The sequence below is a fragment of the Pan troglodytes genome, chromosome 22 (assembly GCF_028858775.2).
Source record: "Pan troglodytes isolate AG18354 chromosome 22, NHGRI_mPanTro3-v2.0_pri, whole genome shotgun sequence".
In the NCBI taxonomy this organism is placed as follows: Eukaryota; Metazoa; Chordata; class Mammalia; order Primates; family Hominidae; genus Pan; species Pan troglodytes.
This window is the reverse complement of record NC_072420.2, coordinates 51,204,983-51,349,161: the sequence shown is the minus strand read 5'-3', so window position 1 is coordinate 51,349,161 and position 144,179 is coordinate 51,204,983.

Below are 144,179 nucleotides of genomic sequence, written 5' to 3'. Positions count from 1 at the left end.
ACCCTAACCCTAACCCTAACCCTAACCCTAACCCTAACCCTAACCCTAACCCTAACCCTAACCCTAACCCTAACCCTAACCCTAACCCTAACCCTAACCCTAACCCTAACCCTAACCCTAACCCTAACCCTAACCCTAACCCTAACCCTAACCCTAACCCTAACCCTAACCCTAACCCTAACCCTAACCCTAACCCTAACCCTAACCCTAACCCTAACCCTAACCCTAACCCTAACCCTAACCCTAACCCTAACCCTAACCCTAACCCTAACCCTAACCCTAACCCTAACCCTAACCCTAACCCTAACCCTAACCCTAACCCTAACCCTAACCCTAACCCTAACCCTAACCCTAACCCTAACCCTAACCCTAACCCTAACCCTAACCCTAACCCTAACCCTAACCCTAACCCTAACCCTAACCCTAACCCTAACCCTAACCCTAACCCTAACCCTAACCCTAACCCTAACCCTAACCCTAACCCTAACCCTAACCCTAACCCTAACCCTAACCCTAACCCTAACCCTAACCCTAACCCTAACCCTAACCCTAACCCTAACCCTAACCCTAACCCTAACCCTAACCCTAACCCTAACCCTAACCCTAACCCTAACCCTAACCCTAACCCTAACCCTAACCCTAACCCTAACCCTAACCCTAACCCTAACCCTAACCCTAACCCTAACCCTAACCCTAACCCTAACCCTAACCCTAACCCTAACCCTAACCCTAACCCTAACCCTAACCCTAACCCTAACCCTAACCCTAACCCTAACCCTAACCCTAACCCTAACCCTAACCCTAACCCTAACCCTAACCCTAACCCTAACCCTAACCCTAACCCTAACCCTAACCCTAACCCTAACCCTAACCCTAACCCTAACCCTAACCCTAACCCTAACCCTAACCCTAACCCTAACCCTAACCCTAACCCTAACCCTAACCCTAACCCTAACCCTAACCCTAACCCTAACCCTAACCCTAACCCTAACCCTAACCCTAACCCTAACCCTAACCCTAACCCTAACCCTAACCCTAACCCTAACCCTAACCCTAACCCTAACCCTAACCCTAACCCTAACCCTAACCCTAACCCTAACCCTAACCCTAACCCTAACCCTAACCCTAACCCTAACCCTAACCCTAACCCTAACCCTAACCCTAACCCTAACCCTAACCCTAACCCTAACCCTAACCCTAACCCTAACCCTAACCCTAACCCTAACCCTAACCCTAACCCTAACCCTAACCCTAACCCTAACCCTAACCCTAACCCTAACCCTAACCCTAACCCTAACCCTAACCCTAACCCTAACCCTAACCCTAACCCTAACCCTAACCCTAACCCTAACCCTAACCCTAACCCTAACCCTAACCCTAACCCTAACCCTAACCCTAACCCTAACCCTAACCCTAACCCTAACCCTAACCCTAACCCTAACCCTAACCCTAACCCTAACCCTAACCCTAACCCTAACCCTAACCCTAACCCTAACCCTAACCCTAACCCTAACCCTAACCCTAACCCTAACCCTAACCCTAACCCTAACCCTAACCCTAACCCTAACCCTAACCCTAACCCTAACCCTAACCCTAACCCTAACCCTAACCCTAACCCTAACCCTAACCCTAACCCTAACCCTAACCCTAACCCTAACCCTAACCCTAACCCTAACCCTAACCCTAACCCTAACCCTAACCCTAACCCTAACCCTAACCCTAACCCTAACCCTAACCCTAACCCTAACCCTAACCCTAACCCTAACCCTAACCCTAACCCTAACCCTAACCCTAACCCTAACCCTAACCCTAACCCTAACCCTAACCCTAACCCTAACCCTAACCCTAACCCTAACCCTAACCCTAACCCTAACCCTAACCCTAACCCTAACCCTAACCCTAACCCTAACCCTAACCCTAACCCTAACCCTAACCCTAACCCTAACCCTAACCCTAACCCTAACCCTAACCCTAACCCTAACCCTAACCCTAACCCTAACCCTAACCCTAACCCTAACCCTAACCCTAACCCTAACCCTAACCCTAACCCTAACCCTAACCCTAACCCTAACCCTAACCCTAACCCTAACCCTAACCCTAACCCTAACCCTAACCCTAACCCTAACCCTAACCCTAACCCTAACCCTAACCCTAACCCTAACCCTAACCCTAACCCTAACCCTAACCCTAACCCTAACCCTAACCCTAACCCTAACCCTAACCCTAACCCTAACCCTAACCCTAACCCTAACCCTAACCCTAACCCTAACCCTAACCCTAACCCTAACCCTAACCCTAACCCTAACCCTAACCCTAACCCTAACCCTAACCCTAACCCTAACCCTAACCCTAACCCTAACCCTAACCCTAACCCTAACCCTAACCCTAACCCTAACCCTAACCCTAACCCTAACCCTAACCCTAACCCTAACCCTAACCCTAACCCTAACCCTAACCCTAACCCTAACCCTAACCCTAACCCTAACCCTAACCCTAACCCTAACCCTAACCCTAACCCTAACCCTAACCCTAACCCTAACCCTAACCCTAACCCTAACCCTAACCCTAACCCTAACCCTAACCCTAACCCTAACCCTAACCCTAACCCTAACCCTAACCCTAACCCTAACCCTAACCCTAACCCTAACCCTAACCCTAACCCTAACCCTAACCCTAACCCTAACCCTAACCCTAACCCTAACCCTAACCCTAACCCTAACCCTAACCCTAACCCTAACCCTAACCCTAACCCTAACCCTAACCCTAACCCTAACCCTAACCCTAACCCTAACCCTAACCCTAACCCTAACCCTAACCCTAACCCTAACCCTAACCCTAACCCTAACCCTAACCCTAACCCTAACCCTAACCCTAACCCTAACCCTAACCCTAACCCTAACCCTAACCCTAACCCTAACCCTAACCCTAACCCTAACCCTAACCCTAACCCTAACCCTAACCCTAACCCTAACCCTAACCCTAACCCTAACCCTAACCCTAACCCTAACCCTAACCCTAACCCTAACCCTAACCCTAACCCTAACCCTAACCCTAACCCTAACCCTAACCCTAACCCTAACCCTAACCCTAACCCTAACCCTAACCCTAACCCTAACCCTAACCCTAACCCTAACCCTAACCCTAACCCTAACCCTAACCCTAACCCTAACCCTAACCCTAACCCTAACCCTAACCCTAACCCTAACCCTAACCCTAACCCTAACCCTAACCCTAACCCTAACCCCTAACCCCTAACCCCTAACCCCTAACCCCTAACCCTAACCCTAACCCTAACCCTAACCCTAACCCTAACCCTAACCCTAACCCTAACCCTAACCCTAACCCTAACCCTAACCCTAACCCTAACCCTAACCCTAACCCTAACCCTAACCCTAACCCTAACCCTAACCCTAACCCTAACCCTAACCCTAACCCTAACCCTAACCCTAACCCTAACCCTAACCCTAACCCTAACCCTAACCCTAACCCTAACCCTAACCCTAACCCTAACCCTAACCCTAACCCTAACCCTAACCCTAACCCTAACCCTAACCCTAACCCTAACCCTAACCCTAACCCTAACCCTAACCCCTGACCCTGACCCTAACCCTGACCCTAACCCCTGACCCTGACCCTAACCCTGACCCTAACCACCCTGACCCTGACCCTAACCCTAACCCCTAACCCCTAACCCCTACCCATAACCCCTAACCCCTACCCCTACCCCTCACCCTCACCCTCACCCATAACCCCTAACCCTAACCCCTAACCCTAACCCCTAACCCATAACCCTAACCCTAACCCCTAACCCCTAACCCTAACCCCTAACCCCTAACGCAAACCCCTAACCCCTAACCCTAACCCCTAACCCTAACCCCTAACCCAAACCCTAACCCTAACCCCTAACCCCTAACCCTAACCCCTAACCCTAACCATCTCTATAAACATGTAAATATCTATACCGCCGTCTGTATAAACATGGAAATATCTACGCCACTATCTCCATAAACATGGAAATGTCTACACCGCCATCTGTATAAACATGGAAATATCTACACCGCCATCTCTATAAACATGGAAATATCTACACCGCCATCTCTATAAACATGGAAATATCTACACTGCTATCTCTGTAAACATGGAAATATCTACACCGCCATCTGTATAAACAAGGAAATATCTACACCGATATCTCCATAAACATGGAAATATCTACACTGCTATCTCTGTAAACATGGAAATATCTACACCGCCATCTGTATAAACAAGGAAATATCTACACCGCTATCTCCATAAACATTTAAATATCTACACCGATATCTTTAGAAACACGGAAATATCTACACCGCTGTCTCTGGAAACATAGAAATATCTACAACGTTATCTGTAAAAACATGGAAATATCAACACCGCCATCTCTATAAACATGGAAATATCTACACCGCCATCTCTATAAACATGGAAATATCTACACCGCCATCTCTAAAAACATGGAAATATCTACACCGCTATCTGTTTAAACATGTAAATATTTATACCGCTATGTGTATAATCATGTAAATATTTAAACCGCTATCTGTATAAACATGTAAATATTTATACCGCTTTCTTTATAAACATGTAAATACTTATACCACTATCTGTATAAACATGTGAATACCTATACCGCTATCTGTATGAACATGTAAATATTGATAACCTTGTCTGTATAAACATGTAAATATTTAAACGGCTATCGGTATAAACCTGTAAATATTTATACCGCTGTCTGTATAGGCATGTTAGTGTTTCTACCGGCATGTGTATAAATATGTAACTGTTTATACGGCTGTCTGTATAAACATGTAAGTATTTATACCGCTGCCTGTATAAATATAGAAGTATTTACATCGTTGACTGTATAAACATATAAGTATTTATACTGCTGTCTGTATAAACATATAAGTATTTAGACCGCTATCTGTTTAAATATATAAGTATTAATACCGATATCAGTATAAACATGAAAATAATTATACCGATATCTGTATAAACATAAAAATATTTATACACATATCTGCATAAACATATAAATATTTACACAGAAATCTGTATAAACACATAAGTATTTATACAGATATTTCCTTAAACATATAAATATTTATAGTTAGCTGTAAAAACATATAAATATTATTTATACAGTCATCTGTGTAAACATACAAATATTCAAACAGATATCTGTATAAACATGTAAATATTTATAAAGATATCTGTATAAACATGTAAATATTTATACAGATATCTGTATAAACATGTAAAAATTATTTATACAAATGTCTGCATAAACATATAAACATACAGATGTCTGTATGAACATATATTTTCACAGATATCTGTATAAACACAGAAATATTTATACAGATATCTGTATAAACACGTAAATATTTACACCGATGTCTGTATAAACACCTAAATATTTACACCGATATCTGTATAAACATGTAAATATTTACACCGCTATCTGTATAAACATGGAAATATCTACACTGCTATCTGTACAAACATGGAAATGTCTACACCGCTATCTGTATAAACATGGAAATATCTACACAGATATCTGTATAAAGATGTAAATATTTACACTGATATCTGTATAAACATGTAAATACACCACTATCTATGTAAACATTTTAATATCTACACCGCTATCTGTATAAACATGTAAATATCCACATCGCTATTTGTACAAACATATAAATATCTACACCGCTATCTGTACAAACAGGTAAATATCTACACCGTTATCTGTATAAACCTGTAAATATCTACACCGCTATCTGTATAAATGTGGAAATATCTACACTTCTATCTCTATAAACATGGTAATAACTACACTGCTATCTGAATAAACGTGGAAATATCAACACCGCTATCTGTATAAATATGGAAACATGTACATCGCTATCTGTATGAACATGGAAATATCTACACCGCTACCTGTATAAACATGGAAATATCCACACCACTACCTGTATAAACATGGAAATGTCTACACCGCCACCTGTATAAACATGGAAATATCTACACAGCTATCTCTATCAACATGGAAATATCTACACCGCTACCTGAAAAACATGGAAGTATCTACACTGTTATCTGTATAAACATGGAAATATCCACACCGCTATCTCTACAAACATGGAAATATCTACACCGCTATCTGTTTAAACATAGAAATATCTACACCGCTATCTGTATAAACATGGGAATATCTACACCACTATCTGTATAAATATGGAAATAGCTACACCGCTATCTCTATAAACATGGAAATATCTACACCACTATCTCCATAAACATGTTAACATGTACACCGCGATCTGTATAAACGTGGAATTATCTACATCGTAGTCTCTATAAACCTGGAAATATCTACACCGCTATCTCTATAAACATGTAAATATTTACACCGCTGTCTCTATAAACATGGAAATATCTAAACCGCTATCTCTATAAACATGGACATATCTACACCACTGTCTACATAAACATGGATATATTTACACCGCTATCTCAATAAACATGACAATATCTACACCGCCGTCTCTATAAACATGGAAACATTCACACCGCCATCTCTATAAACATGGAAATATCTACACCGCCGCCCCTATAAACATGGAAATATCTACACCACCATCTGTATAAACATGGAAATATCTACACCGCCGTCTCTACAAACATGGAAATATCTTCACCACCATCTGTGTAAACATGGAAATACATACACCGCCGTCTCTGTAAACATGGAAATATCTACACCGCCATCTCTATAAACCTGGAAATATCTACACCGCCATCTCTATAAACATGGAAATATCTACACTGCCATCTGTGTAAACAGGGAAATATCTACACCACCGTCTGTATAAACATGGAAATATCTACAGCACCATCTCTATAAACATGGAAATATCTACACCACCATCTCTATCAACATGGAAATATCTACAATGCCGTCTCTATAAACATGGAAATATCCACACAGCTAGGTCTATAAACATGGAAATATCTACACCGCCATCTGTATAAACACGGAAATATCTACACCGCCATCTGTATAATCATGGAAACAACTACGCCGCCATCTGTATAAAAATGGAAATATCTACACCGCTATCTGTATAAACATGGAAATATCTACACCGCCGTCTGTATAAACATGGAAATATCTACACTGCTGTCTGTATAAACATGGAAATAACTACACTGCTATCTGTATAAACATGGAAATGTCTACACTGCTATCTGTATAAACATGGAAATATCTACACAGATATCTGTATAAAGATGTAAATATTTACACTGATATCTGTATAAACATGTAAATACACCACTATCTATGTAAACATTTTAATATCTACACCGCTATCTGTATAAACATGTAAATATCTACATCGCTATTTGTACAAACAAGTAAATATCTACACCTCTATCTGTATAAACATGGATATATCTACACTGCTATCTGTATAAACATGGAAATATCTACACCACTACCTGTATAAACATGTAAATATCTACACCGCTATCTGTACAAACAGGTAAATATCTACACTGTTATCTGTATAAACCTGTAAATATCTACACCGCTATCTGTATAAATGTGGAAATATCTACACCTCTATCTCTATAAACATGGTAATAACTACACTGCTATCTGAATAAACGTGGAAATATCAACACCGCCATCTGTATAAACATGGAAATATGTACATCGCTATCTGTATAAACATGGAAATATCTACACCGCCATCTGTAAAAACATGGGAATATCTACACCGATATCTCAATAAACATGGAAATATCTACACCGCCATCTCTATAAACATGGAAATACCTACACCGCCATCTCTATAAACATGGAAATACCTACAACGCCATATGGATGAACATGGAAATATCTACACCGCTATCTCTATAAACATGGAAATATCTATGACACTACCTCTATAAACGTGGAAATATCTACACCGCTATCAGAATAAACATGGAAATACCTGCACCGCCATCTCTATAAACCTGGAAATATCTACACCGCCATCTTTATAAACATGTAAATACCTACATCGCCGTCTGTATAAACATGGAAATATCTACGCCACTATCTCCATAAACATGGAAATGTCTACACCGCCATCTGTATAAACATGGAAATATCTACACCGCCATCTCTATAAACCTGGAAATATCTACACCGCCATCGCTATAAACATGGAAATATCTATAGCGCCATCTGTATAAGCGTGGAAATATCTATAGTGCCATCTCTATAAACATGGAAATATCTACACTGCTATCTCTGTAAACATGGAAATATCTACACTGCCATCTGTATAAACAAGGAAATATCTACACCGCTATCTCCATAAACATGGAAATATCTACACCGATATCTTTAGAAACACGAAAATATCTACATCGCTCTCTCTGGAAACATAGAAATATCTAGAATGTTATATGTATAAACATGGAAATATCAACACCGCCATCTCTATAAACATGGAAATATCTACACCGCTATATGTATTAACATGTAAAAATCTACACAGCCATCTCTATAAACTTCGAAATATCTACACCGCCATCTGTATAAACATGGAAATATCTACAACGCCAACTCTATAAACATGGAAATATCTACACCGCCATCTCTATAAACATGGAAATATCTACACCGCCATCTGTAAAAACATGGAAATATCTACACAGCTATTTGTGTAAACATGTAAATATTTATACCGCTATGTGCATAATCATGTAAATATTTAAACCGCTATCTGTATAAACATGTAAATATTTATACCACTATCTTTATAAACATGTAAATACTTATACCGCTATCTGTATAAACATGTGAATACCTATACCGCTATCTGTATGAACATGTAAATATTGATATCCCTATCTGTATAAACATGTAAATATTTATACCGCTGTCTGTATAAACATTTAAGTATTTATACCGCTGTCTGTATAAGCATGTTAGTGTTTATACCGGCATCTGTATAAATATGTAAGTGTTTATACCGCTGTCTGTATAAACATGTATTTATACCGCTACCTGTATAAATATAGAAGTATTTACATCGTTGACTGTATAAACATATAAGTGTTTATACTGCTGTCTGTATAAACATATACGTATTTAGACCGCTATCTGTTTAAAGATATAAGTATTTATACCGATATCAGTATAAACATGAAAATACTTATACCGATATCTGTATAAACATAAAAATATTTATACACATATCTGCATAAACATATAAATATTTACAGAGAAATCTGTATAAACACATAAGTATTTATACAGGTATTTCTTTAAACATATAAATATTTATAGTTAGCTGTATAAACATATAAATATTATTTATACAGTCATCTGTGTAAACATACAAATATTATTCAAACAGATATCTGTATAAACATGTAAATATTTATGAAGATATCTGTATAAACATGTAAATATTTATACAGATATCAGTATAGACATGTAAAAATTATTTATACAGATGTCTGTATAAACATATAAACATACAGATGTCTGTATGAACATATATTTTCACATATATCTGTATAAACACAGAAATATTTATACAGATATCTGTATAAACACGTAAATATTTACACCGATGTCTGTATAAACACCTAAATATTTACACCAATATCTGTATAAACGTAAATATTTACACCGCTATCTGTATAAACATGGAAATATCTACACTGCTATCTGTACAAACATGGAAATAACTACACCGCTAGCTGTATAAACATGGAAATATGTACACCGCTACCTGTATAAACATGGAAACATCTACACTGCTATCTGCATAAACATGGAAATATCTACACTGCTATTTGTATAAACATGGAAATATCTACACCGCTATTTGTATAAACAAGGAAATATCGACACCGCTATCTCTATAACCATGGAAATACCTACACCGCTATCTCTATAAACATGGAAATATCTACACCGCTACCTGTATAAACATGGAAATATCCACACCACTACCTGTATAAACATGGAAATGTCTACACCGCTACCTGTATAAACATGGAAATATCTACACAGCTATCTCTATCAACATGGAAATATCTACACCGCTACCCGAAAAACATGGAAGTATCTACACTGTTATCTGTATAAACATGGAAATATCCACACCGCTATCTCTATAAACATGGAAATATCTATACCACTATCTCTATATACATGGAAATATCTACACCGCTATCTTGTAAACATGGAAATATCTACACCACTATCTGTATAAACATGGAAATATCTACAGCGCTATCTCTGTAAACATGGAAATATCTACACCGCTATCTGAATAAACATGGAATTATCTCCACTGTAATGTATATAAACATGGAAATATCTACACCGCTATCTGTATAAACATGGAAATATCTACACCGCTATCTGTATAAACATGGGAATATCTACACCGCTATCTGTATAAATATGGAAATACCTACAGCGCTATCTCTATAAACATGGAAATATCTACACCACTATCTGCATAAACATGTTAACATTTACACCGCGATCTGTAAACGTGGAATTATCTACACCGTAGTCTCTATAAACATGGAAATATCTACACCGCTATCTCTATAAACATGTAAATATTTACACTGCTGTCTCTATAAACATGGAAATATCTAAACCGCTATCTCTATAAACATGGACATATCTACACCACTGTCTACATAATCATGGATATATTTACACCGCTATCTCTATAAACATGAAAATATCTACACCAGGGTCTCTATAAACATGGAAATATTCACACCGCCATCTCTATAAACATGGAAATATCTACACCGCCGTCCCTATAAACATGGAAATATCTACACCACCATCTGTATAAACATGGAAATATCTACACCGCCGTCTCTACAAACATGGAAATATCTTCACCACCATCTGTGTAAACATGGAAATACATACACCGCCGTCTCTGTAAACATGGAAATATCTACACCGCCATCTCTATAAACCTGGAAATATCTACACCGCCATCTCTATAATCATGGAAATATCTACACCGCCATCTGTATAAACAGGGAAATTTCTACACCACCGTCTGTATAAACATGGAAATATCTACACCACCATCTCTATAAACATGGATATATCTACACCACCATCTCTATCAACATGGAAATATCTACAACGCCATCTCTATAAACATGGAAATATCTACACAGCTATGTCTATAAACATGGAAATATCTACACCGCCATCTGTATAAACATGGAAATATCTACACCGCCATCTGTATAATCATGGAAAACCTACACCGCCATCTGTATAAACATGGAAATATCTACACTGCTATCTGTATAAACATGGAAATATCTACACCGCTATCTGTATAAACATGGAAATATCTACACCGCTATCTGTATAAACATGGAAATATCTACACTGCTGTCTGTATAAACATGGAAATATTTACACCGCTGTCTGTATAAACATGGAAATATCTACACTGCTATCTGTATAAATATGGAAATGTCTACACTGCTATCCGTATAAACATGGAAATATCTACACAGATATCTGTATAAAGATGTAAATATTTACACTGATATGTGTATAAACATGTAAAAACACCACTATCTATGTAAACATTTTAATATCTACACCACTATCTGTGTACACATGGAAATATCTACACCGCTATCAGTATAAACATGGAAATATCTACACCGCTACCTGTATAAACAGGTAAATATCTACACCGCTATCTGTAGAAACAGGTAAGTATTGACACCGTTATCTCTATAAACCTGTAAATATCTACACCGCTATCGGTATAAACAAGTAAATATTCACACTGCGAGCTCTATAAACATGTAGGTATTTACACCGCTATCGGTATACACATGTAAATATTTTCACCGCTATCTGTATAAACATGTAAATATTCACACCGCTATCTGTATAAACATGTAGATATTTACACCTCTATCTGTTTAAACATGTAAATATTTTCACCGTTATCTGTATAAACATGTAAATATTAACACCACTATCTGTATAAACATGTATTTATACCGTTATCTGTTTAAACATGGAAGTATTTATACTGCTACCTGTATAAACATTTTAGTATTTACACCGTTGTCTGTATAAACATGTATTTATACCGCCGTCTGTATAAACATGTATTTATACCGCTGTCTCTATAAACATATGTATTTATACCGCTATCTCTATAAAGATATAAGTATTTATACCGATAATTGTATAAACATAAAAATATTTATATCGCTATCTGTATAAACATACATTTATACACATATATGTATAAACATATAAATATTTACACAGAAATCTGTATAAACATATAATTATTTATACAGATATTTGTATAAACATATAACTATTTATAGTTATCTGTATAAATATATAAACTATATTTGTACAGTCATCTGTATAAACATAGAAATATTATTTATACAGATATCTGTATAAACACGTAAATATTTATAGAGATATCTGTATAAACATGTAAATATTATTTATACAGATATCTGTATATCCATGTAAATATTATTTATACAGCTACCTGTATAAACATATAACCATACAGATATCTGTATGAACATATATTTTCACAGCTATCTGTAGAAACATACAAATATTCTCACAGATATCTGTATAAACACGTAAATATTTACACACATATCTGCATAAACACGTAAATATTTACACCGATGTCTGCATAAACACGTAAATATTTACACCGATATCTGTATAAAGACGTAAATATTTACACCGCTATCTGTAAACGTGTAAATATTTACACCGCTATCTGTATAAATATGTAAATATTTACACCGCTATCTGTATAAACATGTAAATATTTACACCGCTATCTGTATAAACATGTAATTATTTACACCGCTATCTGCATAAACATGTAAATACACCGCTAACTGTATAACCATGTAAATATTTACAGCGCTGTCTGTATAAACATGAAGATATTTATACCGCTATCTGTTTAAACATGTATTTATACCACTATCTGTATAATCATGTAAATATTTATACCGCTATCTGTATAAACATGTAAATATTTATACCGCTATCTTTATAAACATGTAAATACTTATGCCGCTATCTGTATAAACATGTGAATACCTATACCGCTATCTGTATAAACATGTAAATATTGATACCGCTATCTGTATAAACATGTAAATACTTATACCGCTATCTGTATAAACATGTAAGTATACCGCTATATGTATAAACATGTTAGTGTTTATACTATCTGTATAAACATGTAAGTGTTTATACCACTGTCTGCATAAACATAAGTATTTATACCGCTGACTGTATAAACATATAAGTATTTATACTGCCGTCTGTATAAACATATAAGTATTTATACTGCTATCTGTTTAAAGATATAAGTATTTATACCGATATCTGTATAAACATGAAAATATTTATACTGATATCTGTATACACATATAAATATTTATACACATATCTGTATAAACATATAAATATTTACACAGAAATCTGTATAAACATATAAGTATTTACACAGATATTTCTATAAACATATACATATTTATAGTTTTCTGCATAAACATATAAATATTTATACAGTCATCTGTATAAACATACAAATATTATTTACACAGATATCTGTATAAACATGTAAATATTTATACAGATATCTGTATAAACATGTAAATATTTATACAGATATCTGTATAAACATGTAAATATTATTAATACAGATATCTGTATGAACATATGTTTTCGCAGATATCTGTATAAACACAGAAATATTTACACAGATATCTGTATAAACATGTAAATATTTACACCGATATCTGTATAAACACATAAATATTTACACCGATATCTGTATAAACATGTAAATATTTACACCGCTATCTGTATAAACAAGGAAATATCTACACCGCTATCTGTACAAACATGGAAATATCTACACCGCTATCTGTATAAACATGGAAATATCTACACTGCTACCTGTAGGAACATGGAAATATCCTCACCACTACCTGTACAAACATGGAAATATCCACACCGCTACCTGTATAAACATGGAAATGCCTACACCGCTACCTGTATAAACATGGAAATATCTACACCGCTATCTCTACAAACATGGAAATATCTACACTGCTACCTGTATAAACATGGAAATATCTACACCGCTATCTGTATAAAATGGAAATATCTACACCGCTATCTCTATAAACATGGAAATAGCAACACCACTATCTGTATAAACATGGAAATATCTACACCGCTATCTCTATAAACATGGAAATATCTACACCACTACCTCTATAAACATGGAAATATCTACACCAGTATCTCTATAAACATGGAAATAGCTACACCGCTATCTCAATAAACATGCAAATATCTACACCACTATCTCTATAAACGTGGAAATATCTACACCGCTATCTCTATATACATGGAAATATCTACACCGCTATCTTGTAAACATGGATATATCTACACCACTATCTGTATAAACATGGAAATATCTACACCGCTATCTGTATAAACATGGAAATATCTACACCGCTATCTGTATAAACATGGAAATATCTACACCGCCATCTGTAAAAACATGGAAATATCCACACCGCTCCCTCTATAAACATGGAAATATCTACACCGCTATCTGTGTAAACATGGAAATATGTACATCACTAATTGTATAAACATGGAAATATCTACACCGCCATCTGTATAACCATGGAAATTTCTACACCGCCATCTCCATAAACATGGAAATATGTACATCACCATCTGTATAAACACGGAAATATCTACACCGTCGTCTGTGTAAACATGGAAATACGTACACCGCCATCTCTGTAAACATGGAAATAACTACACCGCCATCTCTATAAACATGGAAGTATCTACACCGCCATCTCTGTAAACATGGAAATATCTACACCGCCATCTCTTTAAACATGGAATTATCTACACCGCTATCTGTATAAACATGGAAATATCTACACTGCTATCTGTATAAACATGGAATTATCTACACCGGTATCTGTATAAACATGGAAATATCTACACCGCTATCTCTATAAACATGGAAATATCTACACCGCTCCCTCTATAAACTTGGAAATATCTACACCGCTCCCTCTATAAACATGGAAATATCTACACCGCTACCTTTATAAACAAGGAAATATCTACACCACTATCTGTATAAACATGGAAATATGTAGATCGCTATCTGTATAAACATGGAAATATCTACACCGCTATCTGTATAAACATGCTATGTAGCTGTTATTACAGGCACACGCCACCACACCCAGCTAATTTGTGTATTCTTTTTGTAGAGATGGGGTTTTGCCATGTTGGCCAAGCTGGTCTCAAACTCCTTGGCTCAACTGATCTGCTCACCTTGGCCCCGCAATGTGCTATGATTACAGGCGTGCGCCACTGCACCTGGCCATGTTATGTGTTTTTATCACAATTTTCAAAATCAGTTAGAAAATCTCTATAGTTTACAGGCAGATTTGTCATACTATTTTATCTTAGAAAAGGGTGGAAGAGACAATATCTCAGTTTATTCATAAATAAAATGGTAATAATTCATTTATATTTGTTCAAAATTATAAAAACTATTTGACTAAGAATAACTTAATAGTAGGCCCTCATTTAGGACGTTTAAAGAATTTATCAAAACTTCCCCTCTAATCATAAACGACATGACTAAAATGACAAAGTTGAACTTAGATGAAATTCAGTATTCCCTAAAGATACTCATTTTGTGTAATTAATTAGGTTTTGTATAAACTCTTACAAACACTACAACTTATATAAGATCATAAGGGGATTCGAATGCCTTCCGATGAGCAAGTCTGAACACCACCACACCTTCCATTGTATTATTTTCCATCTGTGATGCATGATATAAATCCCTGGCTAGGTTGAGTTAATTACTGTCTCATCTTATGCACGAAGTGAGTCAGCTTTGATTTTATGACTTTTTTAGTCTAGATTAGATAGTTAATTGGTGGTGTATTTGTACATTGAAAAACCTTTTTTTCTAGATTAAAAGAATACATATTAACCTCACTGGATTTCTTAAGTCCTAGAATTTCTTCACAAGGTTGACATAAAACAAGGGTTTCAATACTCTCTCTGTGTTATCTGTCTGTTCTAAGCCCTTAATATTATCAAGACACTTGAGAAATATGATGGTACAGTCAATTCACAGGCTACTCCATAAAGAACAGGGAAGGGAAAGATATTTCAAAGTGTTTACCCTTCTGATCTTATGCTTTGCTCATTCAGACACAGATTAATTTTTCTCCTCTCAGACTGTATCTTTGGCTGAGAAGTCCATTTTTAAATTAAATAGTTTGTCTTTGATCCATTTAGGAAAAGCCATTGAATTGGCAGGTAAAAACCAGGACACAGGGGATAAAAGTCTCATTTGCATTAAGATAGGTTTTCTCATGAACTCCGCATATTTTAATAGTACTAATGTTGTATGTGCATTTTGGCAATGGCAAAATTTGAATGAATTAATTTGACAGTATTATAAAGCTACCTCCCTAAACATTCCCTATTTTATAGTGTCAGGAGTACAGATCAAAGGGAATGGATGGAAAGAGCTACTAAATGCTACTCCCAGAGTCAAGTAAAGTTTGTGAAAACGATAGTTTTGAATCCAAAACATTAATCTAAAGACACTTACCACTTACTGGGCCTGGCAGAAAATGCATTCTGATTCTTCCATTACAATTTTCTGTATGAATAACTGTTACATTTAGAAGTTGCCCTAACTCATGTTGAAAATATCTAACTATGATGCTAGGCTGTGCTACTTAGAGATTACACTTGTATTTTCTATTTTGTGGCAATATTTAAACAAATTTTAAGAATCCACCTACCACAGGATGCTTCATCTGATTTGTCAGGGCAGTCGTATTTAAAATCACATTTCTGCATTTTTTCGATGCAGTGATCATCAGACCTGCAGACAAATTCATTGTCTGTGCAGTTGTGTGGAGGTAATGTTACAGGAACTGACGTTTCTGGTGGAGTTGGGAGGTCTGCTGACAAATTACCTTGATAAGAAATAATATACAGGCATCATTTAGCAGGTTTTCTGGTTTTCTACTTCTTTAGAGATTTTACACAATGAAGCTTTCTAAATATGCCTCACAATATCATAGAGAACAGTGGGTAGTATCAGCTACTCTGCTAAAATAAAATTGAGGTTCTTGTTTTTAGTAACAGTAAATAACTAAACATCTTCGATCATGAAAAATGATGAAGGTACAGATGGAAATTACTGGAAAGCTATTCAGAGCTCACCAAATCAATGGGAGGCCCAAGGCCAGGGCTTAGAGAATCAGCAGGAACCAAGGGAGTTTCAGATTCTGGAATTAAGAGCCACAGTAAAGATCTAAATAACTTTCTAATTTACTATGTAAATAACCTTTGTCCTTCCACTGCTACAATAAATCTAACATCTCCTCATCTTTGTTTAACATATTTTCACTTATTTAAAATTCAAGGTTTCAGGAAAGAGTCAAACCTGAAATCCTCATCTAGAAATTTTATACAAGACTAAAATTTCTGAAATTACTGAGGATGGAAGACATTTATAGATGATGACTGATTTATAAGTTATTCAATAAACATGTATTGATAACATGTCTGTGCCATACACGTGGTAGATGCAGGGAATCCAAGCTGTGGAGAAAAAGTTAAATATTAAACCTGAACAAAATTGAACATGGACACAAAGAATGATCACGAAGTCCCAGAATGGGTTGTGTGAGCCCCTTCAGGCTTTCATCCAGTGTTGTTTAGAAGAAATCTCTATTTCAATCTATTCCTATATGTTAGTTATTGAAAAACAACAGACAGTCACAAAACAAGTCAACCTTTTTGTGTTCCTTGGGCCCAGTCACAAAGGACCCTTGTGAATGGACCTCATGCCAAACAACTCATTACAAAAAGAGCTAGGGTCCCAGGCTGCTCCGAAGCTTCATGAGACCTCTCCTCCTCTGTGCATGGATGACTGGCCAACTCTGCAGCCTAGGCCGCTGCTTCCGGGCCTAGTGGTGAATCCTCCATTGTCTGGTGAGTGCAGTGTCCAACTCTGGAGCCCAGGCTGTTGCTTCCCAGTTTGGTGGTGAATCCTCCATAGTCTGGTGAGTGTAAATATGTATATATTTTTCCCTTCTCCCCTTCCCATTGCAATTTACTTATTATATCATTTGCTTATTATATAAATTTGCTTATGTTAATTTGCTTATATCATTTGCTTATTATATCTGCATTGCTATTTATGTGGGATAAAGCTTGTTTACCCTTAAAGGTATTGTGTGTGTGTCTTTCCTTCTCTCCTCGTGCATTTTCTGCACAGAACACAAGTCAAATATGCCATCTCTGCCATTAAATAGTTTACATCTAGTGGACAAGGCAGTCAGATGTATCTTTCATTACAGGTATTTGGGATAAATTTATGGTAAAGATATAACTCCAGGGAAGCAAGAATGGTATCTTTCATCCCTGCATCCATAGCACAATTCACAGACCATGGCATATGGTAGGTATACTGACATTGACAAGTGAATAAATGGACAGATAGATGGACAGATGGATGGATGGATAGATGGATGGATGGATGGATGGATGGATGGATGGACGGATGGATGGATGGACGGACGGATGAATGAATACCAGAGTGGATGAATGAATAAAATAACAAATGGAAGATTTCACAGTGTATTGAAAGAAAACAGAGGAAAACCAAATATCAGATGGGAGTCAAATAAGATGCCTTGGCAAACTGATGCTTAAACTGACTTTCAAAGGTTGATGAGCTCATCTTGCTAGGTGAAAAAGAATACAAGGTCTTTATGGGCAATGAGAAAAAACTTGTGTGAATGCATGGAAATACATTAAACTGTTTTTTTATTTTAAATACTGTGAGAATTTAACACGATAATATCTGGTGATATGATAATAAAGCATGCGTCTGATTGACTCATTAGATATGGAACTGGAGAGTAGACAGTTACCATAAAGAGCCAGCTGAAATCAACTTGGGAGTCTGAAATAAACACACAAAAATATGGAGAAATAACAAGATATAAAATGTCTATTTCAGGATGTACTTTTTGGCATCAGTGTGAAGCATGAATTGTAGGTTGCTCTAACACTGAAAAAAAATAATAGTTAGAATAGTTAACCTCTTTCTTTAATCCAGTCAACTAATAAACCAAAACAGAGATGGTTTAAAGGAAAGAGCAAAAATCTGAGCAATACTAAACGTCCAGTATCTGGAGGACTGGGGATTTACATGCTGTTGGGAATCTGGGGAAAGTCCAATAACTAGTAGTTTATTTCTTAGCTCAAATGAAGAGGCAATTAAGACCTAAGATGGAAGATAGATCAAAATATCAACTTTTTATTGATATAGCTAATCCTGAAGAAAATTTCCTATTTCTGTAGACAAGTGGTCTTCTAAAATGTGAAACCCAGAAATAAGACCCCGAACTGTGTCTTCCAGGCTACGCTGTGTGAAACTATAGCAAGGAAGAGTTGACCAGATTTCATATTTCCTCAGCTAGTAAACATTAAAAAGAAAAGAGGAGGTGAGGGACCAGGCATGCATACTCAGATTCTTCTTGAAAACTCACCAATCCATTGTTGCTCTTCCTTCCTCTGGGAAGGAATGAATAAGAGGATGAAGAGAGACCAGGAATATTAGGCTGCCAGATACAGCTCAGTCTACATGAGAGATTAAGACCAAGGAAATAGTATTCTGATCCCATAGGGGTGAGTTTGAAATGATTAATCGATTGTTAAGTAAATGAGCATTCTATTCCCCAAGATCAGATATATAAAACATAGAAGAGGAGTCAGTTTTTAGGGATAAGAAATATTTTCTCAACAGGTATGGTGGCTCACACCTATAATCCCAGCACTTTGGGAGGCTAAGGCAGGTGGATCACTTGAGCTCAGGATTTTGAGACTAGCCTGGGCAACATGGTGAAACCTCATCTCTACAAAAATAAAAAACTACAAAAATTAGCTAGGCATGGTGGCCCACAACTGTAGTTCCAACTACGTGGGAGGCTGAGGTGAGAAAATCACTTGAGTTGGGGAGGTTGAGGCTGCAGTGAGCCGAGATCACACCACTGCACTCTGGTCTGGGTGACAGAGTAAGACCCCACCTTCCCACCCCCCAACCCAAACAAAAAATAAAAAATTAAACAATCAAAATAAAATAAATGTAAAAAGAAATATTTTCTATCCTAAAATAGAAAGCCAATGACAACAACACACAAAAAAGGAGATCCTAACAGGTTGGAAACTTTATCTCACATCCAGTTGGATATACTCACGTCTAAGTCATTGAGCAAAAATAAGAACCCAATTAGAAGTGAAAGTTATTACCTTCCATAGAAATCTGACGCATCCAAAGTTATAATAAAATGTGAAAAAAAATTAAAAAGACAATCATTTTATCATTTCTGAATGCCGATGACTTTGAAGATCTTGAAGGACAGAGTTTGAATCAGAGAAAGAAAAATTCGCTAGCCTTGATGAAAAATTATTTTCAAATAAATCTATAATGAGATTATAAAAATCACTTCTGAGGGAATTTGCTGAGAACTGCAAAACATTCAATGGCCAGGTTGATGGATATTTTATATGTCTCAGTGGAATATATGGAACAAATTTCTTTGAAAATCATCCTTTTAAAATGTTTAAATACAAGGTCTTAAAAATAATCTTCTAATTTGATCGCTAAATTTGTTGTGCCATTTCAGAGCATAATTTACTTACATAATTTTACTGAAAAAAAATATAATTAAAATGCATTAGAAGATGCATGTAAACTTTTTATTTGTATGTCCTATATCAAAAATGGCATCTGGAAAGTGACGTATTTCGTCAAAGTTTCAATGAAAGTTTTCCTTTAACCAAAGCAGGATGTCAAGTTCTTTCACTTTAGCACATGCTCATCCAAGCTGGTTTGTTCCATATTTAGATAATAAAGTTTTAGTTTAAGACAAAGATTTTAATTCCACAGAGATGACTGTCATTTGCACTGAGAAAAATGTTCTATGCTCCAATTTAGGCAGCCATTTTGAAATGCATTAATTTCAAGAGAGAATGGGTAAATTTGTGTTCCAAGCTCAGGGTAAATACACATTACTAGAACAGTAAAAGTCTTAAAAAACAGTGGATCACACATGTTTTCCTATTCTTCACAATTGCTGTATATTATGTATATTTATGGAAGTAGACATTTACAATTAATCATCTTACCTTAATACACAGAAACTTCAATAAACAGCTAAATGGAAACACATATATGATGTTCTTCACTGATTGTACTACTTTAAACTTGCTCGATAATACACTTCTAGTCACAAATACCTAGGATTTACTGATTTCTGATTTTATTTTTTATTTTATTTTTATTTTTATTTTTTGAGACAGAGTCTCGCTCTGTCGACCAGGCTGGAGTGCAGTGTCACGATCTCAGCTCACTGCAAGCTCCGCCTCCCGGGTTCACACCATTCTCCTGCCTCAGCCACCTAAGTAGCGGGGACTACAAGTGCCCGCCACCATGCCAGGCTAATTTTTTTGTATTTTTAGTAGAGACGGGGTTTCACTGTGTTAACCAGGATGGTCTTGATCTCCTGACCTCGTGATCCGCCCGCCTTGGCCTCCCAAAGTGCTGGGATTACAGGCGTGAGCCACCTCACCCGGCCGATTTCTGATTTTATTATTCTTCCTTCAAGAGAAGAACATTTCAGGGCAGGACAGAAGCCCAGCGAATTGAGTGTCAATAACTTTGCATTTGAGACAAAGAAGACATCGACTGAACTGCTTCAGATTCAATTACATCTTTTCTTTAAAAAAATGACTTTAATTATGAATAACTTTAAACATTCATATAAATTAAGAAAATTATATAATAGATACATGACTCCACCACTAAGACTAAGTAAATTGTTATTATAGCATTGTTTCAGATCCTTATATTAACAAATAAATGAGGAAGAAAGAATAGAAAGAAAGAAAACCTTTCTATAATGCTCAGACCTCATTCTTCCTCTTTCTACCCCTTCACTAATGCCTTCAGAGGGACCCTTATCCAAATACTAGTTTGTACCAATTTGTATTTTCTCATGTTTGTTTTCGAATTGTTTTTATTGTGGTAAATAGTATTAAGGCTATTCACAAGGTTGTACAACAGATCTTTAGAGCTTTTTTTAATCTCAAAAACCAGAAACTATATCCATTAAACACTTGTTCTCCTTCCTTCCTCCCTCCCCCCAGCTCTCGGCAAGCACCTTTCTACATTTGTTTCTATGATATTGACTACCTTAAATAATTCATATGAGTTGAGTCCTACAATGGTTGTACTTTCCTCACTGGCTTATTTAGCTTAGCATGATGTCCTCGAGGTTAATCCATTGTCTTAGTCAGTTCAGGCTGCTATAACACATTACACACTGAGTGTCTTAAACAGCCATTTATTTATCTTAGTTCTGAAGGCTGGGAAGTGTAAGCTCAAGGTGCCAGCAGAAGTGGTGTCTGGCCCACTTCCTGGTTTGCTGACGGCCATTTTCTCCTTGTATCCTCAAATGGTAGAGAATAGGGAGAGAAAAAGCACGCTCTCTCCTGTCTTTTTATAAAGGCATTGATTCCATCCATGAAAGCTTTACTCTCCTGACCTAATTATCCCCACATACAAATACCATGACGTTGGGGGTTGCAATGTCAACATATAAATTTTGGGAAAATATGTTCAGTCCACAGCATCTATGTGGTAGCATGTGATGGGATTTCCTTCCCCCTTAAGGCTGCATGATATTCCATTGTACGTATATACCACATTTTCTTTATCCAATCATCTGTTAATAGACATTTGGGTTCTTCCACCTCTTAGCTATTGTGAATAATGTAGCAATGAACAAGGGGAGGCAAAAATCTCAAGATTCTGCTTGAATTATTTTGGATATGTATTTGAAAGTAGCATTGCTACATCATAGGATAATTCTATTTTTAATTTTTTGAGGAATGGTCATACTGCTTTCCATAACGGCTAAACCACTTTACAGTCCCACCAAGAATGCACAAGAATTTTGATCTTTCTATAGTCTCACTAATGCTATTTTTTACTATTTGGATAGTGGCCATCCTAATGGGTATGAGGTGATGTCTCATTGTGGTTTTGATTTCCATTTTCCTTATTTGATCATGTTGAGCATGTTTTCATATGCTTGTTGGACACTGGCATATCTTTTTGTTCTCATCAACCCCAAATCTGACACCCTATTCCTGTCAGCACTTAGATCAGCAATTACAGTATCATGCAGACTAGTTTTACTGCTCTAAAAATCCTCCATCTATGCATCCCACCCTCTCCCCTAAACAATTGCAAACACTAATGTTTTTACTACCTCCATAGTTTTGCTTTTTTCCAGAATGTCATATTGTCAGAATCATAGGGTATGTAGCCTTTTCATACTGGCTTCTTCTGCTTAGTAACAGGCAGGTAAATTTCCTTCATATCTCAGCTTGACAGCTCATTTATTTAGCATTGAATAATATTTTTCTCTGGATGTGATCCAGTTTATTACCTATGTATCTACTGAAGGACATCCTGGTTGCTTCCATGTTTTAGCAATTGTGAATAAAGCTGCTATAAACACCTATCGGTATCTAGGTTTTTTGTGTGAATATACTCATTTGGGTAAATACTAAAGCACTTGATTGCTGGATGACATGGTAAGACTATGTTTAATTCTAGAAGAAAATATCAAACCTTTTTCAAAGCAGCTATATAACTTGGTATTTCTACCAGCAATGAACATGAATTCCTGTTGCTCCACATCCTTGCATTTCACATTTGACATTTTAATTTGTATTTTCCCAATTATGGAAATTATGAAAATTATTGAGATTGTAAAAATTATGTAATTTTTACACCAAGAAATATTTTGGGTGGGAGTGTAAATTAGTTTAACCGTTGTGGAAGACAGTGTGGCGATTCCTCAAGGATTTCGAACCAGAAATACCATTTGACCCAGGAATCCCATTACTGGATATATACCCAAAGGATTATAAATTATTCTACTATAAAGATACATGCACACATATGTTTATTGCAGCACTATTTACAATAGCAAACATTTGGAACCAACCCAAATGTCCATCAATGATAGACTGGATAAAGAAAATGTGGCACATATACACCATGGAATACTATGCAGCCATAAAAAAGAATGAGTTCATGTCCTTTGCAGGGACTTGGATGAAGCTGGAAACCATCATTCTCAGCAAACTAACACAGGAACGGAAAACCAAACACCACATGTTCTCACTCACAGTGGCAGTTGAACAACAAGAACACATGGACACAAGGAGAGGAGTATTACACACCGGAGCCTGTGGTGGGTTGAGGGCAAGGGGAGGGATAGCATTAGGACAAATACCTAATGCATGCACGGCTTAAAACCTAGATGAACGGTTGATGGGTGCAGCAAACCACCATGGCACATGTATACCTATGCAACAAACCTGCACGTTCTACACATGTATCCCAGAACTTAAAATATAATAAAAATAAATAAAAGATAAAATTTAAAATGAAATATTTTTAAATACATACTTTTAAAGGGCCACTTTGGTATTTTGCTCTGGCTTATAACTGATGGTTCATATCTCCTATTCTTTTTCCAATTGGATTATAGTTTTCTTATTTACAGGTTTATATTCCACATACTCCATTCTAATCCTCTTATTTATCTGTATGACAAATATATTCTCTTAGTCTGTGAAATGTCTTTTTGTTTTGTATGGTGTCCTTCAAACTAAAAAAAAATTTAATGACCTTTAATTTATCAATCACTTCTTCTATGATTAATGCCTTAAAGTTTCTCTAATTTTTTTCTCTAATATTCGAGATGTTTCTATAATTTTTAAATTTTGATAGTTGTGCTTTGCACATTTAAGTCTTTACTTTAGACTTTATTGTATATTATCTATGATTATAATCTAATTTATATATATAGCCAGTTTTGATCGATTAGTCTATTGAGCAGCACAAACTTTTATCACTTATTTACATTTTATTATGAAATGTATAAATTTTTATTACACATGAATAAAAATGAGTAAAATATATGCCTGCTTTAAAGAATAAAAGATATGAACCTACCAGTTTATGAAATGTCAATCTCCTGATAGTTTTGAAGCCTCCAGTGTCTTTCTTGCTGATTCTAACCCCTCATTGCTCATCTCTCAAGGTGAGTAGTATACTGAATTATTTTTCATTTATTTGCTTTTATGATTTTTTTCATTTGCAGGTGCACCAAATATCCTCTCACAGTTTCTATTTCATTAGGTTGTTATGTGATTAAATGAGTTAACTTTTTTATTTTTTTGAGACAGAATCTCGCTCTGTTGCCCAGGATGGAGTGCAGTGGTGACATCTCGGCTTACTGCAACCTCAACCTCCCGGGTTCAAGTGATTCTCCTGCCTCAGCCTCCCAAGTAGCTGGGACTACAGGCGTGTGCCACCACACCTGGCTAGTTTTTTTGTGTTTTTGGTAGAGACGGGGTTTCACCGTGTTAGCCAGGATGGTCTCGATCTCTGACCTCGTGATCTGCCCGCCTCGGCCTCCCAAAGTGCTGGGATTACAGGCATGAGCCACCGTAGCCGGCCTAACATTTTAAAATTCTAATAATAGTGACAGAATATAGTAAACATCAGGGAGGTCCTTTTTAAATAAAATGGTATTTGGGTTTTTAACTTTAGATGAATGGAAGCGTTCTCTGTATCAGCAACAGAGATTATAACGATTAGAGATTTTAACCAATGCCATGTGGTATTTTCCTCAAGATAGTACTTTAATTCATTAGTGTTAATGTGTATATTGTAATTCAGTAATTCTGAATGCTGTCTAGTGTTTTATTATATGAAAATATATTGTAGTTAGCCATTCTACCGTTAATGATTTTGGGGTTGATTCTTCTAAGGTATTGTTGTCTCATTTTGCACATTTCTCCTTATGCATCTAGAAATGGAATTGCTTGGTTATGGGGTATGTACAATTTCAACCTTAGGTGATAATGCCAAACCAGTTTCCAAAGTAATTCTATACTTCCCAGCAGTATATAAACATTCAACATACAATATGTACTTGCCATTCATTCGTATATTTAGGTTTATCCATGTGTTTGCCATTTTTCATCACATCTCTGGTTGAGCTCATTTTGTGTCTTTCTGAGATTCACATTTACATAGTTCATTTGTCTGAACTGCAGAATCTGGTGCAGTGAAATAATATTATTTTGTGTGTGTGTGTGTGTGTGTTATCTTTTAATGCCATCTTAACCCTCTTTCCTGAAAAAGTTTTGCTTTGCTTTAGGCTAACAATTAATAGTTTTTAGAACTCTGAAAATTATATCTGTCCTCTGACTTCTGTTCTTGCTGTTAAGAAGTCAGTCATCAGCCTAATTGTGCTTCTTTTGCAATTCACTCACTTCTGGCTCTCCTCTCCCCTTTCTCTCCATCTTGTCCATCCCATATGCTCTTACTCCCTAACTCTGGCATTTACTTTGTCTTTCTGTTCTATTTCTCAATACTCTCTCTTTTTTTCTCTCACCTGGAGATTTCCCCTTTTTAAGCTCAGCTTGACATTTAAATCAATGCACGTTATGTTATAGTTGACATTTCTAGGAATAAATAGTGTCACAGTTTTTAGGTCATCTGGTCTTCCATACTACTAAAATCAGCAGTCTGTTGTGTGTGTGTGTGTGTGTGTGTGTGTGTGAGAGAGAGAGAGAGAGAGAGAAGAGAGAGAGACAGTCTCACTGTCGCCCAGGCTGGAGTGCACTACACCAAAGAAGCTAAAACCAGAATATTTAAGATTGCAATCACCAAGGCTCAAATTTCTTTATTTTTCCCCTGAAATCTTACTTTAAACTGCAAAACTTTCCAATAATCTGGTATTTTCTTCTGAGTCTACACCTCCTTTAGAAAAATACAAAAGAAAGGCATATTTCAAAACACAGTGCTTTCATGTAATTTATTATTCGGAGACAAATATAATGAACACGCCAAACAGCGTATTAGAAGATGAAAAGCTGCAGGTGATATCTTAAAAGTAAAGCCAATAGTATTTACCCTGTTCCCCTTGCTTTTTGATCCACACTGAAACAAACATTCATCTCTGCAGAATAAAGGAAGACTTAAACACCATTTGTAAATAAAGCTGGTGAGACATTGAAGCTAACGAGAAGGGATGCCAAAAATGTAATCAACCCAGTTCAACAACGACAAAACAACACATTTAATGTGTGAGGGGTGGGGGAGGACATCATAAAAATTATGTTAAGCGTCCTTAAAATAGTCATCATATTTTATCAATTTGAAGGCATCATCAATTGTACAATGTGCCACTGCTTTAGTTCCTGGGGAAAACAAAATACTAATAATAATGTAAACATGGATATTCATATAATACTTAAATTGTAATAACTAATAATTTTAGTAACTAACAATTCTAATGTGCATGCTGAAATCTGAAAATTTAAAAGAGAATAAAGAGCACATAAATTATATTTCAATTTGCAGACAGTATTTTGTGATGTAGTCAGTGTTTTATTTTTCTAAATAAACTAGCTATCTCACCATTAATCCTTGGTGCAAGAAAGAAAATTCCTGTCATATATGCTCAGCTGAAAAAAATATAATTCTGGCCTTTCTAATGAAGGACAGAAAGAATAATGAAAAGCAAATACTTCCTTTGAGATACACACTTTTTAATATAAATGTCTCAGAGCAATTCTTAATCTAAACTGAAGATCTGATTCAAGATATAAGGAAATATCTTTAACTTTTTCATCATTCCTCACCGTGGTCTCCTCAGGTAATAGACAACATCATTTTACAGCTATGCAAAGAACTGTAGAAATGTATTACATGGCTAAGTTCCTACTAGAAATGTAATTAATTTTGCCTAATGGATTAGATTAAAAATAAGAATTTATTTACATATTGCATATCCATTAACAAATTACTGATGCTATAGTTATTTTTAATAACATTTATCTTTTAGTGTTTAGAGTTATAAGTGATTTACATATTATCATTACAGTACTAGTGTGTATTCTGTATTCTGAATTTAGAATTATTTTTAAATATTATAAATATAAAAAGATGTAAATTGTGAAATTAAAAACATAAATGTTGGGGTGGGAAGACGTGTAGGATTTTTGTATGGAATTAAAATAAAGTTTTTATCAGCTTAAAATGAATTGTTGTAACTATAAGCTGGTTTTTTGTAAGCCTTATTTAAACACATAGCAAAAACCTATAGTAAATACACAAAAGGTAAAGAGAAAGCAATCAAAGCATACCACTACAGAAAAATCATCAAATCACAATGGAAGATAGCAAGAGAGAAAGAAACAAAAGATCTACGAAACAGCTAGGAAGGAATTTTTTAAATGGCAATAGTAAGTCCTTACCTATTAATAATTACTTTAAATGTAAGTGAATTACATTCTACAACAAAAAGACATAGAATGTCTTAACAGATTAAAAAAAATATATATCCAATAGTGTGCTGCGTACAAGAGTCTCCCTTCCACTTTGAGGACACAGATATACTAAAACTGAAAGAACAAAAAACACATTTCATGCAAATGCAAACCAGAAAAGAGCACAGGAAGCTAGACTTACGTAAGACAAAATATACTTTAAGCAAAAAATGGTAAAAAGAGACAAAAAGTCATTATATAAATATATAGCAATTAATCAAGAGGATATAATAATTATAAATATATGTACTCAATATGAGAGAACCCAAATGTATAGCAAATATTAATAAATCTGAGGGGAGAAAGAGACAGCAAAACAATAATAGTAAAGGACTTCAATATCCCACTTCCAACAATGGATAGATCATATAGACAGAAAATCAATTAAGAAACATTGAACTTAAATGATACTTTAGAGTAAATTGACCTAACAGTCATATACAAAACATTTCATTCAACAGCAGCAGAATACACCTTCTCAAGAGCACACAGAACATTCCCCAGGATAGATAATATGTTAGTCCACAAAACAAGCATTAACAAATTAGGAAGTTTGAAGTCATATCCAGCATCTTTTCTAACCACAATGGTATGAAACTAGAAATCACTGACAGGAGAAAAGTTGGAAAATTCACAAACATGGCAATTAAAACAACACACTCCTTAAAAACCAGTAGGTCAAAGAAGAAATCAAAATGAAATAAAAAATCTGAGATAAATGAAAATGGAAACACAACATACCAAAACTTATGGGATACAGCAATAGCAGTTCTAAGAGGAAAGTTTATAGTACTGAATACCTAAAAAATAAAAAAAAATCAGAAATAAAAAAAACTCAAATAAGCAATCTATCTTTATACCTCAAGGAACTTGAAAAAGAACAAACTAAGCTCCAAGTTAATAGAAAGAAGGAACTAATAAAGATCAGAGCAAAAATAATTACAATGAAGAAAAAAATAAAAAGATCAATGAAACTGAAAATTAATTTTTTGAAAAGATAAAATTAACAACCATTTAGATAAGAAAAACAGAAGACCCAAATAAATAAAATCAGAAACAGACATTACAACTGAAGCCACAGAAATACAAAGGATCATACGAGACTGCTATGAACAATTACACTCCAAGAAATTGAATAGCATTAAAGAAATGGATAAATTCCTACAAACATACAACCTACCAAGATGGAATCAACAAGAAATAAAAAAATCTAAACAGATGAATTATGAGTAATGAGATTGAATAATTAACCAAAAATCTCCCACCAAAGAAAAGTCCAGGGCCTTATGGATTCACTACTAAATTCCACCAAACATTTAAAGAATTCAAACCAATCCTTATCGAACTCCTCCAAAAACTGAAGAGGAAGAAACACTTTCAAACTCATTTTTTAAGATCAGCCTGGGCTGGGCGTGGTGGCTCACGCCTGTAATCCCAGCACTTTGAGAGGCCGAGGCAGGCGGATAACGAGGCCAGGAGATCGAGACCATCCTGGCTAACACAGTGAAACCCCGGATCCACGAAAAGTACAAAAAATTAGCTGGGCATGGTGGTGGGCGCCTGTACTCCCAGCTACTTGGGAGGGTGAGGCTGGAGAATGGCGTGAACCTGGGAGGCGGAGCTTGCAGTGAGCCGAGATCATGCCACTGCACTCTAGCCTGGGCGACAGAGCAAGACTCCGTCTCAAAAAAAAAAAAAAAAAAAAAAGAAAAAGTAAAAAAAAAAATTCAGCCTGATTCCAAGCCAGAAAAGGAGACTACAAGGAAAGAAAATTACAGGCCAATATGACTGATGAATATAGATGCAAATCCTCAACAAAATACTAGCAAGCTGATTTCAATAACAGTGTAAAAGGATCATATATTATGACCAAGTGGAATTTATCCCTGGGACATAAAGGTGGTTCAACATATGAAAATTTATAAATGTGATACATTACATTAACAGAATGAAGGCTTAAAATCTTATGATCACGTCAAAAAATGTAGAAAAGGCATTTGACAATATTTAACATCCTTTCATGATAAAAACTCCAAACAAATTAGGAATAGAAGAAATGCTCCTTAATACAGTAACAGTCTTAAAACTTTTAACAAGTATTGGGAGGATGTGGGTAAAAGCGAACCCCTGTACAAGCCCAAAGTTAACATCACACTCAATGGTAAAAAGTTAAAAGCTTTTCCTCTAAGATCCTCAAATCTTTGTCTCTAAGACAAAAATTCATAGAGAACTACAAAAGATTCCAAATAGCTAAAGCAATTTTGAACAAGAAGAAAAAAACTGATGGCATCATACTTCCCGATTTCAAATTATATTACAATGCTGTAGTAATCACAACATCATGGTACTTGCATAAAAGCAGAAACATGGACCAATGGAGCATAATAGAAAGCACAGAAATAAGCCCACACATATAAAGTCAAGTAATCAATAAAAAAGTGACAAGAATATGCAATGGGAAAAAATAATCTCTTCAATAAGTGGTGTTAAAGAAATGGATATCTACATGCAAAGCAAAATGAAATTGGGCTCTTATCTTACATCATGTACAAAAATTACAACAAGAGAAAGTATTTCCAAACCATATAACCAATAAGGAGTTAATATCAAACTACGTAAGAAACTTATACAACTCAACAGCAAAAACAAACAAAACAAAAACAACAACAAATAATCCAATTTTAAGAGGGGCAAAATACCTGAATAGACATTTTTTTCCAAAGAAGACATAGACAACAGGTATATGAAAAGGCACTCATTATCAGTAATGATCAGGAAAATGCAAATCAAAACTACAATGAGATATTGACTCTCATCTGTTAGGATGTCTATTATCAAAAGTTAAAAGATAGCTAGTGTTGGTGAAGATGTGGAGAAAGGGGAACACTTATACCCGTTGGTAGGAATGTAAATTGATACAGCCATTATGAAAAACAGTATGGAGGTTGCTCAAAAAATTTAAAATGTAACTATCCACATGATCCAGCAATCCCAGTTCTGGGTGTATATCCAGGGGCAATAAAATCACTATTTCAAAGAGACATCTGGACTCCAATGAACTCCCATGTTCATTGCAGCATGATTCACAATAGCCACAATAGGGAAACAACTTACATGTATGGAGATAGATGAATGGATAAAGAAAATCTAATATATATGTACATTGGAACATTATGCAGCTTTAAAAAAATCAAGAAATCCTGTCTTTATGAAATTAGAATAATGCCATGTCCATTACACTAAGTGAAATAAGACAGACACAGAAAGCAAATACTGCATGATTGCACATGTAAGAGGAATCTAAAAGTTGAACTCACAGAACAGAGTAGAGAGGTAGTTAGCAGAGGTCGAGGGATGAAAGAAATGGAGATATGTTGGTAAGATGGTACAAATTTTCAGTTATCCAAAGAATAAGTTCTGGTGACTATAGTCAGCAGCAAGATATTGTACAGCTGAATATTGCTGAGAGTAGATCTTAAGTGCTTTTTTTTTTTTTTTTTGAGACAGACTCTTGCTCTGTCACGCAGGCTGGAGTGCAGTAGCATGATCTTGGCTCACTGCAACTTCCACCTCCCAGTTTCAAGCAATTCTCCTGCCTCAGCCTCCTAAGTAGCTGGGATTACAAGTGTGTGCCACCATGCCCAGCTAACTTTTGTATTTTTAGTATAGACCACGTTTCACCATGTTGACCAGGCTGGTGTTGAACTCCTGACCTCAGGTGATCTGCCCACCTCGGCTTCCCAAAGTGCTAAGATTACAAGCATGAGCCACCGGGCCCAGCCAAGTTCTCTTACCACACACACACAGAGGATGGGTAACTATATGAGGTTAGAGATGTGTCAATTACTAATAGTTTGATTGTGGTAACTATTTCATAATATATAGACATGTCAAAACATCATATTGTACACCTTGACTATATACCATTTTGCCAATTATATCTTAATAAAGTAGGAAAAATTAATTAACAATATTATAAAAGTATTGAAACAAATCAGGTATAATTAATAATTGAGAATGATTTGAAAATTAAATTAGAAAAAAGCTATAGCTCAGAATATGAGAGAGAAGACTTGGAAGAGCAAATGATGATGTTTTAAGACAAAGTAAAAATAAACTAATTTAAGGGCATAAAAACTATTGGGGAATATTAATAACATTTTTGGTCTAATATTTGTTTTTCATTCAAGTCAACACTGACTTGAATTACAGTAATGGAAAAAAACAGAAGGTCCGAGAAATATCTTGCAGTTGTAGTCAGTGGAATTTACAACCGAAGAAGTTTAAGAAGAAAGTCAAAGATGACTGCGGAAATTCAAGCCCAGGTTGCTGGAGAACACTGCTTTCATTAAAATTACAAGGCAGGCACGAGGGGAAAAGGTTGATTTTGAAGTACCAAAGAAAAGTAAAATAATCTACTGCTCAGTCATTTTCTATGAAATAAAAGTTGTAGGTAAGATAGAAACCCACATCTTGGGGATTAGGTCAACATTCTGGTTTGTGTGTATGTGACTTTTTTATTTATTTTTCTTTGTTTTATTGGCCAAAGAAGAAAAATGCTATAAACAAATAATCAGTTAATATTAAAAGGAAATCAATGCCCCTTAGTGAAGTTACAAGCATGATTCTTACTTCAGATAACATGATGCTATGAAAAAAAAAAATGACTGGAAAGCATCAAGAGCAACATTTTTTTTTTTTTTTACGTAGAGCTCAATTTGTATTTTTGTTTCATTTTATGGTAAGATTCCTTTATCAAATTCCTTTATCAAACCTATGGATTCAACAAGCCTTGTGGTTTTGACCCATAGTTTATTTTGTTATGCCATTGCAAAAAACACAGCTCCTACAGTTTTTCAAGTTTTTTTATTTTTCTTCCAAAACTTGAAACAGAAAATTGGGACCAACACTCAGTAACTGATATTTCGCATCTCTGCCTATGCTTCTAGTAGCTGTTTTACCTCCCCTGGGAACTGTGAGCCACAGAATGGATTTAGCCGGATAATTAGGGCAACAATAGCTTCAATGGTGACTTGTGTTTCTTTCCTGTGTTCTTTTTTTGTTCTCTTCTCACTCGGAGGTCACAGTGATTCTCTCTAATCTCAGATTTGGGGGCAATGTGGGGAAAGCCCTGCCCACTGAAATCATACCAGCTTAGGTAAAATCACAGTCCAATCCTTAATTTTGTATTCTCATCCACGCTACTTATGTCTTTAATTTTTCATATCTGTAAACTGGAGATTGTAGCCTCTTCCTTTCAGGTTTAGTGTGTTTGATGAGCCCTATAATACTAGTGGTGAACATTATGGTTCCAAGAAGCAGTGACTGTGTCCTGCCACTTTACAACTAGGTACCCTTGAGCACCTTATCTCCTTTTCAATTTCCTCCATAAAACTGGTATAATAAAGGCATTAATCCTGCCCCACGTACAACATCTATTCACCTATGATGGACCAGGCACTCTTCTAGACTCTTAAAACATTGTAAGATTAAGTAAAATAAAATATGTATGAATGGCCGGTTGTAATATTGTCCGTACACATCACCTCTCTTTCTTGTAAAGATTTTCTATCTCCCCTACCCCTGCTGAGCTCCCTGTAGGTGGAAAATACTTCTCTGCCCCATTGTTAGGATCTGATCAATGGATAATGAACATGAACAGACACAGTAAGATGTATACCATGTCCCAGTTGAAATTTCAAATATGCTTTTTTTTCCATCCTCTATGAAATGTGTCAAATAGGGACTTGGTCTTTTAGCCATGGTCTCAGAGAGAGAGGACCACATGAAACAGAGACACATAGCTTAGAGCTACATAAAATTACACAGAGCTATGATTAAGATCTGTCTGTCTGTCTATCTATCTGTCTGTCTATTTCTTTGCTCTTATTCTCTATGCCAACCCACACGCTTGAGAGCAAGAAATAAATGTAGTCATAAGCTACTGAGACTTGGCTTTCAACAAAAGCTGACTGACATATACTATAGTATCTGGCACATAGAAATACTTAATGTTTTAGCAATAATATTAAAACTAAACTAAAATATATAACGAGAGTATATAAAACACCTAAAATTATTGACATTCCTCTACCTACTTATCCATCCAACAAATATTTGTTGAGTACTAGTATGTGTCAAATACTGTTCTAGGAATTGGAGATTAAACAGTGAAGAGGTGATATACCTGCTCTCATGCAACTAACACCATTACGGGGGAAAATAGAAATTTAACCATAAGGGTGATAGGTGATGTGGAGAAAAATAACACCAGGAGTAGAAATAGAAAATGCCAGATAAGAAAGAAACTGTGTTGTGTTGTGTTCAGAGGAGGCTTCCCTGAAGAAGAAACTCTGGCAGAGACCAGAAGGAAGTAAGGGAGGGAGTCAGATAGACATCTGTGGGAAACCTGTTCCAGGAACAGGGGAAAGCAGATGGAAAAGCCCTAACTATATGATATGGTTTGGCTGTGTCCCTACCCAAATCTCATCTTGAATTATGGCTCCTATAATTCCCAAATGTCATGGGAGGGACCCATTGAGAGGTAATTGAATCACGGGGGCAGGTCTTTCCTACACTGTTCTTGTGAAAGTGAATAAGTCTTACAAGATTTGATAGTTTTATAAAGGGGAGTTACCCTGTACACACTCTCTTTGCCTATAACTTGTAAGATGTGACTTTGCTCCTCCTTCACCTTCTGCCGTGATTGTGAGGCCCTCACAGCCATGTAGAACTGTGAGTCAGTTAAATCACCTTTCTTTATAAATTACCCAGGCTCGGGTATGTCTTTATTAGCAGTGTGAGAATGGACTAATACACCATAAATTGGCTGAAGTGCTCAAGTATTAGCTAAGAGACCTTTGTAGTAGGAAAAAGTGAATGAGATATACACTGGTGAAAGGTGAATTCAAGAGGTATAAGGGGTTAGTCATTTATTCCTTGGAAGCTATCATTAGTTTGAGGTTTGCTCTGAATGAGATAGAAAGTCATAGGAAGATTCTGACAATAGAATGGCCTAATCTCATCTAAGTTTGAAAAGAAACATGTGGGCTGCTGTTTTCAGAATATAGCACTCAAGGGTAGGAGCAGATAGATCATTTAAAAAGCAATTGCAATAATCCATGCATAGACACTGGTTGCTTGGACCACGGGGAAAGTGGTGAGGGCAATGAGGAGTGGGTACTAAGCCAAATGTGTTAATATAAACCAGATTTGTTAATATGGAATAAGCAGCTAGATATAAACTGTCATTTGCTGAGATAGGGAGGTATACAGGAGTGGCAGGATTGAGAGGCAACTGGTAATCAGGAATTCACTTTTAGGCATTGAGAGGTAAAAGTAAATATGTTCAATTCTGCCTCTTGTTTTACTAGCCTTCAAGAGAGGGATTCGGCTGTCTCCAGAGTTCTATGAAAACCATGACACACAGTGGTGACACCAATCGATCCTGTTAGGATGCTGAGTGGTGGGTAGGATCAGAGCTGTGTCACATAGCTACAACTGAAAATATTGGAATCAGCCCCATCCCCTGACTCTGCATGGGATGGAGCTGGTGCTCCGCAGACCAGTGAGGCTAAGATGATAGAGCAGGGATGGGTGTTAAGTTTTCGGCAATTGAGAATGTTGTTGGGCCCCAGCCTCTGATCACTCCAGGGAGGAGATCATGTTCCCTCTTGTCGTGCACTTTAAGAGCTCTCAGTCTGAGTGCCAAACTCCATTAGTTTAATATCCAGTCTTCTTAGATCACTATGCACTTCTCAGAATGGGTTTCTCCTCATAACACTATTCAAGGCCTGGGTTGTGTTTATTTTAGGTTATTTCCTATCATTATCTTTAAGATGCCTTCTAGACATCCAGGTTAAGCTGTTGAGTAGGTAGTGAGTATATGAGTCTGGAGTTAGGGGAAAGTTTGAAAATCGATATATATCTGGAAAATATGTCATTTATGTCATTTTAATAGACATAAGTCCATAAAATAGTGAGGAAATGGTTGACAACAATTGTTAGAAATATTTAAAGTGCCTCCCGAGGGTAATGCGAGAGGTTAATAAAGTATCCAATGTGATGTAATTATAAGGCAAATGGTTTGGTTATTGTAACTCCTTAAATATAATGGAATTACATTTTAACTTCAGACATGATTTTCTAGTATTTTGCATGTGATAAGTCATAGACATAAGTGATTCAAACATCTTGACTATGTTTGACACTTTAAAGCTAATTACTAGCAAGGATCTAAAAAAATCTTTTCCAGAGTTAGTAGTTTTGAGAAAAAGAATAAAAGCAAGGTCATGTTGGAAATTTTGTAGAAATGAAATATTGATTTCCTTGCAAGTTTTCCAAGTAAACAGATTTAGAAATAACCCCAAATTAAAATGTTCTCTCTTACCAGGGTAGAGGGTGCAGTCCATAAATGACAGATCATCAATCGCAATATCTCCAGTGAAGCCATCTCCCACTGAAGCCTCCACCAATATCTAAAAAAATAAAATAAAAAATAAAAATAAGAAATGTGTTTATGTGGTAAAGGAAATTAAGTTATGGAATGGGTGAAGAGGAATTTAAAATGTACCCAAATATAACCTTCTGTGCCATTAAAAAATTACTTTGCAGTAGTCTCCAGAAGTGGTAATCTTGCCTTGAATACTCCTAGTAACAGAAACCTCCATACTTCATTGAGCCTATTAGACCCATAGAGCTCACTGCATTTCTGATAAGTTTCCATTTTTGAAATTTCAGTATATTAGATTGATATCCACTGCCCTATAACTTTCAGCCATTAGTTCTAGATTTGTGTTGTTCCCTTCTGGTCCTTTAAGTATTTGAAGGCAAATAATTGTTCCCTCATCCTCCTTGGTCATCTGTTTCCCAAATTAAACCTCCTCATCCTCCTAGACTTTCTACCAGAGTTACTTGCTAGGATATACAGTTTTAAGGGCTTTAAAATGTTTCTCACATGACACTGATTCTGTAACACCTTATGACATTGGCTAATCGTGATTAGATCTCCTTCAGGGCCACATTAATCACAGTGAACTCAGATGACATTTGTGCTGCTGCAGGAGCTGCAGTTCCACCAAAACTTAGTAAAATATGAAATACCACATATAGATGAACCACTGTAGTATATGGTAGATTGTGATTAGGGTTGAGATTTACTGTAACAGAATTGATCATGATGAATTATTTTAATACTTATGCAAATGTGTTGCATGCTTACTAGGAATCCCAGCATAATTTAATAATAAAGAACTTCTAGCAAACTCAAACTTAGAAAAATGCATTACGTTTTCCCATTATTATATGAACATATGTTTTCATTTCATTTTCCTCACAAATGTTATATGTGGGAGTTGAAGTTTTACTTTTCAAGTTCTATCCTTCATTTGAAGTTACCACAAACATTATTTGTTGACATTGTCCTTATGAAAGAAAGTTTTAAAAGGTCAAATTGCTGACCTCAAACCTCTTAACACTTTTCTCCAACTTTCTACCCTTTCTTGAGGTCCACCAGGATTTTCTCCCTGATTTGTCACTCAGGAAATTAATTAATTTGGGAAATGTTTCTGCATAGAACTAGTGGGCAAATATAGTCCCCCTGACATTGTTTGAACAACATTTAATGGTGTTGTACAGGAAGTGTCCTGCTGTTTTACAATGAGTCTCTCCAAACATAAAAATGCATCCTTTTTCCCACCACCATCAAGAGTGAAAGGCATTATAGGCAGAGAAAACAAAAATGTATAAAGAATGTTTAGTCCAAACTCATACAATTATTTTCAATAAACCTAAACTAGCAGACAGAATTTGAAAGAACATACTACAGAAAAACGTACTCTGTTTTATTTTTTAAAATAGAGTTGGGTGAACAATTGGGGAAAAGGCACAAATATAAATTAATCACCAATTAATGTCCTGTACCCATACATGTAAATCCCACTGCAATAAAACACAGAACATGCTAACAAATTGCTTAGAAGAAACAGCAAAAGAAAGAAGAAAGTAGGGTAAATAAAAATAAATACTATTGACTTGGCCTCACTCCTCATGATTATCATTATCTTATTAATGAGAAGGAATAGAAAATTGATATTAACATCCCACTTCACAGAGAGTGAGGCTGTTGTACATATAAGTAGCTGTAAACCAGTTTTAGGGATATATACACATTCATAGCTCCATTCTGGTGTTTGGAGTCAATTGTTCCAAGACTTTTTATTGTCTTTATATAGTCACAAATTAAAGAATTGGCTATTTATGAAAATTTAAGACAAAATTCTGTAACCCAGAGAGGGCCATAACAGGTTACAGAATGTGATTTGCTCAAGGCATTTTTCCTTTGGAGTTTACTTCATGTTGCATGAGAAGTATTTTAATATTGTTTCTATCTGCATTCAAGGCCAATGGGAAGACAGAAACAATCCAAGACAGAAGACGGTTGGGTTTGCTCTAATACATAATTTAATCATAATTTTTACCAAAATATCTTCAATTTGCTAACCTCTAAATGTTAGCATTCTTGAGAATTAATGAACAATACTTACAATTTGAGAAACTAAAATTGTCCATTTGTATGATAGTCTCAATCTCTTTTGAATATTTAAGAAAAGCATTTTTAAAAGAGTTTTTGATAATAATCACACTTCAGGAACAAAGTTATGACTGTTAAGGTTTAACCATACTTTAACCCTATATTTTAGTCTTGCAAAAAAGCTTGGTAAATTATTCTAAAATACTAGTCCTAAGAAAATGACCACAAAAAGAATAAACCCAAATGCCTCTATTATGAAAACGTCACTTTCATTTATGGTGTTTTCCCCCGAGAACGAATAGAAGATTATCAAAACACAAGTATTATACACTGTATATAAGATAGTATTGATTCTGGAATTTTAGGGAAGTCGAATTTTACTCCTAAGTCCCATTGCCACCTTACGGAGTGCCTCAAAGGGCAACTGAAAATCCAGTTTAGTTTAAATGACCTGCCTTATATGTACAGGTCAATTCTACTTATATTAGAACTATCATCGTCTTGGAAATGTTATGAAGTAAACCAGCTCATCCAAGCTGTTCTTTGCATGGGCTGCCACCTGCTCCACATAAAGACAGACTGGCCTTGGTAACCACGTTGGAACTTTGAGGCTTAAACATTAATGAGGCTCTGGCAACTTTCCTGAACTCATCCTTCTATGTATTTAGGAAACTGAATGACTGACCAAAATTTTAAATGATATAAAAACGATTGTCCTCACATACAAACACATGTTTTAGCCTCCGGTAACTCATAAGAGAAATGGAATTAATTCAACCTGCTGCTTACTTTCACTTTAGCCATCATGTATTTGTAAAATATTACACAATTCCAATATAACATATCAGTTTTTAATATAATGTATCCTCAGACACATTATATTAAAAATTGGTATGTTTTATAACTATAATGTATTTTCAGATATATTATAAATTTATAAACTTTAAATAAGAATTTCTGTCTCAAATATAATGTATTTTATATGAAGATACATTATATCTGAGGCAGAAATTTTAGTTTAAAATTTATAAAAAGCATATATTCTATGTGGAGCAACTGGGACTCCAATGCATTCCTGATGAGAATCCTAAATGGCACAGCCATATTAGTACAACTAATTTGGCAGGTTCTTATAAAATTAAACATACACTTTTATATGACATGGCAATGCACGTGTAGGTATTTGTTTATTCAAGACAAATGAAGATGTGTCTAAACAAGAATCCATTAACAAGGTTTATACAGGCTTTCTTAATAATCTCCAAAAGCTCAAATCAACCGAAATATCTCCCAACTGGTAAGCAGATAAGCAAATTGCAGTATATTCATACAATAGAATACCACTCAGCACCAAAAAGGAACAATGATGTATGCAACAAAAGCTGTGAACCTCAAAAGCATTAAAGTGAAAGAAGCCAGACTCAAAAGCCTGTATCATTTATCAGCTCCTTTTATGCCATTTTAGAAAAGTCAGAATTATTGGTGTATTAGAATACTGTCATGCTGCTAAAAAGAACTGCCTAAGACTGGGTAATGTGCAAAGAAAAGAGGCTTAATTGACTCACAGTTCCGTAGGGCTGGGGAGGCCTCAAGAAACTTACAATTGTGGCAGAAGGGGAAGATAACATGTCCTTCTTCACATGGTGACAGGAGAGAGAATGAGACCCGAGCAAAGGGTGAAACCCCTTATAAAACCATCAGATTTTGTGAGAACAGTATGGGGGAAACCACCCCCATATATCCACCTGGTCCCACCCTTGACCCATGGTGAGTATTACAATTCAAGGTGAGATTTGGGTGGGGACACAGAACCAAACCATATCAATTGGGAAAGAAATCAGATTTGTGTTGTCAGGAGCTGGGGGTGTAAAAGGAGGAGATTGACTATATCAAGAAGTGGAAGATTTGGGGGAATGGTGGAGATATGCTCTATTTTGGTTGTAGTGGTTGCTTACACAACTGTATACAGTTGGCTCTTAAACAACATGAGTTTGAACTGCCTTGGTCCACTTATGTGTGGCTTATTTTAAATCAAACACAATAAAAAATACTTGTGGCTGTGAAAGATACAGAGCGCCAACACTTTGTTTCCAGTGTAGGACTTGAATATGTGCTGATTTAGTTACATGGCGGCAGTCCTGGAGCTGATCCTCTGAATCCCAAAAGACAACTGTACATTTGTTGAAATTCATAGAACTGCTCACCTAAACAGGATAAAATCGACATATAAATTATACCTCAATAAACAAATACAAAGCATTTATTCTATACTTATTGCCAAAAGTCATCAATGTGTCTATTACTTTCATGTCTTTTTCTCAATTGCTAATTTAATGTGTGGCATTTTATAACCAGCATATAGTAATCTCAAGAATCTCAATCTATTCTTCAATTCAGCTATGAACAATTTTCTGTTGCTATCCACTTATAATTTCCTAGAGGACAAATACTTACGCTCTCTCTTATACTTCTTAATGATACCCACTTATTTTTCATTGCATTTTCCAATAATCAAAAATGCACAAACAGAATGAAAGGCATTACATGAAGCTCTCTGTTAGCCCATTTTAACACCTAAGGTGTTAAGTAAATTCTTATAAACACATTCAGAGTACGATCTAATATTTAACCACATAACCTACAATTCTTGGGAGCTTTTAGAAAATCAGCTTAGAATTCCAAACTTTTTAGGCCAATACTGGGGGAACTATTTGCTGGATACAATATAAAAGGGTTTTAAAATCATCTTTGCAATTGTTTACACAACCCTGAAACCAATCTCTATGAAATAAAACTCAGATTTGGCCTGACAAATTTTATGATTCTAACTCTGTGGCTGACTCTATCACATACACAAAACTGCAGAATAATTGGAGTTTTTCAACTACTATAGTAGACATATGAAAACCATTTATCATGAAACAAGGGTCATAAGTGCCATATTAAAACTGTGTGAGAAACTAGGCAAAGGAATGGGTAATAATAACATTGTTGTAATAGTAGAGACAAAATAAAATGCTGGGATATATAAGTAGTCAAGAACTATAAGATGATTACTGACAAAAAAATATGATGTCTACCAAATCTCTTTTCTTATTTTGGGAAACAAAATCATAACAAAATTTATGTTGATCTTTTGGCATTATATTGTATTTCTTCTTAGCTAATGTCTGGCTTATAGCTTGCTGAGAACTTTTGATTAAAAAAAGAAAAATGAGTGCCTACTTAGGCATTGTGCCAAGTGATTCCACAGTTAACAGGAAGGAATAAATTCATCCCCATCCTTGACTATCTCACCATTTATGATAGAGAAGACTAAGTGGTGGCCCTTGGGCTGGACCCAGTCCATAACAGTTTAGTTTAACTCCATGAGTGCTCTTGAGTCAGATTGGTTGCCAATATTTTAAAAGTAGGATATCTCACAAGAAGACATTGCTCCTCAGCTGCTGCAGACACTAGTCCTCCCTATTATGCACCCACACCAAGGTTGTCAGCTGCCATTCATTATTTTAAACTTCACCTACTTTATTAGTTCGTTTTCACATTGCTGTAAAGAACTATGTGAGACTGGGTAATCTATAAAGAAAAGAGGTTTCATTGACTCACAGTTCCACAGCCTGTACAGGAAGCATGGCTTGGGAGTCCTTAGGAAACTTACAATCATGGCAGAAGGCAAAGGGAAGCCAGCATTTCCTACATGGCTGGAGTAGGAGGAAGAGAATGAAGGGGAAAGGGGGAAAGTGCGACACACTTTTAAACAACCAGATCTCATGAGAACTCCCTCATTATCATGAAAACAGCAAGGGGGAATCCACCCCTATGATCCAATCACTTTCACCAGTCCTGCCCCGAACACTGGGGATTACAAATCAACAAGAGATTTAAGTGGGGGACATACAGTCAAACCATATCACCTACTTCTTTCAATTCATGTCCCATGTCTGGTTCCCATAGTTATTTGGATTTGCCATTCCTTGCACAGTTCAAATCAGAAAGCATGAAGGGCCTGAGATTTTACCCTACTTGGAAGCTAATGAGTAAATTTGCCACTATTTCATATATATACACTGATATAAGACACTAGATCCCTGATACAGAAAGACAGGAAAAAGCAACAGCCAGAGAAGTACCTTCCATTCTCACAGGGCAATATGAGGAGGCAGGGATGTTTACCTGCATGTGAGGCAGTCACACCATAGGAGAGAAATACAAAATGAGGAGACTCTAGCTGGAATAGGCTGCTGGCATGTCTGCCCAGTCTCCCCTCCAGAGAAAGAGAGGTGGCAAGAAGAGCTTATTTTTACTCTGGAATGTAAGCAAATGTCTCAAGGTAAAGACCATTTAAATACGCCCTTTGCTCAAAGGCTGAACTGTGCCAAACAGGAGAAATCTGTGGAGAATTATCTCCAAACAGGGCACTTGGATGGTGCTACATGGTTGAAATATTTCATTTGTGGAAGCATTACGATCCCTTAATTCTTTTCTAATGTATCTGCACACTGGAATGGTTAAATCAACTCAGCTTCCCCTCCCCTTATAAAATGTCTCATTTCATACTCTTCTGAAGGAAGGAGTCTCATTTGTTAGAGTCTTGCAGATTCAACTACCCACCTGCTGCTTGCCCACAAAGCCTTTTCCCATCAAGGCCTCTGCTGCGTTGAGGGCAGAGAGTAAATAATAATAATAATATTAAAAGAGAAATAAAAAAAGATTTAAGAAATTGGGCCATTCAAAACCTCAGACATGATTTTTTACTTACAGAGAATTCTTCCTGCTAATCTTGTTGAGTGAAAGAGAATACACACATTGAGAGAGAGAGAGAGGTAGAGAGAGGGAGGATGTGGGGAGCTGATCATTACTTTGGAATCTAAACAAATGTCTTACACATATCATCACACACATCATCTCTAAGTACTCAAGTCATATGAGATTAATTTGCTTTTTGCGGTTTTTAAAGGATTCACAAACCACAAAGTTCATTTCAGTTCCATTTTCCTCTGTGTGTTTTTAGATGCGCAAAAAAAGGGCCCAAATTGGGGCACATTTGTGTTTTTGCCTCTAATATATAACAATGCCTTCCTGAAACCTGTCTAAGTAAATTTTAAAAAGAATCAGTGTTGATCATCTTGAAATTAGTTTGCTACTTGAAACTCTGCACACTCACATGCTATTTTAAAATACCCTCTGAGAACCCATATACCCTGTAACCCACTTCGCATCTGATATATTATGTGAATGAGGACAAATTATTCTCAGTTTTTCCAAATTGTAAAAATTATATGGAACCTATTTTACTAAAGGTTACAATGAATGATTTAATTGAAAAAAGTCTGGTTGATATTTTAGAAAAAAGTGAAGAAGGTTCAGAGCTATTGATTAAAATTTTCATTAAATTGTGTTTTTATTATCTAAAAATGACATCATAAGGTATAAGATTTTAACAGAATACAATGCACTACTGTCCGATCAATAGGCTCACACATGCCAAAATTAAATTCTTATTTAGGAAGCATAGTTTTAAAATTCTTAAATGTCATTTTTTTCCCATCAGACTAATTTTATCTTCCATATCATTAAAGGTAATATTTAAGGAAAAGAGTTGAACTCTAATTTATTATTTTAATATACAAGTCTTTCTACAAAAAATCATCACATGCCTTTCATTCTCTTTGTAAAAGGAGACACCAAATCCCAAATTTCCCCCATTTTTATGTTTCTATGTAGCAACTTAACACTGATGTAGACCTAAAGTAGAAATAAAAAAAAGATAGATTTAAACTCTACTTAAACCTTAACTAACCCATATTTGTCTTTTGTTCTAGCTCAATGTCCCACATACCCACTCATTAGTTATTGTGAATTAGAAATTGTATCTGAAGTTCCAGGTTAGATGTTACTTTCTCAGAGAAGCCTTCCTTGACCACTCAAGCTAAGGCTATTTTCTTTTTCTTTTTACAAACTTCTTATTGTTTATAATCACATAAGTATTTGTGCATTTAATGTTCGTCTTCTCTATGAGACTTTAAGGACAACCTCCAGGAGGGACACTGAAGGACACAAGCGCTGCAAACACAGCATCCAGCACAGTAACTAGCACATTATAAGCTCTTAATGTATTTTAAGAAAAAAAGAAACTTCCCCTTTCAACTAAAACTGTTGGTGTTACACTTGGTGCCATGCCATATCCCATCTGTTTTACATGACATACAATTATCAAAAAAAAAATGTGCCAAAGATACTGATTACGCTAATATTTCACACTACTATCTAAACTGCTGACAAATCCTGCATCCTTTTACTTTGAAACCGTGTCTTTCTCTTCCTTACATGGCCTAGTTCCTGGATTCCAATTCGATTTCTACCTACATTTATATAGTTTTGCCATGACTGTCCTCCTTTTTCCATTCCCCAACTTATGCCTGCATTTCCAAGTCCTTTCCTTCAATCTTCGGTTATTTATCAAGCATCACTTTCTATCTGGAGTAATATCAATTTCATTTGTTAGATGAATTAAAAGAAATATATATACACACATACACACACGTATGTGTGTATGCATATATATATGTGTATGTGCACAGAGACATATACACACATATGTGTGTATATGTTTTAATTTATATTATATATCATATAAATATATTTAAAATAAATATATAACATATAATTTATATTATAAAATATATAATATAAATTAAAACATATACACATATATGATATACACGTATATCATATATGTTATACATCTGTATAATAGCTATTAGTTGTGGCCAGTCTTACAACATAGTTTTTAAAATCTATCATTTTAATACTAAATGGGTCCATAGAGAACATTTAGAATCTAAAATTCTTAGTTTAGATCTGAATAAATGAGACCCACAAAATTTAAATAACTCATCCATAGGCCCATAGAAAGACCATTGGTTAAATGATGTCCAAACAGTCAAAGAGTCTAATTCTTGACTGGTTTAAAAAGTCCAAATGCTTCAAATTTTTACTTTCACTTTCTCTTTTACAAGGCTTCTTGCTTTTTTTACTGATCACATAGTCACTAATAGGTGTCAAATGACAGAGGAAGCTATACAAATAATACAAAACCAATTTAAACAGTTATTTATATTTAAACAACTATTAATTCTTACTATAAAATTGTAACATCTACCAAGTGGTTAGCACTATACTAATAATATAACATTTTCTACATGTGTCACATTTTATTTTTTTTCATGGCACCTTAATATTCATTATGTAACTGACTTTGGACCCTTACAAGAGGAACAAGTTCTGTAATAATAAATGTTTTTCCAAAATAAACTTTTTTCAATTTAGATTTTAAAATCTCATTTTAGTGAAAATAATACCTGCTTTTGAAACTGTTAGATTAAATTAAATTTGGCCTAAAGCTTCCTCCATAGTTATTACGTAGTACTTTGAATCCCTACATAGCAAACAGCAACCTTAGTATGTAAACAACCAGCAATCTAAGCGTATACTCTTGTAACCGAGTGTCTGCCAATCACAGCAGCCAAAGTTCAGCACAAATGATTAAACCATGTTCATATAAAGCAAAGGCCTTAGCACACCATGCTCAAATAAGGCAAATGCTGAGCTCTAACCAATCAAGCTGTTTCTGTATGTCACTTACTTTTTCTGTCTACAAATACTGCCTGCCCATGTTACTGGGTGGAGCTCTCTGAACTTCTCCTGGTTCTGAGTGCTGCCCAATTCAGGAATCTTTCCTTGCTCAATTAAATTATGTTAAATTTAACGTGGGTAAAGTTTTTATTTTAACAAAATTAATGCTGTTAATAACGTTTTCTTCTTTAAAAGTTATAGTATTTCATTTGAAATGTAACTTTTAAGTTTTTATTGTCAAGTTCCTGTCCACTTTGTAATTGCTCTTCAAATCTGACTTCCTTGAAAATAAAAATATAATGTTAATGTTATCTTTTTTATTATTTACATGTGGAAATGCTTTGGTGTCACTTAAGCCTCTGATTCCCAAAATGGTATTTGAGGGTATGTTGAACATTAACTGTGACACGATGTGCACATTATAATGTAGTTTGGGGGTGGGGGAATTTAGTTCATCAAAATCTATAATTTAACATAAATTTCTCCTTACAATAAGGCTAATATATATAAAACAGACCTTACAAGACCAAAGAATCATAAGAACACAGGAATAGTCATAAGTGTTGCAAACTCTTTAACATAGAAACTAAACATCACTCCTTAACTGCTTGAAAAAAATAGATAATTTTAATTCTAGAAATCTAGAGTAAAATCTCTTTGGTGGTTTATGCCTTCGGAAGCCCTTGCAACCCAAGTTATCCTTGAATATTTAACAGCTATTTCATTACTTATGTGATTTCTTAATGTGATGAATGTTAAGAGAATATTTTTAATGGAGTAATTTAATTTTTGAACATGTTGAGGGTCATTAATTTCTTAAGGCTTTTTGTTTTTGTATTTCTTTTTCAGTTTGTGAAGATGTGGCAGTAGTACAACCAACAAGCCCTTTGGCTTTTCTATTTAAAAAAATTCCATTTGCAAGAACTTTCTAGATCTTCAGTTCATGAGATTCTAGGCACTATGTAGACTAGCTGTGCAAATCAACTATTTTTGATTATATATTTGGTCAAAGTTTTGCTAAACATCTTTCATCATAATTTCACTAAACCAGGTGGCAGCCTTTCTCATTATACACATTTGTATAATGGGATTTTTGATGGCAGTAAGTCACACAACTAAAGAAAAAAGAAACACACTGTTGTATAGAGCCACATATTCATATTAAGCTCAGTGATAGAGAGCATCCCTTTATATCAAACTGATGAAATTGTCCATTAATGCTTTTCCCAAACTGATCAAGCATCATATTTTTGTACATATAGAAATAAAAATTAAGTATTCAATTCTGACAAATTAGTATACTACTTTCCCTGAAAACTGGGAATTACTTATCAAAACCATTATCATTGCATTATCTGGCAGCTCAGCAGGATGGTCTTTTATCTCAGTTATGCCTGGGGTAAATATTCAAGCAATCACCTCAGCTTCATCTGTCACAAGATAAGCCTGAGTTCTATTTTTTGTTCTTGTACTCTGATGTCCAGCCACTGCCCCAGGCTCCTATTTAAGAGGATGAGTTTGTCTCAAGCAGTGCCTCAAATCAGAAATCCCTTTAAAGCATTAGGTCAGAAATTCCAGATCAAATTACATCCAGGCTTTTTCCCCTTCATGCCCAGGCATCTTACAGCAGAAGAAAATAAGCACTAGCGCCTCATGCCAGCCTCTTATGGTGTCTCCCCCTCTGGGTATATTCAGCTTGTGTCTGGTCTTCAGTGACCTGGACAGTATCCCCATAAAGTAACCATAAAACAAAATGCCAGTTACTTAATACAAAATGAAAATATAACTCTACATGTGTCTGAATATTTATGCTAGCTGTTTATCAAAATATGGTTATCAGGAAAGGAAATCTACTTGAACAAAATGAAGGATAGAAGTGTTTGCTAAGCAGATAAAGTAGAGGGAGAGAGGTCTGGAATATTCTATTGAGATAGTATCAGCAAACTAATATAGTCAGTTGTCTACCAACTAGAAAGGGATACTGTATTGACACCACAGAACTAAAAGCACAGATATAATCTTCACCATTAACAAAAGCTCTTATTAACTGTTTGACACATCATAATTTTATATAATTCAGCTACCTTCCACTGACTGCATTTAAGTTAGCATCTTTGTAATGAAATTTAAAGAGAGAATATAGGGTCCTTGATGCTATTTAGGAGATAAGGTAGAATGAATTGTCACATTTACAACTCATCTCAAGAAATTTTTAAAATATATTGTGACATTCAATAGCATGGCACTTACTTTACACATCACTTAATCTAATGTTTCCCCAATTTGTCTTTCTTACCATCAGAATCACTAACAGCTTTTGCTAAAAATACAGATTCCTAGGATTCTCCTCTGGAGCTTTTGATATTGGTGTTTGTAGGGAATCTACATTTTTGTATAAGACTTTAGGTTTTTCTGACAATTAGGAAAATTTAAGAGCTACTAATCTAATCTAAGTTCTGTGTTAAAAAGGACAAGTGGATTCCCAGGGATATCAAGTCCTCTGCCTGATAACTGAGATGTTTTATACTTTTTCACACACATGCAAATAAAAGTCCTAGGAATATAAATTACTTGACCTGATAACTGAGATAAGAATGAATTATCAGTTCCTCTTAAATCAAATTTCTATTCAACCATGCAATGTGGGGAGAATACAATATGCATACATTTATTTATTTTATTGCTCAAAAGAAAATTTTTGCTATGTTTTCCCTAGTCTATTGAGGATTCAGTTTGTACCTTGTAGTCTCCTATAAAACCAGCTAAAGCCTACACAAAAAAATCATTTGTAATTTAGATGAGCTCTCTCTTTATTTCTACTCCCTAAGAATCTATTCTGCTTTCTCCAGTTCCTCACATTACCTAGATTATAGTTAAAAATAATGCTGCATCTCATTGTGAACTCTCAGTGTATAAGCTCATGTGGAATCTAGGACTTCTTCCATGACAACATTTCAACACTGAAACAAAATTAATTCTAGTGCAGTCTGAAAGCCACTCAATACACAATTTATTTGTACCTGCTTTTCATCCCTTGGATTCTAAGAGGTATGCTCCAGCAATGATGCAAGCTCACGTACAGAGTTCATGAGTTACTGTAATGTAATTTAACACCATCTAAGATACTATTGTGACTTCTCCTCTCTTGATGGTCTTAGTTCACTGGCCACCTACGGGAGGTGCAGAGAAGCAACCACCTGACAAGGACATCCGTATTTGCTCTTAATTTATACCCAAGGCTGGGATGTTTCATATGATAAAAAGACCAAATACAGAATTAGTCTATATTTGGTCTGGCAATTGATCTCTGCAATAATCAAACCTCAAAGACAATCAAACCTGAAATCTAAGCTACATATTAAATAGCTTGGTTTTTAGGTTGCACGTTGCACGTTGCTGTGTATGCTGGCTTCATAGAAAATGCAAGTAGCAATGGCCATTTTTTAATAGTCATTAGCCTTGAAGCTCTCCTAGTTTTGAATCACATAGAAATAGAAATCAAATCTCACTAGATTTTTTTTTTTGAAACAGGGTCTGGCTTCATTGCCCAGGCTGAAGAGCAGGGCATGATCTTGGCTCACACCTCTGCCTCTCGGACTCAAGCCATCCTCCCACCTCAGCCTTGGAGTAGCTGGGACCACAGGCATGTGCCACCATATCCAGCTAATATTTTTATTTTTGTACAAATGGGGTTTGTCATCTTTCCCAGGCAGGCCTCAAACTCCAAGACTCAAGCAATCCATCTGCCTTGAATTCCCAAAGTACTGGGTTTACAGGTGACAGCCACTACGCCCAGCAACTAAACTTCTAAAAATCAATTTTACATAAAATTATCTAAGCGTGCAAGGAAAGATAAGAAGCCTAAGGAACCAGTGAGTTGAAGAATAAATGCAGTTTAAATCATACATGTAAACAACATGATGTGATGTGGTAGGAATCCTCTAACATGCTTTAAAGCATGAGTAAAAGGTCTTTTCTTAGAAAACTGAATCTTAGTTTAGGATATCTTTAGATAAGAGTATGAAAAGTCATATCATATTGATAAGTAAAGTGCTTCCTTTGGCTAATTTTAAGGATAGGACATTTACTTTCATATAATTCATAGGAATCTTAGACTTAAAAATAAAATTTCCCTTCTCAAATCCTTACTTTCATACTTTTTTTTGCATTTCTTTCACTTTTGTGTTAATGGCCTATGTCTCAACATATTCTATTAAGCCTTCTGGAAACACATACTTTGTTTCCAGCCTCTTCAGAGAACCATCACTCCACTTCCTAGGCTTCTGAAGAAGCAGACCCAAGCTTATGGTTATTACATATTTCTAAATCTAGGTGATCAAGAAAAATTGATACTTTTCCCATCATACCTTTAAGTTAATAATCAGGTGTATGCTGAGAGGTAAAGACCCAAGAGTGTTGGTTGTCTAATTGTGCAGCTGTATAAACAAATCTTAATGCTTGAAAATATTCAAAGGTTATTCTCACATTGATTGTTGGTAACTATGTGTAACAACATGAAAAGAAAAAAAATCAAAGAATTACGTCTGAGGATAATACACAATCTCTAAGGGTAAGAAGAGCAACAAAAATTCTGCTTCAATTACTACTGAAATAATATATTTATCCTGTAAAATCTATGGTGGCTGGTTGTAAAAATTAGGCATTAGCAAACTGATAAAGACTGTTTAATGAAAACATTATGAAACATAGTTTTTAAAAAGTTAAATACACCCACACCAGTTTTTCACATTCTTTGGGCTGCTTTAATGCTGCCATTAAGTAATTTATTTAGTTGTGACATAGATCCTATGTTCCATGGAGTCTACCATTCATAAAGATGCAATGTAAGGTAACAAAAATATAAATTGTGTGTGTGGGGGGGAGAAGTCAAGAGTATTTTTATGTGACAGAAGTTAAGTTGTTATCAGTGTAAAATAGTCTGTTACAAATACAGGACTCTGTATGTTAGTTTCACTAACCAGAAAGAAATAAATTACAGCAGATACACACACACACTCACAAAAAGGGAAAAGAAACAAAGCTTAGCACCACAGAAAACCACCAAACTAGAGAGATAAAGAATAAGAAAGGAAGAAGTGAACAAGTAATCTAAAAAACAACTAATGAAATGGTAGAAGGAAGTCCTAATTTATCAATAATAAACTTGAATAGAAGTGGATTAAACTCTAATTAAAAGATATAAAGTGGATAAATGGATTCAGATAGCAAAACCCACCTATATGCTGCCTACATGATACTTACCTCACTATTAAAGACAAATAGACTGAAAGTGAAGAGATGGAAAAATATATTTTATGCAAACAAATGAAAAGCAAGCAGGAGTAGCCACAGTCATGTCATATTTTAAAAAGCTTTAAATAAAAAAACTATATAAAAAAGAATGTCACTGTATAATGAAATGATAAAAGGCCCAATTCAATAAGAGGACATAACATATATATCACTTAGGTGTAACTATATATGTACCCAACACCAGAACAACCAGATATATAAAGCAAATATTAGATTTAAAGGTAGAGATAGGCTGCAATACAATATTAGTAGGAAATTTCAACACTCCACTTTAAAAATGGACAGATTATATGAAGAGAAAATCAACCAAAAAATGACAGACTCAAACTATACCATAGACCAAATGGACCTAGCAGGTAAAGAAGATCTCACCTGATATGGTTTGGCTGTATATCCCCACCCAAATCTCATCTTGATTATAGCTCCCATAATTCATACATGTTGTGGGAGGGAATCAGTGGGAGATAATTGAATCATGGGGGCAGTTTCCCCCATAGTGTTCTTGTGGTAGTGAATACGTCTAACACGATCTGATGGTTTTATAAGGGGGAACCCTTTCACTTGGTTCTCAATTCTATTTTGTTTGCTACCATGTAAGATGTGCCTTTCGCCTTCCATCATGATTGGGAGACCTCCCCAGCCACGTGGAACTATGAGTCCACTAAACCTCTTTTTCTCTGTAAATTACCCAGTCTCGGGTATGTCTTTATCAGCAGTATGAAAACAGACAAATACATCATCCAACAGCTGCAGAATACAAATTATTCTCAACTGTACACCAAACATTCTCTAGGACCAATCATACATTATGACACATAATAAGTCTTAACAAACTTAAGAAGACAGATATCATATGAAGTATCTTTTCTGATTACAGTGATATAAAGCCAGAAATCAACAACAGGAAAGCCCTTGGAAATTTTATAAAAACATGGAAATTAAATAGCATGCACCCAAGAAATCAATAGGTCTCATTAAGACATTAATAGGAAAATTTCAAAAGTCACTGAGACAAGTAAGAATGAAAATCCAACATACCCAAACCTATGGAACGTAGCAAAAGCAGTTCTAAGAGGGAAATTTATAGCAATAAAAGCCTACACCAAAAAAGAAGAAAGATTTTCAAATCACAAAGGAAAATTATACACTTCAAGTAACTAGAACATCAAAAACAAACTAAACCCAAAATTGGTAGAAGGAAGGAAATAATAAAGCTCACAGCAGATATAAATGAAACAGACACTAAAAAATATTTCAAAAGATAAATAAGACAAAGTGTAAAGGTAAAACTGACAAACTTTTAGCTAAACTAAGACAAAAAGAGAGAAAATTCAAATAAATAAAAGATGAAAAAGGAGACATTACAACTGATACACCACAGAAATATAAGGGATTGTAAGACATTACTCATAACTATATGCCAACAAATTTGATAATGTAGAATAAAATGAATAAATTTCTGCACATATACAACTACCAAGATTAAATTGTGAGGAAATATAACATCTGAACACATCAATAATGATATAAAACATCTTCCATCAAAACAACAACAACAACAACCAACACCCAGGACCTGATGTCTTCACTGCTGAATTCTACCAAACAGTTAAAGAATAACTACCAATTCTCCACAAACTTTTCCACAAAAGTAACGAGGAAGGAATACTTCCATACTCATCTTATGAGGCTCGCAATATCCTGATTCTAAAACAAGACAAAGACATGCACAAAATGAAAACATCAGGCCAATATTCCTGAAGAACATAGATACAAAAATTCTCAACAAGATACAAGTGAACTGACTTCGACAGCACACTAAAAAGAGTATTCACTATAATCAAGTGGGATTCATCCCAGGGATGAAAGGATGGCTTAACATGCACAAATCAGTAAATATGATACACCACCACAATAGAAAGAAAAACAAAAACCATGTGATCATTTCAACAGATGCAAAAAGAACACTTGACAAAAGTCAACATTCCTTTATGATAAAAACTGTCAAGAAAGTAGGTATAGGAGTGTACCTCAACGCAGTAAAGGCCATATGTGACAAACCCACAGCTAACATCTTATTTATGGTGAATAGTTAAATGCTTTTCCTCTATGATATGGAGGAAGACAAGGATGTCAACTTCTACCACTTCTATTTACCATAGTACTGGAGGTCAGAGCCAGAGCAATTCGACAAAAGAAATAAATAAGAGGGATCCAAACTGGAAAGAAGAAAGTCAGATTGTTTCTGTTTGTAGAAAATGTGATCTCACATACATATGTATACATCTATATATATGATCATATAGATATATATGATCTCTCTCTCTTTAGGGTTCTTTCTATATATACTTATATAGAGTGAGAACCCTAAAGACTTGACCAAAAACTACTAGAAATAATAAATAAATTCAGTAAAGTTGTAGTATACAAAATCAACACCGAAAATTCAGTGGTGTTTCTATACACTAATAGTGAACTATCTGAAAAAGTCATCAAGAAAGGAATTCCATTTACAATAGCTACCAAGAAATCTGCAGATAAATGTAATCAAGGTCGTGAAAGATCTCTACAATGAAAACTATAACACAGTGATGGAAAAATTTATGATACACAAAAAATGGACATTATATACTCATGGAATGGAAGAACTGATACTATTGAAATGACCATACTAACAAAATGTCCTACAGATTCAATGCAATCCCTATCAAAATACCAATGAAATTCTTCAGAGAAATAGAAAAAAATACCCTAAAATTTGTATGAAACCAGAAAAGACCCCAAATAACCAAAGCAATCCTGTGCAAAAATAACAAAGCTGGAGGCACCACACTACCTGACTTCAAAATATACTACAAAGCCATAGTAAGCAAAACAGCATGGCACTGCCATAAAGCAAACACATAGACCAATGGAAGAGAATATACAGCTCAGAAATAAATTCTCATACCTAAAGTCAACTGATTTTCAAAAAAGGAGTCAAGAGCACACACAGGGGTAAAGACAGTCTCTTCATTAAATGGTACTGAGAAGATTGGATATCTAATGTGGGATAATGAAATTAGACCCCTATGTTTTACCTTATACAAAAATCAACTCAAATGCGATTAAAGACCTAAAGGTAAGATTGAAAACTATGAAAAACTACTGGAAGATAACATGTGGGAAATTCTCTATAACTTTGGGTTGTACAAGGATTTTTTAAATGAGACGTCAAAAGCACAGGCAACAAAAGCAAAAATAGATAAATGGGGTTTCATCAAACTAAAATGCTTTTGCACAGCAAAGGAAACTTAACAGAGTGAAAAAACAACTTACAGAATGGGATACAATATTTGCAAACTATACATCTGCTAAAGAGTTAACGCCCAGATTATATAAGAAACTTAAACAACTCAACAGCAAAAACATAAATAACTTATTTAAAAATGGGCAAAACTGGGAGGCTGAGGCAGGTGGATTGCCTGAGGTCAGGAGTTTGAGACCAGCCTGACCAATATGGTGAAATCATTTCTCTACTAAAAATATAAAAATTTAGCCAAACATGATGGCGTGTGCCTGTAACCCCAGCTACTCAGCAGGCTGAGGCAGGGGAATTGCTTGAACCAGGGAGATGGAGGTTGCCGTGAGCCCCGATTGCACCACTGCACTCCAGCTTGGGCAACAGAGCAAGACTCCTTCTCAAAAAAAAAAAAAAAGGACAAAATAAACTAAAAGACATGCCACAAGAGAAAATATAGAAATGGTCAAGACGAATATATAATAAAATCATGTTCAACATCACTAACCATCAGGGAAATGCAAATCAAAACCACAATGACATACCAGTTCACCCATTAGAATGGCTATTACCAAAAAGGTAAAAGATAACAAGAGTTGGCAAGGAAGTGGAGAAAAGGGAACACTTACACACTGTTGATGGGATTGTAAACTAGTACAACCATTAAGCAAAACTTTATAGAAGTTCGCTAAAAAATAAAAAAAAAAAACAAAAAAACCCAATCATTCGATCACATAACCCAGCAATCCCACTACTGGGTATATATCCATAGGAAATGAAATCATTGTGTTTGAAAAATATCTGCACTCTTATGTTTACTGTAGCACTATTTCTAATAATCAGATATGGAATCAACCTATGTGTCTAAAAACAAACAAGTGAATTATATATATATATATATATATATATTATAGGGTTAGGGTTAGGGTTAGTGGTGATGGGTGAGGAACAGAACATCATTTACATATATAAAGAACAGCATGCTGTTTTCTTCCTTGAAGAGGAGCTGACCCTCCTCCCTGCTTGGCCATCATGCTTAGCCATGGGCCTGAGCTTGGTTGATGGTAGGGAACAAAAAGAATATGGGCCATCTGATCACATGGCTCTGGCTTTGAGCCCCAGCTGTGCTACTTAGTAGCTGTGTGATCTTGGGAAGCCACTTCACTTCTCTGAGCTTCATTTTTCTCCCATGCAAGATGGAGATAACAATTCTCTTGTAACTCAACTCTATCTTTATCACTTAGTGAATCTTACCTAAATCCACATCTTCAATTTTTTTAATTTTTAATTAAGGTAAGATTTACATGCAGTAAAATGTATACGTTTTAGAGTGTAGTTCTGTGAGTTTTGACAAATGCATACAGTTGTGTAACCACATCACAATTGAGATACAGAGCAGCTCCATCACTCCCCAAAATTCACAACCCTCCCCACACCTCCTTGCAGTCAGCTACCCCCATCTCTGCCCCAGGCAACCTCAGATCTGATTTCATCACTAAGGATTAGTTTTGCCTAGAGTGTCGTATAAATTGCATCATACATATGTACTTTTTTACATCTGACTTCTTTCACTCATCATGTTGTTACATGGACCTGTAGTTTGTTTCTGTTGAAGAACAATATTCCATTGTATAGATGGACCACCATTTGTCATCTATTCACAATCCATGCACATTGGGTTGTTTCCGTTTGAGGGTTATAATGGCTACAGCCGCAATGAACATTATTTTGCAAGTTTTTCAGTAGACAAATGATTTTATTTCTGTTGGGTAAATAGGAATGCAATGGCTGAGTTGTATCGTATGTATATATTGAAATTCTGTAGAAACTACCTGTTTTCCAAAGGAGTTGTACAATTTTCCATGTCCCCCATAATATATGAGGGTTTTGGTTGTTCTGCATCCTGGGAACATTTAGCATTGTCAGTCTTTTAAAATTTTAGTCATTCTAGTGTGAAATGGTATCTCATTGTGGTTTTAACTTGCATTTTTCTAATGGCTAATGATGTTGAGTACTTATGTGTTTATTGGTCATTTGGAAAATCTATTTTGTGAAGTGCCTGTTCAAGCCTTTTGTGTGTCTGCAATTTTTACTAGCGAGTTTATTTCTTCTTATTTAAACCTCACTCTGGGCTCCGGACAAATATATCAATGGAATTCTTCATACTGCTGCTTGTATGTTTCGAAAGGACCTCAGCTGAACATAAAGGTAAACTTACAATTTTCTCTCTCACTCTTCCCCCCTCCACTTTCAGTCCTTGGCCTCCACCGCTGACACATTCTCTCATCATCCACACAGTGGCACAGACCAGAAACCTAGGCAGCTTTCCTGATACCTCTTCTCATCTGTTTCCCTACTCCCACCCAATCCATCGTGTTTCCTCCTGCCTATTTCTTGAACCCAATCAATTCCCCCAAATTCCTCCATCTCCACCATTGCCTAAGCTACCATGGTCTCTCACTTGCATTACTGCAATAGCCTCCTTTCTGTCTTTCTTCTTTCTTTCTTTTTTTTTTTTATTTTGGAAAGGAAGTCTCTGTCACCTAGGCTGGAGTGCAGTGGCGCAGTCTAGGCTCACTGCAACCTCAGCCTCCCAGGTTCAAGCAATTCTCCTGCCTCAGCCTCCCAAGCAGCTGGGATTATAGGTGCTCACCACCACAACCCGCTAATTTTTGTATTTTTAGTAGAGACGGGGTTTCACCGTGTTGGCCAGGCTGATCTCGAACTCCTGGCCTCAAGTAATCTGCCCACCTCAGCCTCCCAAAGTGCTGGGATTACAGGCGCGAGCCACCACACCCAGCCAATAGCTTCCTTTCTAACAAGTCTTGTTCCCTTCAGGCTGTACTCCATGTACCAATCAGTGTCAGGCCTTTCGAAAACACAGATGTGATTGTAAGACTCTCTTATCCAAATCCTTAATGGCAGCCCATAACTCTTAACATAATTATTTGTTCCTTAATGTGATCTGTAAGACGAGCCATGCCCCAGCCAGACAGTTGTCTTCGAGCCGTGGTTCTAGGCTCCTTGTGTCTCAGGGCCTTTGCAGAGACTGACCTGTGTTTGCAACACTCCTTCTCTCATCTTCACCTCACTAACTCCTGCTCATTCTTCACATTGCAGTTCAAATTTCACTTCCTCCAAGAAGTCTGCCCTGTTCAGAGACAAGAATAGGAATGCTCTACACTTCTTTCATAGACTTATCTTATAATGATGTATTTCTGGGACTATTCAAAGTATGTTTCTCTCACTAGACTAATAAGCTCTGTGGGGAACGAATCTGTTTCGTTTGTGGTGCGTCCGGGTACCTAACACCAGGAGCAGCTACGTAACATGAGGCCCAGGGCAAAATGAAAATGCAGTGCTTCTGTTCAAAGAGCAGGAAAAAGTGTCATTGAAGGTGCTCAAACATACAGTGTTTTCCTTTCTTCTGTGTTCTCTCTCACTTGACTTGTCATGGTATTTTTATTTGCTATTTAATGTCATGCTAAGTTAAAAAACAAATTTAAGGCTGGGTGCAATGGCTCACGCATGTAGTCCCAGCACTTTGAGAGGCTGAGGTGGGCGGATCATGAGGTCAGGAGTTCGAGACAAGCCTGGACAACATAGTGAAACCCCATCTCTACTAAAAATACAAAAAATTAGCTGGGCATGGTGGCGGATGCCTGTAATCCCAGCTACTCGGGAGACTGAGGCAGGAGAATGGCTTGAATGTGGGAGGCAGAGGTTGCAGTGAGAAAAGATTATGCCATTGCACTCCAGCCTGGGTGACAGAGCGAGACTCCATCTAAAAAAAATAAGATAAAATAAAATAAAAAATAAATTTAAATTATCGTTACTTTTTAACATTTGTTTTTATATTGTAGGATGCAAGGTATAAATGAAAATATTAGCATTGACCTCATATGTAGAATCAACACAATTACACAGTTCACATTCCATAGCTCATCCATGTGTATGTATTTCATTCTTGCTAAAACAGTAGATACGCTGCACAAAACTAGCTCAGCTCTTTCTATCTCACTTCCTGACACCCACACACACCAGCAACACTCCCTACCTTGGGATCATGGACACTAAGGAAGGACTGAAAGGACAGGAGCTATAGGCTGCTCTCTCTTCCCCTTTCCTTGTTCCATACAAGTACTAACGAGGCCAGGCCCTGCTTAGCTTCTGAGACGAGATTGGGCACCCTCAGGGCACTGTGGCCATAGTGTCCTGCCATTTCCTTTCATGTCATCTCAACACGGGGGTCGGTTAGCACAGGGAAGTAACTCCAATAAGAGGATACAACAGAGCTCCTCAGTCATTTGTGTCTCTTCAAATGTCATTGCCTTCTTTCTGTGTACAAGCACATTCTGGTTTCAGTGGAAAGTGAGGCCTCTCCAGTTGGTTAGTGCCCCGCTCACTCAGTCACTGACTAACAACCCTGCCTCTACTCACAGCATGCTGAGTTTCCTGCACATCCCACAGCATGGCTCCCCAGAGGCATGGAGAAGATTATGTGAATGGGGCAGCAGGGAATGGCGGCCACACACATCACATGTGGCTCCTCTGCTCCTGTGCATGCCCCCTTGTCCTACAGGACTTCGCTGACAAAACAGAAGTGTAGAGATATCGTTATTAATGTGACAGCAGAGTGTTAAACCGAATGTGGGGCACTTTCAAGTGCATGACACTATGCAACTGACTTCGCAGGACTCAGAAAGTGGCCCTGCCTAGCACATGGCCACATAGCAGATGCTAATCAATGTGTTAAGTAAAGGAATGAAGGGTTGTCACCTGATAGAAGATAAACAGTTCTTCTGGTTTTGATACAAACTAAAGGCCTCTCTCCTCCATCACCTTGGAGATCCCACATAAATATCAGAGGGGCACCACTGCCTGTGATTGCCTATCTTTCTGGAGAGGAGAGAGACAGTTGCTCTAATATGTCAGAGCAAGAGTGAGAGGGAGGGTATGAGGGGAAGCTGACAAGGCTTATCTGTGAATTAATCACCGCACTTTGCATGTACTGCAGGTCACACCTTGTATCCTATGCTCTTAAGACATGGTCCAAGTGTGAACTAAGCTCATAGCTCACTGCCTTCATCCACCTCCATCGCCGCTCCAGAAGAGAGTTTGAGTTGCTACTTCATTAGCAGAAGGCCTCTGGACCCATCCTGGAGGGGTCCAGGAGCAGAGAGAGCAGCTCAGTCAAGGTTAGAGCCACAGGTTGCTGGACCTTCTCAAATTCCTCATGTACTGCCTTGATTTTCATCACATGCAGAAAGATCTCTGAGAATCACAAAGCCCAAGAGCCAGGAGACCTGGGTTCAAAATCTGGCTTTGTGTGAGCCTGGGCAAGTGATATCTTCTCTCTGGGCCTCATTATCTGCTCCATTAAATAAGAAAAGGAACTAGTTAAGTGGCCTAAAAGCAATGTTTCCCAGGAGCTCTGATGTCTCAGGAATTGCACTGGTCGGGACAGGGGAGATTCTCCCCAGCTTCAGTCAGCAGTAATAATAATAACAGGAGGCTGGGTGCAGTGGCTCACGCCTGTAATCTCAGCACTTTGGGAAGCCAAGGGGGTTGGATCACAAGGTCAGGAGATCGAGACAATCCTGGCCAACATGGTGAAACCCTCTCTCTACTAAAAATACAAAAATTAGCTGGGCATGGTGGTGTGTGCCTGTAGTCCCAGCTACTTGGGAGGCTGAGGCAGGAGAATCACCTGAACCTGGGAGGTGGAGGTTGCATGAGCCAAGATTGCACCACTGCACTCCAGCCTGGCAACAGAGTGAGGCTCCGTCTCAAATAATAATAATAATAGGAAACATTTACAGAGTACCCACTGCCCCAGGTGCCATCATAAATGCTTCGCATTCACTCATGCAGTAGTCACAATATTCCTATGACATGGGTTTCAACTTCTATGCCCATCATCAGATGAGAAACTGAAGTGCTGAATGTCTAAGTGACTACTCAAGGTCACACAGCTAGTAAATGACAAGGCAAGGATTCGAGCCTTTGTAGTCTGGCTCTAGGGTGTGTCTGCTTAACTACACTGTTCCCATTGTTTTACCTCCCTCCCTCCCACCAACCCATCCATTCACCCACCCATTCATCCAAACATCCACCCATACATCCATCCATCTGCCCACCCACCTATGCATCCATCTCAAGTTTCATGTAAGAGTTTATTTAATAAAGGAATTCTGAAGAATTATAAAAAATAAAAACTTGAAAACTACTCAAGATTGCTATTTAAACTGCAAAAGTCCTCAGGGGTGGGGTTCTATGACTCACATTGCACTTAGAATAAAGAGAAATTCTTTTTATACAATATAAGTTCCTGCAGAATGCAGACACTTTCTACTTCTCCAGCCTCTTTTCAACTCCTCTCCTACTAGCTTCTGTATTTAAGCCACATTAGACCTTTCTTCAGTTTTTTATATAGACTTTGTTGCATCACACCTCAGAGATTCTGTGCATGTTCTTCCTCCTGCCTAGAAAAGATCGTCCCTCCACTTTCGCCAACTAATCCCTGTTCAACTTTTCATCTCAGCAGGAGGCCCATTCTCTTTGGCAATCCTCTGGTCTCCAGCCCATTTATTATATACTCACATGTCAACATGTACTTCGTACAGCATGTAACACAATTGCACTTTTATATTTTAACAAATTATATTTCCCATATTGAACTGTAAGTCTCCTGAAAGGAGGAATTTTGTTCTTGCTCATCATCAACTTTTTCAACATCCAGTGCACCATTTAGAACTTAGATGTAGTCAATACAGGTTTGTGGAATGAAAGAGGAAAAGAAAGAATTAATATTCCTTTAAATTAGGATGGCAAAGATCGTATATAGAAAATTGGCTAAGTTGTGGTCCATTCATATTTGCTCCCAATTAAGGAGCACAGCTATGAAAAGGAAGGCTTCAAATTAATAACCAAGAGATTTTTTAAAAAAGAAAACTGGCCAGGTACTGTGGCTTATGTCTGTAATATCAGCATGTTGGGAGGCCAAGGCAGGATTACTTGAGCCCAGAAATTCCAGACCAGCCTGAGAATTTGGCAAAACTCTGTCTCTACAAAAAATACAAAAATTAGCCAAGTTTGGTGGCATGTGCCTGTAGTACCAGCTACTTGGGAGGCTGAGGTGGAAGAATAGCTTGAGTCTGGGAGGTCAAGGCTGCAATGAGCTGTGATCGCACCACTGCACTCAAGCCTGGGTGGTACAGTAAGACCCTGTCTCAAAAAAAAAAAAAAAGAAAAATCACTAAGCAAAATAAGACATGTGAAGGATCATGTCAAAGGTAAGAAAAATTAGGGGAACATTAAAAGCTTTCTTCCCAAGCCACTAAATCAACTTGACTAACAAAATTACCACTTGATTTAGCATTAGAAAATTACATTACATATCAAACATAAACCCATTAATCAAATACTAAAGAAATTTCTGAGTTAAATGGTATAATGTCAGCTTATGCCAGAGCTGACCTTGAAAGATTGTTCAAATATGGCTCAGTGTGATTGAAAGTTCTGTGTGAATACGTTTTTGGAAAGATCCAACAGCAACACCTTAGTGTATGTTTTTGAAATAAAATGTATCTGAGTAGCAGCAAAGTTATCCATTTCTTCTAGGTCCTCCAATTTGTTGGCATAAAATTGTTCATAATAATCCCTTATGACCATTTTTATTTCTGAGGTATCTATTGCAATGTCTCCACTTTCATTTCTGATTTTATTTATTTGAGTCTGCTTTTTTTAGTGAATCTAGCTAGGAGTTTGTAGATTTTATTTTTTCAAAGAACCAACTTTTGATTTTATTTATATTTTCTATAGTTTTACTATACTACATTTTATTTGCTTCTATTCTGATCTTCATTATTTCCTTCCTTTTGCTCACTTTGGGTTTAGTTTGTTCTTTCTTTAGCTCCTTGGGGCATAGTGTTAGTCTACTTATTTAGATCTTTTTCCTTTTTTAATCTAGGCATTTATTGCTATAAACTTCTCTCTTAGAACTGACTTTGCTGCATACTGTAGGTTTTGATACATTGTGTTTCCATTGTCATTAATCTCAAAATATTTTTTAATTTCCCTCTTGATTTCTTCTTTGACCCATTAGTTCATCATAAGCATGTTGTTTAATTTCCACATATTTGTAAATTTTCCAAGATTCCTCCTGTTATTGATTTTTAGCTTCACACTACTGTGGTTGGAAACAATACTAGACATGATTTCAATCTTTTTGAATTTGTTAAGGTTTATTTTGTGGCCTAACATATGGTCTATCCTGGAGAATGTTCTATGTATGCTAGAGAAGAATGTATATTCTGCTGTTGTTGGATGTATGTAGGTCTGATAGGTCCATTTGGTCTGAAGTATAGTTCAAATTTATTGTTGTCTTGTTAATTTTTTGTCTGGTTGATCTCTCCATTGTTGCAAGTGGAGTACTGAAGTCCCCTATTAGTGTTATATTGCTGTATATTTCTTCCTTCATGTCCACTAATATTTGCTTTACATATTTAAGTGCTTCAATTTTGGATGCATGTATGTTTACAATTGTTATGTCCTCTTGATAAGATGACCTCTTTATCATTAAATCATGACCTTCTTTGTCTCTTGGAACAGCTTTTTACTGGAAGTCTGTTTTATCTGATATAAGTATAGGCATCCTTGCTCTCTTTTGGTAACTGTCTGTTTTCATGGAATATCTCCTTCTATCCCTTTACTTTCAATATATGCCTATTCTTAAAGTTTAAAAATGGGTCTCTTGTAGGCAGCATCTAGTTGGATCTTGTTGTTGATCCACTCAGCCATTCTATATCTTTTGATTGGACAGTTTAGCCCATGTACCAGCAAGGTTATTATTGATAGTAAAAGACTTACTCCTGCCATTTGGCTAATTGTTTTCTGGTTACTTTGTAGATAATTTGTTCTCTTCTTCCTCTATTGTTGTCTACCTTTGTGGTTTGGTGGTTTAGTTTTCTGCTTTGTGGTTACAATATTGTTTTTTAAATATTCAACATGAATACACTTTCTTGTTTGGATAACGTGTAAAACGTCTACAAGGAAGGATAGATAATAAGTTTTCCCTTCAGAATGCACTGCTTTGCCTGGGATGAGGAATAATTTATAATGGTAACTGTTGCTGGTTAAAATTTGGCTCCTACCCACATTCATGCAAACTCAGCGTTCTAGATTAAAAGAGATTTAAGAGACTTGCCAAGCAAATGCATGGCATCCTTAGATGTATCCTGATTTGAATAAAACAGCTATAAATAATAATATTTTGGGGATTATTGAAAAATTTGACTATAGATTAGTTTTCAGGTGATATTGGAGAATTAATGTTATTATTGTTAGGTATGTTAGCACGGTCATGCAGCAATGTGTCTTTCTTTTTAAGAGATGCATACAAAAATATTTGGGTGTGAAATGTTCTTGTGCTATAATTTGCTTTAAAATTCTTCAGAAAAAAAGATAAGCAAAATAGAAAAACAAGATAATGGGTACATGTTATCTATTTCTTATTCTCCCTATTTTTTTGTGTGTTCAATTTTTAAAAGAAATTTACTCCATACATATATCCCACCCCCTCCACTAAGGACCCCCAAACTATAAATTGCTGTGAATATAAGAAAAAGTGAAACAATTCTATGATTTTGAGAGAAAGTCAACACTGTAGGAAAAAGAGAGCCCAGGATTTGGGCTAAAAATCATTAATCTGACCCTGATCAACCCTGTGGCCTTCAGCAGTAACTCAGCCTCTCAGGCCTTTGATTTGTTCATGTGTAAAATGAGGGTCATTGTCATTTAGACAACGACCTTCAGGGTATGTTTTAATGTTAAAATTCAGAGTCCTTCCATATCAGATAAGCATCAACTATTCAATAGTTTATGCTGAAGAGTACAGGGGACCAAGAGACCACCCAAATGGGTTCATGAGCCCTTCATGCCACTTCTTTGTTGGGTCACTTTGGGCACCTCACTAAATTTTTCTGAGCTAGGTCCTCTGCACCTTGCTTGTCTATCATCAAAGGGTCACTGTGAGACTATAATAATATAAGAGGAAAGAAATCGTGATTATTAAGGCATATGCTGAACCACATACCTCCATTGGCAACATTAAACTTCACTCCAAACTCTCCCCCTGGTCCTCCAGGGCAGTGGCTGGCTGTTAGAATGATTCCACCAGCTGCCTTGATCTTCCTGATAATGCAGGAGACCGCAGGTGTAGACAAGATGCCATTCTGTCCAATAATCAGTCGTCCAATCTAAACCATCCAAAAAAAAAAAAATCAATCCAGTTGCTTGGGATTAAAGGCATTTCAACAGGAAAGTGCCCCAGGCTCTGTTAACATACAGCCAATCACTTGATAAAAGAAACAGAGTAGGCTTTAGATTAGGGGAGGCAGGGTAGGGGGAGCACTGACATTGTCTCTCCTATCTAATGTCTCTAAGACCATTTGGTGCACCTGCATCTAGTAGTCAATTATTAACCTGTAAATAGGATATGCCTCACTGATCTTCAGTCGTTTGAAACATCTGCTTCTGATAATCGAGGGGTTAGCTTGAATCACACAAGAAGTTCTTAGTTTGCTACTGACTCAGAAACTATGCATATGAACATGCTAGAGATTACAAGAAAAAAGAAATGGAGTGCTTCTCTGCTTCTTCTGCTTCCTGTAACTTAGAACAAGCTCAGAGAGCAAGGGGACTGATTTACTACAACCTCATCATCTGTAGGCATATTTTAACTGTAATCTTCAGGAATGACTTTTCTCCTGAAAGTAGGAATTCTCTTTCTGCTGTTAAGTGACAGCATGTGCTGGAGACATTGGAGAAATTACCCAGTCATGCTAAGCAGAGATCTGGAGGTCATCCATGGATGCAGCCAGATTCTTTCTAAAGCTACAAAACTGACTTTCTAAAAAGTCAGCAACACAGGGCTGAAGAACATTTATTGCTACACCTTGTTTTAAAATTGGATTCAATATCATCCAATCTAGTAGTTCTCAATATTTCTACAAAATAGAATCACTTATGAAGCTTTTCAAAATCCTAGCACTCAAACTGCATTCTAGACTGATGATATTGCAATCTCTGGGGTTGAGAGCCCAGCATTAGTAGTTTTAAAGCTCCACAGATGATCCCAATGTTCAGCCAAGCTCGGTAATAAAGCCCCCTTGTTACTCAAAGGGCTGGCAGCATGGGCATCACCTGCAAGCTTGATAGAAATGAAGAACCTCAGCTGGGCATGGTGGCTCCACCTAAAATCCCAGCACTTTGGGAGGCTGAGGTGGGCAGATCACTTGAGCTCCAGAGTTCGAGACCAGCCTGGCCAATGTGGTGAAACCCTATTTCTACTAAAAATACAAAAATTAGCTGAGCATGGTGGTGCACCCCTGTAGTCCCAGCTACTCCGGAGGCTGAGGTGGGAGAATTGCTTGAACCTGGGAGGCAGAGGGTGCAGTGAGCTAAGATGGCATCACAGCACTCCAGCCTTGGTTACAGAGTGAGACTCTGTCTGAAGGAAGGAAGGAAGGAAGGAAGGAAGGAAGGAAGGAAGGAAGGAAGGAAAGGAAGGAAGGAAGGAAGGAAAGAAAGAAAGGAAGGAAGGAAGGAAAGAAAGAAATAAAGGGAAAGAAAGAAAGAGAAAGAAAAAGAAAGAGAAAGAAAGAAAGAGAAAGAAAAAAGAAAGAGAAAGAAAGAAATAGAAAGAAAAAGAAAGAAAGAGAAAGAAAGAAATGCAGAACCTCAAGGCCCACCCAAGGCCTACCGAATAAGAACCTGTATTTTAATAAGATCCTCTCCTCTCTTCCCAGATAATTCATTTGATAAGTACTGATATAACCAACAAGCCAAAACAAACCTTAACATACAGTTCAACAACAAAGTTGCCCTGGCACCATCATTGCTAGAGGTCAGTCACTGACCAAATATAAAAATCAGCGAGATCAGGGGAAAAAAAATTACAGAAGATATCAAAACACACACACACACACACACACACACACACACACACACACACACAGAGAGAGAGAGAGAGAGAGAGAGAGAGCTCAAAAGCAAAGTGGCCTTGGGATGATTTAGTATGGAAATCCACAAGATCCCCAGGCTACATATTTTCAAGTAGAGGAGACAGATTATAAACAAATAAGCAATAATAATAATAGTTACTAGTGAGGTACATATTAGGAAGGAATTAGACTGCTGTTATAAAGGACGTCAATTTTAATAATAATATAATAATAATAGCTAAGGGAGCTTAGATTTTATTCTAAGTACAACCAGAATCCATTGAAAGGTTTTAAACAGTGGAAGTGACCTGATTGCATTTTTAAACATCATGGGCTGAGCAGCCCAAATGGTCCTATTAAAAAGTAAGTCACATCAAGTCACTAAAACATTCCAATAGCTTTCCTTGTCCCCCACCAACCCAAAACAAAGCCAAAGTCTTCATTGTAGTCTACAAGGCCCTACATAATCTGACCTCCATCATGTACCATTCTCCATCGCCCTCCCACCCTCCTTCTTCTGTTCCAGCCACAACGGAACAGAACAGCTATTCCTCAAACATACCAAACATGATCCTGCCTCAGGGCCCTTGCATTTTCTTTTTCCTCTGCTTACAATACTTGCCCAGATATTAACATACCTGCCTTCTACTGTCTTCTGGGTTTCTGTTTCAGTGTAAGCTAATCAGAGATAGCATCCTTGACAGCCCTATATAATACTATAGCCAGAAGTCCCTAACTTTTCTATTGTTTCCTATTTCCTTCACCCTGCTATAATTTTCTGGATCACATATGTTGCCTTTAACATTTTCCATATTATTTATTTTCCCACTGTATGTAAAGCCCAAGGACCTTTCACTGCTATATCCCAAGTACCTAAAATAAATCTGGCATGTGGTAAGTGTACAATAAATATTTGTTGAATTAATGAATGGAGAATAATGAATGCATGATGAATGGCTTCTCTGGGAGAAATACCTTGAAGGGGGGCAAGAGCAGAAAGAGGAATATCAGATGGGAGACTCTTCAAGTCGAGTGTTGATAGAGTCTTGGACTAGGCTAGAGCCAACAGAAATGAAAATTAGTCGTTTGGTTTGAGATACATTTTTGGAAGGAGGATGAACAGAATATGCAGGTGGACTGGAATATGGAAGAGAGGGGCTGTGGTAAATAGCCTCCAAAATGGCCCCAATAGTCCTTGCCTTTTGGCATTTTTGCCTTTTTGTGGTCCCCTCCCACACTGAACAATGCAGATCTGGGTAATCAGTATATATTGCAGAAGTGATTGTGTGTGACTTCCATGGTGAGGCCGTAAATGGCATGGACACTTCTGCCCTGCTCTCTTGGACAGCTTATTTTGGGAGAGGCCAGCCGCCATGTCATGAAGACACTCAAGAAGCCCTGTGAAGAGGAAGCAAGTCCTGCCAACAACAGTCAGCACCAGCTTTCCAGCCAAGGGATTGAGCCATCTCACAGTGGATCCTCCAGCCCCCACCAAGCCTTCATATGACCAAACCAATACCAACATGTAACTGTGACCTCATGTGAGTCCCCAAGCCAGAATATCCATCTCCTGTCTCAGAAATGATGAGAAATAATAAATATATGTGCTCACACATATTACCATCTAATTTTCTACATTATATGTTTATTTCCCCACTGTATATAAGATTCAAGGACTGTTTTTTTTTCACTGCTATATTCCAAGAACCTAGAACAAATCTGGCATATGGTAAGTATACAATAAATATCTGTTGAATTAATTAATGGGAAAAAATAAATGAATGATGAATGGCTGCTCTGGAAAAAAATACCTTGAAGAGTGGCAGGAGTGGGAAGAGGAGGATCAGATGGGAGGCTAACAGCCAGCACCACCTTGCCAGCCAAGTGACTGAGCCATCTTGCAGTGGATCCTCCAGCCCCCATCAAGCCCCAACTAAGCCACTAAGTTTCATGGTAATTTTTTACACTGCAATAAATAACTAATACTGGACCAGTGAGAAAAGGAGTCAAGAATAATCTCAGCTTTCTACCTTTAATAACTTAATGGATAGTGGTGCTATTAATCAAGTCAGGAAAGAGAAAGGACAATAATTACACCTATAGTATTACCCAAAGTCATGATAAATTATTTTCCATATGCTCTTGCTAAAATTTATGTAGTCATTCAACTCATTTTATTGAGTATCTACCATGAAACCGGCAATATGGAAGAACCTTCTGATATAGAACTGAATATAATTTAGTCACTGCCCTCAAGTAATAAGTCTGGAGAATCAAGAATCTGAAAAATGTTTGTAGCTTTTGTTCAAAATTTTCTCTCAGCCATTTAAAGGGAAAATTATGAAGATTGTATAGTGGTGAGAGACTGGGATAGCAGTCCACAAAAACTTAGGAAGCCCTTCCATAGCACAGAGTCAATGCTGAGGAACAGCTGCCCAGCCAGGGGCTACATTTTCCAACCCACCCTTGCATCTAGGTGTGGCCACATGGTGCATTTGGACAATGGGTGATTAACTAGTATGAGAATAAGAACAGAAGTAATGTGTGTTTCTTCTAGGCTGAGGATATCAGAAAACAGACATATCATCTCTACACTGCTTATTTCTCTTTCTACAGATTCAGTACAGGTAATCATGTGGCTCTAGGCAATGACAGAGTCACAAGAGGGAAGGAAACTGAGTCCCCATCCCATTTGGTAGACAATAGTCTTTGCCCACCAGGGACATCCTCATTGGACTATTGTGTGAGTGAGAAATAACATTCTATTGTTTTTAAGGCAATAAAAATTGCCTACATTTCAGGTTTATTTATTACAACCACCCACATTTTCTTAAGCCGTAGCAAAAGAAACATAAACAATAGTTTAATGCCAAATCAAAAATGTCAAATGCAAAATTATTTTATGCTATTACAGTATAAAATTATGTCCACTTTGGGGCAAGGACTTAGAAAAATGCAGAAATAAACATGTAAAGTTATTAAGTAGGAACGATTATAGATACATTTTTATCTTATTACATTTCAGTTATTTTTGAAAAGGTAATATACATTCTGTTTAAGAAGGTTAAAGTGAATAATTACACTTGAATAAAGTTTCAACCTGAAATACTTTAGTTATAATTGGAGAATTAACAGAAGATTAAATTCTAGATATCTGGAAATTTTACCTATGTGAGATCTGCTCATTAACCCATCAATACCAGAGAGAAGAGATATTGCTGGACATGGTCCTATCATCTGGGGGATAAGTACTGGAGGAGATGTGAAAGAGAGGTTGATGGGGCTTCTGAGGTAAGACATGGAAAATCGTGAAGATATTTGTGTCCCTTATGGACACTCACCAAATGGTGACCTAGGCAGAGAAGGATTTTAACAACAGGATGACCAGTTCTGTGGATGTCAATGAGTGGCTTTCCCCCAGCCATTCCTGTCATTGTCCAATGGGCTCATGAGCCAAGTGGCTGTTATGGTTTAGATGTTTGTCTCCTCCAAATCTCATATTGAAATGTAATCCTCAGTGTTAGCGGTGGGGCCCAGTGAGAGATGTTTGGATCATGGGGACGAGTCCCTCATGAATGGTTTAGCACCATGCCCTTGATGATAAATGTGTTCTCGCTCTGCGTTTACATGAGATCTGCTTGTTTAAAAGTATGTGGCACCTTCTCTTTTGTTCTCTTGCTCCCACACTTGCTGTGTGATATGCCTGCTCCCACTTTGTCATCCGCCATGTGTAAAAGCTCCTGAGGCCTCACCAGAAGCCAAGGAGATGCGGGCACCAGGCTTGTACAGCCTTCAGAACCATGAGCTAAGGAAACTTCTTTTCTTTGTAAATTACCCAGCCTCAGGTATTTCTTTATAGCAATGCAAGAATGCTGTAATACCATGGCCGTGATGGCAGGGATGAAGGCTATGCATGGGCTCAACAACATGGACATTCCCTCACCAAGGCTGACCTGGCTATGGCCACTGCAGAGTGCCTACTCTACCAGCAGCAGGGACCAACACTGAGTCTCCTTATGGTACCATTCCCCAAATGATCAGCCAGCTACCTGGTGGTAGATTGGTTAATTTGGGCCACTTCCATCACGGAAGATGCAGCACTTTGTACTTACTAGAATAGACACAAAGAAGAGGAGATATGAAGACAGATGCAAAGATTGGAGTGATGCAGCCACACCCGGGAAGCCAAGGAATGTATTCTGCTGCCAGAAGCTGGAAGAGGCAGGGAGCAGATTCTCCCTAGAGCATCTACAGAGTGTGGCCATGCCGATACCTTGATTTTGACTTCTGGCCTCCAGAACTGTGAGAGAATAAATTTCTGTGATTTTAAACCACCAAATATGTGGTAATTTGTTATGGGAGTCCTAGGAAATGAATACAAAGTTTGTAATCTAATACGAAGTTTGTATTAGCTTCACAAGGCTGCTATAACAAATTGCCATCAACTTGGTGGCTAAAAGCAATTAAAATTTATTCCCTAACAGTTCTGGAGGCCAGAAGTTCAAAATCAAGGTGTCACTGGGGGTCTGCCTCATCAAAAGGCTCTAGGGGAGGATCCTCCCTTGCTTCTTCCAGTTTCTGTTGCCTCCACATATTTCCGAGCTTGTGTTCACATCACTCCAATCTCTGCCTCTGTTTTCACGTCACTTTCTTCTCTGCATGTCTATGTCTTCTCTTCTGTTCACCCTCTCTCTACCAATTAGCCCAGGATAAATGCCATCAGAAAAGGTATGGCTTTCAAGATCTAGTCATTGATAAAAAGAAATATAACTTTTGGAAGCCCTTTTGTATAAAGAAAAAGCACTCAACTTGAAGTTAAAAGGCATAGGTATGAGTCTTGACTCTACCCCCTGACGTAGGATCAATCATTTAACTTCTCTGAGGCTCTGCGTCTTTATTTGAAAAGCCAAGGAAGAAGAGTGTTGTTAAAATCCACCGAAGATCAGATTCTATAAACAAAAACCCTTTGTTAAATTAACCATGACACAAATTATTCTATTGTCTTCCCCGAATCCCACAACCCCCTCCAACATTTAAAATTCATCTTTAGATAGCAGATTATCCCTTAAAGTACCATTTTACTCTCTGAAAAAGTCCTAGAAATACTACCCTCTGTCAATGCAGCAGACCGCTACCTTGCAAGGAAAAGATGGTCTACTTACATAATTATCCTTAGTTATGTTTACAGCATTGAAGCAGGCAATATCTGACTTTCATTCCTGAGTGAAATCCAGACCACAGCCCAGGGAGGACCAAGCCATGGCATTCTGTTGCTCCCCGCTGAACATCCCACACCATAGGGTCTGGCTTTGGCTGGAAGAAGGGCAACCTCACCCATTCCTCCAGAAGGTGCACACACCCAAGCGGATGCTACTGCCATTAAGGGGCATTTCCTTCAACTCCCACGTGGAAAAGGGGGCAAAGTGGACCCTAGTCCACTGTCACTCACACACACGTACAGATCCCAGGGTTCACACAGATACAGATCCCAGGGTCCACATCTATCACATATATGAACATTATCACACAGACCCCTGCAGACACATCTGTGAGGCATATGCATTCCCAAACACACAGACAGACTCATGATAAATTTGTTCCTACCCAGCTGTGACTTCTAAATGCTTGGGGAAACCAAGACATAGTAGAAAGGGGTGTGCAATTATCATTTCCCATGATGCCGTTACTTAAGAACTCTTTGTGTCCGTCCTTCTAATGGCACCAATGCCTCCCATCAAGCCTTAAACCTCACCTAAATTATGTCATTGGGCTTTTTCATCCATAAATGAGCATACCAGGTGCCAAGGGAATCAATATGCCCTTTCACATGCCTTAGACCAGTGTCCAAAGAAAGATAAAATGTTATTCTATAAAAGCTTTCTCCCAGCATTTCTATTCCTTTACATTTTGTGCCATATACAACTATGGTTTTTTAATGATCTTATTTCTGACAGCTGTTTTTCTTCAGAACATCAACAGCTTCTTTCCTAAATTAGTTTTAGTATGAGTTCCATTTCTAATTAGCTCTAATTAAAGTCCTAGAGAGCAGCGAGGTAATATTTAAACCCTCAGGCTAAAATTTCGGAGTAGGTGCAGAATGTTGACTATAAATGAGTTTTTCCTGTGACATAACACGCATGAAAGCAGGATTTCTTTCATGTGTGAAATGTCTTAAATCAGACTTACCCTTTGTGATTCTCTTTTAGCTTTAAATGTCATTTAAGAAAAAAAAAGAAAAGAAAATTAAGCATGGCATTCCCCAATATCCTCTGCTCACTGTGTTATAATCCCTATCACTCCCCAAGTGAATTGGAGAGAGTGAAGACACAATGAACAGAAACTTCCCTGATGCTTCACAGAGGAAGTGTTCTCCAGGACCACACAGCCTCCACCATGTCCATCTACGAAGGGCTGTGGCAAGCCATATACACAAAGATGCCTGTTTCCTGTCTTCTCGGTTAAAAACAAAAACAAAACACTGGAAGGAACCCCAAAGCCAAGCTGCCGTGGGTTGCAGAGTGCCAGCCGTGAAGTAGTGTTGTCCATGGGTAAACAGGAGATGGATAAGGACAATTTCAAGAAATAACAAACTCGAGGCATGAATATGGTTATCCAAACATCAAGGGACTCCTTCATTTGCATTTGGATAATTGTGCAGTTATATGATTTGTTACATGGAGACCAGATGGAAGTAAGAGAGCTCATCCTCAACTTCCTGTACCTCTGGAAGTCTTTACACACATGCTGGAGAGATAGATGAGAGTTCATTAGCATCAAACCACCATGGATTTCATAATCAATTCCTAATATCTGAATAAGTGCAGAAAAGTCACAGGCATCTAGAAGTGTGGCCCAAGTCCTGTTCTTCAATCGGCCCACCCATTTCTCAAGATTTCATTGAGAAGATCAAGAAATCTAATCTTCCTTGGATGCAAAATGGAGGTGGTGAAAATTGGAAGTACGTCCTTCCTGGTAATGAGGCAATTTCAGTACATAGGAAGTGCTCTGAAATCTTTAAGGTATACAGTCTGACTCACTAGAACAAGAAAGGGCCCCACTTGTTGCCATTTTATGAGGTGACCACCCCAGCTGGATAAGAACTACAAGTGTCCATTGGGTCTACCTGGGTGTGGGTCAAGAAAGCAGAGTTGAGTGCCCTGAGGTAAGCTGAGATTTTGGTTTTCAATGGGAAAGAATGTAAGAATTGACTTTGCCACCTACTGCCTGGGTGACTTTGCACAAGATCCCAAATCCCTATGTATCTCGATTTTGTTATCTAAAAGATCACATGATGGAGGATGTAAGCAAGTAACACAGCCAAGACCCAGTTTACAGTGTCTAGTACCTAACAGACTCTTGACACGTTTCACTTGCCCTTGAGTCAATCTTTCCATGTCACTGAATATTCTTCCACAACACGATTTTAATGGATATAGTCGTCCATTGTTTACATGTACCATTATTGACCAATGTAAAAATGTTCTTTTACCTCAAATTTTTATATGTAAAACAAAAACATGTTTGAGGACTAAACCCACACTGTAGTATAAATTAAACTGGATGTAGGCCAGGCATGGTGAGTCACACCTATAGTCCCAGCACTTTGGGAAACCAAGACAGGAGAATGGCTTGAAGCCAGGAGCTCAAGAGCAGCCTGGGCAATACAGCAAGACCTCATCTCTACAAAAAAATAAGAAAAATTAGCTGGCCACGGTGGCGTGCACCTGTAGTCCCAGCTTCTTGGGAGGCTGAGGTGGGAGGATCCACGGAGCCCAGGAGTTTAAGGCTGCAGTGAGCTTGGATAACGACTGCACTCCAGCCTGGATGACAGAACAAGAACCTGTTTCAAAAAAGAAAAAAGAAGAAAAAAACCTGAAAACTAAAAACTGGATGTAGTTTGCTAATAACTAAACAGCAAATTAATTGTAACATGCTTACATATCAACGATGTCTTTCTTCTTTGATCATAAACCTGCTCACTAAGAAGCTGCTGAAGTCCATGGTAATGACAGGTACATGTCTGCATCCTTGTCCTGACCTGCATCTTCTTTGATTGTCCCCATCTGTGTCTTCGACTGGCACTGCCGAACCGGCTTGCTACCTGATCAATGTTGTACTGAACCGGACTGCTAACTGATCAATGTTGTTGAGCTCACTGCACAAAGCTGTTCTTACAAGGTAGATTTCTGCCTGGAATAGTCATACTTACACTGTTTATATTCCTTACTCCTGACCCATCCAACGCAGCACAAGTTCTATTTATTGCCATAGAAACATAGGTCATTTGGAAACACCTCCTTCATTTCTATGGAATGTTCAAACATTTGACATTTTGGACTCTGTTCTAGCCTCTTGTTAAATATATCCAGAAAAGAGACAAAGCTTTATGGGGGGGGCTATATGCACACATATGCTATAGAATAAGCTATCTAAATGCTTAGAAATACTTTCCATCTGGCACCGCACCTTAATAGATAGACAGAAATTAAGTATGTGTATATCTATCTGTATAGATACGTATAAATATATATCCCCAAAACAAAAACTCATTCTCTTACTTATACATAGGTAGAATATAGGTGAATATACATATACATTTATAGGTAGAACAAAAAAACCCCTCAGCCTCTTTAGGGCCATGTGTTTTCTCTGAGTAATTGTCACAATTAATTAAAATACATGTGTATGCCTTTTTAGATAACTTCCATCAGACCAGTTTCTGTCTGGTTGGAAAATAATAACTGCCTATTTGCTAAGTGCCCCTGCCCCCATACTATGTTCCAGTGAACTAAAGACCTCTGGTAATCATAGATTTACAACTCAGCAAGATTAAACAATTTATTGTTATTTATGACACCCAAGCTGGATCTTCTGTATTATATTCCACATTAGCATCTATCACTTTACATTTGGGAGATCCTGTCCAAAAAATGATTATGCCTCCTAACCAAACATTCAGCAGGGCTGCAGGAACAGGCCCCCTGAACAAACATCCTGCCAAAGTACTTTAAAACACTGTGAGCTCCCACAGCTGTGCATTTTCAGACGACTCAGCAGATTAGCGTGGAGTCTCTTAGCCTCTGCTTGGTCTGTTCCTTTCAGTGATCTCTCACATGGCCCAGTCCATTCGGTTTGAAAATCCTCATGAAATGAGCAGATTATGATCTGGCTTCAGTAGAGGGCCATGGGGTGGGCATGGAGGGGAGAGGGTTTGCTCTTAACACAGCCTGAGCCTCAGAAAGGTTTCAGATGGAAAAGCATGGCACTGACTCAGCTCATGCTTAACAGGAAATAATGCACAGACCACACCAAAAAAGCCCTTTATGTTGTGTGAAAGTCTATGCCGGAGCAGCTGCTGCCACCTCATGTACTGTGATAGAGTGTGCATGTGTGTGTTTGTGTGTGCATGAGTGTGAGTATGCACACAAATGTGTGCTGGGAGGGGGAGGAGATCACACCTTCCACAGTCGCCACCTCAGCCTTAGCTAGCAGCATGGAGAAATGCCAAAAGTCAAGAGGAAGCTGCACCAAAGCAACTGTGATCACCACATCAGCAGGCGCTTTCTGGTTAGTAAAGCTACTGGGACTGAAAAACACACACGATCTCGTCCTTCTTTTATTTTAATCAGAGCAAACTATTTTTAGAATAATTGTGTTATATGAATAAATAATTCATAATGCTGTAACCCATTATCACATTCAATCCTCCCAACAACCCTAGAAGATATGTAGACAAGTATTATTACTTTCCCTATTTTTATAAATGAGGAAATAAACCCCAGGAGGCTAGGCGACTTCCCCACGGTCATAGAAGTTGCAAACAGTAGTATCATGATTCAAATCCAAAACTTCTCCTTTTGTCTTTATCATTTTAATTTTGAAGGTAATGCATATGCATGTATGATCTTTTAAATCCAGAGATGTATATGGAATAGATAGGAAAAGGGACTCTCCTTCCCCATTATACACCCCCTCCACCCAAGCTATATACACTGTTGACTAGAGTATGTCCTTTCAATCCTATTTTCTATGCCTACATTACATACAGAAAAGCAGGATTACGTTACACACAATATTCCAGTCATTGCTGTTTTTCACCAACAAGCTATCATTCACATCTTTTTCATACTACATATTAATTTATATCCTTTATTTTAGTGGTGTATATAGTGCAGTTGTGTCATAAATTATGTACCTGTTCTCTGTTGAACATATAGATTTTTTCTGAGTTTTTCCTTAGCAAAATGCTGCAGTGAGTACCCTTGTACACAGATGTTTGTACATTTGTTCTAGAAAAATCTACAGCAAAGATTCTTAGATTAAGAGATTCCCAGGTTATTAGAAAACTACTCTATTAATTTAGATATATACTTCCAAATTGCCTGACCAAAAAGTTATGTCAATTTAACTTCTATGAACAGTATACAAACATGACAATTTTCCATCACCTACACCAACTCTGGGTAATTTCATCTTTTTTACAAGTTGATGGGTTGTTTTAATTTATATTTCTCTGGTTATTAATAAGGTTGGCCACCTGTTCATGTGTTATTATTGATGATATTTGTATTGAATTGTTTGAATTTTCTTGATTTCAAAAAACGTTTTACATGTCATAGATATTAAATATTTGTTGTAAAACTCTCCTTCCAGTATTGTGTATGTGTTTGGTCAAGTAGAATAAACTCTCGTCCTCTGATTTCAGATTCCTTTCTCTTTCCATTAGAAATCCCTAAATGTAAAACTACATATTGATAGCTAAAAACCAGGATGTTTACTAGAGAAAAAGAATACAAAGGCAATAATTAAATATTATATTTATACAAAATACCTACTAGTACAAACTTAAAAAGAGAAAGTAAAAGTCAAATGCTTCTACGACTTCAGACTAAGAAAAAGAACTTTTGAGGTTGAATGTTCCTGAAATTTCTCTTTTCATACAACTACGGACATGACTTCAAAAGTTGATGTGACTAAAAATGTAAGATATGAAAGATATTTGAAGACTCAGAGAAGGTGGATTTTCATTTTAACAAGTCACATATATATTCTAGATATCCTCTTATTCGTAACTAAGAGAGTCAAATCAGATGAAAGAATCTAAAAATTTCCCTTTGACTGTGTTAAGTAGAAGTAGTAGAGGCATATTGGCCAAATCTTGAGTGTTTGCAAATTGACTCTTAAGGCTATAGGCTGGCACAGGTCATTGAAGCCCTAGCTTTTTATCTTTAATTTTAAAATCCCCAAACAATTTATACTAATTTTTCTTGTCCATTATTTCCAAATAATCTTGTTTAAATGTTATTACAGTGCCTGCTCATGTTACTGTTGTCTAACAGAAGGGTATCCGGGGCCTTAAAACTGAGAGGGTTAGGATTAATGATTCCAATACCTATGCTTGGACATCTCCAAAAGTGGGTTCCAACTTCTTGTCCTCAAGTCTGTATAGAAACTAGCAAACTTCCAGAGTTCACAAAAGGCTCAAAGAGAACAGATGTTATAGAAAATTCTTAGAGCAAGTTTCACGCATAATGTTGCTGTTGTGTGTCTGCCTTTTCAATAAACATCACTATGCTTTATCACAAGATTTAATAAAGCAGCTTAGTTAAAAATGCCATCTGGGTCTCTGGACACATTAAACAAGGCTTAAAATAACCACCCCAGCAACTGGGAGGACCCAGCTGTTCTCATAATCTGTCCCACTCCTTTTACTTCCCCATAAAAAGAGTGAATGAAGACCACAGACTAAAAGCATCCAGAAGGAACTGACACAAACAGGGAGATAGATGGAGCCAAGGGCTCCTGTAAGTTTGCTATTGCTCACATAATAGATTTGCTAATTCCACAACCTGTGGATGGTGATTAAGAACGGGAAGCAGAAAGAGGGAAAAGAGAATCATAGAAGGGCTCATTCAAGTTTTCTAATGTATCACAAACCTGTCCTCCCTAATGTCTGGATCATAGCAGCCCATTCCATTCACCTATTCTGTAGTGAACTCCAATAGAAAATACAAAGCCATCACCACCCAGTTCTTTCTCCCTCCTAGAGATGAGATATTAGCCACCCAATCCCAGATTCTCAGATCCATTCCAGGAAAGAAGCCCTAGGTATTGAAGCACAGCTTTCCCTCCCTCCCTTCTTTCTTCCACCCCAAGATTTGTTCCCCAGATAGTTCTAGTAAATGCAAAACCAAGTATATTCTCATTCTTTAGAGCAACCAGCTTTTCATGGCCAACTGGAATCAAATACAACCTGCACAAACATCTATCTGGAGGACACTCCCAAGGCTCCTACTGAGCCAGCCTTCTGCATACCACTGCATTTCAGCTTCCTAGTTCACAAGACACTGAGACATTCTTGAATTCTGCAAGGTGCACTGTGTGTTAATATCTTTGCTGCTCATCATGTGGCCAATAAAGGGCATGACTAGTCAACAAATAAATTTTCTCTTGGCTAAAACTTGCAACAAAACTGTAAGCTGTTTACCAAGGGGCCCACTACAGGTTATATTCAATATATACAGTCAAATCATAACTATCTGAGATATATTCAGTTGACCATACACCTTTATATTTCAGTAAAAGGTCTTTACATTTCCCAGTGCTATCGATGTTACAAAGTGCTTTCATATGCAGTGCTTCATCTGATTTGCAGGATAATTAAATGATCCTGTCATACCTGATTTTTAGATGAGGAAACAAGTGGTTTCTGGGTATTTCAAGAGGTTAACGCATCTGCCCTCCAACTTGTATGTGAAAACCAAAAACAAAATTCCAAGGCCCCTCAACCATCTGAATGGACTTTGACTCTTTTGGTCAATATATGGCAGAGCTAGGAAAAGAAGATGAGTCTTCCAGCTGCTGATACAGGGTTCTTTCTGCCATACTCCATTACCTCCAAGGCTAAAGTCAAAAGAGGGTGTGGTTATCACATGAAAAAATCTGGTTTGGATTTCCCAAATGTGTATGTAGTATTTGGTGATTTACCTTAATTTAACCTACAGTTCTTTTGGGTTGTAACAGTCTGACTCCATTTTTGAAAACAAAACAAAATCGATTTTAAATGCTGAATTATAGATCTTTGCTGTCCAGTATGGTAGCTACTAACCACTTACGGTTATTTGCATTTCTATTTTAATTAATTACAATTCAGTAAAATGCAAAATTCAGTTCTTCAGTTGCTCTAGCCACATTTCAAGTGTTACAGTAGTCACATATGGCTAGTGGCTGGGACAATGCAGATTATAGAACAGTTCCATCATCAAAGAAACTTCTATTGAACAGTGCTATTATATAATGTCATCTCCAGAGAAAGAAGACTTTAGAAAAAGTCAGAAACGGCCGGGCGCAGTGGCTCACACGTGTAATCCCAGCACTTTGGGAGGCCAAGGCAGGCAGATCCCTTGAGGTCAGGAGTTCAAGATCAGCCTGGCCGACATGGTGAAACCCCGTCTCTAGTAAAAATACAAAAAATTAGCTAGGTGTGGTGGTGCATGCCTGTAACCCCAGCTACTCAGGAGGCTGAGTTGGCAGAATCACTGGAACCCAGGAGGCAGAAGTTGTAGTGAGCCAAGATTGTGCCACTGCACTCTAGCCTGGGTGACAGAGCAAGACTCCATCTCAAAAAAAAAAAAAAAGAAAAAGAAAAAGTCAGAAACCTCTTGAGGCAGGCATAGTGCTGTCATCTGTCCAATATTGAAGATGATTTAAGAATAAGAAAGAAGAAGAGAACAAAGAAGAGAAAAAGAAGTTGCCTTAGGTGTACCTACCCAGAAAAGGACAAAGGCATTCTTGTAGTCATTGTGTTGTATTTTAGCTCTTAAACTTTTTAAGAGATTAGAATAATTTGACACATAGAAGATCTAAACCACTGAAGAGGCTCTGAAGCAGATAAAAGTAGAAAGAAAATAAAAAACTAATTAGTTACAAACTAAGCTTAACCACAATTCGTTTAAACGATACTATTTACTCTTCACATGATTGGTTTTTCTTTTGCTTTATAGTAAGACATAGTTTATATCTTTAAAGGGGAATTAAAATATTTCTGGGAATTTTTAAAAGTAAGTTCACACAGCCACATAAAAACTACAGAAACAGATAAAACCTATCTTCTCATTTATTCCCTAATCCATTCAAATTAAATATAAAAATCCAAGCAGCCACAGTGATATTCAAAAAAGCAAAAGTGAGACAAAACAAAATTCATTTGTCACCTGTGGAGGTAGTTAGCTCACCTAATCTTCACTCCAAACACCAGTAATTTTTAAAAGACAGAAATAAACATGTTCTGCCTTCCCGGAAGGAACTATGTTTCAGGGTAGCCAAATAACCCAGTTGTGAAGAAAATGGTCTGCTTATAGAAAAATGCCAGCTAAAACATGTAGATAGAATTAGAGAATTAGAAATTCACCATTTTGAAACCCCTAATGAAATAATCAACTCAAGCAAGGATCATTAATAAATGCTAAAACAATCAAGTAACTATTGATACAGAATATAACTGAATATACACATGGTACAAAGTTCACGTCACAGACTACTGGCTTGACCCAAGGGGGAATATAGCAGAGGAGATAGGCAGTGATCACCCTAACCTTGCGATCATCTCACCATCACTAATGATGGGATGTGAATACACATTATTGCCTATGAAATAGTCTTTAAAAAAAGAAGTTGAACCTGAATCTAACTAAACCTTGCAATGGGCTGAACGTGTATGTCTTCCCAAAATTAATATGTTGACATCCTAACCCCAAAGGTGCTGGTATTAAAAGGTGGGGCCTTTAGGGGGTCATTAGATCATAAGGACAGAGGCTTCATGATTGGAATTAGTGCCCTTATAAAAGAGGCCCCAGAGGGCTAGCTAGTCTCTCCCACTATGTGAGGGCCCAGCAGGAAGGCCAATCTATGAACCAGAAAGTTGGTCCTAACCAGATATCAAAACCACATGCTCCTTGATCTTAAACTTGCTAGCCTCTAGAACTGTGAGAAATAAATTTCTGTTCTTTATAAGTCATCCAGTTTTTGGTATTTTGTTATAGCAGGCCTAAAAGCCTTTAGAACTAACTTCCAGTTAACCAGGAAAAAACAGAGTGAAAAGTTAAATGACACCATAAAAAGCAACCAGAAAATTCCAGAAGGGGAAATATTCTACAGGACAACTGACTAGTTTTTCAACAAGTCAATTTCACTAAATAAATACATAAACAAAGAGTATGGGTATTTTCCAGGTTAAAAAAGTCTTGAGCTAAATAATCAAATGCAATGTGTGTCCCTTGATTAGAAGAAACTAATTTGAACAAACCAGCCACAAAAGATATTTCAGGGAGACCAAGCTGGAAGGATCACTTGAGGCCAGGAGTTTGAGACCAGCCTGGGCAACGTAGTAAGACCTCCATCTCTACAAAAACAATAAATTAGCTGGGCATGGTGGTGTGCACCTCTAGTCCTAGCTACTCAGGAAGCTGAGGCAGGAAGATCACTTGAGCCCAGGAGTTTGAGGCTGCAATGAGCTATGATTGTTTCACTGCACTTCAGGCTGTGTGAAAGAGCAAGACTTTGTCTCAAAAAATAAAAGGACATTTCATAATAATTGAGGAAATCTGAATGTGGACTGGGTAATAAATGATATAAAAAAGCCATTTTTTATTTTGTTTGAAAAGATGATTTTGTAACTATACAGGAAAATGTTCTTATTTTTTTAGAAATCTGTACTAAAGAATTTAGGGGTAAAATATCATTTTCTTTAATATACTTTCAAACACAAGCAAAAAATAGTCATGACACAAATATAGCAAAATGTTTACAATCTATGTTCTATGCTTGCCTGTGAGTGCCATTAATCTCATCTCTCTGCTTTTCTGAAAGTTTGAAAATTTCAAAGTTTTATAATAAATTTTTTTACATCCCATAATTTTATAATAATTTTTTTAAAGTTTGAAGCAAATCAACAACTATAGCTTCAAAAATATCCTGACCCACAATAAACATTGAACAGGGTATATTTCTCCCATTTCCTAAAAAAGTTGGCCCAGGAAGGAGTATGAGAGCTGCCATAGCTCTCCCAAGGCTCATTATTCTCCATCACTCCATGGGAAATCCCAAAATAAATTTTTTAAAAAGTTGTTTAAATTTATAATGTTTTTGATTCTATAATAATTTTATAATAAAATAATTGTAAAATGTTTTTTATTTTATAATTTATAAAAATTTTTATACATGTTTATGTTTGAAATGTCTATTTCAAACTTTATGAGATATTAAAATATAAGTAATATAGTTCATCATTTTAGAAATGCCATGCTTTTCTTCTCCAGCAATTACATAATCAAAGAGTAACTGTAGTTTTTCCTAGAACATTGCTTTGTAGGCTGGGCATGGTGGTTCATGACACTTTAGGAGGCCAAGGCAGGCAGATCTCTTGAGATCAGGAGTTTGAGACTAGACTGAGCAACACAGAGAAACCCTATGAGTAGTACAAACACAAAAATCAGCTGTGCGTAGTGGCGTGCACCTATAGCCCCAGCTACTCAGGAGGCTGAGGTGGGAAGATCACCTGAATCTGGGGAGGTCAAGGCTACAGTGAGCCAAGACTGTACCATTGCACTCCAGCCTGGGCAACAAAGTGAGACCCTGTCTCAAAAAAAATGAAATTTAATTTAAAAAAAGAAAATTGCTTTGTAAAATTAACTTTTTCAATCAAAACCAAGATTTTTCAGATATAGAGAATGCAGCCCACTGGTCAGATTTGTCAGTTCAAAGAGAATAAATTCTAGTTTCCTATTTTTCTAGCCTGCTTATGATTATCCAATAGGATATCAAAAAAGACCAAAGCCTTTGGGATCCATGTTCAGTATTCCTGAGTCTAACTCAGGATGCCAAATCAGGAGACAAGCACATTCTCATCAATTTTCAATCATTCGAGACCAATTTTGCTTATAATTATCCAGTTCTTTTAGACCACCTTTCTCCTGAAGCCAGCCTTATGGCTATTCACTTCACTTTAGCATAAGCCCCCAAGAAGGTGAACAAAATAAGGAAACGATTGGTTAAAGTTGGCGTTTGAAATTCTGAAACATGTCCACCATTCCCTTCACCCATGCCCGCCCCTCTTAGAAGTAGTACTTTCAGATTATTTAAGAGTCGATGCTTCTATGTGGATTTTGTCATCTGTCCTTTATAACAGCTAGTAGGTTTAATTTGACTCTATTTTAAGCATATATTGACCTATGCTAATTATCTGTTAAAATAAATTCCACTCTTAGAGTTAATAAAGTGTGTTTGTCATGGAAGACCCATTGAAGTAAGAAGCTGAGGAGCCCTTATGGTAAAGTGGGACAAGAAATAATAAGATATAATAATTTTCCCATGCAAATCAACAACCGTAGCTTCAAAAATATCTTGACCCACAACAAGTATTGGACAGGCCATGTTTCTCTCACTCCCTAAAAAATTGGCTCGGGAAGGAGTATGAGAGCTCCCATAGCTCTCCCAAGGCTCATTATTCTCCATCACTCCACAGGAACAGCCTGTCAGAGAAGAGTGAAAGACCATTTGTCAACCTCTCTTCAACTCCCTGATTCTAGCCAAACTTCATCAATCTCAAGTGAGAAGCCAGAGAGAAATCAAACCCCATATATCCAGCATCATTGTCTACTGGAGTCAAAAATCACATTTCCACTACCCACCCCAACACCACTGGCCCTATTTCTCCCAATTGCTTTTTATTGTGTTTTTTAAAAAATCCTTTCCCCATCCCTGCAACACCAAGAAGGAGGAATTATAGTAGATAAATATGAAGCATGGGGATCCTTTAAAAATGTTTTTAATAATAAATGAGAAAATGAGAAGGAGAGGGTTGGGAAGGAAGGAGGGAATTCAAATGCCAGGGAATTGTTCAGTTTCGCTTTTAAAGGTGTTAACACTCATTTATACATCTGCAAGACACACCCCTTAAAGAAAAGTTCTATGAGTGTGGGTCTGGTTGCATGAATAAGGATAAAATTACTTTTTTAGACGATGTTTCCCACATATCATTCAGAGACCCCTGAAGTTAGGTATCCCTCTTGTAGATGTCCTTGAGATGCTGCTGGACCTGGGAAAGAGGAAACTGGGATACGGGTCTATGCCAAAAGGTGCTTCTAGTTATAGGACAGAGAGGAAAGGGGCAAAGGGAGAAAAACCCGAGGTCTGAGAATCTGGATTGCAGAAGACTACCGAGGTCGTGGGAGAAGGGAGAGAAAACAAGGATGAAAAGAGAAAGGGGAAGAGGCATGAAATGTTGTCAAATGTCAAAAGGCATTTGGAGAGAAGTTGGGAATTGCATTAAGAAAACCACTGCAAATCTCATTTCAGACCATTTAGAGATATGCCCCCTGGGAACTGCGAGCTCAGGCTGTTTAGCATCAAACAAATGGATCCACTCCATCCCTACTCTAATTAAATAAATCATTCAGTAATTCCACTGGGTTAAAGAACCAAAATATTAAAAACCTTCAGGGCTTACTCTTGCCAAATATGTCAGGGATCGTGTGTGTGTGTGTATGCGTGTGTTCTGAGACACCACTACTGTTAAATAGGCAGAGCTAAGACTTAGGGGACTGGCAGATTATTGCAAAAAGGGCACGGGGCAGAGGGACTATGTTGTGAGCCTGGGAAAGAAGTTTGTGTGGGGACTGTGGGCAGTGAACGTGTTGGGAACAATGTGGAAAACTGGGAGCTGCCTTGGAATCTACAGGGCCGGGTAAGAGAATGTCCGAAAGAAAAATGAGCAGGTGCGGGATGTGTGCAGAGTCGGAGAAGAGTCCAGGGCGCCCGGAGTGGCTCCAGGAACGACGGACACCCCTCAAGGTTTTGGGGGCGGTGGGTACTAATAGAACCCAGTGTCTGGGGTGCGCCAGGGAGGCTGCGAGCACGGCGGGAGTGGGGCGCTGGAGGGTGAGGACGCGGGAGTGAGGAAGAAAAGCCGGGGCCGGGCAGGGGCCTCCCAGCTGGGCCCGGAGGCAGCAGGGGGACAAGGGCTAGGAGAGGGCATGGCGGCGGCGCGGCAGGAAGCGAGGGGCATCCGGACACTCACCCCGTTGGCCGCGGCCATCTGCACCACGATCTCGATGGCTGTCCTGCTAAAGTACCTGCCGTCGCTGCCCACCACCGTGGTGCAGCCCCGACGGTCGCGCAGGTCGATGGACGACAGCACGCTCTGGATGAAGTTGGGCAGGTAGTTGCGCTGGCCCTCGAAGAGGCCGGTAGGTCGCCGCAGACCCCCGCCGCCAGCCGGCCGCTGGTCCTCGTAGGGCGCGGTGGGCACTGTCAGCACCGGGATGGGGCTCCCCTCCGTGGCGCCTCCTGGCCGGTCCTGCTGCGGCTCCCGGGGCCGGAGGGAATCTGCAGCCTGCCGGGGGCCTCCGCCAGCCTGGCCGCGCGCCGGGACTCTGCCTCGCGCCCGGGCCCCCTCTCCGGCAGGTCGGCGCCCTGCGCCCTGCGCCCGCCCGCCTGGGGACCGCCCGCCCCTCCTCTCCGCGCGGCCGCTCGCTGACTCCCTCGGCGGAGATTGCTTCTGCCTTCCTGTAATGTTTTCTCCCGCCCACGTTCTCCGCTGCCAGACCGCCCGAGGTGTCCTCAGTTTCTCCCCAAGTTGGACTCACTTTCGGGGTGTCCCAAAAGCCTGATTCCAGGGCCTGCTAGCCCGACCCCGGTGACGCCTGCACCCGCGCCTGGCCCCAGCCTTCACGCGCGATCGCCGCCCTCTGGGGCACACCCTCCGCCAGAAAACAGCCGGCCGGCGGGCGGCGAGACTTTGGGCAGAGTCCGGGTTCCTCTCCGGCGCCAGGCCCGTCCCCCTGTCTCCCTGGGAGTGCGCAGCCTACACGCACCAGTTTCTCTTTAGAACAAGAACGGGGAGGGATTTGGGAGGGGGCTGAAACCTTTTGCCATCAGCGAACAGCCTCAGCCAAAAATAACCCTGGAAAGGCGAGCTAAGAATGGTTATCTCCTTCCAGCGCTGAAATCGGAGGCTGGGCGCTGCGTGTGGGGTGTGTGTGTGTGTGTGTGTGTGTGTGTGTGTGTGTATCCTCCCACCCCGACCATTTGTTGAAGGGAATCACCACTGTCAGACTTCAATCCAACAGGACCCACTCGAGCCATCCACACTTTCCCCAGCCTCCTCCAAAACAGCACACTTTCCAGTATGGACAATTCTTTTTTTTTTTTTTTTTCACTTGTTTGTTTGTTGTGGTGGTTGCAACAGCAGCAACACAGACGACACATATTTCCCTATTCTTCTCGCCCTTCTCACCCTCCCTACCCAGCTCCTGCCTTAGAAACAGGCTTGGCCTACACTGTATCTGTCCACACTGTCTGAACTCTTCCCTGAATTAATCGTTTTCAATAGGAGGGGGCTAAATCCCTTATTAATGCCCTACCAGGAGTGAATGAATAAAGCCAAGTTAAAGGGGAACTGGGTACCACATACTGTGCTAGGTTCCTTTGCATGTATCCTTTCATTCTGCTGGAGCTAAAGATGTTCTGCCTCCTCTCCATAAAACGCACCCAAACTCCAAAACCAGGAAATTCTCCATAGAAAATAGGAGTGAAGAGAGAAAAGACTAACAGGATAAACCCCAAAGCAGGAAGAAAGTTTTGTCTCCCATTTCGCTCAAGGAATTTTTGGATCCACCAAAGCTACTGTCCTGAAAGATCCTGCTGCTTCTCCTTCCCCAAATATTGTCCACTTCCTGAGAATAAGGCTGACTTGCCGCAGGCTTATAAAGTGTTTGGTCACAGTAAGACAACTGTGAGTAATAACACACATTGTATACTGTTTTGCAATTGATAAAAGGCTTTGCATCTGTTTTTTCTTTGGAGGCTGAAGAAAAGAAGAATGATATTCACGCAGTTCCCATTTTACAGATGAAAACAAGAGGACTTTTTCTGTGAAGTCAGGAAAGTGGTTACAATGGTACTTTCCGCCTGTCCGAATTATATATTGCCCCTCCCCTTTCTATTAATAACATTGAAGTGTGATGGGACAACCACTGAAGCCGTCAGTTGAAACCTGCTGGGACTTTTTAGCCATTCTCTTCAACATAAAGAATGGGTGTTCTTGGAGGGGATGAGAGGAATGGGGAAATGTTGTCAAAGAGTACAATGTTTTAGTTGAGACAGGAAGAATACATTTTCTTGAGATCTACAGCACAGCATGGTGACTGTAGTTAACAATGAAGTATTGTGTATTTCAAAATTGCTAAGACAATAAATTTCAAATGTTCTCACCACAAAAAAGATAGGTTTTGAGGTGATGAATCTATTAATTCTCTGGATTTAATTATTCCACAATGTATACATATAACATCACATTATACCTCCGTAAATACATACAATTTTAATTTGTCAATTAACATTTTTTTAAAAGAATAGTGTGGCCAGTTGGGGAGGTAGTTTTTTTTTTTTTCCTCTAGTCTCTACTCAGTCTCCAAGATCCCATTCCCCATAAAGTTCCTGTCACCCAGGTGGAGTGCAGTGGCACAATCATGGCTCACTGCCCCCTCTCCCTCTTGGGCTCAAGTGATCCTCCCGCCTACAGGTACATGCCACCACGCCCAGCTAATTTTTGTAGTTTTTGTAGACATGGGGTTTCACCATGTTGCCTAGGCTGGTCTCGAACTCCTCAGCTCAATCAATCTGCCCACTTTAGCCTCCCACAGTGCTGGGATTACAGGTGGGAGCCACCAAGCCTAACCCATAAAGTTCCTAACTTTTTATCTCCCTGGGAGTGCACAGCCTACACACACCAGTTTCTCTTTAGAACATACTTAAGAGTCTTGGCTTAGCATCCAACACACAGAACTTTAACACTTCTACGGATCTGTGCACCTGTCTATGGTGTGGGGTTTTTTTTTTTTTTTTTTTTTTTGAGACGGAGTCTTGCTCTTTCGCCCAGGCTGGAGTGCAGTGGCCCGATCTCAGCTCACTGCAAGCTCCGCCTCCTGGGTTCACGCCATTCTCCTGCCTCAGCCTCCTGAGTAGCTGGGACTACAGGCGCCCGCCACCACGCCCGGCTAATTTTTTCTATTTTTAGTAGAGACGGGGTTTCACCGTGTTAGCTAGGATGGTCTCGATCTCCTGACCTCGTGATCCGCCCGCCTCGGCCTCCCAAAGTACTGGGATTACAGGCGTGAGCCACCGCACCCGGCTGGTGTGGGGTTTTTAAGATCTCTTTCTAATGACACTTTATTTTGCAAAGCAGGACAGTTTCATTCCCAGAAGAGCAGGTATGGTAAATCCTTTGTTCCAGTAACGAAGACAATGATCCAAACCCTAAGCCTCAGAGAAGCCCAGAAACCCTCCAGGCCTCCATCTCTCTGCTCCTAGCACCTGCCTCTCTCTTGACATCAACATCATTCTCCCCTCTCACAGCCCAGCTCCTTCCACAGACCCAGGGATTAGGCACCAGCACCTCAGACTAGATTTTAGAGAATTACCATTCAAGAGGCAATCCTCTTCCCTTGGTTCCAATTTCAAGGTTCTCAAAGACTGGAACAGGGCTAGTTTGAGGCAATGTGCCCCATCGCATAGCCAGAAAGAACCTTACAGTGAAAAGGAGAACAATTCTTCCAAAGTAAGGGGGTGCTGATCCCCAGAGGGAGGACAGATGGGCAACCAAACAGTAACCGGGCCACCACATGCTTCACACTCACTGATCAAGGATTTCTAAAACCACTTTTCTTTTCTCTGAATTTATATAGGACTTTGTATCACTCATAAAGGAATGTCTTATAGGCTGATAACACCTTTCTATTCATGCTTATACTTAACATTTAGGCTAGGATAATTTCCTAACCTCAGTGTCCTCACTATAAGATGGGAATTATTATAATCCCTACCTCATAAATTGTTGGGAGGATTAAAATACTTAGTAAAGTGCCTGACTAATAGAAAGGCATTCAATAAATGTTAGCTATTCATGGTGTCATCATCATTATATTTACCATTATTACTAATCTCCTGTATTGCAAGAATTACAGTTTATATTTTTGTAGACCATCACTGTAGCTAAAGGGTCTTTGGGCCATAGGTGATATTCCATAAATGTTGGTTAAATTGATCTGTGGTTTTTGACTATGGAAACTCAGAACTCCCTCAAAATGTACAAAACAGATTTACCTGCTAAATAAATCTCTTCAAAGCTGACCCCAGGTTTGATTGAATTAATTCCAATGAATTTGTCACAATGATGGAGAAAGGAAACTTAGAGGGCCCCACAGTGGTTTGCTGGTAAAATGAGAAGTTTGGATTAGATCAATGTTTCCCAAAATATTTTCCTCAGAATGTTAGTGCCCCTCGAATCCTGCACAAAGCAAGAGTTTCATGACCAAGTAGCTTTTAAAACTCCTGTACACTCTACTCCCATTCTTCACAATGCACACTTTCATATTAAAAGTTCTGAGAGGTCCTCAACAGAAGACATCACTTAACTTTTTTTTTTTTTTTAAGACAGATTCTCACTCTGTCACCCAGGCTGGAGTACAGTGGCCACCACTCCTGGCCTAAACATTTTTTAACCTGGTGCTTCCCAATCTAAACTCACAGGGACCAGTTTTCTTAATGAAAGAGAATCAGACTAGCTTGTAACCATAGCTGGTGACACTCCCCTGCCCCATTCCTTGTATGTCCTCTGTGGACTAGGTCAGGAATAAATAAATTTTCCTGATTCTCAAGGGCTGGTCACTCCTTTGCACTGAGCTCAAAGCTTCTCTGTAGCATGGGTCACAATGAATGGTAGCCCTGATAGCCTAGAGTAGCCTTTCAGCCTTCTCTGAGCCTCTAAAGACTGAGGATCCTTGGCATGAAATGGAGCAACTGATATACCCTTGCTTCCCCTGGGGACTCTCTTGCTCTCAAAAAGGCATCAGCCATCATCTCCATCTAGAGAATATACTAGCTGACTCAGCTTGACCAGCCTGTCTCAAAATGAGAATCTGGGTAAAATAAGTATTGAAACACTTCATTCCTTGTAGATTCACAAAACATATTAGCATATTAAAGACTATGAAGTTCTGCAGGAAAAAAAAAACCTATTTAACTTTAATCCAACATTGCCAAGTTTTATTTGACCATGGAAGATTTTTCCAAAACACTTACAAACAGATCAAGGACATTAATCTTTCATGAAACACTAGATCCCCAGGGTCCTCTCCAGCTACATCATTCTGTGATTTTCTTTTTTATTTATGATGCATTAAAAGATTGATCTCTATCCGACTTCCATTTAGAAATTCACCAGAATGTGCAAAGGCAGCAGGTAAAATTGCTGAAGGGTATTATAAAAATACCCTCCAGTGATTTTTGAAACTTAAACTGAAATATTTATATAATTATATATCTCAGTTTGTATATTATATATATATTGGTGTATGTATATCTATATCTATGTATATATGGCATTATATCCATTTTACAGATGCAGAAACTGAGCTTTAGAGGGGGTGAGCAATTGGTCCAAAGCCACACAGCACACAGGTAGTCATTGATAAAGGTAAAAACAAGAGTTGAAGCCTGAGGTGTAAGGACACAGAGACAAGTACACAAATGTTTACAAGTTACACATATGACACGTGCCTTTAACATGAATTTCTTGAACATTCATTTAGAGGTCTTACAATGAAGACATCAGAGTGGCAGCAAGTTCTGTTGGAATCAGGGGAGCGTGTTCTTCTATAACCCCCTGGCTGACAGGAAAGCAGACTGATTTGGCCCATGGTAGTTATACACTCCCATTGAGTCAGGGGCCACTTCTATGCACACAGGAGGTGCTAAAAATATGCTGTTGACTCATTGCCTCTAAGAGCAGAAGAAATGCCAAAAGTATAGGACAAGAGGCAGAAAAGCACATGGAAAAATGTCATAGGGCAGTCCTCTAAGGAAGTGTTATATCCCTTTGAAATCTGTCCAAACACTTTCTTGTGCTGGGGAAAGTCAATTACATATTTCAAGCAACCCCACATGTCATACGAGTATCTTGTACGTGTTTGTGTACTCGTGTCTGTGAACTTACATCTCAGACTTCAACTTCTCGCTCCCCACCCTTATCAATGACTGCCTGCATGGCCTTGGGCAAGTTGCTTTCCCTCTTCAAAGCTCAGTTTCTGCATCTATAAAATGGACATAATGCTACCTACCTCATGGGGTTAGTGATCACATTTAAGGAGCTAATATGTGGAAATTGCTTACACAGTACCTATCACATAATAAGGGTTTAATAAGTGTTTGATGTAATTGTTTTGATTATTACTACTATTACTAAAATAATAATTACTACAATAATAATGATTCTTATTCTCTATATTAGTATTATCTTTGAAAATGGGCATGGATTATGTCTATGTAACACTTTTGGCACAATATCTAGCATTATATCACACACAAATTAGAGAATTCATGTTATTAAGGATAAAAAATATTTTTACTGACCCTTAAATTCTTCGTAAGTAACTGCAAAAGAAGCCATTATCCCAACACATGAAATGAAAAAAAAATTCAGTTCCTCTGGAGTTTGTTTTTGGAGGTAGCCACAGGATACCTAAATTTTTTTTCTTTTCAGAGAGACCGAGGGGCTCACTAGGTTGACCAGGCTGGTCTTGAACTCCTGGTCTCAAGCCATCCTCCCACCTCAGCCTCCCAAAGTGCTGGGATTACATGCATGAGCCACCACATCCAGCCTACCTAAAATATTGAATGCTGTTAATAAATCTCCTGAGGCCAGCATAAGAAGGTGATGGGCAAAACTAATGCAGGTATGTTTTTCTGGCTTTTTCATGTATTGGGCCAAACTTTGAAAAGCACTTACTATTAATGGCTAACTTGCAAAATTTGTGATTTATTAAAAGCAGATTTTAATTGTTTTACCTAAAAATAATAGGCCTCTGATCTGCCAAAGATGAAGATTTAATTTCTAGGTGTTCCCCACAATACCTAGAAACATCAGTGGAATCGAGTATTAAACACTTTAGAACTATTCTCATCAAAGTTCTTTAATATATAATACAGCAAAAGAAAAGTTTCTTTTCTAAAGGCTTCTCTATACTTTTTTTAATAGATGAATTTCATTTCTGAAGGCTCCTAAAAAGAATAGAATTTAGATCTTTATTAAAGAGGAAATACATTTTCCATGTTTAATTTAAATTACATTCCATCAGTCATTTGCAATCTTAGCCTACACGGAATTTTTTTTTTTTGGTAGTTTTTATGTTTGGGCTTTAGGAGGGGATTCCCAATAATCTCTATATAAATATTTCTAATCTCTATATAAATATTTTAACATTTCAATATAAAGTAGTTTTTTAAAGCTATTTTATCCATAAAAATAATGAATTTGCATGGCTGAGGGTGAAATAATGTGTTACCAGGACCCCTCAGTTTTGGGGGTTGTGAGTAGATCCCATCTTCATGTTCCTCCAGCCCAGCCAAAGCCTGGCTCAGGTCCTCCTCCCCCATTTGTCAGGAACCACCATCCCCAGGGATTCTATGTGCCCTGCCTGACCAGCGTTCTCCATCAGAGTTTACCAATCTTTTGTTCATTCCCTCAGAGCACAGCTAAGCAAGAGTACACTAATTTGAAAATTAACTCAAGCAAATAGAGGAACAATATCCCCAACACATTGCATTTTAACATAGGGTTTCCTGGACACACTGTTTCAACCCAAGAGTTGGGCTAATAGTAGGAGTTCCATCTGCTAAAATACGGCTGTCAGCTTCAGTGGGAAATTCATGAACGTCTTCGTAGTTTGTTTTTACGTTTCACTTGGCACTGTTTCTAAAATTTCCTCTGAAGCCAAAAAATGAGTTATTTCCCAGCACACTGGGCACTTTTCATTTATCATTGGATTGATTTTTGTAACTTGCAGTAGGAGCTGAAATCGACCAGGGGGTTCTTATCCAACAGACAGCAGCAAAACTCTTTGTGTATCTGCGTTCCTTTCAACAAGCGTGACTTCCTCAATGGCATCATTCGTGAGCGTAACACAGAGCTCAGCAATAACGTTTCTTCACTAACCCTACCAGGTATCCAACATAGGATGTTACTTCCTTTCACTGTTTTCCGACTCCTGGCAGATATTAATCATTGGGATTTGGGAACAAGGAAATAGAATTTCTGAGAATACTTGGGAATTCCCAAATTCATATGATTTTCATAACACTTCACTTACAAGTTTTTGAAAAATAATAAGTGACTATAATAACAAGCAAATAGTCGTTTTTTTCTGTAACAGGATTACATGAAAAGTTTTAGTAGTCTTCTGTTTTAAAAAGATATGATAACAAATGATGATTTATTATTATTATGAGCCAACATATTGTAACAAGATTATAAAATCCAATAGCATTAATAGAGAAAACATTAAAAAGAAATGAATATTATCACAAAATAAATGCTAAAGAAAAGTCCTTTAAAGATTGAAAGGTAACACCACAAATACTTAATGCTTTAATCATTGTTTACATGACATTGTTAAACAAGGCATCAATCATCCCCTCCAATACCATTTAAATAACATAACATTCTGATCTCCTGGCAAGATGAATAGCACTAGAAAGAAGCAACTGTCAAAATTGCCGATTTAAGGGCATATTTTGTTTCTAAAACTTGGCATTTCTTAGAAAACCTCTCATAGGATTTGTAAAACATACACTATGCCTATGAACACATTAATATTTATTTGCAGAAATGGTTCACTGTTAGCCGTGGACAAGGCCATGAACACACACTTGTAACACAGCAACAGATACAAGAAAGTCTGACTGAGGCTCCTTTACTGCTTCTGTCCTGTTCACCTTAACTTTCATCTCCACATGTCAGTGCTTCCTCATCTTGCTTGACTTGAAGTCAGTGCCTTTCTTCAAGCCAGTAAGTTCTCTATACTGACTATTAAGCTGTAATTTTCACAGGAAAATTAGAACGTTCCTTCCCATTTTCCTCATTTCTCAACTGATTTTTCTCAGAATTCAGAATCCATAAATATTGAAATGCCAGGAGAGAATTTCCAAATGGAAATGCTGTTCCCTTTGTCCATTTTCAGAAGAAACCGTAGGATAGTGTTATCCTTCTCTTCTCCAATTTTTTTTTGCCTGCAAACTTATGGTTATCACCTCTTTAAGTGAGTAGCTCACAATTTTGCCTCCCCTGCAAATGGTCCCAAAACAGTGAAGTGGGTCCTCTTTAGCTGTGTCTTTAGTACATAATCCTGCATTTCTGACCATATGCAGGGAGTGTGACCCAGGGAAGGATCCCTGACTCAATGGGATTTCTCTTGCTGTCTCTAGAATTTGAACACCGGAACCCAGACGTACAGAGGCTGGGAGCCATCGTGGTGTGCTATATTGATGACGGCAGCAGTGGGTGGTGTGGGGGCAGTTAATTGACAGCTACCTGTTGCTGACATCCCAGCAACTGCCTGAACCTCCTCTTTCCCAGTCATAAGATATCTAAGATTCTGCAGTATTCTTCATTAAATCCTAGCATGGTTTAAGCTAGCCAGAATTAGGTTCTGTTGCTTTCAATCAACAGAACCTTAGCTAATACATTGTTATTTCCTGGTCTTTGTTCCTTTAATTTTCCAGGAAAAGAAGGGAAAATGGCTTACTGGTTTTAAAAAGAGACAAGGGACAACATACCATTTATGCAAAATTTAGAAGCACTCAAAGGAAACTCTGGAAAGTTCCTGAGACATATATAGGTAGGATCAGCATAAAACTTGAACAGTGTATCTAGATCATGGTTGCCATGGTTGCCTTGACACAATGAACATCTGTATCAAGATCATATTTTCTTGGTGGGACAGAGAGAAGCACAAGGCGGGACTCACATTTACAGTAATCCTTGTTTTCCAGGGACCATACAACCCAGTTTGTCCAGAGCTGTTCATCTTAAGTTTGTTATCCCACCATAATTATAAATAGAACCTCCTTTTTCTCTCAAGAATATCCCACTTTGGATGATAATTTCTGTGACTACCCATTAAGAATATTTAATAACTATAGAAAACTGCTTCTCTATATTTTTTATATGTTTGAAACATTTTATAACAAAAATATCTTTAAAGTTATCACCTACACAGAACATAGCTGCCAAATGCTCCTACTCTGCTATTCTAACCATGAATCCCTCTGGGGCCCCTTCCTCCTACGGCGCTTGTGAGGATGAAATGAAATAAGCTCTATGAAGTGCCCAACAGTGACCAACACTGAATAAAATACAGCCACCATAGGCGGCCTTCTCTTATGTTCACCAAACTCCTGATAAGTTATTCGGTGATGTTTTAATCTTAATATTTTATGTAGATTATACATTCATCTGATTCAAAATGCAAAAGGTACAAAAGCGTATACAGTTAAAAGTTTCCCAACCCACTACCATTTATCTCCCTGGAGGCAACTGTTTCCAGATTTTTGAATATCCTTAAAGAATATCATATGTATGGAAAAGAAAGATTATATATTTATATGCATCTGTGTATGCATTTTCCTATGAGAGGCTCACAAAGTCTCCTTGAAGAGATATCATTATTACAAATACCCCTCAATTTACAATGGGGTTATATTCCAATAAACTTATGAAAATATTGTAAGCTGAAAATGCATTTAATACACTTAACCTACTAAATATCATAGCTTAGCTCGGCCTACCTTAAACACTCACATTAACCTACAGTTAGGCAAAATCATCTAACAGAAAGCCCATTTTATAATAAAGTGGGCTTTGAATATCTCATGTAATATAATGAATACTGTACTGGAAGTGGAAAACAGTTACAGCTTCTGCTGAATGTGTATTGCTTTCAAACTATCTTAAAGTTGAAAACTCATAAGTCAAAATATTCTAAGTCAGGGATTGTTTGTACTTCTACTTTACATGATGAAATTGAGCCTTGAAAAGATTAAGTGACTCGCCCAAGGTCACACTGGCAGTTAAATAGTGAAACTTGGATCCAAATTGTTCAGTCACTACATGTATTGTCTTGAAATTTGAAAAAGAGGAAGAGGAATTAAACTACTAAATTGTAGGACTATTTTAGGCATAGAAGAAGCAGATGCCTTCATGTCCAAGTGATTGTGAAAAGCCCACTTGCCCCAAAATATGTCTCCTGGTCATATGAAATTCCACCATTTCAGATTTTTACCTGGGGATTTAGAGTAATCTGCTGTTTTCCTAGAGCTCCCCTAAAATAGAAATAGAAAATTTTGGAAGGCTAAATATATGCTAACATTGGAAAACTCATTTTCTCCCCTTCGTAAGGCAAGGTACTGAAGGAGGGGGCCCTACGGGCCGTGCAGGGACATCCTGGAGGCATGGGGAGAAGAAACTGAAAGGCAAGTTTGTATGGAACAAAGAATACCGATCTCAGGATTCTCCCTTGAACCTGCCCTAACTTTGTTCAAATAGACTTAGCCACTGACCTGCTGTCAAAAGACCACAGCCAATCTGACTTGTTTTCAATATAATGATGAAGATTGATTTGGTCCCTTCATCCAACATTCTCAGCTGGATCTTTTTTGACCAAGGATATACATTACTAGGTGACTACAGGCAGTTAATTCTTCCACACGGGACTTCGGAGTTTCTGAGTTAACCAGAATCACCCACCTTAACATCTGCCAGTTTATACCCCAAGTCCTGACCAGTGCCCCCTACCTGCTATGCCTCATGTTTTCAATAGAGCATAAAATCAGAAATGAAAGATGAAACATCATAGCCAATATCACAGAAATACAAAGGATCCTAAGAAACTGCTAGGTATATTTACACACTAACTAATTGGATCATCTAGAAGAAATGGATAAATTCCCAGACACATAAAACCTACCAAGATTGACTCATGAAGAAATTTAAAAATCTGAACAGACTAATAGCAAGCAAGGAGGTTGAATCCGTAACAAAATGTCTCCTATCAATGAAAAACCCAAAACCAGATGGCTTCCCAGATTAATTCTACCAAATATTTTAAGAACTAATACCAGTCCTTCTCAAACTCTTCCAAAAAGCTGAAGTGGAGGGAATACTTCCAAACTCATCTTACAGGGCCAGCATTACCCTGATTCCAAAGCCAGACAAGAACACTACAAGAAAGGAAAATGACAGGCCAATATCCTTGATCTACATAGATGCAAAAATCCTCAACAAAATCCTAGCAAACCAAATTCAATAGCACATTGAAAGAATCATTCACCATGATCATGTCATGGTTCAACATAAGCAAATCAATACATATAATATACCATATTAGAAAAATAAAGGATAGAAACTATATGGCCATCACAATAGATATAGAAAAAGTTTTTGACAAAATTCGAAACCCTTTCATGGTGAAAAAAAAAAAAACACCCAACAGATCACGTATTGAGGGACTGTATCCCAACAAAATACAGGCCATATATGACAAACCCATAGCTAACACCATAATCAATGGTGAAAAGTTGAAACTTTTCCTCTACCATCAGGAACAAGACAAGGATGCCCACAGACACCACTTCTCAGGGTAATTAGGCAAAAGAAAGAAATAAAAGGCATCCTAATAGGAAAGGAAGAAGTGAAACTGTCTCTACTGACGGCATGATATTGTTATATATAGAAAACCCTACAAACTTCACTAAATAAAGGTTAGAACTCAACACAAAGAAGGGAACAATAGACACTGGGGGACTCCAAAGGTGGGAGGGAAGGATGGTGGGAGCAAGGGTTGAAAAACTACCTATCCATTACTATGCTCACTGCTTGGGTGGTGGGATCATTAGAAGCCCAAACCTCAGCACCATGCAATATACCTGTTTAAGAAACCTGTACATCTACCCTCCTGACTCTAAAATGAAACATACAATATTTAAAAAACAAAAACAAATAAATAAAATTTGAAAACTGTTAGAACTGAACTGATAGGTGAAATCAGTAAAGTTGTAGGATACAAAATCAACAGATAGAGCCTTGAACACAGCAACATCCAGCTGTCTGACACGAAAGTCTCAGGGGCAAGAAAACCTCTATATGAACTCAGAAACAATGAGCTAAGTTGTGTTTATGTCTGAAAGGATGTTAAGAACTTCATTCATGTTACATCAGAGCCAACAGAAAGAACCAACAGGAAACCTGTACCCAACAAACAGAAATGACAAGATGAAGGGAAAGCAGAGGTAAGGGCTTACCTTAGAAAGGGTAAGTGATTAGCTCAATATACAATACAATGTTTGCTCCTGAGCCAAAAATTTGTACAATAATTTGGACATTACTTGCACAACCAGAAAAATCAGCCACTCATTAGGAAAATGTGTTTCTGTATAAGTCTTAGGACTCAGCTATCTATAATAACATGAAAAGACAATATTTTCATCCAAAATGAGTATTTTTGTTTGTCTTGGCTTGTTATTCTAACGTCAACAGCCTCTAAATAAACTGTTGAAGTACATGATATAACCACCTCTTTCTCCATCTTTCCCATTGCTCCCATAGGGTTTCAGTTGTGCAATTTCACCATTAGCAAAGCTTTTTGCTGAAATCTGGCTTTTCAAAGGGAGAGTATCCAGAAACAGAAGATGCTGATCTGGGAGGCTCTTCCTAATAGAACTGCTGCTTCAGTTTAACTTGAAAAAGCCCACACCCAGTTCCTAATGACAAACATCTGAACACCGGGTCTTCCCCTGAGCAAGACCATGCTATGCCTCCTGCTCGCTCTGTTCTATAAGCAACCCACAGATTGCTCCCTGTGAAGAGGAGCCTGCAAGGGGAGCAGCATTCCACCAGACCCTGATTTAGCAAGATATTTCCATATCATTCCCCCAACCAGCTGGAAGTCCTCCACTGCTCTTGTGTAAAAATCTAACTCATCTCGCTGAATTTCCTGATTTAAAAGTGTAATTCATTTCACCAAAAGTGTAACAGAAGGAAACCAAGTACACCATCTCTCTCTTACCAAACCAAAGCTATTGCATGTGCATTCTGGGGGGAAAACATGGTCCAAATATGTTATGGAAGGGGTGCCAGCCCAGTGTCATCCTCTTACTATTGCCATAGGATCTTGGCTGATGGCATCAGAGGAAAAACAAGTTTATCGATTACTTTCAACCATTAAGCTCACTCCTCCATGAAAAATATGTCACAAGTCCAATGTCTCTTATTAAAATAAGCACTGCAAAATATAAAGGAGTCACAGTTTTAAAATGGGACACACGTTCTCTAAGCGGTGAACCACGTTAGAGGTGCACTGTTTACATTGTATAAAGTCCCCTGGAGCCAGGGTTAGGAAGCGCATCTGTTCTTTGATGTTCTGGGATGAAGGAGAAAGGAAAATGTGCTGCCAGAAGTGAGTGGGAAGGAGCCCATGAGATAAAGGAAGTAAATCCATTTGCTGATTGCAATAATAATGGTAATACACGAAGCTATACATACATACATCTATACATACATACATACATACATACATACATACATACATACATGCAAACTTTCACATTTTTTAAAAAAAAGAACTTAAGGCTTCCACTCATGTAATCAGCCCTTATGAACTCTCCTGATTAGCTGCAAGGAAAATCTTCCTTTCTCCTCTTTCTTGCACCATCCTGGGCTCCCTTTTGACTTTTTTTTTTTAACTTATAAACGAACAGCTCATATTCTGAAGTTTGTAGTCCCCTCCCGCCCCCTCTCTCTCTATACGGCTCATTTACATTGGCAGCTGTCGTGCTGCTGGGCATCCTCAAACCCACAAGTTTCCCTTTAATGTTTGAGCAGACAAACATCATCATGCACTAGGCATCACTGTGCCACTCAAAATGCATTTTTGTTTTTTTTTATTGCATCTGAGAGAAATCTCAAGGTTGCAAACCTGGAGTCAGAATTGTCTCCATGTGTCTCAGTGGGAAGAGTATCGTGTGAAGAAACAAGTTGATTCTACTAATCAAAAGGAATTTTTTTTGATATCAGGTCATCCTCTGAATGAATTTATATTACCGAGTGGAGGGTCACATGAAGAAAATGGTCAAACAGCACCACCTAGAGCAAGAGCTGAGAAGTGCAGCGGAGCCGGGCTGTGTCAGGAAAGAAAAGCAAGCTGGGGCCTGGCTCAGCGCTCTCCCCTCTGCTCCTGTCTGCATGGAAAGATTACGATGACAGTGGCAGGAAGCCTGTGCACCTAGTATGCATCACTTGAAGGGAACACACAGATTCCAGTAAACAGTTGGAAGGAAATGTTAATACCAGGCTCTGCTAAACAATATCAAATGAGTCCTAGATGAGACAAGCGACTTTCATCAAAGTTTCCTGATACCTGAAAAGACAGCCCAGGGGATCCTGCACTACATGTGGTGTATGTAAATTAAGCGGGTATTTTTCCCCTTTGTAATCAAGGCTCATACACAAACAAAATCACACTTTAGAAACGGCCTATTTCAACTTGTAACTAGCTTGCTTTCAGGGGCTCCAGGTCAAAAAGAAATAGAGCACAAAGACGCTTTCTCCTTAGGGATCATACACAAATTCACTCTGTCCGTTTCTTTCCCACATGGAGCAACAAAGCCGTCAGACCTCTCCATCCACACATCGGGTCCTTCCTGATTAAAGTGAGATAAATCACAGCCCTCTCTCTCCAGATGGCAGGCGACAAGAGGGGGATGCTTGCCTCAAGAAGTCTTCCCCATCCCTCTGCATTCATGCAAGCCCGAGCGGAGAGATGCAAGAAATTACGGATGCATTTTAATTCCCCAGACCCTGCAATTAAAAATGGAAAATTTTGGCCACACGTGTTGGCTCATGCCTGTAATCCCAGCACTTTCAGAGGCCGAGGTCGGTGGATCACCTGGGGTCAGGAGTTCGAGACCAGCCTGGCCAACATGGTGAAACCCTGTCTCTCCTAAAAATACAAAAATTAGCTAGGAATGGTGGTGGGCGCCTGTAGTCCCAGCTACTCAGGAGGATGAGGCAGGAGAATCACTTGAACCCGGGAGGCAAAGTTTGCAGTGAGCCAAGATCGCACCACTGCACTCCACTCTGGGTGACAAAGGAAGACTTCATCTCAAAAAATGTTTTTAAAAACTGGAAGTGTTGTTCTTTCATTTGTAAATCTGTTTTGGTAAAAGAGGGGCAGTTTAAGCAACCCTTTCTATTGTCTACATTGTTAAAATTCATCCGACATGGACTCTTGACTCCGTTTTGCCTGGGCAGACCCAATTCAAGCATTTACAACAGCTATAACCTCCTCAAATCAAAAAGAGGAATCAGCATTATTGCTAAGTTCAAATAAGGTCTTGTTTTATTTCATTTTTATTTTTGAATGCAGCCATTCCTCCAGGTGCTGCCATCAGGGAAGATTGTCAGTCCTGATTACGTAAAGGTATTATTACAAAATGCAATTCTTAAACATTCAGTGTCTAACTACACTTTTAATAAGCCTTTCCCCCTCCCCTATGTATTCTCCCTTAGACACCCCTTCTCAAATTTAAAATCACAGAAACTAAAATATGATGCCTAAAGAGAGCCTAGCGACTGCCCAGTCCTCTAATTTGATGAGTGGGAGTACTGAAGCCCAGAGGAGGTCAAGTAATTTGTTCCCAATGTCTTAGATAAGAAGAAAATGACCAGCTGGGAAATCCCACTCATGTCAAGGCAGAGGCACAGGGCCACAGACTGTGGTTGAATTGTGCCACACTCCTACATCCTTCTTTAGGAATCACAGAACATTCCTGTGTTGAGTCGGAGTCACTGACTTCCTTTTCAGGCTGATTGAGTTCTGTCCTTACAGGCTGCGACAAGAAGTTTTGGTATTATGCTACACCAAGACCATTTATCTAGTTCAAGAAATGCACAGTCCTTAGAGCCCAGCAACTTTCCCCATGTCCAGTAAATGTAGCTTCTCCATTAGAAGCTGTCAGAATGGAGCCTTCTGGCTCATCTTGATTTTGATTTGTGCAAGAATGAATGGTTGTGCTAAGACAGCTTTCCTAGCTGATAGAGAGCGAAACTTTTTTCTCATAATCTATAAAAAAATTAAATTAGAACTTTTTTCTCATAATCTGTGAAAAAATATTAAATTAAATCTGGCTCGTCTTGATTTTGATTTGTGCAAGAATGAATGGTTGTGCTAAGACAGCTTTCCTAGCTGATAGTGAGCAAAACTTTTTTCTCATAATCTATAAAAAATATTAAATTAGAAGCATAGAGTTTATTTCATGACTTTTATCTTCCTTCAATTTTCTTGTGGGCATAAATGATTTGTTTTTATCCTGCCTGACCCCAATCCCTTTTCCAAGAGACTAAAAGAGTATCTAGTGCAAAGTAGGGACTCAAATATTTTTAATAAACAGTGATCCCAGCCACCCAGTGCATGTTGCCAAATGCCAACCCCATAAATAATCAAACACATCATCTCATTCAGCCAATCAAAATCAAGTGCTACCTATTTTTTTAAGTTTTCATAGCCCTTGGGCATCTGCTTTCTCAGCATTTCCCAAACTTGAGTCATTCTCATCCTGCCTTCCTAATTTTGATCTGTCAATTACCTCTACTATTATTTATTTCATATATTTTTAAATAGACCCACTTTGGAAACTTAAATACACGCCTTTTCAAAGGAAGCTTTCTTACTACTATACATCAAAAGCCATTATTACTTGTTCTAAGTACTCATAACAAGATGGTCACAACTATTAAAATTTACTAATGTGCATCCACATACTCTCTAAATTCATGGAGCATCTGCACACACTTTAAGAAACAATTCTGCATTACTCACTCAATTTTCTTGACATCCTTCTGAGGCAGGACAAACCTTGGGCCCAAAGAATTGAGGTAGGAGTCCAAGCAAGTTGCCAGCCACATAAAGGCAAACCTTGGCTCTGAAGTCAGGACTACCAGCCCCTAGGTTATGGTTCATGCTCTTTCCTCTGCTCTCCAGAACCTCCTAACTCCAAGTGTAGTTAGCAGCCCAGATGCAGCAGCATCCTCTAGAGACTTGTTAAAAATGCAGAAGCTCAGGCTCCACCCCAGGCCTATGCAGACTGAATCTGCATTTTAACAAGGTCCAGGTAATTCACGTGCACATTAAGTTTGAAAAGGCCTGGTATAGATCAGCGGTTCTCTAACTTAGCAGCACATTAGAACCATCTGTAGAGACCTTAAAAATACCAGTGCCTGGGCTTCACCTCCCAGAGAATCTGACTTAAGTGTCTGGGGTTTGCCTGAGTCTAGGTATTTTTAAAAACTCCTCAGCTTATACAAAGCTGGCAGGGCCGGGCACAGTGGCTCATGCCTATAATCCCAGCAGTTCGTGAGGCCAAAGTGGGCAGATTGCTTGAGTCCAGGAGTTTGAGATTAGCCTGGGCTAAAACCCCATCCCTACAAAAAAAAAAATACAAAAAGTAGTTGGGCATGGTGGTGGCACATACCTGTAGTCCCGGCTACTCAGGAGGCTGAGTCCTCGCTTGAACCCAGGAGGTCACGGTCTGGTCAACAGAGCAAGACCCTGTATCAAAACAAACAAACAAGCAAACAAAAAATGCTAGCAGCTTACCAGCTAGGGAGGCCTGTACAGCCAAGTTTTCCAAATGGGGCTACATTAGTTGTTCCAGAACTTTAGCTGCATCAAAACCACCTGGATGGCTTGTTCAGCTACAGAGGGTCTGGCCATGCCCCTAGAGTTTCCAGCTGAGGGTCTGGAATGAGGCCCGATGATTTGCATTTCTAACAATCTCCAGGTGATGCTGATGCTGTGGGTCCAGGGACCACATTTTGAGAATCTATGCTAAATGAATCGGAGAAGACCAAAGCTCAAACTTATTCCAAGAACTTTTCAAGGCCCACCTGCAAGTTGTAGTGGAAGTAAGCATCTAAGGGCGCAAAAAAGTTTCACTGTAGACTAAGGCCTTTTACCTGAGCTCTCAAATGTTCACATTTCTCTTATCAACCTAAATAACAAACAGAGAGAGGCTCTCCACAAGAAAAAGATATTCGTTTGGAAACAGAGCCTTGCAACAGAAACAGGCAAGCCAGAGTAAACTATATGCCAATTCACGGAGGTAAAGGAAGACAAAAGAAAAAATGAGGAAGATTATATGATCATTTGGAAATGATTATCCTTGGCTACAAAGATCAATAACAAAGGTGATGCCAGGCCCAGGTTGGACAGGCAGTTGTTGGGCAAATATCCTTCAGAAGCATTGTTGTGTGCAAAGTTGCAATGGGCTTTGTGCAAGATTGTGTTTTTTGCAGTCTTCTGTGATAAGTTTTTGTTATCAGGCATACAAGCCCAAGAATCCTTTATTGCAAGGCCTTCCCTGGCTCTATTTGTCAGGGTTTTGGTTAGGGGAGGGGTATTTTTAACACTCTCAATGTAAAAAATGCCATAAGGTAGGTACCCCAATTGCTTGTTTCGTCTTCATAAAATAACTTTTCCACCCGAACAAAGTCTACACATAAATTGTAAAAATACCCTGGCATGCAGTCCCTGGAAGAGTCTGGAGTCATTCTCGGGGTTCCCACCCAGGTGGGCAAGCGTAGCCACCACAGATAAACACAAAGTAGGGGTCCCCGCTGGGGTTCGGCGGCAGGCAGTGGCCCTGGTTCTGATATTTGGCTGAAAACACAGCTCCTCTTTGTCACCCTCAGGACATTTCAGCTATTTCCTAGATAATAATCTCACTTCACCCTGCACAAAACAGGCACATGATCATGTCACTCTGACCTGGTTTGAGTCCAAGGAGAATTTTGTTTTTAAAATAATTTAGGTTAGTAGTTAAAATATGAACTTTGGGCCAGGAGTGGTGGCCCATGCCTATAATCCCAACACTTCGTGAGGCCAAAGTGGGCAGATTGCTTGAGTCCAGGAGTTTGAGACTAGCCTGGGCTAAAACCCCATCCCTACAAAAAAAAAATACAAAAAGTAGTTGGGCATGGTGGTGGCACATACCTGTAGTCCCAGCTACTCAGGAGGCTGAGTCCTCACTTCAACCCAGGAGGTCACGGTCTGGTCATCAGAGCAAGACCCTGTATCAAAACAAAGAAACAAACAAAAAATGCTAGAAGCTTACCAGCTAGGGAGGCCTGTAGAGCCAAGTTTTCCAAATGGGGCTACATTAGTTGTTCCAAAACTTTAGCTGCATCAAAACCACCTGGATGGCTTGTTCAGCTACAGAGGGTCTGGCCATGCCCCTAGAGTTTCCAGCTGAGGGTCTGGAATGAGGCCCGATGATTTGCATTTCTAACAATCTCCAGGTGATGCTGATGCTGTGGGTCCAGGGACCACATTTTGAGAATCTATGCTAAATGAATCGGAGAAGACCAAAGCTCAAACTTATTCCAAGAACTTTTCAAGGCCCACCTGCAAGTTGTAGTGGAAGTAAGCATCTAAGGGTGCAAAAAAGTATCACTGTAGACTAAGGCCTTTTACCTGAGCTCTCAAATGTTCCCATTTCTCTTATCAACCTAAATAACAAACAGAGAGAGGCTCTCCACAAGAAAAAGATATTCGTTTGGAAACACAGCCTTGCAATAGAAACAGGCAAGCCAGAGTAAACTATATGCATATTCACGAAGGTAAAGGAAGACAAAAGAAAAAATGAGGAAGATTATATGATCATTTGGAAATGACTATCCTTGGCTACAAAGATGAATAACAAAGGTGATGCCAGGCCCAGGTTGGACAGGCAGTTGTTGGGCAAATATCCTTCAGAAGCATTGTTGTGTGCAAAGTTGCAATGGGCTTTGTGCAAGATTGTGTTTTTTGCAGTCTTCTGTGATAAGTTTTTGTTATCAGGCAAACAAGCCCAAGAATCCTTTATTGCATGGCCTTTCCTGGCTCTATATGTCAGGGTTTTGGATAGGGTAGGGGTATTTTTAACACTCTAAATGTAAAAAATGACATAAGGTAAGTACACCAATGACTTGTTTGGTCTTCATAAAATAATTTTTCATAAAATCTCTGTAAACGTGGAAATATCTACACCGCATTCTGTATAAACGTGGAAATATCTACACCGCTATCTCTGTAAATGTGTACATATTTACAACGCTATCTGTATAAACATGGAACTATTTACACCGCCATCTCTATAAACATGGAAATATCTACACCGCTATCTGTATAAACATGGAAATATCTACACCGCTATCTCTATAAACATGGAAATATCTACACTGCTATCTGTATAAACATGGACATATCTACACTGCTGTCTCTATAAACATGTAAATAACTACACCTCTATCTGTATAAACATGGAAATATCTACACCACTGTCTCTATAAACATGGAAATATCTACAATGCTATCTCTATAAACACGCAAATACCTACATCACTGTCTCCATAAACGTGGAAATATCTACACCGCTATCTCTATAAGCAAGGAAATATCTACACGGCTGTCTATAGAAACATGGAAATATCTACACCGCTATCCCTATAAACCTGGAAATATATACACCGCTATCTCTAAAAAGATGGAAATATCTACACTGCTATCTCTATAAACATGGGAACATCTACACCGCTAACTCTATAAACCTGGAAATATCTACACCGCTATAAGTATAAATGTGGAAATATCTACACCGCTATCTGTATAAACATGGAAATATCTACACCGCTATCTCTATAAACATGGAAATACTTACACCGCTATCGGTATAAACATGGAAATATTTACAAAGCTATCTCTATAAACATGGAAATATCTACACCGCTATCACTATAAACATGGAAATATCTACACCACTGTCAGTAAAACATGGAAATATCTACACCGCTGTCTGTATAAACATGGAAATATATACACGGCTATCTGTTAAAACATGGAAATATCTACACCACTGACTGTATAAACATGGAAACATCTACACCGCTATCTGTATAAACATGGAAATATCTACAACGCTGTCCCTATAAACATGCAAATATCTACACCGCTATCTGTAGAAACATGGAAATATCTACACCACTGTCTCTATAAACCTGGAAATATCTACACCGTTATCTGTATTAATGTGGAAATACCTACACCGTTATCTGTATAGACGTGGAAATATCTACATCGCTATGTCTACAAACGTGGAAATATCTACACCGCTATCTGTATAAACATGGAAATATCTACACCGGTATGTGTATAAACGTGGAAATACCTCCACCGCTATGTGTATAAACTTGGAAATTTGTACACGGCAATATGTATAAAAGTGGAAATATCTTCACCGCTATCGGTATAAACGTGGAAATATGTACAAAGCTATCTCTATAAACGTGGAAATATCTACACCGCTATCTGTATAAACGTGGGGATATCTACACCGCTATCCCTATGAACGTGTAAACATTTACACGGCTATCTGTATAAACATGGAAATATTTACACCGCTATCTCTAAAAACATGGAAATATCTACACCGCTATGTCTATAAACATGAAAATATTTACACCGCTATCTGTATAATCATGGAAATATTTACACCGCTATCTGTAAAAACTTGGAAATACTTACACCGCTATGTCTATAAACATGGAAATATCTACACCGCTATCTCCATAAACATGGAAATATGTACACTGTTGTTTGTATGAACATGAAAATATCTACACCGCTATCTCTATAAACATGGAAATATCTACACGGCTATCTGTACAAACCTGGAAATATGGACAACGCTATCTGTATAAACATGAAAATATCAACACCGCCATCTGTATAAACATGGAAATATCTCCGCTATCTGTATAAACATGGAAATATCTCCGCTGCTATCTGTATAAACATGGAAATATATACACCGCTATCTGTATAAATATGGAAATATCTACACCGCTTTCTGTATAAACATGGAAATATCTACACTGATATCTGTATAAACATGGAAATATCTACATCGCTATCTGTATAAACATGGAAATATCTCTACTGCTATCTGTAAAAACATGGAAATATCTACACCGCTATCTGTCTAAACATGGAAATATCTACAAAGCCATCTGTATAAACATAGAAATATCTACACTGCCATCTGTAGAAAGACGGAAATCTCTACAGCACGATCTGTATAAACATGGAAATATCTATACCTCTACCTGTATACACCTGGAAATATCTACACCGCTATCTTTATAAACATGGAAATATCTACACTGCTATCTGTATAAACATGGAAATATAAACAACACTATCTGTGTAAACTTAGAAACATCTACACAGCTATCTGTGTAAACATGGAAATATATGCACCGCTATCTGTTTAAAGATGGAAATATCTACACGGCAATCTCTGAAAATATGGAAATATCTACACCACTATCTCTGTAAACATGGAAATATCTACACCGCTATCTGTATAAACATGGAAATATCTACACCACTATCTGTATAAACATGGATATATCTACACCACGATCTGTATAAACTTGGAAATATTTACACCGCTATCTGTATGAACATGGAAATATCTACTCCGCTATCTCTATAAACATGGAAATGTCTACACCGCTATCTGTATAAACATGGAAATATCTACATGGCTATCCCTATAAACATGGAAATATCTACACCGCCATCTGTATAAACATGGAAATACCTACACATTCATCTGTATAAACGTGGAAATAACTACACCACTATCTGTATAAACATGGAAATATCTACAATGACATCTGTATAAACATGGAAATATCTACACAGCCATCTCAATAAACATGGAAATACCTACACTGCTATCTGTATAAACATGGAAATAGCCACACCGCTATCTCTATAAACATGGAAATATCTACACCGCCATCTGTAAAACATGGAAATATCTACACAGTCATCTGTATAAACATGGAAATATATACACCTCCATCTATATAAACATGGATATATCTACACTGCCATCTGTATACACATGGAAATTTGTACACTGCCATCTGTATAAACACGGAAATATCTACACCTCTATCTCTATAAACATGGAAATAGCTACACCGCAATCTGTATAAACATGGAAATATCTACGCCGCTATATGTATAAACATGGAAATATCTCCACCGCTATCTGTATAAACATGGAAATATCTCCACCGCTATCTTTATAAATATGGAAATATCCACGCCGTTATCAGTATAAACATGGAAATATCTACAACGCTATCTCTATAAACATGGAAATATGTACACCGCTATCTGTTTAAATATGGAAATATCTTCACCGCTATCTGTATAAACATGGAAATATCTACACTGCTATCTGTATAAACATGGAAATATCTACACCGCTATGTGTATAAACATGAAATTATGTACAACGATATCTGTGTAAACATGGAAATATCTACACCGCTATCTGTGTAAACATGGAAATTTCTACACCGTAATCTGTGTAAAAATGGAAATATCTACACCTCTATCTGTGCAATGATGGAAATATCTACACCGCAATCTGTGCAAAGATGGAAATATCTACACCGCTATCTGTGTAAACCTCGCAATATCTACATCACTATCTCTATAAACATGGAAATATCTAACCCATCATCAGTATAAACATGGAAATATCACCACCGCTATCTGTATAAACATGGAAATATCTACACCGCCATCTGAATAAACATGGAAATATCTACACCGCTATCTGTATAAACATGGAAATATCTAGACCGCTGTCTGTATAAACATTCAAATATATACATTGCTATCTGTATAAACATGGAAATATCTCCTCCGCTATCTCTATAAACATGGAAATATCTACCCCGCAATCTGTATAAACATGGAAATACCTACACTGCTATCTGTGTAAATATGGAAATATCTACACCGCTATCACTATAAACATGGAAATGGCTACACCGTTATCTGTATAAACATGGAATATCTACATGACTATCTCTTTAAACATGGAAATATCTACAACGCCATCTGTATAAACATGGAAATACCTACACAGTCATCTATATAAACATGGAAATATCTACACCACTATCTGTACAAACATGGAAATATCTACACTGCCATCTGTATAAACATGGAAATATCTACAACTACATCTGTAGAAACCTGGAAATATCTACACTGCCATCTCTATACACATGGAAATATCTACACTGCCAACTGTATAAGCATGGAAATACCTACACCACTATCTCTATAAACATGGAAATATCTACACCGCTATCTGTATAAACATGGAAATATCTACACCGCTATCTGCATAAACATGCAAATATCTACAGCGCTATCTGTGTAAACATGGAAATATCTCCACTGCTATCTGTATATACATGGAAATATCTACACCGCTATCTTTATAAACATGGAAATGTCTACACTGCAATCTCTATAAACATGGAAATATCTACAACACTATTTGTGTTAACATGGAAATATCTTCACAGCTGTCTGTGTAAACATGGAAATATGTACACCGCAATCTGTGTGAAGATGGAAATATCTTCACCTCTGTCTCTGTAAACATGGAAATATCTACACCACTATCTGTATAAACATGGAAATATATACATCGCTATCTGTAGAAACATGAACATAGCTAAACCGCTATCTGTCTAAACATGGAAATATCTACACCGCCATCTGTAAAAATATGGAAATATCTTCACAGTCATCTGTATAAACATGGAAATATCTCCACCGCTATCTGTAAAAACATGGAAATACCTACACCACTATCTGTATAAACATGGAAATATCTACACCGCTATCTGTATAGACATGGAAATATCTCCAACGCCATCTGTATAAACATGGAAATATGTACACCGCTATCTGTATAAACACGGAAATATCTACACCGCTATCTGTATAAACATGGAAATGTCTACACTGCCATCTGTATAAACCTGGAAATAGCCACACCGTTATCTGTATAAACATGGAAATATCTACACCACCATCTGAATAAACATGGAAATATCTACACGGTTATCTGTATAAATATGGAAATATCTACACAGCTATCTCTATAAACATGGAAATGTATACACAGCTATCTGTATAAACATGGATATATCTACAGCGCTATCCCTATAAACATGGAAATATCTACACAGCCGTCTGTATAAACATGGAAACATGTACACAGTCATCTGTATAAACATGGAAATAACTACACCGCTATCTGTATAAACATGGAAATATATACACCGCTATCTGTATAAACATGGAAATATCTACAACGCTATATGTAGAAACATGGAAATATCTACATCGTTATCTGTACAAACATGGAAATATCTCCACCGCTATCTGTATGAACATGGAAATATCTCCACTGCTATCTCTATAAACTTGGGAATATCTGCACTGCTATCTTTATAAACATGGAAATATCTACTCCACTATCTGTATAAACATGGATATATCTACACTGCCATCTGTATAAACATGGTAATAGCCACACCGCTATCTGTATAAACATGGAAATATCTACACCAACATCTGAATAAACATACAAATATCTAAACTGCTACCTTTATAAATATGGAAATATTTTCACCGCTATCTCTGTAAACATGTTAATATCTACACAGCTACATGTATAAACATGGACATATCTACACGGCTATCTCCATTAACATGGAAATATCTACACCGCTACCTGCATAAACTTGGAAATATCTACACAACCAACTCTAGAAACATGGAAATATCTCCACCGCTATCTGTATAAACATGGAAATATCTCCACCAATCCCTGTATAAACATGGAAATATCTACATCGCTATCTGTATAAAGATGGAAATATCTACACCGCTATCTGTATAAACGTGGAAATATGTACACCGCAATCTGTGCAAATATGGAAATATCTACACCTCTATCTCTGTAAATATGGAAATACCTACACCGCTATCTGTATAAACATGGAAATATCTACACCGCTATCTGTATAAACATGGATATACCTACACCACGATCTGTATAAACATGGATATATCTACACTGCTATCTGTATAAACATGGAAACATCTACACCGCTATCTGTGTAAACATGGATATATCTACACTGCTATACATATAAATATGGAAATATCTACACCGCTATCTCTATAAACATGGAAGTGTCTACACCGCTGTCTGTATAAACATGGAAATATCTTCATGGCTATCTATGCTATCTCTATAAACATGGTAATAGCTACACCGTGAGCTCTATAAACATGGATATGTCTACACCGCTATCTTTATAAACTTGGAAATATCTACACTGACATCTGTATACACATGGAAATATCTACACAGCCATCTGTATAAACATGGAAATATCTACACCGTTATCTCTATAAACATGGAAATACCTGCACCACTATCTCTATAAACATGGAAATATCTACACTGCCATCTGTATAAAGATGTAAATATCTACACCGCGAGCTGTGTAAACATGGAAATATCTACACCGCTATATATGCAAACAGGGAAATACCAACACTGCTATCTGTATAAACTTGGAAATGTCTACAACGCTATCTGTATAAACATGGAAATATCTACTCCGCTATCTCTATAAACATGGAAATACCTACACTGCTATCTCTGTAAACAAGGAAATATCTACACCGCTATCTCTATAAACATGGAAATGTATACACCGCCATCTCTATAAACATGGAAAATCTACACCGCCATCTACATAAAAAAGGAAGTATCTACACAGCCATCTCTATAAACGTGGAAATATCTACCCCGTTATCTGTATAAACATGGAAATATCTACTCAGCTGTCTGTGTAAAAATGCAAATATGTACACCGTTATCTGTGTGAAGATGGAAATATCTACATGGCAATCTGTGCAAACATGGAAATATCTAAAACTCTATCTCTGTAAACATGGAAATAGCTACACTGCTATCTGTATAAACATGGAAATATCTACACCGCTATCTGTATAAATATGCAAATATCTACACCGCTATCTCTATAAACATGGAAATGTCTACACCGCTATCTGTTTAAACATGGAAATATCTACATGGCTATTTCAATAAACATGGAAATACCTACACTGCCATCTGTATAAACATGGAAATATCTACACAGCCATCTCTATAAATATGGAAATATCTACACAACTATCTCTATAAACATGGGAATACCTGCACCGCTATCTGTATAAAGACGAAAATATCTACACCGCTATTTGTATAAACTTGGAAATATCTACCCCGCCATCACTATAAACATGAAAATATGTCCACCGCTATCTGTATAAACTTGAAAATACCTCCACCGCTATCTCTATAAACACGGAAATATCTACACCGCTATCTCTATAAACATGGAAATATCTACAGCGCTATCTGTATAAACATGGAAATATCTACACCGCTATCTGTATAAACATGCAAATATCTACAGCGCTATCTGTATAAACAGGGAAATATCTCCACCGCTATCTGAATAAACATGGAAATATCTACACCGCTATCTTTAAAAACATGGAAATGTCTACACTGCAATCTCTATAAACATGGAAATATCTGCAACACTATCTGTGTAAACATGGAATTACCTTCACTGCTCTCTGTGTAAACATGGAAATATGTACACTGCAATCTGTGTGAAGATGGAAATATCTACACCTCTGTCTCTGTAAACTTGGAAATATCTACACCACTATCTGTATAAACATGGAAATATCTACACCGCTATCTGTATAAACATGGTAATATCTACACCACAATCTGTATAAACATGGATATATCTACACCGCTATCTGTAAAAACATGTTAATATCTACACACCTACCTGTATAAACATGGAAATATCTACTCCGCTATCTGTATAAATATGGAAATATCTACACCGCTATGTCTATAAACATGGAAATGTCAACACCGCTATCTGTATAAACATGGAAATATCTACATGGCTATCTCTAAAAACATGGAAATATCTTCACCGCCTTGTGTATAAACATGGAAATATCTACACTGCCATCTGGATATACGTGGAAATACCTACACAGTCATCTGTGTAAACATGGAAATATCTACAGAGCCATCTCTATAAACATGGAAATACCTACACCGCTATCTCTATAAACATGAAAATAGCCACACCGCAATCTGTATAAACATGGAAATATCTACACTGCCATCTGTATAAACATGGAAATATCTACACTGCCATCTGTATACACATGGAAATATCTACACAGTCATCTGAATAAATGTGGAAGTATCTCCACCGCTATCTGTCTAAACATGGAAATATCTCCACTGCTATCTGTATAAACATGGAAATATCTACAGCGCTATCAGTATAAACATGGAAATGTCTACACCGCTATCTGTATAAACATGGAAATATCTACACCGCTATCTGTATAAACATGGAAATATCTAAACCGCTATCTGTATAATCGTGGAAATATGTACACCACAATCTGTGCAAATATGGAAATATCTACACTTCTATCTCTGTAAATATGGGAATACCTACACCGCTATCTGTATAAACATGGAAATATCTACACCGCTATCTGTATAAACATGGAAATATCTACACCACGATCTGTATCAACATGGATATATCTACACCGTTATCTGTATAAACATGGAAACATCTACACCGCTATCAGTATAAACATGGATATATCTACAGCGCTATGTGTATTAACGTGGAAATAGCTCCATTGCTATCTGTGTAAACATGGACATATCTCCACCGCAATCTGTATAAACATGAAAATATCTACACCGCTATCTCAATAAACACGGAAATATCTACACTGCCATCTGTACAAACATGGAAATATCTACACAGTCATCTGTAGAAACATGGAAATATCTACACCGCTATCTCTATAAACATGGAAAAATCTACACCGCTATCTCAATAGACATGGAAATATCTACAACGCTATCTCCATCAACACGGAAATATATACACCGCCATCTCTTTAAACATGGAGATATCTACAATGCCATCTAGAAAAATAAGAAAATATCTACACTGCCATCTATATAAACATAGAAATATCTACACCGCCATCTCTATAAACATGGAAATATCTACACTGCCATTTGTAGAAAGATGGAAATAACTACACCGTCATCTGTATAAACGTGGAAATATCTACACCGCTATCTGTATAAACATGGAAATATCGACACCGAAATCTGTATAAACATGGAAATATCTACACCGCTATCTGTATAAATATGAAATATCTAAACCGCTATCTCTATAAAAATGGAAATATCTACACCGCTGTCTGTATAAACATGGAAATATCCACACTGCTATCTCTATGAACAGGGAAATATCTACACCACTATCTCTATAAACGTGGAAATATCTACACTGCCATCTCTATAAACATGGAAATATCTACACCGCCATCTGTATAAACATGGAAATATCTACACCGCGATCTGTATAAACACGGAAATATCTACACCGCAATCTGTATAAACATGGAAATATCTACACCGCGATCTGTATAAACATGGAAATAACTACACCGCGATCTGTATAAACATGGAAATATCTACACCGCGATCTGTATAAACATGGAAATATCAACAATGCCACCTGTAGAAAGATGGAAATATCTACACCGCCGTCTGTATAAACATGGAAATACCTACAAAGTCATCTGTATAAACATGGAAATATCTACACCGCCATCTGTATAAACATGGAAATATCTACAAAGCCATTAGTATATACATGGAAATATCTACACCGCTATCTGTATAAACATGGAAATAACTACACAGCTATTTGAATAAACAAGGAAATATCTACACCGCCATCTGTTTCAACATGTAAATATCTACACAGACATCTGTTTATACATGGAAATATCTACACCGCTATCTGTATAAACATGCTAATAACTACACCGCTCTCTGTAAAAATGTGGAAATATTTGCACCGCAATCCCTATAAACATGGTAATAGCAACACCGCGATTTGTATAAACATGGAAATATCTACACCATGATCTGTATAAGCATGGAAATATCTACACCGCGATCTGTATAAACATGGAAATATCAACACCGTGATCTGTATAAACATGGAAATACCTACAATACCGTCTGTATACACATGGAAATATCTACACAGACATCTGTATAAATATGGAAATATCTACACCGCCATCTCTATAAACATGAAAATATCTACACTGCCATCTGCATAAACATGGAAGTATCTACACCGCCATGTGTATAAACACGGAAATATCTACACCACCTTCTGAATAAACATGGAAATATGTACACCGCTATCTGTATAAACATGGAAATATCTACACCGCCATCTGTATAAACATGGAAATATCTACACAGCCATTAGTATATACATGGAAATATCTACACCGCTATCTGTATAAACATGGAAATAACTACACAGCTATTTGAATAAACAAGGAAATATCTACACCGCCATCTGTTTAAACATGTAAATATCTACACAGACATCTGTTTATACATGGAAATATCTACACCGCTATCTGTATAAACATGCTAATAACTACACCGCTCTCTGTATAAATGTGGAAATATTTGCACCGCAATCCCTATAAACATGGTAATAGCAACACCGCGATTTTTATAAACATGGAAATATCTACACCATGATCTGTATAAACATGGAAATATCTACACCGCGATCTGTATAAACATGGAAATATCAACACCGTGATCTGTATAAACATGGAAATACCTACAATACCGTCTGTATACACATGGAAATATCTACACAGACATCTGTATAAATATGGAAATATCTACACCGCCATCTCTATAAACATGAAAATATCTACACTACCATCAGCATAAACATGGAAGTATCTACACCGCCATGTGTATAAACACGGAAATATCTACACCACCTTCTGAATAAACATGGAAATATCTACACCGCTATCTGTATAAACATGGAAATATCTACACCGCCATCTCTATAAATGTGGAAATATCTACACCGCTATTTCTATAAACATGGATATATCTACAACGGCATCTGCATAAACATGGATGTATCTACAACGCTATCTCTATAAACGTGGAAATATATAAACAGCCATCTCTATAAACATGGAAAATCTACACCGCCATCTACATAAACAAGGAAATACCTACACGGCCATCTATATAAACATGGAAATATCTACACCGCCATCTGTGTAAACATGGAAATATCTACACTGCCAACTGTAGAAAGATGGAAATATCTACACCGTGGTCTGTTTAAACATGGAAATATCTACACCGCTATCTAGATAAACATGGAAATATCTACAATGCTATCTGTATAAACATGGAAATATCTACACCATGACATGTAGAAACATGGAAATATGTACAGCGCTCTCTGTATGAAGATGGAAATAACTACACCGCTATCTGTATAAATATGGAAATATTTACACCGCTATCTCTATAATCATGGAAATATCTACACCGCTATCTCTATAAACATGGAAATATTTACACCTCTATCTCTATTAACATGGAAATATCTACACAGTCATCTGTAGAAAGATGGAAATATCTACACCACCATCTGTATAAACCTATAAATAACTACACCGCTATGTGAATATACATGGAAATATCAACACCGTGATCTGCACATCCATGGAAATATCCACGCCGCCATATGTATAAACATGGAAATATCTATGCGGCCATCTCTGTATAGATGGAAATATCAACACCGCCATCTGTACAAACATGGAAATATCTGCACCGCTATCTGTATAAACATGTAAATATCTACACCACGATCTGTATAAACATGGAAATATATACACTGCTATCTGTATAAACATGGAAATATCTACACCGCTATCTGTATAAACATGGAAATACCTACACCACTATCTCTGTAAACATGAAAATATCTACACCGCTATTTGTATAACCATGGAAATATCTACACCGCTATCTGTATAAATATGGAAATATCTACACCGCTATCTCTGTAAACATGGAAATATGTACACCGCCATCTGTATAAACTTGGAAATAACTACACCGCCATCTCTATAAACATGGAAATTTCTACACTGCCATCTGTAAAAACATGGAAATACCTATACAGTCATCTGTATAAACATGGAAATATCTACGCAACTATCCGTATAAACATGGAAATATCTACAATGCCATCTGCATACACATGGAAATACCTACACAGCCATCTGTATAAACACGGAAATATCTACACTGCTATCTCTATAAACATGGAAATATCTACACTGCCATCTCTTTAAACATGAAAATATCTACACTGCCACCTCTCATAAACATGGAACTCTCTACTCCGCCATCTGTATAAACATGAAAACACCTACACCGCCATCTGTATAAATAAGGAAATATCTACACTGCTATCTGTATATAGATATAAATATCTGCACCATGAGCTGTATAAACATGGAAATATCTAAATCGCTATCTGTATAAACATGGAAATACCAAATCCGCTGTGTCTATAAACATGGAAATACCTACACCGCTATCTCTATAAACAAGGAAATATGTACACCGCTATCTGTATAAACATGGAAATATCTACATCGCTATCTGTATAAACATGGAAATGTCAATATCGCTATCTGTATAAACATGGAAATATCTACACCGCCATCTGTTTAAACATGGAAATATCTACACAGACATCTGTTTAAACATGGAAATATCTACACGGCAATCTCTATAAACATGGAAATATCTACAACGCCAGCTCTATAAACATGAAAATGTCTCCACTGCCATCTCCAGAAACATGGAAATATCTACACCGCCATCTGGATAAACATGGAAATATCTACAGTGCCAACTGTATAAAGATGGAAATATTGACACCGAGCGCTTCATAAACATGGAAATATCTACACCGCTGTCTGTATAAACTGGAAATAACAACATCGCTATGTGTATGAACATGGAAATATCTACACCGCAATTTCTAAAAAGATGGAAATATCTACAACGAAATCTGTGTAAACATGGAAATATCGACACAGCTATCTGTGTAAACTTGGATACATCTACACAGCTATCTGTGTAAAGATGGAAATATCCACACCGCAATCTGTGCAAAGATGGAAATATGTACACCGCTATCTCTGTAAACATGGAAATATCTGCACCGCTGTCTGCATAAACATGGATATATCTATAGCGCTATCTGTAAAACATGGAAATATCTACACCGCTATCTGTGTAAACGTGGAAATATCTACACCGCTATCTGTATTAACATGGTAATATCTACACCGCTATGTGTATAAACATGGAAATATCTACACCGCTATCTGTCTAAACATGGAAATATCTACAACGCTATCTTCATAAACATGGAAATATCTACAATACTATCGGTGTAAACATGGAAATATCTACACCGATATCTCTATAAACATGGAAATGTCTCCATCGCTATCTGTATAAACATGTAAATAACTACACCGCCATCCCTATAAACATGAAAATATCTACACCGACATCTGTATAAACATGGAAATACCTACACAGTCATCTGTATGAACATGGAAATATCTACATCACCATCTGTATAAACATGGAAATATCTACACTGACATCAGTATAAACATGGAAATATCTACAAAGACATCTGTATAAACATTTAAATATCTCCATCGCTATCTGTATAAATATGGAAATACTTACTCCGCTATCTGTATAAACATGGAATTATCTTCACCGCTATCCCAATAAACATGGAAATATCAACACAGCTATCCGAATAAACATGGAAATATCTACACCGCTATCTGTATAAACATGGAAATAACTACACCGCTATCACTATAAACATGGAAATACCTACACCGCTGTCTCTATAAACATGGAAATATCTACACCGCCATCTCTATAAACTAGGAAATATCTACACTGCCATCTGCATAAACATGGAAATATCTACTCCGCAATCTGTAGAAACATGGAAATATGTACACGGCTATCTGTATAAACATGGAAATATCTGCAACACTATCTGTGTAAACATGGAAATATCTACACCGCTATCTGTATAAACATGGAAATAACTACACCGCTATCACTATAAACATGGAAATACCTACACCGCTGTCTCTATAAACATGGAAATATCTACACCGCCATCTCTATAAACTAGGAAATATCTACACTGCCATCTGCATAAACATGGAAATATCTACTCCGCAATCTGTAGAAACATGGAAATATGTACACGGCTATCTGTATAAACATGGAAATATCTGCAACACTATCTGTGTAAACATGGAAATATCTACACCGCTATCTGTGTAAAAATGGAAATATCTACTCCGCTATCCGTATAAAGATGGAAATAACTACACCGTAATCTGTATAAAAATGGAAATGTCAACATGGCTATCTGTATAAACATGGAAATATCTACACCGCTATCTGTATAACGTGGAAATATCTACACCGCCATCTCCATATATATGGAAATATATACACCGCTATCTCTATAAAGCTGGAAATATCTACAACGCCATCTGCATAACCTCGAAATATCTACACCGCTATCTCTATAAACATAAAAATATATACACAGCCATCTCTATAAAGAGGGAAAAATCTACACCGCCATCTACATAAAAAAGGAAATATCTACACCGCCATCTATATAAACATGGAAATATCTACACCGCTATCTTTATAAACATGAAAATATCTACACCACCATCTCCATAAACATGGAACTATCTACACCACCATTTGTGTAAATATGGAAATATCTACACCGCTATCTGTATAAACATGGAAATATTTACCTTGCCATCTGTATAAAGATGGAAATATCTACACCATGAGCTGTATAAACATGGAAATATCTACACCGCTATCTGCATAAACACGGAAACATCTACACTGTCATATGTATCAACATGGAAATAGCCACTCCGCTATCTGTATCAACATGGAAATATCTCCACCGCCATCTGTGTAAACATGGAAATATCTCCACCGCTATCTGTATAAACATGGAAATATCTCCACCACTATCTGTATAAACATGGAAATATATACAACGCTATTTCTATAAAGATGGAAATAGCAACACCGCTACCTGTATAAACATGGAAATATCTACACCGGTATCTGAATAACCACGGAAATATCTAAACCACTATCTTTATAAACATGGAAATACATACACCGCCATCACTATAAAAATACTATTTCCTACACCACTATCTCTAAAAACATAGAAATATCTACACCGCCATCTCTATAAACGTGGAAATATCTACAGTGCCATCTGTATAAACATGGAAATATCTACACCGCTATCTGTATAAACATGGAAATATCTACACCATGATCTTTATCAACATGGAAATATCTACACCTCTCTTTGTATAAACATGGAAATATCTACACCGATATCTGGATAAACATGGAAATATTTACACCACTATCTGTATAACTATGGAAATATTTACACCGCTATCTCTATAAACGTGGAAATGTCTACACTGCTATCTGTACTAACATGGAAATATCTACATGGCTATCTCTATAAACATGGAAATATCTGCACCGCCATCTGTATAAACATGGAAATACCTACAAAGTCATCTGTATAAACATGGTAATAGCTACACCGCTCTCTGTATAATCATGGAAATATCTACACAGCCATCTGTATAAACATGAAAATATGCACACTGCCATCTCTATAAACATGGAAATATCTACACCGCTATCTGTATAAACTTGGAAAGAGCCACACCGCTATCTGTATAAACATGGAAACATCTACACCGCCACCTGTTAAAATATGGAAATATCTACACAGTCATCTGTATAAACATGGAAATTTCTACACCTCCATGTGTATAAACATGGAAATACCAACTCTGCCATCTGTATTCACATGGAAATATCTACACAGCCATCTGTATAAACCTGGAAATATCTACACCGCTATCTCTATAAACATGGAAATAACTTCAGCGCAATCTGTATATATATGGAAATATGTACAACGGTATCTGTATAAACACGGAAATATCGACACTGCTCTCTGTATATACATGGAAATATCTACACCGCGATCTGTATAAACATGGAAATATCTACACCGCTATATGTATAAACATGGAAATATCTACACAGCTATCTGTATACACATGGAAATATCTACACCCCTATGTGTATAAATATGGAAATATCTACACCGCTATCTCTACAAACATGGAAATGTCTTCACCGCTATCTGTATAAACGTGGAAATATCTACATGGCTCTTTCTATAAACATGGAAATACCTACACCTCCATCTGCATAAACATGGAAATACTTACACAGTAACATCTGTATAAACATGGAAATATCTACACCACTATCTGTATAAACATGGAAATATCTACACAGACATCTGTATAAACATGGAAATATCTACACCGCTATCTGTATAAACCTGGAAATAGCCACACCGCTATAGGTATTAACATTGAAATATCTATACCGCCATCTGAATAAACATGGAAATATCTACACCGCTATCTGTATACATATGGAAATATATACAACGCACTCACTATATACATGGAAATATCTACACTGCTATCTCTATAAGCATCAAAATATCTACACCACCATCTGTATAAACATGGAAATATCTACACAGTCATCTGTATAAACATGGAAATATCTGCACCACCATCACTATAAAAAAGGAAATATCTACACTGCTATCTGGGTAAACATGGAAATATGTACACAGATATCTGTATAAACATGGAAATATCTACACCGCAATCTCTATACACATGGAAATACTTACACAGCTATCTCTATAAACATGGAAATATCTACATCGCCATCTCTATAAACATGGAAATATCTACACCGCCATCTCTATAAACATGGAAATATCTACAACGCTATCTTTATAAACATGAAAATATCTACACCACCATCTCCATAAATATTGAAGTACTTACACAGTAAAATCTGTATAAACATGGAAAAATCTATACCACTATCTGTATAAACATGGAAATATCTACACTGCCATCTGTGTAATCATGGAAATATCTACACAGACATCTGTATAAACATGGAAATATGTACACCGCTATCTGTATATACATGGAAATATCTCCACCGCTCTCTGTATGAACATGGAAATATCTACATCGCTATCGGTATAAACATGGAAATATCTACACCGCTATCGGTATAAACTTGGAAATATCTACACCGCTATCTTCATAAACATGGAAATATCTACACTGCTATCTGTATAAACATGGAAAATCTACAACACTATCTGCATAAACATGGAAATATCTACACCGCTATCTGTATAAATATGGAAATATCTACACCACGATCTCTATAAATATGGAAATACCTACACCGCTATCTGTATAAACATGGAAATATCTACAAAACTATCTGTGTTAACATGGAAATAACTTCACCGCTATCTGTGTAAACATGGATTATGTACACCGCTATCTGTGTAAAGATGGAAATATCTACACCGCAATCTTTGCAAATATGGAAATATCTACACCGCTTTCTCTGTAAACATGGAAATACCTACACCGCTATCTGTATAAACATGGAAATATCCACACTTCTATCTGTATATACATGGAAATATCTACACCATGATCTTTATAAACATGGAAATACCTCCACCGCTATCTGTATAGACATGGAAACATCTACACCGCTATCTGTATAAACATGGAAATATCTACACCACTATCTGTATAAACCTGGAAATATATACAATGCTATCTGTGTAAACATGGAAATATCTAAACAGCTATCTGTGTAAACATGGAAATACCTTCACCGCTCTCTGTGGAAAGATGGAAATATCTACACTGAAATCTGCTATCTGTATAAACATGGAAATATTTACAAGGCAATCTCTATAAATATGGAAATATCTACACCGCCATCTGTATAAACATGGAATTATCTACACTGCCATCTCTATAAACATAGAAATATCTACACTGCCATCTGTAGAAAGATGGAAATATCTTCACCGAGATCTGCATAAACATGGAAATATCTACACCTGTACCTGTATAAACATGGAAATATCTACAGAGCTATCTGTATAAATGTGGAAATATCTACACCGCTATCTCTATGAACATGGAATTGCCTACACCGCTCTCTTTATAAACATGGAAATATCTCCATGGCTATCTCTATAAACATGGGAATATCTACAGCGCCATCTGTATAAACATGGAAATACCTACACAGTCATCTGTATTAACATGGAAATATCTACACCACTATCTGTATAAACATGGAATAATTACATGGCCATCGGTGAAAACACGGAAATATCTGCACAGCCGTCTCTATAAACATGGAAATATCCACACTGCTATCTGTATAGACGTGGAAATAGCCACACCGCTCCCTGTATAAACGTGGAAATATCTACACCGCCATCTGTAAAAACATGGAAATATCTACACTGTCATCTGCAGAAACAGGGAAATATCTACACCTCCATCTGTATAAACATGGAAATATCTACACTGCCATCTGTATACACATGGAAATATGTTCACTGCCATCTGTATAAACATGGAAATATCTACACCACTATCTCTATAAACATGGAAATACCTACATCGCCATCTGTATAAACATGGAAATATCTACACTGCTATCTGTATAAAGATGGAAACATCTACATCGCTATCTTTATAAACATAGAAATATCTACACCGCTATCTGTATAAACATGGAAATATCTACAACACTATCTGTAAACATGGAAATATCTACACCGCAATCTGTGCAAAGATGGAAAGATCTACACCGCTATCTGTATAAACATGGAAATATCTACACTGCCATCTTTATAAACTTGGAAATATCTACACAGACATCTCTATACACATGGAAATATCTACAATGCTATCTGTAAAAACATGGAAATAACCACACGGCTATCTGTATAAACATGGAAATATCTACACCGCCATCTGTAAAAACATGAAAATAGCTACACAGTCATCTGTATAAACATGGAAATATCTTCAACTCCTTCTGTATAAACCTGAAAATATCTACACTGCCATCTCTATACACATGGAAAGATCTACACTGACATCGGTATAAACATGGAAATAACTACACCGCTATCTCTATAATCATGGAAATACCTACACAGCTATCTGTAGAAACATGGAAATATTTACACCGCTATCTGTAGAAACATGGAAATATCTACACCGCAATCTGTTCAAAGATGGAAATATCTAAACCGCTATCTGTGTAAACATGGTAATATCTACACCACTGTCTGTATAAACATGGAAATAGCCACACCGCTATCTGTATATAGATGGAAATATCTACGCCGCCATTTGTAAAAACATGGAAATATCTACACCGCAATGTGTATAAACATGGAAAAACCTACACAATCATCTGTATAAACACGGTGACATCTACACAGGTATCTGTATAGTCTTGGAAATATCTACACCGCTATCAGTATAAACATGGAAATATCTACAACGCTATCTGTGTAAACAATGAAATACCTACACCGCTATCTGTGTAAAGATGGAAATACCTACACCGCAATCCGTGCAAAAATGGAAATATCTACACGGCTATCTGTATAAAGATGGAAATATCTGCAATGCTATCAGTATAAACATGGGAATATATGCACCGCTATCTCTATAAACATGGAAGTATCTACACCGCTATCTCTATAAATATGGCAATAGCCACATTGCTATCTGTATAAACATGGAAATATCTACACCGCCATCATTGAAAACATGGAAATATCTACAAAGTCATCTGTATAAACATGGAAATATCTACACCTCCATCTGTATACACATGGAAATATCTACACTGCCATCTGTATACACATGGAAATATCTACACAGTCATCTGTATAAACATGGAAATATCTACACTGCTATCTCTATAAACTTGGAAATACCTACACCGCTATCTGTATAAACATCTAAATATTTACACAGCTATCTGCTTAAACATGTAAATACATACACTGCCATCTGTATAAAGATGGAAATATCTACACCGCAAGCTGTATAAACATGGAAATATCTACACCGCTATCCGTATAAACATGGACATACCAACACCACTATCCCTATAAACATGGAACTATCTACACCACTATCTGTATTAACGTCGAAATATCTGCACTGCTATTTCTATAAACATGGAAATACCTACACCGCCATCTTTATACACATGGAAATATCTACACAGCTATCTCTATAAACATAGAAATATCTACACCGACATCTCCACAAACATGGAAATATCTACACCGCCATCTGCATAAACATGGAAATATCTTTACCGGCTTCTGTATAAACATGGAAATATCTGCACCGCCATCTGTATAAACTTAGAAATGTCTACACTGCCATCTGTATAAACATGGAAATACCTACACAGTTATCTGTATAAACAAGGAAATAGCAACACCACTATCTGTATAAAAATGGAAATATCTACACCGCTATCTGTATAAACATGGAAATATCTACACCACTATCTCTATAAACATGGACATACCTACACCGCCATCTCTATAAACATGGAATTATCTACACTGCTATCTCTATAAACATAGAAATATGTACACTGCGATCTGTATAAACATGAAAATATCTACACCGCCATCAGCATAAACATGGAAATAACTACACCGCCGTCTGTATAAATATGGAATTGTCTACACAGCCATCTATATAAACATAGAAATATCTACACTGCCATCTGTAGAAAGATGGAAATATCTTCACCGAGATCTGCATAAACATGGAAATATCTACACCTCTACCTGTATAAACATGGAAATATCTACACCGCTATCTGCATAAACATGGAAATACCTACACTGCCATCTGTATAAACATGGAAATACCTGCACCACGAGCAGAATAAACATGGAAATGTCTACACCGCTATGTGTGTAAACATGGAAATATCAATACCACTATCTGTATAAGCATGGAAATATCTAGACTGTTATCTGAATAAACTTGGAAATATCTACACCACTATCTTTATAAACATGGAAATACCTACACAACCATCTCTATAAAGATGGAATTATCTACACCGCTATCTCTATAAACATGGAAATATCTACACCGCCGTCTGCATAAACATGGAAATATCTACACCGCGATCTGTATAAACATGGAAATATCTACACCTCTACCTGAATAAATATGCAAATATCTACACCACTATCTGTATAAACATGGAAATATCTACACCGCTATCTGTATAAACTTGGAAATATCTACACCGCCATCTGTATAAAGAGGGAAATATCTCCATGGCCATCTGTATAAACATGGAAAGATCTCCACCACTATCTGTATAAACACAGAAATATCTACAACGCTATCTGTATAAACATGGAAATATCTACAACACTATCTGTGTAAACATGGAAATATCTACACAGCTATCTGTGTAAACATGGAAATATGTACACCGCTATCTGTGTAAAGATGGAAATATCTACACCGCAATCTGTGCAAATAAGGAATTATCTACACCACCATCTCTGTAAACATGGAGATATCTACAGCGCTATTTGTACAAACATGGAAATATCTACACCACTATCTGTATAAACATAGAAATATCAACACCACTGTCAGTATAAACATGGAGATATCTAAACCGCTATCTGTTTAAACATGGAAATATATACACAACTATCTGTATAAACGTGGAAATATCTACACCACTATAAGTATAAACAGAGAAATATCTACACCACCATCTGTATAAACATGGAAATATCTACAACAACATCTGAATAAACATGGAAATATCTACACCGCTATCTGTATAAATATGGAAATATCTACACCGCTATCTCCATAAACATGGAAATAACTACACCACGATCTGTATAAACATGGAAATATCTCCACCGCTATCTGTATAAACATGGAGACATCTGCACCGCAATCTCTATAAACATGGAAATATCTACACGGCAATCTGTATAAACATGGAAATATCTACAACACCATCTGTGTAAACATGGAAGTATCTATACCGCTATATGTATAAACATGGAAATATCTCCAACGCTACCTGTATAAACATGGAAATATATACACCGCTATCTGTATAAATATGGAAATATATACACTGCTATCTCTATAAACATGGAAATGTCTACACCCCTCTCTGTATAAACATAGAAATATCTACATGGCTATCTCTACAAACATGGAAATATCTACACCACCATCTGTATAAACATGGAAATAACTACAGAGCCATCTGTATAAACATGGAAATAGCTACAACACTATCTGTATGAACATGGAAATATCTACACTGCTATCTGTATAAACATGCAAATATCTACACAGCAATATCTATAAACATGGAAATATCTACACCACCATCTGTAAAAACATGGAAATATCTTCACAGTCATCTGTATAAAGATGGAAATATCTACACCTCCATCTGTATACACATGGAAATATCTACACTGCCATCCGTATACACATGGAAATATCTACACCGCCATCTGTATAAAAATGGAATTATATACACCGTTATCTCTATAAACACGGAAATACCTATACCGCTATCGGTATAAACATGGAAATATCTACACCGCTATCTGAATAAACATGGAAATATATACACCACGATTTGTATAAACTGGGAAATATCTACACACCCATCTGTATAAACATGGAAATATCTTCACAAATATCTGTATAAACATGGAAATATCTCCACCGCTATCTGCATACTCATGGAAATATGTACACCGCTATCTGTATATACATGGAAATATCTACCCCACTATCTGTATAAACATGGAAATATCTACACCGCTATCTGTATAAACCTGGAAATATCTACATCGCTATCTGTATAAACATGGAAATGTCTACACCGCTATCTCTATAAACATGGAAATATCTACACGGCTATCTTTATAAACATGGAAATATCTACATGGCTACCTCTATAAACATGGAAATACCTACACCACCATCTGTATAAACATGGAATTAGATCCACCGCTATCTGTATAAACATGGAAGTATCTACATCGCTATCTATATAAACATGGAAATATCTCCACCACTATCTGTATAAACATGGAAACATCTGCACCGCAATCTGTATAAACATGGAAATATCTATACCGCAATCTGTATAAACATGGAAATATCTACAAAACTATCTGTGTTAACATGGAAATATCTACACCGCTATCTGTGGAAACATGGAAATATGTACACTGCTATCTGTGTAAAGATGGAAATATCTACACCGCTATCTGTGCAAATATGGAAATATCTACACCGCTATCTCTATAAACATGGAAATATCTACACCGTTATCTGTATATATATGGAAATATCTACACCACGATCTGTATAAACATGGAAATAGCCACACAGCTATCTGCATAAACATGGAAATATATACACCGCGATCTGTAAAAACATGGAAATATCTACACCGCTATCTGCATAAACATGGAAATTACATCGCTACCAGTATAAAAATGGAAGTATATACACTGCCATCTTAATAAACATGGAAATATTTTACACCACTATCTGTATAAACATGGAAATATCTACACCATTATCTGCACAAACTTGGAAATATCAACCCTGCCATCTGTATAAACATGGATATATCAACCCTTCCATCTGTATAAACATGGAAATATCTACACCGCCATCTGTAAAACATGGAAATACCTACACTGTCATCTGTATAAACATGGAAATACCTACACCTCCATCTGTATGAACATGGAAATATCGGCACTGCCATCTGTATACCCAAGGAAATCTGTACACTGCCGTCTGTTTGAACACGGAAATATCTACACCGCTATCTCTATAAATTTGGAAATACCTACACCGCCATCTGTATAAACATGGAAATGTCTACACCTCTATCTGTATAAATATGGAAACATCTACACCGCTATCTTCATAAACATAGAAATATCTACAATGCTATCTGTATAAACATGGAAATATCGACAACACTATCGGTGTAAACATGCAAATATCTACAGCGCTAACTGTGTAAACATGGAAATATGTACACTGCTATCTGTGTAAAGATGGAAATATCTACATCGCAATCTGTGCAAAGATGGAAATATCTATACCGCTATCTCTGTTAACATGGAAATATCTACACTGCTATCTCTATAAACATGAAAATATCTACACTGCTGTCTGTATAAACATGGAAATATCTACACCACGATGTGTATAAACATGGAAATATCTACAAAACTATCTGTGTTAACACGGAAATAAATACACCTCTATCTGTGCAAACATGGAAATATGTACACAGCTATCTGTGTAAAGATGGAAATATCTACAGCGCAATCTGTGCAAATATGGAAATATCTACACCACTCTCTCTGTAAACATGGAAATATCTAAACCGCTGTCTGTATAAACAGGGAAATATCTACACCGCTATCTGTATAAATATGGAAATATCTACACAACGATCTCTATAAACATGGAAATATCTGCACTGCTGTCTGTATAAATATGGACATATCTACACCGCTATCTCTATAAACATGGAAATGTCTACACCTCTATCTGTATAACCATGGAAATATCTTCATGGGTATCTCTATAAACATGGAAATATCTACACCACCATCTGTATAAACATGGAAATACCTACAGAGTCATCTGTATAAACATGGAAATATCTACACCACTATCTGTATAAACATGGAATATTTAGAGGGCCATCGGTGTAAACACGGAAATAAATGCACAGCCATCTCTATAAACATGGAAATATCTACAACGCTATCTGTATAGACATGGAAATAGCCACAGCGCTCCCTGTATAATCATGGAAATAACTACACCGCCATCTGTAAAAACATGGAAATATCGACACTGTCATCTGCATAAACATGGAAATATCGACACTGCCATCTGTATACACATGGAAATATCTACACTGCCATCTGTATACACATGGAAATATCTACACTGACATCGGTATAAACATGGAAATATCTACACCGCTATCTCGATAAACATGGAAATACCTACACAGCTATCTGTATAAACATTGAAATATCTACACCGCTATCTGTAGAAACATGGAAATATCTACACCGCTATCTGTATAAACTTGGAAATATCTACACCTACATCTGTATAAACATGAAATACCAACACTACCATCTGTATACATATGGAAATATCTACACTGCCATGTGTATAAACATGGAAATATGTACACCATTTTCTCTAAAAACATGGAAATTCCTCCACCGCTATCTGTATAAACATGGAAGTAACTACATGGATATCTGTATAAACATGGAAATAACTACAACGCCATCTGTATAAACATGGAAATATATACACAGTCATCTGTATAAACATGGAAATATCTACACCACTGTCTCTATAAACGTGGAAACATCTACACAGCCATCTCTATAAACATGGAAATATCTACACTGCTATCTGTATAAACATGGAAATAACCACACCGCTATCTGTATAAACATGGAAATATCTACACCGCCATCTGTATAAACATGGAAATATCTCCACCGCTCTCTGTACAAATATGGAAATATTTCCACTGCTATCGGTATAAACATAGAAATATCCACACCGCTATCGGTATAAACATGGAAATATCTACACCGCTATCTGTATAAACATGGAAAATCAACAACATTGTCTGTATAAACATGGAAATATCTACACCGCTATCTGTATAAATATGGAAATATCTACACCACAATCTCTATAAATATGGAAATATCTACACCGCTATCTGTATAAACATGGAAATATCTACACCACGATGTGTAAAAACATGGAAATATCTACACAGCTATCTGTATAAACATGGAAATATCTACACCGCTATCTGTATAAACATGGAAATACCTACACCACTATCTGTGTAAATATGGAAATATCTACACCGCTATCACTATAAACATGGAAATGGCAACACCGCTATCTGTATAAACATGGAAATATCCACTTGGCTATCTCTATAAACATGGAAATATCTACAACGCCATCTGTATAAACATGGAAATACCTACACAGTCATCTGTATAAACATGGAAAATCAACAACTTTGTCTGTATAAACATGGAAATATCTACACCGCTATCTGTATAAATATGGAAATATCTACACCACAATTTCTATAAACATGGAAATATCTACACCGCTATCTGTATAAACATGGAAATAACTACACCACGATCTGTATAAACATGGAAATATCTACACCACTATCTGTATAAACATGGAAATATCTACACCGCTATCTGTATAAACATGGAAATACCTACACCACTATCTGTGTAAATATGGAAATATCTACATCGCTATCACTATAAACATGGAAATGGCAACACCGCTATCTGTATAAACATGGAAATATCTACATGGCTATCTCTATAAACATGGAAATATCTACAATGCCGTCTGTATAAACATGGAAATACCTTCACAGTCATCTGTATAAACATGGAAATATCTACACCACTATCTGTATAAACATGGAAATATCTACACTGCCATCTGTATAAACATGGAAATATCTACACAGCCATCTCTATAAAAATGGAAATATCTACATTGCTATCTGTATAAACATGGAAATAGCCACACCGGTATCTGTATAAACAGGGAAATATCTACACCGCCATCTGTAAAAACATGAAAACACCTACACAGTCATCTGTATAAACATGGAAATATCTACAACTCCATCTGTAGAAACCTGGAAATATCTACACTGCCATGTCTATACACATGGAAATATCTACACTGCCATCTGTATAAACATGGAAATATCTACACCGCCATCTGTAAAAACATGGAAATATCTACAGTGTCATCTGTATAAACATGGAAATACCTACACCTCCAACTGTATGAACATGGAAATATCGGCACTGCCATCTGTATACACGAGGAAATATGTACACTGCCGTCTGTTTGAACACGGAAATATCTACACCGCTATCTCTATAAATATGGAAATACCTACACCGCCATCTGTATAAACATGGAAATATCTACACCTCTATCTGTATAAAGATGGAAACATCTACACCGCTATCTTCATAAACGTAGAAATATCTACAATGCTATCTGTATAAACATGGAAATATCAACAACACTATCGGTGTAAACATGCAAATATCTACACCGCTAACTGTGTAAACATGGAAATATGTACACTGCTATCTGTGTAAAGATGGAAATATCTACATCGCAATCTGTGCAAAGATGGAAATATCTATACCGCTATCTCTGTAAACATGGAAATATCTACACTGCTATCTCTATAAACATGAAAATATCTACACTGCTGTCTGAATAAACATGGAAATATCTACACCATGATGTGTATAAACATGGAAATATCTACACCGCTATCTGTATAAACATGGAAATATCTAGAAAACTATCTGTGTTAACACGGAAATAAATACACCTCTATCTGTGTAAACATGGAAATATATACACAGCTATCTGTGTAAAGATGGAAATACCTACAGCGCAATCTGTGCAAATATGGAAATATCTACACCACTCTCTCTGTAAACATGGAAATATCTAAACCGCTGTCTTTATAAACATGGAAATGTCTACACCGCTATCTGTATAAATATGGAAATATCTACACCACGATCTCTATAAACTTGGAAATATCTACACTGCTGTCTGTATAAATATGGAAATATCTACACCGCTATCTCTATAAACATGGAAATGTCTACACCTCTATCTGTATAAACATGGAAATATCTTCATGGATATCTCTATAAACATGGAAATATCTACACCACCATCTGTATAAACATGGAAATACCTACACAGTCATCTGTATAAACATGGAAATATCTACACCACTATCTGTATAAACATGGAATATTTACAGGGCCATCGGTGTAAACACGGAAATATATGCACAGCCATCTCTATAAACATGGAAATATCTACACCGCTATCTGTATAGACATGGAAATAGCCACAGCGCTCCCTGTATAATCATGGAAATAACTACACCGCCATCTGTAAAAACATGGAAATATCGACACTGTCATCTGCATAAACATGGAAATATCTACACTGCCATCTGTATACACATGGAAATATCTACACTGCCATCTGTATACACATGGAAATATCTACACTGACATCGGTATAAACATGGAAATATCTACACCGCTATCTCGATAAACATGGAAATACCTACACAGCTATCTGTATAAACATGGAAATATCTACACTGCTATCTGCAGAAACATGGAAGTATCTACACCGCTATCTGTATAAACTTGGAAATATCTACACCTACATCTGTATAAACATGAAGTACCAACACTACCATCTGTATACACATGGAAATATCTACACTGCCATGTGTATAAACATGGAAATATGTACACCGTTATCTCTATAAACATGGAAATTCCTACACCGCTATCTGTATAAACATGGAAGCAACTACATGGCTATCTGTATAAACATGGAAATAACTACAACGCCATCTGTATAAACATGGAAATACATACACAGTCATCTGTATAAATATGGAAATATCTACACCACTATCTCTATAAACATGGAAACATCTACACTGCCATCTGTTTAAACATGGAAATATCTACACAGCCATCTCTATAAACATGGAAATATCTACACTGCTATCTGTATAAACATGGAAATAGCCACACCACTATCTGTATAAACATGGAAATATCTACACCGCCATCTGTATAAACATGGAAATATCTCCACCGCTCTCTGTACAAATATGGAAGTATTTCCAATGCTATCGGTATAAACATAGAAATATCTACACCGCTATCGGTATAAACATGGAAATATCTACACCGCTATCTGTATAAACATGGAAAATCAACAACATTGTCTGTATAAACATGGAAATATCTACACCGCTATGTGTATAAATATGGAAATATCTACACCACAATCTCTATAAATATGGAAATATCTACACCGCTATCTGTATAAACATGGAAATATCTACACCACGAACTGTATAAACATGGAAATATCTACACCGATATCTGTATAAACATGGAAATATCTACACCGCTATCTGTATAAACATGGAAATACCTACACCACTATCTGTGTAAATATGGAAATATCTACACCGCTATCACTATAAACATGGAAATGGCAACTCCGCTATCTGTATAAACATGGAAATATCTACATGGCTATCTCTATAAACATGGAAATATCTACAACGCCATCTGTATAAACATGGAAATACCTACACAGTCATCTATATAAACATGGAAATATCTACACCACTATCTGTATAAACATGGAAATATCTACACTGCCATCTGTATAAACATGGAAATATCTACACAGCCATCTGTATAAACATGGAAATATTTACATTGCTATCTGTATAAACATGGAAATAGCCACACAGCTATGTGTATAAACTGGGAAATATGTACACCGCCATCTGTAAAAACATGACAACACCTACACAGTCATCTGTATAAACATGGAAATATCTACAACTCCATCTGTAGAAACCTGGAAATATCTACACTGCCATCTCAATACACATGGAAATATCTACAGTGCCATCTGTATAAACATGGAAATATCTACACCGCTATCTCTATTAACATGGAAATTCCTACACTGCTATCTGTATAAACATGGAAGTATCTACATGGCTATCTGTATAAACATGGAAATATCTACAACGCCATCTGTATAAACATGGAAATTTATACACAGTCATCTGTATAAACATGGAAATATCTACACCACTATCTGTATAAACATGGAAATATCTACACCGCCATCTGTATAAACATGGAAATATCTCCACCGTTCTCTGTATAAACATGGAAATATCTACATCGCTATCTGAATAAACATGGAAATATCTCCACCGCTATCAGTATAAACATGGAAATATCTACAACGCTATCTTTATAAACATGGAATTATCTACACCGCTATCTGTATAAACATGGAAAATCTACAACACTATCTGTATAAACATGGAAATATCTACCCCGCTATCTGTATAAATATGGAAATATGTACACCACGATCTCTAAAAATATGGAAATAACTACACCGCTATCTGTATAAATATGGAAATATGTACACCACGATCTCTAAAAATATGGAAATACCTACACCGCTATCTGTATAAACACGGAAATATATACAAAAGTATCTGTGTTAACATGGAAATATGTACACCGCTATCTGTGTAAAGATGGAAATATTTACACCGCGATCTTTGCAAATATGTAAATATCTACACCGCTATCTCGGTAAACATGGAAATACCTCCACCGCTATCTGTATAGACATGGAAACATCTACACCGCTATCTGTATAAACTTGGAAATATCTACACCGCTGTCTGTATAAACCTGGAAATATCTCCAATGCTATCTGTGTAAACATGGAAATATCTAAACAGCTATCTGTGTAAACATGGAAATATCTACACCGCTCTGTGTGGAAAGATGGAAATATCTACACTGCAATCTGTGCAAAGATGTAAATATCTACAACGCTACCTCTATAAACATGGAATTACCTGCACCGCTATCTGTATAAACATGGAAATATCTACACCGCTATCTGTATAAACCTGGAAATATCAACAATGCTATCTGTGTAAACATGGAAATATCTAAACACCTATCTGTGTAAACCTGGAAATATCTACATCACTTTCTGTGGAAAGATGGAAATACCTACAATGAAATCTGTGCAAAGATGGAAATATCTACAATGCTATCTCTATAAACATGGAATTATCTGCACCGCTATCTGTATAAACATGGAAATATCTACAATGCTATCTGTATAAACATGGAAATATTTACAAGGTTATCTCTATAAATATGGAAATATCTACACCGCCATCTGTATAAACATGGAAATATCTACACAGTCATCTGTATATACATGGAAATATCTACACCACCATCTCTGTTAACATGGAAATATCTGCACTGCCATCTGTATAAACATGTAAATATCTACACTGCTATCTCTACAAACTTAGAAATATCTACACTGCCATCTCTATAAACATGGAAATAACTACACCGCCATCAGCATAAACATGGAAATAACTACACCGCCGTCGGTATAAATATGGAATTATCTACACCGCCATCTCTCTAAACATAGAAACATGTACACTGCCGTCTGCAGAAAGATGGAAATAACTTCACCGAGATCTGCATAAACATGGAAATATCTACACCTCTACCTGTATAAACATGGAAATATCTACACCACTATCTGTATAAACATGGAAATATCTACACTGCCATCTGTATAAACATGGATATATCTACACAGCCATCTCTATAAACATGGAAATATCTACATTGCTATCTGTATAAACTTGGAAATAGCCACACCGCTATCTGTATAAACAGGGAAATATCTACACCGCCATCTGTAAAAACATGAAAAGACCTACACAGTCATCTGTATAAACATGGAAATATCTACAACTCCACCTGTAGGAACCTGGAAATATCTACACTGCCATCTCTATACACATGGAAATATCTACACTGCCATCTGTATAAACATGGAAATATCTACACCGCCATCTGTAAAAACATGGAAATATCTACACTGCTATCTCTATAAACATGGAAATATATACACCACTATCTGTATAAACATGGGAATATCTACAACAATATCTGTGTCAACATGGAAATATCTACACAGCTATCTGTGTAAACATGGAAATATGTACGCCAATATCTGTGTAAAGGTGAAAATATGTACACCGCAATCTGTACAAATATCAAAATATCTACTATGCTATCTCTGTAAACATGGAAATATCTACCCCTTTATCTGTATAAACATGGAAATATCTACACCGCTATCTGTATAAACATGGAAATATCTACACCGCTATCTCTATAAATATTGAAATATCTACAACGCTATCTCTATAAACATGGAAATGCCTACACATCTATCTGTATAAACATGGAAATATCTACATGGCTATCTCTATAAACATGGAAATATGTACGCCACCATCTGTATAAACATGGAAATACCTACACAGTCATCTGTACAAACATGGAAACATCTACACCACTATCTGTATAAACATGGAAGTATCTACACCGGTATTGTTACAAATATGGAAATATCTACACCGCTATCTCCATAAACATGGAAATATCTACACCGCTAGCTGTATAAATGTGGAAATATCTACTTGGCTATCTCTAGAAATATGGAAATATCTACACCGCCATGCGTACAAACATGGAAATAACTTCACAGTCGATTGCATAAACATGGAATTATCTACACCACTATCTGTATAAACATGGAAATATCTACACCGCTATCTGTATAAACATGGAAATATCTACACCGATATCTGCATAAACATGGAAATACCTACACCGCTATCTGTATAAACATGGAAATATCTACACTGCTATCTCTATAAAGATAGAAATATCTAAAACGCCATCTCTATAAACATGGAAATATCTACACCGCCATCAGCATAAACATGGAAATAAATACACCGCCATCTGTATAAACATGGAAATATATACACCGCCATCTCTATAAACATAGAAACATCTACAGTGCCGTCTGTAGAAAGATGGAAATATCTACACCGAGATGTGCATAAACATGGAAATATATACACCTCTACCAGTATAAAGATGGAAATACCTACACAGCTCTCTGTATAAATATGGAAATATTTACACTGCTATCTCTATGAACATGGAAATGTGTACACCGCTATCTATATAAACATGGAAACATCTACATGCGTATCTCTATAAACATGGAAATGTCTACACCGCTATCTGTATAAACATGGAAGTACATACAAGGCTATCTCTATAAACATGGAAATATCTACACCGACAGCTTTATGAACATGGGAATACCTACACAGTCATCTGTATAAACATGGAAATATCAACAACGCTATCTGTATAAACATGGAAATATCTACATCGCTATCTGTATAAACATGGAAATATCCCCAGCGCTATCTCTATAAACATGGAAATATCTACACCGTTATCTTTGTAAACATGTAAATATCTACACCGCTACCTGTATAAACACGGAAATATCTACAACACTATCTGTGTATACATGGGAATATCTTCACAGCTATCTGTGTAACCATGGAAATATGTACACCGCTATCTCAGTAAACATGGAAATATCTACACCGCTATCTGTATAAAAATGGAAATATCTGCACTGCTATCTGTATAAACCTGGAAATGTCTACATGGCTATGTCTATAAACATGGAAATATCTACACCGCCGTCTGTATAAACATGGAAATACCTACAGAGTCATCTGTATATAGATGGAAAAGTCTACACCACTCTCTGTATAAACATGGAAATATCTACACTGCCATCTGTATAAACATGGAAATATCTACACAGCCATCTGTATAAACATGGAAATATCTTCACAGCCATCTCTATAAACGTGGAAATATCTACAGAGCTATCTGCATAAACATGGAAATAGCCACACCGCTATCTTTATAAACATGGAAATATCTACACCGCCGTCGGTAAAAACATGGAAATATCTACACAGTCATCTGTAAAAACATGGAAATATCTACATCTCCATGTGTATAAACATGGAAATATCTACATCGTCATCTGTATACACATGGAAATATCTACACAGCCATCTGTATAAACATGGAAACATCTACATCGCTATCTCCATAAACATGGAAATACCCACACCTCAATCTGTATAAACACGGAAATATCTACACCGCAATCTGTATAAACATGGAAGTATCTACACTGCTATCTGTAAAAATATGGAAATGTCTACACCGCTATCTCTATAAACATGGAAATATCTACACAGCTAGCTGTATAAACGTGGAAATATCTACTTGGCTCTCTCTAGAAACATGGAAATACCTACACCGCCATCTGTATAAACATGGAAATATCTACACAGTCGATTGCGTAAACATGGAAATATCTATACCACTATCTGTGTGAACATGGAAATATCTACACCGCTATCTTTATAAACATGGAAATATCTATACTGCTATCTGTATAAACATGGGAATATCTACAACAATATCTGTGTAAACATGGAAATATCTACACAGTTATCTGTGTAAACATGGAAATATGTACACCAATATCTGTGTAAAGATGAAAATATGTACACTGCAATCTGTACAAATATCAAAATATCTACTATGCTATCTCTGTAAACATGGAAATATCTACCCCGTTATCTGTATAAACATGGAAATATTTACACCGCTATCTGTATAAATATGGAAAAATCTACACCGCTATCTCTATAAATATTGAAATATCTACAACGCTATCTCTATAAACATGGAAATGCCTACACAGCTATCTGTATAAACATGGAAATATCTACATGGCTATCTCTATAAACATGGAAATATCAACACCGCCCTCTGTATAAACATGGAAATACCTACACAGTCATCTGTATAAACATGGAAACATCTACACCACTATCTGTATAAACATGGAAGTATCTACACCGCTATCGGTAAATATATGGAAAAATCTACACTGCTATCTCCATAAACATGGAAATATCTACACCTCTAGCTGTATAAACTTGGAAATATCTACTTGGCTATCTCTACTAACATGGAAATACCTACACCGCCATTTGTACAAACATGGAAATACCTACACAGTCGATTGCATAAACATGGAAATATCTACACCACTATCTGTATAAACATGGAAATATCTACACCACTATCTGTATAAACATGGAAACATCTACACCGCTATCTGAATAAACATGGAAATACCTACACCGCTATCTGTATAAACATGGAAATATGTACACTGCTATCTCTATAAACATAGAAATATCTAAAACGCCATCTCTATAAACATGGAAATATCTACAACGCTATCTGTGTAAAGATGGAAATACCTACTCCGCTATCTGTATAAACATGGAAATATCTACATCGCTGTCTGCATAAAGATGGAAATATCTCCACCGCTATTTTTATAAAGATGGAAATATCTACAATGCTATGTTTATAAGCATGGAACTATCTACACCGCTATCTGTAAACTTGGAAATATCTACAACACTATCTGTGTAAACATGGAAATATCTACACAGCTATGTGTGTAAACATGGAAATGTGTACGCCGCTAGCTTTGTAATGATGGAAATATCTACACGGATATCTGTGCAAATATGGAAATATCTACAGTGCTATCTCTGTAAACATGGAAATATCTTCACCGCTATCTGTATAAACATGGAAATATCTACACTGTTATCTGTATAAACATGGAGATATGTACACTGCTATTTGTATAAATATAGAAATATGTACACCGCTATCTCTATAAACATCAAAATATCTACACCGCTATCTGTATAAACATGTAAATACCACATGGCTACGTCTGTAAACATGGAAATGTCTACACCGCCATCTGTATAAACATGGAAATACCTACACAGTCATCTGTATAAATGTGGAAATATCTACACCACTATCTGTATAAACATGGAAATATCTACAATGCCATCTGTATAAACTTGGAATTATCTACACAACCATCTGTATAAACATGGAAATATCTAAACAGCAATCTCTATGAACATGGAAATATCTACACAGCCATTTCTATAAACATGGAAATATCTACAAAGCTACCTATATGAACATGGAAATAGTCACAACGCTATCTGTATAAACATGGAAATATCTACACCACCATGTGTATAAACATGGAAATATCTACACTGCCATCTGTATACATATGGAAATATCTACACAGCCATCTGTATAAACATGGAAATATCTACACCGCTCTCTCTATAAACATGGAAATACCTACACCGCAATCTGTATAAACCTGGAAATATGTACACTGCTATCTGTATAAACATGGAAATATCTACACCGCTATCTGTACAAATATGGAAATAACTACACGGCTATTTCTATAAACATGGAAATGTCTACACCGCTAGCTGTATAAACATGGAAATATCTACATGGCTCTCTCTATAAACATGGAAATATCTACACCGCCGTCTGTATCAACATGTAAATACCTACACAGTCATCTGCATAAACATGGATATATCTACACCACTATCTGTATAAACATGGAAATACCTATGCTGCCATCTGTATAAACATGAAAATATCTACACAGTCATCTGTATAAACATGGAAATATCTACACCGCCATCTGTAAAACATGGAAATATCTACACTGCCATCTGTATACATGTGGAAATACCTACACAGCCATCTATATAAAAATGGAAATATCTACACCACCATCTCTATAAACATGGAAATATCAACACTGCCATCTGTATACATATGGAAATATCTAAACAGTCATCTGTATAAACATGGAAATATCTACACCACCATCTCTATAAACATGGAAATATCAACACTGCCATCGGTATAAAAATGGAAATACCTACACAGCCATCAGTATAAACATGGAAACATCTACACCGCTATCTCTATACACATGGAAATACCTACACCGCTATCTCTATAAACATGGA